Here is a 114,552-nt window from a genome sequence, read left to right as displayed (position 1 = left end):
AAGAACTCGTACTTTCGCGTGACGTCATAATTATTTTAAAAAAGAGCTGCATGCTGGGTATTGGGCGGAGGTCAACATTTTTTGACCAGTTACCTAAACTGCTACCGACTTTACTGTATACGACTTAACTGTTTCTGACACTGTCATATTTGAAATTGCTTACACTTTTGGACATCCAGTCAAAATCCCCATATAGCCACTTTCAGCTAAGTCACCATATAGTCACTACCGGCTAAAAACACCATATTACCACTTCCAGTGAAATTCATCATCCACCCACTTCCAGCCAAAATCACCATTTAGCCACTTCCAATCAAATTCATCATCAAGCCAACTGTAGACAAACTCGCCATCCACTCAATTCTTGCGACACTCACCATCTAACTAAATCGAACCAAACTGTCCCTTTAGCTATGTCCAATCAAACTTACCGTCTAACAAATTCCAGCCAAACTCACCATCCAGCCTCAAACCCGGGTCGAGTCACACCAAAGACTTTAAAAACAATACTTGTTGCTACCTCGCTTGGCGTTCAGCACTGAGAGGTTAGAGCAAGGAAAGATGGGTGGTGGTTGGTGTCAGGAAAAAGTGACTTGGTGTTTGATGTCTTTGGTACATCAGTGGCGGCAGTACTTTGGCGACAGGGACTCGTCCTGCCACAGGAAGACGCGCTACATGTACACACACCCAATTACTTCCCATATGACTGAAAAATTGTTAAGTATGACGTTGAAAACCAAGCATTTATTCATTCGTTCACCATCCAGCCACCTGCAGTCAAATTTACCATGTACGTGTAACCACTTCCAGCTAAGCTCACAATCTAGCCACTAGAGGCCAAATTCAACTTCCAGCCATTTCCTACTGTACAAACTCACCATCACCCCATTTCCAACCCAGGAAAGAATTCCAGACGAGACCAATGAAAAGACATTGACTGCTAATGGTGAAAGGTACTCTCATACGTCTGGGTCTGGGTGAAGGCCTGGCAGGAACCTGCAGATGGTCTTCGGTTTCCCCCAGGCTTTGTCACCATAATGCTGACATAAGTGGAATCACCACGGGTACGGCATAAAACACTAATCGAATAAATAAATAAGTAAACCTTTAGATGATATGGCCTTGAGCAGTGCGGGTCTGCTACCCGTCTTCTGGGTAGAGTATTCTCGTGTGGTACAGTAGGTGTTACTGTAATGACCCCGCCATCACGTGATTCTCTGGCCATCAAGTGATTACTCGGCCATCACGTGATTCGGTGGCCATCACGTCACTCCTGTGGATATGGAACTGCTGGTCTGACCAACGAAACTTTTGCACAGGAAAACCCAGCTGATTCATTGACACCCATCTTGACTAAGAGATTTTCTTGAGCATGCGTAATTTTCTCTTGAGATTTCGGATTATGTTGAAACGGTGAAGCGTTGTTATTAGATGCGGGGAGTTATGCGTGCTGCTGCAGGTGTGGGGTCGAATCGGGAACTGAACACTGAACGCAGTCAAGATCAACTGAACTGTTTGGGAAGGTCAACTAAACTGTTAGGAAAGGTTAACTGAATTGTTAGGAGAGGTCAACTTAACTGTTAGGAAAGGTCAACTAAACGCCAATGGAAAGTCAACATAATTGTAAGGAAAGTTCAACTGGACTGTACTGAAGGGTCAACTCAACAGATAGGGAAAGTCAACTGGGCTGTTGAAGAAGATCAACAAGGCCCGCTTGTACTAAAAGATCCCATCAACAATTGTAAACTCTACAGTTGAGTTTACTACTGAACAGAAAAGGCCACCTAGCCTGTACAAAGGAATCATCCCATTTTAGTGCAGAAGTGAGGTGTAAATTGTTTCATCCAGAAAAGCAAGTAAAACTTACTTGAAAATGAATCACAATTACTGAAGAATATGTGTGTGAAAAATTGGAGTGATGCAATTTATACTTTTTGTTTCATCAAAAGACTAAAGTAGGGCCAAAAGCAGATTTTGCTATTTGAACTTAATCTTAAGTTTGGGGAGATGGTAAATATTTACAACAGGGTAGAGTCGATTGAACTGTAAGCTATCGACCATCGTAGCTTACAAGCCCTTCGTGCAAGATAGTATCGATTTTAAAGTTAGGACTATGACGGTGGTATTAGTGATTTACAATCAACTTCGTGAAAGTCCCCTGAACTGTTGAGGAAGGTCGACTAAACTGGTAAGAAAAATGGACTGTAAAGTTGGCTTGGGTCATGTATAAAGCTAGTGCACTGCTTTGTTACATTTTCCCATGCCATCCGGTCTTTTAATGTCAAGGGTTGAGTCGTTATTAATATATTAGTATCCATGTAAGCACGGGTATGCGGTCGTTGAAAGGGGAGAACAATTTGTACACCTCATCGAATTTCACTAAAATATTTACAAAAAAAATTTAAACAGCTCATGTTTACATCTATGTTGCCTTCCAACAAGGTTCTGGGTAATGTGGAGGTTGGACTGGTTGGAATCGTGTTGAATGGCGGCCTAAATTATAAATGTGGCTACTATCCTTTAGGACACATGAAAACATACGCTAGGCCATATCCAACCATGGCCTAATTTAATATTTTGAGACGTACTAGACTTTTCCTATTATTAATAGCAATATTTTAGGATGTTACTTTTCTGTTTTTTTTTTTTTCAGAATGTTGCGTAGTCAACCCATATAATAAACGGTCACGTTAAAATAATCAAAATGAACAGGGGTTTGCCAATTCACCAAGATAATCTATGTGCTAAAAGACTTCAGCGTGGACAATAAACTCAGAGATGCAACAACAGTGTGACAGTAAGCAAATCAGGCGAAATCCGGTTTCTTGTCAATTTACTTCAATTAGGGTTTTATTCTCACCGTTCATGTAGAAGTTCTTGTAGAATAACACCTCGCACCATGGGTAAAGCATACAGATTTATGTAAAGGAGATATTAATGGCAATTTATTATACCTCAATGCTATATAGAATTACCCATAATGCTGTGTTGGCATAACATATAACAAACAGATACATGAAAACAATCGAAAGGGGAAAGGCCTCGGGGATTTGCAGCATACCAGCAGGAATGCAGTATAAAGACTTCAGCAAAGATAGTAAAGCCAGAGCAGTGACGAAAGTGTGCTAGTTGGTATATCTATACAACTATTCAGTGAAATCCGCTTGTCTAGAGGGGTCAGGCGTGAATGTGAATTTTCTCATATCACTGGATATTTTGTTCTACCAAACCTGATAACAAGGACACAATCAGTACAGATAAACGAAATAACACCATGTTGACGACTAGGCGACTGTGAATATCACTGTCTCATCTATTAAATGCAATGTTAGCATAACCAATTCTTCGGCGAGGAAAGCATGAGGGATATGGGCTAGGAATGAACAACAGAAAACAAAGCTTGGACGAATCGAAAAGCTGTTTTCTTTTTGACCTACATGTACATGGTGATTCCTTTTAACAGATATTAAGTGTGATTTCTTTTCACTTCAAACCAAAATTGTTTTTAATTTCCGTACAAAACCGTGTATAGTATACGTATTCTTGGTGCCAACATCAATCATTCATTCAATGAGCGCTACGAGGGTTGTCCAGCCTTTTTGTCCAGTTTTTCGCCCAGCCATAACGTCCATTGAAGTAAAACCTAAACAGGTTTCTGTCAGTGTGTTGTGACTTAGAAGAGCGCAGGGATTTAGATGTTTATGGCATTCCCGTGCACACAGGGTAGTGGAGAATGTCTTGGTTTCCATATCCGGATTAGCGATAACTCGGGTGAGAGTTTCTGTCCTAAAGCCTGGTGAGAAATAAGACATGTAAGATAAGTAAAATTAATATGTCTTATTCAACGTATAAATAAAGCTAAAGTGCATCTGTATACTAGTAATGACAGACGCCATAAAAATCGAAACGAAGAATAAATCCTTCAGCAATGAAGACAAATCTTTCAGAGCAGCGAAAATTGCTGAATAGAAAGAAGCGGCATTCTTACCAATTGTTCTTGGTTTCTGTGAGGAAGGTAAGGGTTTCATCTCTGGACGCTCCGGTCCGACAGAGGTTGGATCTGTGTAAAAATGAAACTAATGAGGGCAGGCCTTTAACTAAACAAAGTATATGACAGTTTATGTTGTGAATAAATGGTATGAAACATAATCTTATCCAATTAAAATGTCAATTATTTCACGTAATAACCAAGTCATACATAGCGAAATATCACGAGTTTCAAAATAATGAGACTAAAGCTGAAAATTGTGAAAAGTTAAAAGCAAGCGCTAAAGGTTAGCGGCAAAAAAAACAAAACAAAAACAAAAACAAAACAAACAAAAAACACTGAAGTGAAGCATATGGAGGACGCATGAAAGACGATTAAGTACTGTCCATAGAAATAGTCCGATTTATTTCTCTTAGAATTTTTTTAACCTGGTAAAATGCATTTGAAATTTTGGATCCTACGGTGGCCTTTTCTGACAATATTGGAAGCAGTGGCGTCAAATCGTGTTTCTGCCACTTAACTAACATAGACTACTAGATTTCATCTTTCAAAATACATATACATACAGATTTATGAGTGCACTTACCGAATGGAACCTGAAATGATCTAAAGTAAAACATAACCATGTCATATCACTGATTCCCCCTACTTTGCTAAATCAGGCCACCGTTGAATATGATATGTTCAAAGGATTTTACTCCTATGGAAAAATTCTTTTAAAAAATCGCACTATTTTCAGGTTTAGTGATCATTCATCTAGTATACAATACATTTTAGTTGGGGCCTCCGTGGCTCAGTTGGTTAGCGGGCTAACGCAGCGTAATGGCCCTGAAGCCTCTCACCAATGTGTTCGCTGTGAGTTCAAATCCAGCTTCTGCTGGCTTTCAGGTTTCCACTCTGGCCATAAGTGGGAAGGTTTTGCAGCAACCTGCGGATGATCATAGGTCTCCACCATAATGCTGTCGGCCGTCGTATAAGTGAAATATTTTTGACTATGGCATAGAACACCAATCAAATAAATAAATAACTAATTCGCCATAGCTGTAGTTCGCTGGAGGTCACATGTCTACTAACCGAGAATCCTGGTTAACATTTCTATCTTACACTTGGAAAAGTTTGTCTCTTACTTACTAAATGTCGTTAGGTGAGACAGGGAAGTCCTGGTTATAAGAGGCAAAGTGTCTTTCCTTTGTGTGCTGTAATTTTCCTAAATTCTGTTTTTAGGGTTTGTGTTTTTTTCTTTGCCTTTGAAGGCTACTGACCGTATTCACATATGAATTCCATTTTTTCTTCACACGATCGTGTAGACCACCAGAACTTGTGCATTCCAGTATGTTTGTGATGTAGTGCTTGGCAAATTGTCGCACAAGGGAGCGAAGAGTTGTTCACTGGACGCACGGGACGTTCATCCCACTTCTCCTCGGCTGGTGACTCCCCTTAGCATGTAAGGAAAGAGGCAAATGGCTATGTCAGGCTAGAATAAACCAATTAGGGACCATCTCACTTTCGCACTGTTTGCGAGTTTGTTTTCAAATAACACTTATTAGAAGTTTACTCTTTTCTTCGTCAGGTCAAAGAACCCATTTAAGATATCATTTAAAATTGTGTCAGATTAGTCCACGTTGGCTTGGGGGAAAACATGGGATCTTTATCTACCTTTACTCACCACAGGATGGAGCTGTAGGTCATATACTAATGTTAGGCCTACCTTCTTTAAGGCATTGATTTCTTCGAAATCACACTATATCTGTTTAATTGTGGGTAAATAACCATGTAAAACCTTTTCCTAATATTAACACAACATTAAGGTAAACGAAAGCTAAAATATGAAGTAAGGTTTATCATAAAACCCACTGAAAACTTTACGTCAAAATATTTTCATTTCAGTAGTGGTCTACTTCATGATTCTTACTTCGATTTTTAGAGACCCTTTCCTTTAAAGCTGCAAAACTGTTACGGTAACGCAAGTTTGAAAGTTTAAGCCATCAGACAATATTTGACAGACTTAATATCACATCGTTAGCACCGCTGAACGTGTCGTTTCATACTTGGACGGTTAAACATGAGGCTACTTGAATATTTGGGCTAGTATTTTGATCTTACTATACCTGCTAAATTTTGTGCCGATGAAAGAATTTTTCAATCGTTTTGAAAATTGTAGCATCATTCTTATTTTCACTGGGACAAAATTTATGATATAGAGACTGGACCAGTCCAGTAAAAAGACTTTTATGTTTCATGTACCAACTGAGGGTTTGCTTCATTACTCTTACGCACAGGTACTTTTGACAACTGTTCCGCCTATTTTTTGTGCTTTGGCGTTCAGTTTGCAAAATCTGTGATAAAAAGATTGCACACATTCGTACTCGCCACTCACCTTCTGGTAAGTTTAAGTGAAACTTACCATCCATATACATCCAGCCAAACATCTAGCAATTTTAGGTCGAACTCACTATTGTTTCACTTTCAGAAAAACTCAACCTTAGCTACTTAAAACCAAACTCATGACCTAACCTCTTCCTCACAAACTCACCATCTCGCCACATTTGCACGCTTTCATCTAAAATTACCATCTAGCCGATTCCAATTATCAGAGAACACAGATATATTTTATTTCCGAGACGGAGGTAATTATTTCCCGCACCAGCTAACAAGATCCAACCAAGCTCACCATCAAGGCATACTTGACCAAATTGTCCATCAGACTACTTTCACCTAAACTCCATATCTAGCCAAACTCACCATTAAGCCATTTCCAACCAACGACAGAATCCCAGATGAGACCAATAAAAACACAGTCATACTCGCCCTGGTATATTGTTATCTCGTAGATTTCGGATGGCATGAAGAGATATCCTCCGTTGTTTGAACAGAAATCCCTCCCTTCCGCCCAAGTTAAGTTGAAATTAGATTTTATGTAACATCCAATGAAGTTAATCGGTTTATCCATTCCGTACACTGACCACGGTCGACATTCGTAGCGATCTGCTCCACTCACACGGAGATCTATTTATGTAGAAAATAAGGAATTAAACAGCTTCCGTCGTGGTGAAATCTTTTCAGAAACATGGCCGTGTCACTAAGATCAGATTGTGCTACACTACAAAGCCTTACACAGATTAAGAATGTGTAATGGTGACTAAAGATTAATGTTTTCCATCACGTCAACATCTTCATTATCCCTGACTCATGCCACACATGGTGTAAACGTTTGTGCGCTAATGGTGAAAAAGTTTACCCGGGCTCTCCGGTTTTGTTACAACTGTAAACCTGAACCCCTTCACATATTACAGAAAAAAATTCTTAAAAATGGTATGAAACGATAATAAAGGAAATAAATAAATTTAATAAAAAGCAGGTAAGGTAACATAAGTGTAACAGGCAAATATCGTACATGATTATGGAGTATTTTAGTGTATATGTACAAGTGTAACCCACTCGTGTGGAGCCTCTTGTGTTGTACATCCTGGTACTCGGTAAATCATGAGTTATTTGCACGCATATGAAGACAACATGGAGTCCGTTTATTAGGACACAGATCCCCATTACAACTTCCGTTTTTCGGTACAACGATTGTAATTCTGTGTATTTTAAGGTATAAAGTCTTTGTTGTTTTGCCCCTAGTCATCCATTTTCGGTGTACAGGTGCATGCTTGGTATTAAAATGCTGGAAACTGTCTAAACTTTGAGGTGGTATGAGGCTTTATTGATGAAAGTTTGAAATTCTGGGCGAGAGGGAACAAGGTGTGAGGTAGTGCTGAGGCTGCGAGTGACGTCCCCTTGGCGTTGCTAGGTACGACTCCCAGCTGCCGGCATGGAAAGGTCCAGATTTTGACGGTCAATCTATGTCAAAATTTTTATGGCTTGTTTCTCACAGGCTGGGCCAGGTATGCACCAAAGCTTGTTGTCCACGGAATGTTTGGGACTGAGCTACAGCGCTAGACGTTAACATTGTTGCTTATGGAAAATTAATGGGGGTCTGAGGCCTATTAGTGAGTAGTATGTTCGTACTCATAAACCATTACTTGGTTAGCGATAGGTCATAAAAAGTAGCAAGTAATGTTACTGAAATTTTGCTTTCTTAAATGACAGTGAATGCTCATAGTAGCTGTAATACATATCGATAAATTACATGATAAATAGCCTGTGTGTCAGTAGTTTAGCGAGTCAAGAGAGAGCACTGTTGTTTGACTCGTAACGATCATCTGTGTGTTTATCGTTAGTACACGCATCTTACTGCAGACGACAACTTACTGTATTTTTGTAATGACAAGCGTAAGTAATGTGCTATTTCAGTTACGGTGTAACATCACTTGTGTTGCTGTTACCCTTGTGGTTGTCACAACTGATATCCTGTTGTATTAACGGTAGATTTAATCATCTAAATGATACGTGTATCTACATAAAGTTGTTTTGAATGATTATTAGGAGTGGGAGGTGCTATCACCGACATAGCTGCTGTGTACATGTGAGCTAGGGATGTATACCCTGTTTGCATGTCATTAGGGGTGAGTTGATTGTCCAGATGTATAGAGAAGGAACCACATTCTGGATTATTTTGTTCAGTTTGTAACACAATACCAGGGTTAATACAATACATATACTTTATTTGATTCCATTCCTGTTAACTCTTCATTCCTACATATAACGAAATATGTTGGTCCACGCTATATAATAGCTGTACTGTGCGAACTACTGTAATAGCTGTTCATAGAAAGGGAGATAACTCACTGTATAATTAGGGGTTAAGCCATTCAAGCATGAAGCCATCTTGTATATGTGTGGATAATCATTATTAGGGTTCCAGTCATTCAGGAGAAGAAGCCTAATCAGACATCTATAAAATTTCAGTATGTTTTAGGTAAGGCACCTTAACTTTTGGAAACCTTTGATCACGAGACTTAGCGGTTATGTTGCATTTTGTGTAAAACTAAAAAATGTTCCTCTCAAAAACGGTTGATGTCTTTCAGCTGGAACTGAAACTGCAGTTTTACAAAGCCTAGGCATGGCCCATTTATTCATGACGACTTTCTCGGTTAGAAATTTGACCAATAATTTCCACACTATTTCACCTTCTAAAATAGTTCATCAGATGTAGACTTGGGCGCTGATTCGGAATATGAAACAGTTAACAGAAAGTGACATCCTCGAATTCGGAAGTGGGTATTTCTCCTTAATAAATGGAGCTGGTGACGAAGTCTTTAGGACCATCATCATCTCAAGGCATGGAGACAAATTTTAGATGGATGAAAATGACGCCTGCAAACCGGAAATAGGACATGCCGCACTTTTTTCCATTTGCAGTAAAAACAGCGCGGAGGAAATTTAGCGAGTGAAAATTTCAGTCACGTGACCTGACGGCCATATTGGATCGATATAAACACTTTGAAAGCAATTTTCTTCAAAACCCCAAGTCCGATTGACTTACAATTTAGCACACATAGAAACTCTTCTATGGTTGCTAACCAAAAAGAAAAAGTATGAAATATATGAGCAAATTAGGTGTTAGTTGATGTAGCGGAAGTGGGAAAGGAAATTTTTTGGATTGTTAACATTATTAACACATTTTAAGTGACGTACCGTGACGTCTTGATCACGAATCTGGATTAGTTCTTTCCCTGCGATTTCGTAAATAGCGAAACGCGCAATTTCCAAAGTATTTGCAGATCATTTGACACAAAACCGTTACAGTTATAAATAATTAAGTCTAAAAGTAGCTGAAGGCAAATGTATATATTTATACTGTATGTAACGCTGCAAATCGTTTGTGTTGTCCAAATTCAAATCCGTGTACATGCTATATAGTGTACATACAACGTATTGATGGCTAAGAAAAATGTACGGCTTTTGAGTAAGTTGTTAATGCATAAAGCGACCATTCAATTAAGGGGACGCAACCGTCCGCCTTGAACCTCGCCATCGATGCCTTAGCAGCTGTTTTTGATTCTGTAATAATATTTAACAGGTTACCATAAACTCACCTACAAATATAACATGGAACGACGTAAGGATTAGGAAGAAAAAGTCGAGCATATCTCTGGCTGACATCCTCTACTCTGGAAACTATGCTCTCGTTGGAAAAGGTATATTCTAGAGTGCAAGAACTTTGTTTGGCCTTCCTTATATAGCTTTATCAGGCTGACGAATTGGCACTAGTCACATGTTTGCTCCCTTCACTGCGGTTTTTGAAGTCTTTAGTTCATGACTTTGAGCAGATCGTGTTGTAAACGATCTCTGCAAGTATAATGTCTTCTATGACAGTATGGCTGGCAACAAAGAACGCCATTGTTATACCATAAACAAAGGGCGTCTTAAGGTTTATTGTGGTTTGAAAGGAAAGCACTAAGCTAACTAAGAGAAAACTGTCCCGGAAAACGGTTATTTATTTATTTATTTATTTATTTATTTATTTATTTATTTATTTATTTGACTGGTGTTTTACGCCGTCCTTCTCTTTTTAAGAGGAGTACTTATATACATATCGATTGTTTTTTAATCAAAAGATTCTCTTTTGTCTTTAGATTGCAGTAACTGATCTAAATATTGTCTAATTTCTGTGATATTTTGTGGGCAAGTTCATTTTGTGTGACCTCAGATTAATGTAGAAAATCAGGTGGAAATGTGGCATATTTAAGGATTTCTTGACCCGGTTACAGAATAATGTAACTGGGTGGGATGTTGTGTCTGGTGTCTTCGGCATGATACTTCAGTGGCGGCAGCCCTTTGGCGGCATGGACTCGCACTCCCTCCAGGACACAGCATACATGCCCACACCTAATCATTCCTCGTCGTTACATGACTGAACAATGGCTTCCCGATGACGTAAAACCCCAAAGCATACATGCATTATCCATTATCTCTTAGAGATACTACTCTCTGTATATCAGAGATTTGCAAGTGTTAAGCTTTTTTGTTATCTAGACAAGCCTTCCAGATTGTTAAGTATTGTTAAGTACGGCGTAAAACTCCAATTCTTGTCATCTAGGGGGTGGGAGCGGGGGGAAATGATTTGCACTGGCGCTTTTCCGGCCCAAAGGGCCGATGCGCGCCAAAACTTGGTGTCATTGAAAGTGCTTTTAACCTGGATAATATATAAAGGAAGAGTATATTATTTAGAACAAAAAGAAGAAATTTCAATACTAGTGCTATGGACATTGTAGCTTGTAACATTTGTAGCCTTATAGCCGACGAATTTTGGGCTTGATGACTAAAAGAAAAAATAAGTGTTTGTAAGGGGTCATTATTCACTATGATGACCATTACTTAATGTAGTTATATAATCCATATTTACAGTACAAGAGGGGCAGGTACATAGGTTAAAGATTGTTGGGAAACGTGGGCGTTAGAACACTCAAGATGTTATATCATATACGGAACACAGAGTATAGTATAGGAAGAGCTGAACAGTATACATAGATAATACCTGGACAAAAACAGTAGAAGCGTCAGTTCGTATCAGTTCTGTATGGGTAGAAAACGACAACAGCCACTATAAAAGCGACAGATAGGCCGATTTGGTATTTGTATTTTCAGATAAATTCGAACAGTATTGTCGCCAGTGATCTCTCTGAGCTGTTTTAATCACCCGCTGTGCTACAGCTTTAGCTCGTTTAAATAAAACAATGTCTTGGTATAGGCGAGTGCGTTTTGCACGATTTTTTAAACGTTTCCGATTTTTTATAGCATTAGAACAATCGTCGTTCCACCAAGGAACAGGTATTTTACTAGACACCTTACCTGAGGATTTTGGGATACATTTTTGTGCAGCCACATCAATAGCATTAAGTACATTTTTTGCATAAATGTCAACATCATTATTATACACATCCTGAGAAAAAGACCTCATACATTCTTCTTTGTATACATCCCAGTTTGCCCTTTTCATGCACCATCTGGGAGGCTGGCCTACAGGATTCACATGATGGTCTCAGAGCCAAGACGACTCTGAGCGATGCTAAACACTACTTGTACCAAACTCTTAGGGTCTTCGATTTCGAAGACTTTTATTAGTATTTCCGAAAAGATGGCGATAAGCCTTGTGGCCATTGTGAAAGACATATCGTCTGCCTGAGTGGGTTCACCACGTGGGGTTTGAGTGGCTATGGACCTAAGGATTGGCTTGACGGGTGTAATCGTAATAGAATGGGGCTGTTCAGGGGGGGGGGGGGTATCTACTACCCGCCCTTCTATTAGAGCTCGCTCATTTGGCCCCTCTGGGTAAATTCTATGGGGGTTATCTTCTTCACGTACTGATTTTAAAGCATCAGCAAAAGAAATTTTCTTGGTAACCTTTATGAACTGCGCTTTACATACCTGCTTTCTATGTGGGCAACTCTTATACGCCGAGCTATGGCTCAGGGACCCGCAATTGACACATTTAGGGCGATCCAGGTCATGGCATTCATCAAATGTATGGGGGCCACCACATCTTGGGCATCGCTGGCGCCCCCTACATTCCCCTGAAATATGCCCAAAGGACTGACATTTGAAGCAACGTATGGCGGGTGGAACATATTGCTTGACAGGAAATATTTCGTAACCGAGAGAAACTTCTTCCGGTAGAGCATCCGAATTAAAATATAACAACAAACATCTGGTTTTAGTTTTTTCATTCCCTTTAGTCAGACGCTGTGCTTTCGTTACTTTGTATTTTTTCAGTGCTTGTTGTAGTTCTTCTTCAGTGATGTCTTCCCCTAACCCATAAATCACCCCACGTGACAGGGTGATATTGGAGTGCAGCCTGCAGGAGACATCTCTTCCCATCAGCGAGTGCCTTTTTGACTTGAGTGGCACTATTACAAACAATCATTAGATCTTTACCATTAATTTTCTTTACTTGCTTTACATTGCCAATTGCTTGTTGTAAACTCTGACCAAATTTAATTGGGTTCCACCCAGTGACGGGTAAGCCCCCCATAGATGAAATTACAACATTGTTGTTGTTATTTCCCTGCTTCTGACCCACCTGCTTTGCTTTCTTCCCTTCCTGGGAGCTTCTATCTGCTGAAAAATCGCGCGTTCGCTTTGTAGTGGATCGCGTTTCCACGACTTCCATGTGGTCTCCTTCTGCGTCATCCATTGCTGTAACTAATGACTATAGTGGTGTATGCACAGGGGAGTTATTACAAGGCGACAGTTAAAAATAGCAGAAGTTGCTCGGATGCTGCTCCAAGCCAGGGAGAAAAGACGAAAGGCGCTCTGTTAGGTGTGGAAGAGACAGTGTAAGTACAGGATTTCCTATCCCACAATTGTACACTATACCTAAAGTATAGCAACTTATAGCCCAATGCTACTATATAATACTAATGATATTACTATTATACACTATATTAATATATACACTATATATTAGTATATATACAATCAATTATAGAAATTTTTTCCTATGGATTAACTATATTTCTAAAAAAAAAAAAGAAAAAAAGGACACAAAAAAAAAAATCCTGTCAAAAAGCCCAATACTAAGCAACAAACGTGTATTATTAATTTGGAATTTACAAGACCGAAAGCTGTTACAAATAAATCCAAAAAATATCAAATATACAACACTATAAAAACCACTCTCAATAAAAGCCTGTACAAGAAAGGGGGGTTAAGTTGACCTTTGCCTCCTTTGCCACGTCCAGACATACTTGATGGATTCTATCGAGCTGAGCTACTAGAAATGTCATCTAGACAAGCCTTCCGGATTGTTAAGTATTGTTAGGTACGGTGTAAAACTCCAAGATACATACATCATCCATGTTTACGTGCAATAACTGTTGGAGATACTGCTGTCTTCCTATCTGAAATGTGCAAGTGTTGAGCTTGTCATCGATGTTCTGGACAAGCCTTCCGAACATTCCTTCTTAACGTTGTATGTGACCTGATATTTGAAAGTGGTTACTCACTATCAATAGCACTATCAATGTTGGATTTATAGGTTATTGAATAGGATGTTGTGGACGCAAGGTTGTCCACACAAAAATAGAACTAGTTCACATCACCAGGTATGTATTCAAGAACCTATCTATTATACACCAAACATCAATCTATTCGAAAGGGAGACAATCTTTAATCGCAAAAATGTAAGATAGTAAAACTTGTAAGAATTTTTTTGTGAATGATGCAACAACATGTATACAGAGAAAACTCGCGATGTCATCGAATGACGTCACGGTAAAGCCATCGATGTGCAATATGAACGTTGCTAATTGCGACATGAATATTGCTAAATATGAAACATGAAACATACGATCGCCACAACCTTAACCGATAGGCAAACGTGAAAGATGTATAATAAATGCATGTGCATATAGGAAAACCCTTTAAGGTGTGCTGACACAAGGAAAACCCTTTAAGGTGTGCTGACACATGTTGGCCTTGCTTCCTTTTGTACATAAGATATCGGTACATACATGTATACGACGCACGCTTTCTTTCTGAATAAGCGAAACTAAGTGAATGTGGTGAAGATTGTCCAGATGAGTCGATGAGTTTCCAGCTGAACTTTAAGAATTATGATGTTTTCTAATATTAGTCTGATTGTTAATTATTTATTCATAGGCTAATGAAAACGCTACAAAATAGCTCCATTGCAAAGTTGAGCTATTTGAAAGAGGCCAGATTGTTTCATATGCAGCTAGTTAGACAAGTTAGGGTTACAAATCTATACGATACATTGAGGTCCAAGCCCATATTGGCCACGAAGTTTAATAAAACTAACAGTGCCAGAAACTAAACCACATGACCTTTCGGTATAAAATATTGACGGTAATGAAACCACTTCATGTCATACCAAGATGAGCTAAAAGGAAGTGACGTGGTTTGGTGGCAACATTGGGCTCATTTTCTTTAGAACCACTGAACTGATTTTTTGAAACTGAATAGAAGACGCATACAACCTAGGGTAGTTTGTCATCCTGATCTTGATTCCGGTTTTATTTTTTTCTCACCTTGTCTGGTTTTACCGTATTTTGCAAGTTAAACTATATATTTTCTCTGTTTTTGAAAACGTGTTGCAATTTTAAAGAAAAAATATATTTCAAGTCAACATTTAAACAACACCAACAAAATTGGTAACCCCCAAAAGGGAACTTGTCAAATTTAACATGAAGAACTTTTGAAACAGATATGCCACACCATAAACATACGAAATAATTAATGATACCAACACAACTGAAAAATGTATATACTAAAAAAGTGTTCCATTTCAAAAGTAAATGAAAAGGAATGCTGGTAACCTTATTGGCATCTTGTCAAACAGGGAAATAAAAGTTCTTTTCCTTTGCTAACGTTTCTAATATGTATGAGTCAATGCCCGCCTTTTCTGGTTGCAAGAAATATATACCGTCGGTGTTGTCGATGTGCTGGTGCTTTTGCCCACTATCACACCGTCTTCGTTACCTCCAGATCCACTGTAGCCCCTTTTATCGTTTATGCTGTAGCCTTTTATTGTTTTGTGCTGTAGCTTTTTATTGTTTATCCTGTATTCTTTTTTAGTGCTTATGCAGTAGTCCTTTTATTGTTTATGCTGTAGTTTTTGTAAAATTGTTTATACTGTATTCTTTTATTGTTTATACTGTGTTTTTTTTATTATGCTGTATTCTTTTTATTGTTTGTGCTGTAGTTTGTTTTTTTTTTTGTTTTTTTTTGACTGTGGCCTTTTTATTGTTTATACTGTAGTCTTTTTAATGTTTATGGTGTAGTCTTTTTGTTGTTGATGCTGTAGTTTTCTTATTGTATATGCTGTAGTCTTTTCATTATTTATACTGTAGTCCTTTTATTGTTTATGCCGTGGTCTTTATGTTGTTGTCCCAGGAGCAAATCCCGGTCGGGTCAGACCAAAGACTCTAAAAATGGTACTGGTTGCTTCCTCGCTTGGATCTCAGCACTGAGAGGTTAGAGCAAGGAAACATGACCCCGGATCACAAAGCGATCTTAGGCTTACCTGAAAAAGTTAATCATTAAATTTGATACGTTCCTTTCCGTTATTTTAGCTAAAATTGGTTGTTCATTAACTTACCCAGAATTTACGTTATTACTCAATATTTGACCTTGTTTAGACAGAAATAAGAGCTTTAAACTGATCTGACTCCAGTCTAAGATTGCTTCGTGATCCACGGAGCCAGGACTGTTTTCTCCGCTGTCTTTGTAATTTGACTAGGTGAGGCGACATGTCTGGTGTCTTCGGCATGATGCTTCAGTGGCTGCAGCACTTAGGCCGGATGGACTCTCCCTGCCTCTAGATGACACAGTATGTGTATACACACCTAACAACTGTCGTCCAGTAGGCCCACTAATAAGTTTACTAACAAGTAGTGTAACTCCGAAAAACGAAAACTTCAAAAGTCATTGAGTTTACAGCTTCCGAAATTCATAGATGTGTATTTAGATATATTAAGCCTACACCTAGCCCTATGTATATGTCGTTGGTGCCCATTTTATATTACCTCTGATGATGACATAATAAAACATGCTGAAATATTACCTAATACTGATGCTTCGTTTTCCGGAGTTACACTACTTGTGTATTACTTCGCACAAGTATATATAACGTCATATTGCGTTAAGCACGAGGTTGAACCCCAAGCATTCATGCAGGCAACAAGACCCTAGGTTTCCGCCAGTAGGATAAACGCAGACGGGTTGTGTGATTTTGTTCATCACAGTTGTCACCAGCTTAGGACAAAAGCTTGTTATCACGGTGAAGTTATTATTATTATATTATATTATACAACTTTGAACGAAAAGACAAGCTTTGACAAATTTAATGATATATCAAATAAAATTCAATAAGCTCCAATTTATTTATTTTATTTATTTATTTGATTGGTGTTTAACCCAGCACTCAAGAATATTTCACTTATACGACGGCGGCCAGCATTATGGTGGGAGGAAATTGGGCAGAGCCCGGGTGAAACCCACGACCATCCGCAGGTTGCGTCAGACCTTCCCACATACTGCCGGAGAGGAAGCCAGCAGAGCTGGCCTTGAACTCACAGCGACCGCATTGGTGAGAGGCTCCTGGGTCATTACGCTGCGCTAGAGCTCCAATTTAAGTTTTTGACCTATGATGTGCTCATGGACAAACCATGTCAGTTCATTCATAAACTCCCCCCAAACAATTATCAAGTGTAAGACTGGTACAACAAGGTCCGACGCTCAGCTGAAAAACTAAGATCTTCAATTTGTTCACGTTTAGCACACTGATACAAAAAAACAGAAAGAAGCAAATTTCTCTTACACGCCATCCTTTTGACACATGTCTCCAACAATGGCGAAACGCTTTACACTATACATTTAAGTAGATAATATGACAAAAAGTCAACAGACTCCGGTCATTAGAACATTATTCCTCCCTTTCATGTGTCACCTTTTCCGAGATTGATTTCAACATTAGTTCGAACCATTTCGATGGGGAATTTAGTGAGGGAAGTCATTGTCTATTGTAAACATTTTCCCAGTGTCCGTCCGCATTTCAATAGATGATGTAGCCTGTAAACGCTTCGTTTTTGTGGTAGAACACACATACAGAACTCTGAACACCAACTCAGAAAGACTGATGATAAAATTCTTCATAGCAATTATGACTATTAAGTAAAACACATTTTTTTAACTAAGAAGGAGTTATCATGGCTTCTTCTCTATAACGGATAATATGTCGTAAGTAGAGAATGCAGTCATTCAAAAACTTACAACAGGACAAGCCTTAATTCTGGACTACATGAAATGTGTTGACGACACGTTTAATAGTACTAGAATATACATATCTTACTAAAACGACTCGTTTCACCCTCGGATATAGTTTACCAGTGAAATTGATGTAGGCAACAACAATGTTAACTTCTAAGACCTTAACACTATAAGTAATGGAATCATAGAGTCTACAGAAAACCCTCTCACACTGGTCTATATTGGTTTATAAGGTATGACTGCCGTAAATCCTGGTTCAAGAAAACTCCGTAGATCAATTCACCTATCACAACAGCATCGAATGACTCTGGAAAATACACAACAGATAAATGCGTAAATGAATTCGACAGGAAAAAAGACTATCTAAATCTACTACTTGTAGGCAAACAAATCCATTACAATGCAAAACAAAACACCTGATCACAGATAAATAGTTAGATTCATTGTGTATTTATAACGTACAATCATCTGTTGTCCAAAGCTATGTATTTTCGAATGTTGATGTACATGGTGTACCAGTAAAGATATTGGGAAAACAAAAAAGTCTGATGCATCGATCATATAAACATAGCGGTACCTGTAATATAGTCAAACACATACACATTTAATGTGCCATTTCAACCACATAGTAGTTACTATAGCACAATTCCAAAAGGTTTCTGTCAATTCCACTAGTCTTTTCTGCGGTAACACAAAAGTTACGAATGGACCAGAGTATTGTAATCTGTTATCGTTACAAGGGGATTTAGCAATTAAAAACAAATCAATTGTATTGAGCCCTGGCTTAAGAGCCACTAAGGAACTCATTCTATTCCATTATGGTTTTCAATTGCCCAGAATCTTCAATACAGGTTAAACAGGAATAGCATTTTGGTAAAGAAAAGTTTACTTCTAAAGAACAAATGTGAGTGGATTCGCCTAGACTGCAGAAAATGTAGGAGGTTTAGGAATTGGGCGTTAAGGTATAGTTCGAACACCTAGATCTCAAATGCCACAAGGGTATCCCAGCCCCTTTTGCATTTTGCTTTCAGATAACACCCCCATGGACAAAAAGCCTATACAGGTAAGTGTTGGTCGATGGTAATTCAGAACAACGCATGGATTTAGTCGCTTTTGACAGTCTCGTGCACACATAATGTTGGAGAATGCCTGGGTTTCCATATCCGGCTTAGCCATAACTCGGGTCGAAGATTCTATCCGGAAACCTGTAGAGTAAGTAAAACAAGTAATGACATATCCCCAGTCAGACGGTGGGGTTTAAAAAATGTTGAATGTATTAACAAAGTACACGATTTTTCCGGCACTGTATTTATTTATTTATTAGATTGGTGTTTTACGCCATACTCAAGAATATTTCACTTATACGACGGCGGCCAGCATTATGGTGAGTGGAAACCGAGCACAGCCTGGGGAACACCTACGACCATGCGCAGGTCCGGCACTGTAAGTCCGGTGTTTACAAAAGTAAAGGCCAGGGACACTTGATACTTCGCTTTAGCAGAGAGGGCAATGACCCCATCGAAGTCACTGTCAAACTTTTGCCCAAGAAACTCGTTATGCTGTAAAAAATAAAATAAAAGGCATTGCTCTCATAGTATTTCATATAATACTCGAGCTTATAAAGGCACTATATATTTTGCCGTTGAAGAAATGTGAGGAACACTATGCAAATTTTAAATTACGTCTTTTTGCACTTTGACCCAGCGTTAGAGAAAAAATGACAGTAAAAGTGTTAAAAGTGAAACCAAAACATAAATATATCTTTAACAATCTATAAATGATTAAAAAGTGACTGTGCTTATGACCTCCACTCCAACCCATCAAATGCACCACTCACCTACCGACGTGACAATAAATTTTCACTTTCCTTTTAGCACAGTTTGATAAGAACCTACGATACATGTGATTCTCACAACATAAAATGAAGTGGAAACGAGAAAACAACTACGGATGCGTGGATATGGCTTGTGAGCATTTATGTGCTTTAAGAATCTATGCGTTGAAACAGACATTCGTATACCAGCCGTCAACCAATAAGGACGTTCTAGGTCAATAGTGGCTAGGCCAATTCTCCAAAACGACGTATAACACAAACCACCGATGAACTGAGAAAGTATCTGAAGTACGAAAATAGGATGGTGACGAGCACAGGGAAGCAGTCAGCTGATTGATTTTCCATTGATGTCTCAAAGACGCAAGGTATGTTCTAGGCGACTGATTGAAATCAGTATTCAAATCGTGTACCATGCTAGAATATCAGTTGTCGATAACAAAATATGTATCTCAGTTGCGCTTTGATTACAACTGTTCATGTTTCCAGCGTGGTAATCCCCTAGTCCCGGGTTATTCGAAATCAGACACAACACAGATTCTGGATAATCTCTCCGTATTTACTTACAAGAGAATTAAACTCTTTGTAAAACTTGGAATGAAGGCGCTTGATGGAATAACCTTGACGCTAATTTTTTTTACTAATAACTTGTGACGTTGATTGCAATCGTCACACAACTTACAGGATCTTATAAATGCTAAAAGGCGAGATTTGTACACGCCGTATGTAGGACCGTTCGCTAAATTGCTGTCCAAGTAAGGATTACTAATGACTGCACTGAAGGATTACTAAAGATTTACAATGTGAAAAGTGAAACTTTCCCTCTTGTCGTAAGTCTGCGACAGAGGAAACCGTGTGATCTTTACATAGGTCCAGACAAGATGTATAATAAATAATGCAAAGTCACGGTATTTTTCTTCAAGCAAGGATTCTCCTGAGGCGGTTCTCTTGCCAGGTCACCCTGACAAGTTACTGCAGTATTCTGCCAAACTGTGACGTAACGGGCAGCCGTTCTCAGGTCCCTGTCCATAAATGTGTGATTCTAAAAGCATCAGTTTAACTCTTGACTCCTGTCCACTGTTCGAAACCACACTGACAGGACACAGAACCCCCATTACAACTTCCGTTTTTCGGTAGGGACGATTGTAGTTCTGTGAATTTTAGGGTATAAAGTCTTTTTTTGCACCCAGGCGTCCATTTTTGGATGCCAATGTGACACCCTTTGATGTGACTGTGCGGAGTAATAACCTGCTGTGAGACAACAGCAATGGTGCTGGGAGGTTTTTGCATGGTGAGCTGGTCAGCCAATCAGCAGTCATGGGAGAGGAGGGCGGCGGAGGGGGGGGGGGGGTGCCTAACTGGGTGGTCATTTAAAGGGTTTCATCATGTTATTCAGTGGGGAACTGGGATACTAGTCTTTTCTTAAGTCCTGTCCACTGAAAAAGTGCCTGTGAGTAGGTCTTCATCACCTTGAGGCATTATTCTTGCTTTGATTTTGGTCACAAATGATTGTTCCAAAATTGTGACAATCCGCTTTGATACCCCCTACCACACTGTCAGTTAATTTTTTTCACGTAGTTGCTAAAGTAAATGTCTTATATTTTGACAATTAATTGTCAGATAAATTACCTATATTTTGATGTATGCTTTGACACTTTTGGCTTGTAACTTTGATATTTAAAGCTGCTCTGATTTTTTTTTTTGATTGGTGTTTTACGCCGTACTCAAGAATATTTCACTTATACAATGGCGGCCAGCATTATGGTGGGTGAAAACCGGGCAGAACCCGGGGGAAACCCACGACCATCCGCAGGTAGCTGAAAGACCTTCCCACATACGGCCGGAGAGAAAGCCAGCGTGAGCTGGACTTGAACTCACAGCGACCGCATTGGTGAGAGACTCCTGGGTCATTACGAAGCTGCTGTGAGTAGAAAAGTCTTCTTAAAAATGTATATTTCTCTAAATGGTTGCTTTTGTCTAAAGTGCTCTGTCAATGTGATTTTTTTAACTTTTCTTGCAGATAAACATCTTGTCTTTCCAAAGCAGTTGACCTGATGGAGATATCTTGAACGGTATATGCACTGCAAAGCTTCAAAGTTTACCCTTCAGAGTATTTTACCCTGAAAAAAAGACACATGTCCAAGATGGGGGTACCCCAACTTGAATTCATCCAACTCCAAAGTTTCTGCATGTATCAAGCCCTAATTTTGCCTGTGAGGTTCAGAAGTGTCAGGAATTATGTGGTGCAAAAATTATTGATTTTGAAAAAAGTTGGCTGGTGTGATAGGACACAGACCCCCATTACAACTTCCGTTTTTCGGCAGGGACGATTGTAATTCTGTGAATTTTAGGGTATAAAGTCTTTTTTTGCTCCCAGGCGTCCATTTTTGGTGCACAGGTGCATGCTTGGTATTAAAATGCTGGAAACTGTCTAAACTTTGAGGAGGTATGAGCTTTATTGATGAAAGTTTGAAATTCTGGGTGAGAGGACACAAGGTGTAAGGTAGTGATGAGGCTGCGAGTGACGTCCCCTTGGCGTTGCTAGGCACGCCTCACAGCTGCCGGCATGGAAAGGTCCAGATTTTGACGGTCAACCTATGTCAAGATTTTTATGGCTTCTTTCTCACAGGCTGGGCCAGGTATGCACCAAGGCTTATTGGCCACGGAATGTTTGGGACTGAGCTACAGCGCTAGACGTTAACATTGTCGCTTATGGAAAATTAATGGGGGTCCGAGGCCGACAATCGAGAGCTAATAGGGTTTTTTGACATGACGGCCAATTATCACTTGGCTTTCAGCGTTAGTGATTGGCCAAGGGCTTCTACAACATGCGTACTCAGAGTGGATTCAGTGCCATATCCCCAATGCTGAAATTAGTCAAATATTTTTTTGTTGAACGGGTGAAACAAAATTGCTAGTCCATTAACTGAATAAACGGTTCATTCTTGGTTCTTAGACTTTTTGTGAAACCGACTCCAGAATGTATTCTTGCAAACGCAAACTTTCACTTTTCTTCTAATAACGCTAATTATCAACGGAGTGATTTAAAAGCTACCCACTCGTATACCAGCTATCACCCAGTATGGACGTTCCAGGTCAATAATCGTAAGGCCACTTCCCGAAAACGACGCATAGCTTCCTACGTGGACAACCGTGGGTTTCCGCGGTCTTCGAATTTGAACATTGAAATGGAATTCATGCCTGGAATATCCACTATCTGTCCGGCATCATGGAAAACTGATGGCCGCTTCTCTCTTGTGTGTTACCGGCTTTATTTCGTGTTTGTATAATTTCTTGGATACCTTTGTCTTTGGGAGCTAGTGTTAAACGTTGTCATGGAAATAGATCTTGCGATTATCGACTTGGAACGCCCTTTACGGACTACGAATGGTATTCGAATGTCGGACATGACGCTTATATTCATACCCACCGTCAAACAGACAGACCAGGAGGTAGACAAACATGTGTGAAAAAAATAAATACGATGAAACAATACCGCCTACAGACTTTATAATTGCTATACCAGCCAAGAAATACATACGTGAAGATAGGGCAGATTAATGTGGCGTAGTCCAATCTACGTGAACCCCAAATTGGTTACGCCGACGAAACTTTACGACACTTGGTAGAATGGGGGAAGAACTTTTCTCGCCATGTTTCTTACCCATTGTTCTTTCTTTCCTTAAAGAGGTCCTCTTCTTTGGAACATCTGGTCTTTATGTGTAAGTGGTATGGTAAGTAAGGTATTTTAATGAAGTAAACAAATTAAAATAATAGATTTTTTCTGATTGGTGTTTTACGCAGTACTGAAGAATATTTCACTTTTATGACGACGGACAGCAGTATGGTGGGAGGAAACCGGACAGGGCCCGGGGGAAACCCGCGACCATCCGCAGATTGCTGGTAGTCCTTCCACGTACGAAGGTAATAGATGCGGTATATATAATAAGCATAACCGCATGCAATGGTAATTGTTTCGAGTGCATATAGTGATCAAGCCATAGATGATGACATAAAGCATTACAGGAAGTCGTTTCAAAGTGATAAGCACAATTCAAGAGCATTTTGTAAAGGTTAAGATTAAGGGGTTATGGACTACCGACCGTATTCACATATAAATCCCAGTTTGCTTTCACATGTCCGTTCAGACCGACCGTATTCACATATAAATCCCAGTTTGCTTTCGCATGTCCGTTCAGACCGACCGTATTCACATATAAATCCCAGTTTGCTTTCGCATGTCCGTTCAGACCACCCCCCCCCCCCCCCCCAGACCAACAGCATCTTTTCGGGATCTTCAGGAAATGGTGTTTGGAAGATGGCCGCGCAAGACTGCAAGGACTGCTTTACAGGTTTAACAACCTAGCCACTTCCAAAACTCACCATCTAGCCATTACCAACCACGCTTACAACCTAGCAACTTCCAAAACTCACCATCCAGCCATTACCAACCACGCTCACAACATAGCCACTTCTAACTAAACTCACCACCGATCCACTTCCACCCAAAGGTAGAATTCCAGATGAGGCCAGTAAAAACACAGTTATATTTGTTAAGGTATACGGTGCTCTCGGACCACTGAGTCGGCATGAGCTCCCTCTCTTCCGCCAAAGTTAAGTTGAAGGTAGATTTTATGTAACATCTCTCATTGATTGAGTAGTGCGGTTCGTCCATACCTTCAACTGCCCACGGTTTACATTCGTAAGAGTTAGTCCCACTCACTCGGACATCTGTTAAGTACAACAAAAGTGTACAATTGTTTCATCTCGACTATCGATGGTGAAAAGCGTTCATTAAAAACATAGCCGTGTCATTAAGATCAAATTTCAAGAGAGGAGCAGATATTCACATTTTTCAAAGTTCAGGATAAAAATCAGCCTTTGGGTTTAAGCACTCGTATTCATCAGTTTATGAATATTTGCAAGGTCTGAATAGAAACTGTGGACCATGCAGAGAAAGCTTCACTGGTGTTTGTTCAGTAAGAACTACAGTGTATACATTATCACAAAAATTGTCGCCTCCAGTACTAGCGTGATTGCTTAATTCGTCTTAGCTGTAATTTGCTGGAAGTCACATGTCTACTAACCGATTATTGGGGTTAACATTTTTACCTTACACTTGGCAAAGTTTGTCTCTTACTTACTAAACGTCGGGTTGGGTGATACAGGCAAATCCTGGTTATAGGAGGTAAAATGTCTTTCCTATGTATACAAATAATGTGTTGTAATTTTCTTAAATTCTGTTTTTAGCGCTTATGTTTACTCCTGAACCTCGTTGACACGATCGTACGAAGTGTGGTACCAAACCATAACAAGACAGTGCGACGCAGATAACACCACTGGCAGACAATGGCCTTCATTGGTGACATTCTGTTTACAGAGGATTGCAAACCTCAATGACCTTTATGAGAAATCCCCGACAGACATGGGGGATTTTACCGGAGGTCATAATAGCCTTTGTTCTGTCTGTGTAAAGTGTGGATCAAGTAAAAATTATGTGTGTGTCTGAAATAAAGGCCAACAAAGAGATAGTTGTGTTCAAAAAATGTTTAAATTATTGAAAAATGTAAAAATTGTTTTTTTAATTTTATTTTCTTACCAAGAAATGGCTTAAATCAATTTTCTAAGGTGGATTAGTTTAAACATATTTTAACGTATAAATTAGAAACCAGAATCGGAAACTAGATGGTGACATGTAACACAAAATATAAACTTAAGATGGCAACAGATATAGAAATCATTAATATTATTACCTTTATTTTTATTTCATTGTTATTTGACGGTATATTCACGAATTTTCACTTTCCAGCATACTTCAGAAGTCGCGTGATCAGTGTTCACTGTTCTCTCAAATAAATGAAATCAAACTTAGCAACTTTTCAAAGTTCAGATTACGCTAGAAAAATATTTTTAAATAATTGGATTTCTTGATATTACTTGTAATTTTACCGCTAAAAGAAATGCTATCTTGCTTCTCTCTTTATCTACCTCTATTTCTTTACCCAGGCTATTCAATTTTTAAAGCTGTTCTGATGAGCCACGAATTTCATTTACTGAGGACTAGACCAATCAGATAAAACAAAGATACTGAGGACTAAACCAGTCAGGTCAATCAGAGATACTGAGGACTAAACCAGTCAGGTAAATCAGAGATACTGAGAACAAGACCAGTCAGGTAAATCAGAGATACTAAGGACTAAACCAGTCAGGTAAATCAGAGATACTGAGGATTAGACCAGTCAGGTAAATCAGAGATACTGAGGACTAAACCGGTCAGGTAAATCAGTGATACTGAGGGTTAGACCGGTCAGGTAAATCAGAGATACTGAGGATTAGACCAGTCAGGTAAATCAGAGGTACTGAGGACTAGGCCAGTCAGGTAAATCAGAGATACTGAGGACTAGACCAGTCTGATAAATCAGAGATACTGAGGACTAAACAGCAGATATCAGACTAGCATCTTCTCCACATGTTTAATAGTTGTAGAACATCACGATCTGATATCAGGACTTCTACTGAGTATCGTGCATGGATAATTCTGGTTGACTAACCCAAAAGAAGACAAGAAGGTAATAATTTTAAGACAGAAATACACGTTTTCATTGCATATAAACAAGGAAAACATCTGATTGGCAGACTTCCTTTCTTTAAAATTGCTCACCGAAACCTCTACCTGTGGCCAAAGGGCAAGTCTAACAAGCATGTGTAGGTCTATCTGACGATGAGGAGCATAGCTAAAGAACTCTTTTCCATGGTATCTGCTAAAAATACGAAATAGAGCTATCATAATAATCAACATCACAGTGGCAGATTTTTCAATGAATTTAAGAAAGTATGTTTCATTTTGGTTACAATAATTCATTTGGAATGTATCATTTAAAGTATTTCCAGAATACACATATTAGAGAAGGAGAAAGTTGTATACAGTGCAGATCAGAGACATACTGGGAATCGAGAAATGTAGATTTCCGTTTCAAATACTCCCATCTGTACACAGAAAAAAATGTACACATTGACAAATGCTAGTAGGTCAAAAACGAGAATTTTTTGAACTTCTGATGGCATTCTTTTCCTGGCCTATACTACAATAATAATATAAGACAGATGTGTTGTTGATGTGCACTAAGGGTTGTAAGAAATAACTATTTGGATTTTGATCTTGCCACATGCAGAATAAAACATACCGTATCTAATAGACAATATATAGGCAAAAGCAACTTACATTTTCTATGGGCGTTAATCAATGGTACGGTCTCCGGAAATGACTTGCACTCCACGTCGTCGGTTATGTGTTGAAAGATGTGTAATAATGGATGGTCCATTTTTTGTTAGGTCCAGAAAGCAATAGCTAGATTTTTTTAGATCCGTCTCTGTTAAAGCTTCAGATGCTACCCGTACGTGTACATTCCTATCACGGGATTAGACCTTGTAGCTCAACTGTACCTTTATTATTTTCGATGGCTATGAAAGTAGAAATACGGACTCGAGCTAAAGAGACGCACAAGGTATACGTGCATTACACAATTCGTACTTCACTTATACAGAGCGGATGTGCCCCTTACTCCATTTCATGTATTCAAAATTTACTGAATGTAAAACAATAAACTATATGGCACAAAATAGAACACGGTATTCAATTACGTCATAAATCTTTGTGTAGCTTTCTGTCCCAGAAATGAGAGACGACAAGAAAACACAGACATTGTCCTCAATGAACGATACTTCGTCACCGTTGATGAAGAAACTTTAAAAATACTTACAACTTACAGCCTCAAAACTGATATTTAAATATTGATAGTAGTATTTTGTCTATGAAGATATATATTGGGTGGGCATGAAAACATGGGCCCTACTTGACACTCGATATCTCCGAAACCCTCTGACGTCAGCTTCTAAAAATTTGCACACTCAAAACCCATTATGTCCTAAGTAAATTTCAATTTCATTCTTTAAGATTTGTGTTCATAGGACCAAAATCAAAATAGAGTCAAAAACGCATGTTTCAAAATAATGTTCTACCTTGTTTTACTTGAAAACGTGATCAATTCCTTGTCCGCCGTAGAGAAAACCATCTTGATTCAGCAAAACTTTTGCCTATATGGCAGGAGGACTTCTTTGACATTAGAGCCAGAAAATGTTTCCAGACGACGCGTGTCACACGGGTGCAGCGCGTGCTCTACTCATGACACCTAAAAGCTGATGCAATGTGGGTCATTTTTGAGGCTATGTTTTCATTTTAACCCTGCGTACAGACTGCTCAAGGTATGACCATGAAAACTGGTCAATATATTGACAATTAAGTATATTAATCATGATATTTGAATGTCTAAAGTTTGAAAGGGTTTGAACGAAGGATAATGGAGCATCACCTTTAAAAGATAATAAAAATGTTTTTAGTTAATTTACACCTATTGAGTGCCATTAAAACTAAGAGTGGATCATTTCACCAGAAGTAGTAATGTAACAAATTAAACATTTAACATACCTGCAGATACATAGGGAGTAGTAACATCATAAACACAGTAAGATTTAAATTATACTTCATTATTTCATATATATATGAGTAGAGTTTAACTGGATATAGGTACATTTCAATCATTGTGGTTGTTTATTTTTGTGCATATATGGGTGTAGCCCAATGATTGATTGATTGATAATGTCAATATAATATTTGACATTTAATAGTTGTTGCTACAGTTACAATAAATCTGGTTTCTAGAAAGCACTATTTTTCACTATGAATGTAGATTATTATAGTCACTCGCTCTTTAAAGTGAGAGACACCACCTGACTAATGTTAATGTCCACTGAAGGACTACCATTCAAAGTATCTTAAACCGGCATTAAGCATTTTTTTTTCAGATTTTTTGCAGCCCAGTAAAAGTTTAGTGATACTTTTTCTTGACACAGCTTCAGCACGTCTCCATTATCGAGGGCAAGGTGACGTCACCTTTACTCTAGCTCTCTAACGTCGAAGGTATTTTCCGCCTAATAGTCTAAGCAGTTGCCAGTAGCAGATAAAAGTTGACTTCGGCGGTGAAGATCAAGTGATAAATACAGTTTTCTCGGAAATTGGACATATTGGGAGAATATTTCTTCCACTGCTTGAACTGTTGGTACAACTGACCAACAATTACAAGGAACACCAGCGACCCTGTTTCAATAGCCCAGCTTTAAATATAAGCGTCAAGTGCGACATTCATATACCATTCGTAGTCCGTAAAGGGCGTTCCACATCGATAATCGCAAGATCCATTTCCAAAACAACTCCCAAAGACAAAGGTATGTAAAAAATTATACAAATAAGAAATAAAGCCGGTAGCACAGAAGAGAGAAACGGTAATCAGTTTTTAATGATGCCGGGCAGACAATGAATATTCCAGGCATGAATTCCACATCAAGTTCAATTTCGTAGTCCGTGAATGAGTTCCATTTCAAATAACAATTAAACAAGTATCTCAGTGGCGCTTTAATTCCAACTGTTCATCAAGGCATAATGCTGATGTAATTAGCATGGCTACCTTTACGGCCCCTAGTCCCAGGTTAAGCGGTATTAGGTACAGTTTGAAAGTCATCACAATTAACGCAAGATCTGACAAATGCTACAAGGCGAGATATGTATACACCATATGCAGGACCCTTTGGTATATTGCTATCTAAATAAGGATAATTTACAATATCAAAATTGAAATTATCCCTTTTGTCGTAAAGGCGGCGTGAAAGGAGATATAGATCCAAATAAGATGTACCATCAGGACTATCTGTTGTCGGAGCACAGGTCGGAGCCTCCGGAGGGGTTGTGCTGGTGATTTTGACCCTTATTAAATTATTTACAAATATACAATAGTATTATTGTACAACTAGATTCATGCTCAATCCTGAAACAAATGAAAATAAATCTAAGCACCACTGAGGCTGATCTAGGCATTGGACTGTCGCTGGATTTTATGCTCCAACTTTGTCGCGGTGGTGTCTAAGATGAAAGCAGTACTTATCGCGGACGTCAGAGAAAGCACCTCGGCTTGAACACGGCGTTTCAATAGTTTTACTTTATTTTATAAAAGAAAACAGAAAAAAAAACACCCCTTGTATGCGAGAAAGATGTTGGAGCAAACTTTACATTCTTCAGGTGTAATAAATTTAGAGAAAAAAAATATATCATTAGATCTAATTAATTTTAAAAGAATTTTGCACTGACTCTGATATTTGTTCTCTAGAAACTGCTGACTAAACGCTATAATGAACAACAAAAATGTATTTGAGGAGGTGCATGCGGTTTGGGCCGAGACAGTAAGCTCCTGTGTGACAAAATTTGCGATACTCTCGTTGATACTCTGTGGTTGTCCGTAAATGATACAGGCCCCACAACACTTTGTGAAATGACCCTTCGGCTACACGTAACTAAATAGTTGTAAACCATCTCAAATTGATATCTCATGCAGTAGTTATGTATTATCATATGTCACTTCATGGAGTGAATGGGTAAAGTCTACGTCACAGCTTACGTCGCGCTATCTGATAGGGACATAGTACCTCATTACAACTTCCGTTTTTCTTCCAAATGTAATTCTGTGTATTTTAGGGTGTAAAGTCTTTTTTGGCTGCCAGCCTGCCATTTTTGGCGTACAGGTGCATGCTTGGTATCAACATGATGGACATTGTCTAAGGTTTGAGCAGGTATGAGTTTTAATGATGAAAGTTTGAAATTTTGGGCAAGAGGACACAAAGAGACAGATGGTGATGAGGCTGCGAGTGACGTCCCCTTGGAGCCGCTCTCAGCTGCCGGCTGAGAAGCGTCCAGATTTTGACGGTCAACCTATATCAAGATTTTTGTGGATTCTTTCTCACAGGGTGGGCCCGGTATGCGCCAAAGTTAAATGGCCACGGAATGTTTGGGACTGAGCTACAGCGCTAAACGTTAACATTGTCGATTATGGAAAATTAATGGGGTCTGTGGCCGTAGCGCAGCTGATCTGTTGGATAAAATTCTCATTATGGCTGGCGCGACTCACCCCAGCAATTTGTGCAGTATTGTCAGTTTGTTCTACAGGTTATTCGATGAAATCTCTTTAAAATAGTAAAGTATTATGCTTTTTAGAAAGCTTGATTATCCTACTTTCGATTGAAATATGTTTTAGCAAGGTGCTTTAAAAAATAATAATTAGTAACGTTTTAACATTGGCTGAGTTTTTATTAGGTCTGTCTTGAGAAGGAGATTTTGTTGTTAGTTCCCATTCGTAGTTGAAGACATTTCTTGACATTGACAAGAAGTAACCACAGTTTTTATCATTGAAGTCATTCTGAGACTCATATAGCGTAGTGTGTTGTGACTGTTACGTAGTAATAGTCTTGGAAGTCGGTTTAGAGTAGAATTTATCTGGTTATAACAACGACATCGGTCGAAGAATTTATCATTACGTTGTTGTTGTTGTTTTTGTAGATATTCTCTGGTTGTAAACTTTGTTTTGGCAAAGCTTTCCTTGAAATCTGCTAGATTTTATGAAATATGGTTCAGTATGTGGTAAATATACTCTATGAAGCTTTTGATAGCAGTAGTTACTCATGCTGATATTATGTTACATTTTCCGTAAAGTTTACTCTTGAAAATGAGGTCCTACCGTTTCTTGAGGCAGCCATTTTGCGCGTAAGCAGGTTTCAGGTGTTATTTTTTATGCATACATTGACTCTTGTAGATGTGAGATCAGTTTTTTAATTAACGTCTGGCGACAACCTGCGGAAGGTCGTGGGTTTCTCCTGGGCTGTGTCCGGTTTCCTCCCACCAGCCGTCGTATAAGGAAAATATTCTTGAGTACGGCGTAAAACACCAATTAAAATAAATAAATAAATAAAATTAATTAACGCCATGGGTAAAGGGAATTATTACGACTTAAGGTGATTATAATTGTTCATTTTTAAGTCTGACATTACTTGAGAATGTATGGAGGGAAAAACTTATTATCCACGTCAATAACAGTGATAGGATTTTAGCAGGCTTGTGACTGACGTGCAGCTATTTTGCTGGTTAGCCAATCACATTGCTGGATTTCGCACTTAGGCTCCGCTCACGCTGTTGAAAATCTAACAAAGGAGCGTCAGAATTAATATTTATGAGTTGGTCTCGACGGTCGAACAATGCACATCGAAGGTATCTGGCATAAGTCAAACTAATCTAACAACCCAGTAAATGCCTACCATAAACTGTTGAACAAATGGTGCCCAACCGTTTCGATTAAATCCTTCAAAGTTGAATGCCATTAGGTGTAGTCCTTGACCAATGCTGAGAGCAGATGGACTAGGATCCATGAACGGAACGGTTCTGTCGTTAGTGACAGCTACAGTTCCCGAGTGCAGATGGACTAGGATCCATGAACGGAACGGTTCTGTCGTTAGTAACACCTACAGTTCCCGAGTGCAGATGGACTAGGATCCATGAACGGAACGGTTCTGTCGTTAGTAACAGCTACAGTTCCCGAGTGCAGATGGACTAGGATCCATGAACGGAACGGTTCTGTCGTTAGTGACAGCTACAGTTCCCGAGCGCAGATGCACTGGAATCCACGGATAATACGTTGATGGAATCAACCGGTGTAGAATCTCCAGTGGAAGTTCGACTGTGTTTATTATTATTGTGGATAGGGGCTCTGATCCACGGGGAATACATAATAGGGTCAACCGGTTAGAATCTCTCTAGAGGAAGTTTGGGCAGAGTTTTAACGTTAGTATGGATAGAGCCTCAGTAGATACTAGGTGGAAGTATCAAGAACTGGGGAGCTTCTGTGGTAATAGGTACACCAGAATGATACAGTGCTGAGTTTTTGATGAACACCACCTCATCTTTATAATCAACGTCCTTGTGCATAGGGGAAATAAAACTGTTGTTTATTGTTGAACTGAACATTCTATCTGGACCTTCGTCAGTTCAAATTTTTTTTACCACTGGAATTCATAAATTCTTAAATAAGGAAGAATGGAATCATCCCCGAACTCAAAATTATGTCGCGAAATCTTCACAAGTTTGGTGTAAATGTTCACATCATTCCTTAGTTTGTACCAAAATTCACAAGGCGCTACCAAGGGTGAATGAGTTCATGAGAACTGGTACTCACCATAGACTTTCAGAGTAAAAAGGAAATATAATCGCTCTACACATTTACAGTGGCAACGACTGGAAGAAAATCACGCTACAATAATTAAGACCTTTATCGGTTTACCGCTTTTGCAGTCCCTTTGCAGAGTTATTCAAAGATCACCTTGTCATCGCATTGGTCATCCACATCAGAATAGTTTGATCGATTGTAATTTAAATAACGATTTAGTAACCATTTAAACTATCAAGATGTTCATTATGGATATACAACTTCTTGGTTTCTGAACACGACGTTTCGAAGTATAAGGCTTGTCTCTAATTGGAAGAATGGTTGTGAATTGGGGGGTTTTAGAGTGCATAACACTTTCGATAAAAAAAAGAATGTGCATAGTTTTTCGCGATATCAACAGATTCAAAAAGCGAATCCCACATTGTTTAAGACTACAATGAGTTTTTTCCAAGTGACATTTTTATAACAATTTACTACAGTAAAATGAAATATCCACAAATGTGGCATTTGTGGTGACCATCATGACTAACAATGATAAGTTTGCATAATTTATAACTATGTATAATGTTCCGGAGCACATATGCTGTTGCCAACCATCAGATCTTCATATTGTTATCATGAAGTCAAAATATGTTGGACAATGGCGACAGAGCCACACTTGTCAAAACGAGGTTTTCTCGGAGGTTGGGCCAGGTTTTATATTACAGCCTCAATGTTGGGTCAAGTCCAGCCTCGTCTTGGAATGTTTTAAACTATAGGCAATGTTACTTAAAGCCAAAATCATTTCTAAATCCATTCATATATAACACAGCTAAGGGAGATAATTGAAAAAAAAACTCCTAATGTCCGTAAAGTGGTTCTTTCCCTTGAACCAATCGTAGCTGTATTTGAAAAAAAAAGACAATGACTTTCTTGGAGCTACATACCAGGAGCAATGTACCGTGTGATCGAAATAATATCCCATCAAATTTTTACCAGGACTACCGTTGGGTGATGAAAAAGCAATTATACCAGACACGAAACGTCGTCCAGTTACCGTATACTGTTATCAGGGTAACATGTACTTAACCTAGCCCTGTGCGCACAGCCAAGGAATACGAAGATTGCCTAACTTAAAGCGCGAAATACATGATCAAACTCGTGAAATATCATTGGACACGACATAAAACAACCATTAAATGTAATAATATCCTCAAGTCTCTAAACAACCCTGCATAAAATTATGTATTTTATTTATTTATTTGAACTCGCGGCGATCGCATTGATGAGAGGCCCCTGGGCCATAACGCCGCGCTGGCGTGCTAGCCCCCTCGGCCCTTTAACATGATGTACAAAGAACTGTGTACAAAAACCTGCGTTTTAAGACACAATCGATTATAAAAATACTCAGGTGGCATTGTTTGTCACACAGGAAAATATCTGCACACAGATCATATTTGGGATTGCCATTATGTATTATTTACAAATGTACTCAATCGCCTATAACATGCGTCTTTTCCAAAATCATTGAAAATTGTTGGTTGCTTCTCTTTTCATGATTCCGTCCTATTTTCGTACTTTATATATTTTCTAAGTTCTTTGGTGGTTTGTGTTATACGTCGTTTATGGGAATTGGCCTTGCGAATATTGACCTTGAACGTCCTTATTGGTTGATGGCTGGTATACGAATGTCTGTTTCAACGCATAGATTGTAAACAACAAGAGTTTTTTTTTTTAATTTTAGACTAAAAGTAATGTCCTGTCAGCTTTCCAACGTTCCCAATAGTACGTGTTTCAAAACAGCGAAAACTCTGCGTCACGCGCCTATGTTACGTGTATAGTGATGCATATCTCCATTATAACCATGCACGTTTATTATATGTGTAAATTATCACTTTTAACAGTTTTGGTGTGTTACCTGTCTCCGCGCTCAACCGAATCAACCGTGTAGGCGGTAATTTTAACATTTTAAGCAACCCTGGGAACAAAATTGTATGCATTCCAGTTGTTGCTTCCTGTAAAGAGGAGAGCTAGGTTTCAGTACAAGGCATGGTTAGCTGGCTAAAAGTGAACACAAGGTTAATCCTCGAGGTAACAAGCTGTGTTTGGCATGCATTTCTTCATTTCATAATCTTTTCATGTACCCTTTAAGTATAGACAGTACTTCCAACAGACACCGACTGTTTAATAAATCAACCCATCTATAACTAATCCAGATGTACCCAGCTGATTCCATTGGCTACAGTGTCCGAGAGAAAAAGAACATCCATCTAGGGGAGCGAATCGTGACCTTCAATTAATTAGACTCGCAAGAAGCTGGTTCAGTCCACGGCTTGGACAGAGAATTTGTGGATTTCCCCATCCCCGTTCTCACTATTCGTGGAGTTTGGCTGTAATTAAACCATCCACGTTTTTCATATGGCTGTTTTGAAATAGTATATCTTTCGGTAAAGACCACTTCTCTTCAACACATATGACTGTCCACACAAAAAAACACTTATGTTGTACAAACACAAATCCGCGGTGTTTCCATCAAAGGCCTTGTGTCATATTTGAACAACTCTACCTTATACTGAATTAACACAAAGTCTTCTGTAGAAAGAATTGCATACAAGATGTGTTTGATGTTATACACAAGGTTTTGGTGTACGAACACAAGTTAGGTTAATGGCTAATATGCATAATTTACCTCATTTGGGTCCAATACAAGTTTGTGTTTTATCATCTTGTTACCATAAACATGTGTACTTTACAATTATATAACAAATGTTTGTGCTGGGATAACACATTCCTGTGTTGAATGAAAGCAACACAAGCTATTGTGCTATGGTCTATTTCTTTTAGAGAGCTCCCTATATTCAGCTCTCTGTAAAACCAGTCATATTTGCCACCAAAATTGCCTTTAGTGATAACACGAGCTATACACATGGATATGTTGCAGGTCCATATTCTTGCAAAGAAAATCAAAAAAGATCACTTTTTCTGACTCATAATGTTAAACTGCGTAAGCTCAGTGTCGACGCCAAGAACTTATTACCTCGGGTGACGTCATAATTATTAAGAAAAAAGAGTGGCATGCTGGGGAATGGGCGTGGATAATAATTTCTTTTATAATAAGTGCACCAACTTGCGGTTAGAACAATCCCCACGCAGTAACACAGCTTAGTCTACACTCTCAGCGAATAGACTACATTGTATTTTATAACAAATTTCCCAACACCCAGCTTTAAAACCACACTGCCATGAGATCTTATACTGCCAGAGATAAGATAAAATTCATTTATTACGGCCATATTATGCTAGACGTGTTAACAATTTCGAATATGACAGTGTTAGAAACAGGATTTACAGTAAAACCGATAGCAGTTTAGGTAACTAGTGTCGACCTCTGTCAAAACATGCTGAACTCCGCCAAGTATCCAGCATTCCTCAGGTTTTGGAATAATTATGACGTCACCCAAGGCAATGGAATTCTTGTCGTCAAGAATTTAACATTATGAATCTGAAAAAAAGTGTGTTCTAGCTTCATTTTCCTTACAACGATATGAACATTCAATACGTAGAGCTTATGTTGTTACGTGTCACTGACTAAAGGCAATTTTGGTAATGAGTATAACTGATTTTACAGACAGCTGAATATACTAGACTATATATTTCAACACCGGTGTTGTTTGTGTGTACATCACATGTGGGGAATCTTCCGCCGATTAAAAATCATTCAAACATTCGTGGCTTCAAGTATTTATATGTGTGTCCTTAGGGAACTCTAAATAAAGCTTGACTAAACGAGGGATTTGAACCTTGTTTACATTTTGAGCTGATGTAATTTGCTACTACAGTAATCTTGACAAGGAATCAAACACAAACTGCATATCTCCCTGTCAAGATTGTGTTCGTGGGCCAATGTTTTTTTCATGGCGTCAAGTTGGCGATATCGGACAAAATCAAATTACAGGGGCCTAAGTAACGTTTACACAATCCTCAACACCGCACCCAGTATGACTTCCATACCAGTAACAGACAGCTTACACATGATGTCAGAAGAAATCAATTTAAAACAGGATCCCCTGTCTTTCAACATCTAAGGAGTAAAGCGGCCCGTCCCATTTCTGATGACTTCAGACTACGGTGATTATCTACAATTTGATTACCCTGCTGCCCTGATCGCATAAACTGATTGGTTTAGCGATTCCCAATCGAAAATCATAATGGTTTGTTTCTCTGATGCATGTACAGGTGGAAGACTGATAAATCACACCAATCTTTATTGGCCAGCTACTACCGGAACATGTTTGTTCTGGAGCTCATGCGACAACAAGAGTTCAGTCCTGAGCGTCGTAATATTGATGACTTTACAAACCGCAGTGGAAACTTTCTCAATCATGGTACTTCACATTAACAGGATCAACTGGAGGCCATTTCACACAGTATCATAACGGGTCGTCACATATGTTGTCATGTGTTTATTTTCTATGTACCGTAAGGAAGAATGCTTTGGTTAAATTCCTTTTAAGATTTGTGATTTATATCCCAAATATACATGTATTATATTTATTATTTTTATGCACATATCCCCAGTGACCATTGTTCCTGACGTAATAAGTCCATTCATCAACAAGTGTGTAACTGCCTCATCGGTTACTTTGACACTTTCAAAGTTCAGCTAACAGTTTCATCTCACCACGCTTGGCAAGAAGCATGGAAGGCGCATATGGCCATTCGCGTTTTCGTAGTTTCGACCTTAAAGTGGTTCGAATGGCCACATCTGGCTTCCATACAGATGTTTAGTGTTATCAGAACACTCATCATTATGAATCTGTTGATTGTATAGTACATACTCAGCAACAGCCTGAGATGGTGAGGTAAGGTATCCACTTCAAAAATAGGGAACGGACGCTCGCTGGCCGAGTTAAAAAACTGGGACCGTGAACTCCCCTCTACCCTGCGTGGCCTGGTGGTTAGCATGCTAGCACGGCACAATGACCGAAAGGGCCTCTCACCAACACGGTCGCTGTGAGTTCAATTTAAACTCAGGTTGGCTTTCCTCCAGCAACCTCCGGATGGTCGTGGGTTTCCGCCGGGTTCTGTCCGGTTTGCTACCACCATAATGCTGGCTTGTGTCGTATGAGGGAAATATCCTTGAGTGCGGCGTAAAACATTGTACAAATAGAGACATCGAACCCTCCTCCTGTCAGGAGGTACTTGGCTTTCAAACATTTCCTCAAACTTTTCCTTGTTTCCTCCATATCCTGGTCCTGATCGACCCCTTATTTATTGGGAGAGAGCCCAAGCACTTCAGAAATGTTTCCAATACCTGCGAAAACCCGAAAAGGGTGCAAATCTCTATTTGTTCATTCCATACAGTATCACGAAGCCAACAGTAACACAGGTAAACAACAGAGAGCAATAGAATTAGATCAGTTTATACTTTATTCAGGCATATAAGGATGAAGTACATTCTGAACACTCATAAACGGATTGTGTTTCGTACAATATACATATACAAAAAAAAGAAGCCCTGTTTATGATATCGCTACATCTAATATACAGGCGTCCTGATAAATGCCCTTATAAATACCTCATTTTACTGCGCCCGAATTCATCAGGCATCCATATTTACAACTTCCACACATCTTTCGTACAAACATGAGCTCAGCGAAAATATAAAATAAAATTTCTACACGTGGGTTATTTACAATGGAGCCTGGTTTACGTTCCAGGTTTACAGTCAATGTTGACATCCAAAATAAATCGAGAGAGGAACCCAAAATAAAGATGCTTAATTCCCTACTATTGGATACAGCAAGGATAACCAGAAGCATCGTCTTAGTATACCTATGCGTGTATGTTGTCCCAAGGTAGACTTGGAACACAGAAAAAGAACATGCCTTGCAGATAATTTGGGGTGTCACGCTAAACCATACTCTTAAAAGGTCTTTAAAAATTCTGAGGAGGGTATATCTGGTAAACTATTTACAATATTTTAAAATTACAGGTTAATCAGCCACATTTTATTTTGGCTCCGTATTCACACCAAGCGTACGTTTGACTATGCATTGCGAGTAAAAGTGTACAGCTTGTATTGGTTAAGCCAAAATACACCACACCAAACTCCCCGTATATACATTATCCCAGTTATCTTGAAAACATTTGTTTATTATTACAGCTTAGCAGTTCGTGTCCCAGTTGGCTTATCCTTCACACAGTTGACTCCTTTTACGATAAGATTAATTCTGTTCTCTCCCTGAAGAGAAAACATTGCTTCCATTGTCCTGTATTGCATTTGCAAAGAGGCAAATAATACACCATTTCTGCTCTCAGTTCATAAACACGGATATTAAAGCAACCTAAAGAGTCGTATCGGTCTTACCCAAAACCAAAACCTTGTCTTATTTTATTTGCGCCTTAAACTTCTAACAAAATTACTTGTTTGTCTTCTCACTTTGACAATGTGAAAAATAAGCCTTAATGGTAGTTTCTGGAGAACAAACGTATTTTGCACTTTGGTTGTGCAATACGACAAACATTGTCACATTTCTTTACTTATTTGAAGTTCACAATTGTTACCATTACAGACGTCACAATCAGACATATTTGTCCACTTCAGTTCAAGACGTTTTTTCTCAGAGCAGACACAATATCACGCCAATCCTGATTTGCCACTGAAGAGTCCATAATGTCAACCTACACAGCTCTGTGTTCTGTTGTACCACACGAAACAGTCTTCATATCATTTATAAAATGTTTCCCCACAAAAATGTGTACAGTACAACGTATCAAGTTGAGATACAGTTACATCGATTTCACTGAAATACATATATCGTGGGTTGTTTTACTTGACACCTCACTGCACTGTGCAGATTATTCCCCTTGACTTGCCCATTGGAAAAGTTATCCCCCCTGTCCCACAAATCCCACTGACGGTCCAGTCGTGAGACGTACAATTTCCCGATCGTCTAATGGTTGGACTGCTCTATACCCCACAAAGTCTTGATCTGCAGTGAGTTGTATCGAAACACCTCCAAAATCTTTTGGAAACAGTTTGTGTATTTTCTCGTACCACAATAGTTTTTCACCACAAACTCCACACACAAGTAAGCATTCGTGGATACTATATGCTCTACTGGCCTAAAATTCACAGCCATGTTTCAGTGACATTAACCGTTTCCACAGGTTCCATGCAGGGGTACGCGAGCTGAGCTAAAACCTAATGAAACCAGGTAACACGCATGGGTCAGATACTTGGAACGATTAGGCTTGGGCAGATATGATGAATTTTCGGAGTGAGAGCAGGGACGTAGATTTCAAACAGTACAGTACCACAGGAACGGAGACGAAGAAATAACCACTTTTTGTACTCTCCTTGGCTGAAAATATACACCGAGCCGAATCCCCCGAGCTTGCTTACCGCCGCGCCGAACCGCTTCCTAACAAGGATCGTAACACTAAGTCAAGTAGACCAAATATAGTGAGCAGACTTATACCCAGATATAGGGCCAACGATGATCCGATATCGCCTGCAATGACAGAAAAAACCAATATCAGCATATAACAGAGTTTCTGATTTATTTATTTAGCGTGGATTTATAAACGCTATGGTCAAGAATATTTCACTCAACAGCAGCAAGACCTTTCACGGATTGTGGAAAGTGGGTTATCCTGAGTAAACCGTTGCTCATTGGTAACCATCCCTTCCAACAATATTACACTAATATTGACACGGTATATGTCAACTTCGGGACACAAGCACGAAAGAAACTCAATGACGATGCAGAAATAATAGTATTTCGTTATGAAGCTGATGGACATTGATAAAGAAATTCAAAAGAAAATCTCTACTTGAAGTTTCGTTTTTCACTCTCCAAAACCAATTTATTTATTTGTTTATTTGTTTATTGACTTTTTTATTTGTTGTTTTATTTCAGTGATGTTCTCCACCTTATTTAACTTATACGAAGCGATCAAATATATTGGTTGGGAGAAAACGTAGGTACACAGGAGAAAACGACCTGATCTTGCTTGCTACCCAATTATCAGTCTACACAAATAGTAAAGTATGACTCGATCATCTCAGCAATGGAGGCAGTGGTAACTACATCTTCTATATACTTACATGCCAGAGCTATCAGTCCGTATGTTTCTTCATGCGTGATAATAGTCTCCGCCAATTCTGGGAAGTAAACCTCCAGTTGCAGGAAGTTGTTCCTAGGTAAACAATACAAGGTTGCAGGATCAGTGGCTTTACTATCGTTATCTTAAGCTAAGCAAATTGACAGATTTACAATCCTAATAAATTTTCAACGTTCTGGAAGGCATTATTTTTCATAAAACTGCTGATTTCCATGTTCCATGTTTTCAAATCATGAAAAGCGTCATTACTGTTTAGACATTTTGCATTATATGCAAGTGAGTTCGAATGAGGTGAATTTCGAAATTTGCATTCAAACTTCTGACTGATACATTATAGACTGATAAGCTAAAACTTCTTTGAATGTCTATTTTTTCATTATATATCTCGCTGTCACTAATAAACTGGATATTCAAATTAGCTGAATGTGTGTAGTTGTCACCCACTTTTACACAATTCTACATCCCCTATTTTCTCTAATAAGCAAGTATGCTTTACAGCAAGGAAAATTCCAATTCACAGTTCTTCAATGTTTTTAAATATATGGTTAGCAGCTATATGTTGGTCTGAAATAAATCATACTTTCATAATAACGAAAGGCCTCCCTCAAACTCAAAGAGAGTTCGTTTGTGTAAGGCTAAAAATGAAGCTATATCAGAAAAAATATGTAATTTGTGTAAATTATCCGTTTATTCTATTTAACGTCCTTTTACTGCAGGGTTTCGATCGCATTATGAAATTACCTCAACATGGTATTCTAAATGCTCTTCTACTGGAGAGCTATGCCAAAAACACCTGTCCTGACACACTGTCCCGGAACAAGAATACTGATATAAACCCATCGACATTTCAATTCAAACACATTTTAAAATTTTAAATGATACGCAAGAAAACATCTAGTACAAAACCTACAAGTAAAATTTGCCATTTAGCCTGGAGCCCCTGTGGTAATCATCCAGTTCCGTCTGGAGGTCATTCAGGGTAGACAACTGTTCTTCCACGTTCTCGTTCAGGTCCTCCACTATTCGCTCCAGCGTTTTGAACTTCAGCGACTCTATGAGACTGTTTTTCGCCTTCACCGACAGAAGATTGAAGTCTATCAGCCTGTGATCTATAGGCTTGAGAAGTTTAAACATTTTCCCTCCCGTCTCCAAGAGCCCCGATACGGTGGTCCGTAGCTCCAGCAAGTACGTCTGGCAAAAAGAGAAGGAATGTTCCAAAATAAAAAGCCGTGACTATCTGTTGAAACGTGATGTTCGTGTAGAGGCTTCTTCCGAGTAATACTATTAAGATATGAAATCTTGTCCAGTTATAAGGACTAATATTAATAATAAATGTAGGATGTGATACATTGTTTCTGAATATTGTATTTTAATAAGCCTCATTACATTGTAACCAGTAACATAACTGTTAAATTATAGTTTATATGAAGCATAATACCACGTGTTTCAAATCGTGCGTCGTCGTCACATGACTGAAAAATTGTTGAGTACGACGTTAAACCCCAACCACTCACTCACTCACTCAAATCGTGCGTTCTAAGGTGAATAAAATACCGATGCCTACTCACAAAACTGTGTTATCAACAATATACAAACTGACGTCTAAGTTCCAATAATGATATTTTAGCAGCAAGTTCTTACAAGCTAGTCTGTTCTAAATGGAGTACAAAGTGACAAACCACTGACAACGGTCTGTTCTTAACAAAGTACATAGAGTCCATTAATATTCACAACAATCTGTTGTGTAGAATGCACAAGGTTTTGTTCTCAGCAAAGTTCAAATTTTCAAACATAGTACCTACGGTGGTCGATTCCAGAAAGCGAAAAGTGGAGAAAGATGAATGCATATTGTAATGCTAGTTTTATGCTACTTACCAATTCATAAATGGTAAGTGTACAAACCTTTCTGTTGCACTTTAACTCTTTAAGGAGTCATAAAGTATTCAGAAATGGGTAAACTCGACGGGACATACATTGCTTAAGTTTCGGTTAATCATAGGCTCTTTTCGTATGAGGGAATTCTAAAATTGGCGAAGCTTGAAGTCAGCATAAGGCCAGGTAGATCTTATCCTGGGCTTTTCGAATAACGATCTAGCTGTTGGCTGTCCCGACTGGCGTCTACTTCACCCCACCAAACCATATGGTCAGAGGCTTTTGTAGGCTTTAGACACGTCTGAGGTTTAATTTCTCTAGGAAAACAAAGTATTCCCAATTATATTGTAAGTCTGGCTGGTTGAATTATTGTTATAGTTGGGATTGGTTTGTGGCATTTGACGGATAATTACTTCCCTTGGGCCAGTCGCCGGTCTACTCGTGGGTCTGTTCTGATTGCAGGATTTGCCCTTTTCGGCAGCAATGGCGCCTTCTCACGACCGGCAATAGAAGAGAGCGACGTGACTTTTGTAACCAGAGACACTTTTAATCCGAACCACGGACTGTGAGATCGATAAAGCAGACAAGTAATAGGATCACACGAGATTATTTAAGGTCTGTAAATATTGACCTGAGCTGTAGTTCGCGAAACCCAAGTCATGGCGAAGCGTTCTTGATCAACAATCGTGCTGTTCTCTAGAACAACTATCCCTTTCGAGTTATTTAATCCCAGGCCGCTGAACGTCCATCTATTCAAACAGACACTGGGTAGACATCAACGAACCTCCAGCAATAACGCCCCGGAGTTATGTCATTTGGATTTATTTTCGGACAAGTTCATCTATGTAATAATACCACCATCTATTGCTACAAAGACGCGGTATTCTTCAGAAATCGCTTTAAAAGGCAGAAGAAAAGAGTATGTACTGTTGTATGTAAAGCGGGGCTAAACTTTCGTTTAAATATATCTTTTGTAAGATAGTGTTAAATTCACATTAATGATCAAGCAGATGACAAAGGGCTAAACGTAATCTGTGCAGAAATAGTATGATAATGGCTCTTGCGTAAAGCATGGTGCTGAAGTCAACTTGGTACATACCCAAGGTTTATAGTCAGATAAATGCATGCAAGCCGTTCTGAGGTTAGGCAACCTTAAGTTGATTTATCCTTGTGAGCCAAACCTAAATCAATGGTAGTAGCTATGGCAACGCTGGTGATCCTAGTGAAAGTTGTAGCAAACATTATTTGGACTGGTCACATTTACACTATATGTTTATAGCACTTAGTAAACTGGATACTAAATCTGCACAATAAACACAAACATCCTAGGTGGCCCCTTCATAATGCAAAACATTGGTATGAATCATTTAGGTTTTGGCGTGGCTGTTGAGTGATAATGCTAAAGCTGGAAAAAGTTTAAGTATTAATGTGTGTATTCTTGAGAGAAGGATTGACGATTGTCCTTTTGGCCGACGTCATGTTTTATGTATAATTGCGTATACACGGGCTGTTGACAGAAACCAAGGTTCAATGGTCAGATTAACCAAAAGATGCATGAGCCACTAAACTTATGGATTCTTCTTTGAATACTTGCTCTCTAGATGTTTCTTTTTGTGATCCGCATTTCAAAAAATGGCATAAAAAACAACTGTCCAATATCACAACGTTTGCAAATATTTGTCATACAATTGACCCTATCATAAAGGAGCAAAATAGGACCTTCAAAGGTTGCCTTTTTTTCCTTAAAATATGCCTGAATATTTTTGTCCCGCTTTGCAATACAGAATCAATGGAACATTATCCAGTTTGAGCTGACGAAGTCGGGGCCTATGAGAACATCCCTATGCAGATTACTGACGGACTGAAGGCGGATCAAGCATGCTTCCCTTCGCAGAAGTGCGTAACGACAGTGCCAGGTGTTGAAGACGCCGCCATTCCCACAACCCACTGCGTAAGAACTCAGCTCGGTTCAACTTAGGTTAAAATGTTGAGCATTGGAGATTAAACCCCCAGAAGCAAACACTATGTTGATGCTTTTCGTTAGCAAAGGGTTACGTTTTGCGTGATACGCGCATTAGGCCTTCTGTTTGCAGCGATTTAGTTTCACGACAATCTGCCATCTGACAAAAGCGGTCGTTACACAAGATATCTGTGCAATTAAAACGGACTAAACCAGTCGAGCAATCCACCATTTTACCACTGGAAAGTATGCAAATCGTTTCCGAACTGTCATACTTTGTCCTTAATCATGCATGAAGAAGATAAGCTGTTCGCGTTTTTAAGTCCATGATAGAAGGCTCGCCATGCTGCTTTCGCCGGTAGCATTGAAAGGCTTTGAGTTGCCGTTTAGTAGGAAACCGTGTTCTACGTTAAGCAGCTTTTACGTTTGACAGTTAATCCGCGCAGCTACGGAAAAACACGATAAAACACAGCCTTTAGCATACGTCATTATACCCTTAGCGAATAGCGGTGTACTCTCCACGATGACAAATTAGGACAAGCAATAGTTCCGTGGGCCACACAGTAAGATCTAAAAGTGAATACCCATATTTAGGAAAATTCCAATAGTACCTTACGACAGCTTAACATCTTAACAGTTTCCGTGATATTTTCTTTCGAACAGTTCAATTGTTTGCGACTTTGTCAACATACCTTCTTACAAGAACAAAGTATCCTCATTTCTTAACTTCCTTAAGGTTCATTTTGAAGTTGGTATGGGATAAAATATATTACAAATTTCTGATGAATAAGATCTTCATCATTCACTGGTGTTTTGTAATGGATTCTGACATCGGTATCAAGTCAGACTTAAGTTGAAATTAGAAATCTGCGCCGAAACATAGTCATCAATCAATGGAGCTGATGTTATCATAAACAAGGTGATATGTTTTTATCTTCATTTTAAATGAATAATTGCAACTAACTTTTACACAGTATTACTGCAATGATCAGAAAACCCTTCACAAATCAGCTAGCAAATATCCATGTAACACTTAACCGGTGATTCGAAATCATGATCAGCTTTTCCTTAACACTTACCTCTGCTGCTGATATCTTTGCTTTTAATCTGTCGGCATTTATTTCTTCTGCTAACTCTGTCTTCTGGAAAACACTGGCGACGTATTTTCTTGTTAAGTCAGCCAGTGTTTGATTCAGTGTCAAAATGGCCGACTGGAGATTGGATAGTGTCGTGCGGACACTGGTGAAAAATCCACTCAATTCCTGATCGATCTTTTTCAAATAAGGGCCGATTTTTACCAAAGTTTCGGACAATTCTAAAATTTTATTTCTTTTTGGAATGTAAGAATTCTCCAGTTCCTTCATTTTCTTAAACAGTCGAGGTAACGGATTTTCCTTCAAATACTTCACGTCTCGGAAGAATTCCGTCAGTTTTTTGGTTAGATCCTCTGAAAGCTTTCGTCGATCACCCCCTATGAGAACGGGACTAAAACGTCTTGTGATATTGGATATCAACTGATAATTTTCCAGTAACGAATCACGAATTGTTTTCGTCAGGTTCAACATAAGTGTAACATTTTCCAGATAAGATTCCCGGGAGTTTAAGAACTCGCTGTAGGACTGGCCATATCCTACGAGCAAATCTTGTCGGAACCGCTCAATACCATTGGTAACTTCCACAAAGAAACCGCTGTATTTCGTGGCGAACCAGTCCTCATGCTGTCTCACGAGACGGTCAACTTTACGTCGTATTTTCCACAGTGATTCGTTTGCCGTTCGGAACTGTAGTTTCTGAATATCCTCTATGACGGACTCGGCCTGCAGAATGTCATCCATGTTGTCCTCGATATGTTTTATAACAGTATCCTGGCAAAAGTCAACGTGGCGGAATTGAACAAAAGCGTCGTAGTGCACGTGACTTGTTGAGTTTAGAATCTCAAGAGCTTCCTTCAACTCTTCAAAGGCGTTGGTGGATTGCATGCTATCATCCTGAAGAGGGACGGACATGTTGGCAATTTTAGCCTGCGTGGAGTTAAACCCTGCAATGATCCTATCCAACGTCTTGATATCGTGGTCGAGGAGAACTTTGTCCGACCTGTGGTAGATGTCTCTAGCCTGCTGAAAGTTATTCTCTAGGATTCCACCCCTGTTCAGCCGCTGTAGCCTCCCTTCGGCGGCGTACACCGGTAGACCTGCCTCGGATAGCGTGATGTCGTAGTCAGTGAAGTCACATCGCGGTGGACAGGTTGTAAAACGTTCGTTTTCATTCAGTTTGGCTGTAAAGTAAAACACGTCATATTGTCATCCAGACACCAAATATATATATATATGCCCAAACAAACTGCCATTTTTAAAATGATGGATTTCATCAGATAATAAGGGAATCTTTTCCTTCAAAGCCATCTATATCATCGGAATCATTTCATATCCATTTACAATAGAATGAATGATTACGCCTTAATACCGGATTTGGAACAGATCTAGCCGACTTAATTGTTGAAGACAGGATAACTTGGCCTTTGTAAGAATAAAAATACTAAAAATGATCGCATTAATGTTGGACTGAAAACGATTAGAATAGCTTACCCTTCACCGTTACAATGCACTTGAAGTAGTCCTTGGCATCACAAACTTTGAAATCTCGTCTTTCTGTAGAATTAAAAATTTTAAATGAAACGTAAGCTTCCCATAATAAGAAAAAACTACAAACACAATACAAATCAGAAATTTTAATCATCAAATGTACACAACGCTGAAAATATTGAAACCCGTTTTGTGCGAAATTTCTTAATTTTTCTTGTATAACGTGAACTAAAGCGCCATCTAAGTATATAGTGTGCATTTGCGGACTCCTAGAGATTGTCACCTTATCGAGAGGGAGGGCGATTATGATGTTAAACCGTTTTATATTGCTATTCAACTTGCATTTTGTCTAATACTTTGCGTACATGATACCTTTCTGCTCAAGTATTTGCTGTCCAAATGCTGACCTAGTTTTGTTCGATTGTTTTTTTTTCTTATTATGCAAGGCACGCCAGTAGATTTCTTTTATATTCATTTATATCATTGCTTAATAGTTTTACGCCATACCCAAGAATATTTCACTTATACGACGGCGGCGAGCATTATGGTGAGAGCAAGTGCATAATTTATGAACCTCAAAACAATTGACATGGTCAGAAACCCACTTGTACCAACAATGTTAATCAATGACAAAATAAATAATAAATCAAACCTAAGTGAGAAAGGTAATTCTCCTGTGATAAATATGAACAAAGAAGGAGACTATAAAATATGTAACACAGGCGCGCTTTTTTTGTCAAGCATATATGACTAAGAAAAAATCCCCAGCGATTTACGCTGAACGCACTCGAATGCCCGCTTTCTTCTTCAAGAACAAATGCATCATTTGAAAACCTAAGTCATTGGAGTTGCTCCATGTTTATTCGAGCCATCTTTGGTGTACCTTGCCGGGATTCTTTAATGACCAGGTCATGAGCGATTCGATACAAGATCAAAGGGTCTTGGCCTTTGCTTTCTACAGTTTCTGCCAGGAAAGCGGCATTGTTAGCGAGCCGTTAAAGCATTCGGTTATTTGTCCTCTCGATATCGATCACCTATGACAAGATCTCCGGATATTAGCCTCCATGTGACATCAAGGCAGCCATTTCTTAGCTTAAACAATATCTGTGTTCCTGTCAACTGGAATGGCAAGCCCTAAAAGTTACCATCACATATGACAGTTCTTGTGTTATTTCTGTTTCAGGTACTGTTTGGCTTTCATTCCCGATTGTTGTGGCATTGTCACACCGTTTATGAAAACGGCTTCTCGCAACCAACCTACGTAAGAATCAGTGATTTTCCGAGTCTTACAGAATGAAAGCATAAATAAAGTTCATTGTTCCGTTAACATTGTCCTGCTCAATTTTCACTGACATTTGCGTCACCAAACACCATTTATTACAAAGTCAATGTTCCCATAATTTAACTCACTTATAGTACCTTTATGTTTGGTTAACCTTTTGAAATTTTTTGGCAAAATTTAACAAACAAACTGAACAAGGCGTTCTATTAGGTCCGCACATGAAAGAAAGAAAACTATAAATCACAGTAATATCTGAATAGCGTCTTATTTACTACTTCGGAAAATATCCATTCAGGAGACGATACACTGTATAATATTTTGTCTCGTGAAAATTACATTGGAAAATCTGGAAGTCACCCTTAAAGGGACATACCGCCGACGTCGAAGGGTTGTTATTTTTGACATTATCTAGATAACGTTGAGACTTCTAAATGTCTACTGACATGTGTCTGGCTTTGACTGAACAATCGCATGTTCAGTTTTATTCAGGGTTTCCCTTCAGCCATCAACTCACTCGAGTCGCTGAATTTAGAGCGACTGATTTTTTTTAGTCGGTTACCTCCCCTCGTTGTCTAGACGACAGGGGATGTTCAGCGAACTTGAAATACCAGACACGGTCTTGTGTTGTAATTATGCGGTCTACCATGTAAATTCAGTTCTACCGAACAGATTGTTGGGAATTACGAATACCTTATACAACATTATCGATAGACAGGAAGATCGTATATGGTGTACTAGACTTATAATTCGCTTTTAATCCAGCCTTCTGTTTACATGTGCGATCCATGAGCGAACGTTGCTTTGTCGGAATCTTTGCGTTGCCTCATTTGCATGTTATCTTGTCGGGCGGAGAGTTTAGACCACTGACGGATTTCCCCTTATACTTCTCTTGATATTATTTGGAAAATACAGACCCAGGAGATTTTGTAAGAGTCAGATGCAACTCATTTTTGTATTTAGCTGAACCAACTCAACATTTCTGAAGTTCTTTCGGCTTTGTGTCCCTTTAAACAATGCACTATGGTCAGATGTCAATCCTTCATGTTGTTGAAAATGTTTAAACATTAGCCTCATGTGAGCAACGAAACAGGCATCAGTACTTCCAGCAAATCATCGAAAGAAGAAAAAAGCTTCCCTTAAGTTTAATTATTGATGTCAATTTTCTTTTTATTTGTTTGTTTGTTTGTTTCAATATATAATTCGACGGTTATACGACGCCGGTAACTTTATGAGCTGGAGTAAACCAGGAGGTTAGGAATAAAGTTAAGCCCATCGCCAATTACTTGACAAACATTTCGCCCAAACGTTCACAGATGGATTCGAGCCTGAAACCTCACCGACCAGAAATCGATCGCCTGCAGCAAGACCAACGCTTATCCGACTTAGCTAGTGAAGGATCCCTTATACATGTGTCATCATTCATAAACATCCGTATTCCTTTATCCACAACTCATCTTTAATAGGATATTATGTATATTCCGAAAGACACCTAATACATAGTAGAGACAATGGGGGAAACCTGTATAATATATAAGATGTATAAAGTAAAGAACACCAGTCCATAAATCAGTCAATCAACGAATACCATAAAATGAAGAAACGTGAACGAAGTTTATATGTGGCCTTGGCGATATCATGTTTGTGTTCAAATGGTTTAGCTTATATATTGCTTTCAAAGACAAAACTGTATAAAGGCTTTTACCTTATTGGCAAAGACGAATTATATGAGAAGAAACTTACTTTCTCTTGATGACCTTGTGGTACATTTACATCTAGCTTTCACCATATCTTCTTCATAGTCAGCCAAGCATATGCTTCTGTTGTATGGCTTATCGCCGCGGGGTTGGCAATTTGCCAGAGTCGAAGACTTGTGATGTTCCTGTTGTTGAATATATCATTAAGTATTAGCACATAAAACGGTGTCGAATGACGATGAAAATGACTTTTAGCATTGCCAATGAAAGGGAATTAAAAAAGAAGCATTTTTTTTTCAGAACATTAAAGAGAAGTTGTTATTGTTCAGGAGAAATCCTTGACTTTCAGAAAATTTCTGCTTATATCGAATTATAGGGGTATTGAAGGTTTGTAATTTGCTAGTCATTTTTTGCGGACGGCGGAATGTTCCACCCTTTTCCAACGAATCTGGCAAATGCTAATTTCAACAAAATCATTTTTCACAGTTTGAAACGCCAAACAAACTGTCAAGATATTTTCGTTGCAACCCGGCTCTTCCTTTGGTCTGCATTTCCCTTTAACACTGAAAACTCAATTTGATCAAAGTCGTGGATACAAATTCTTGCGACATCAACAGAGCATATACACGAATTGATCTTTCCGTTCGACTGATCAAGTCATCGATCACAGTTCTTTTGTGAAGTCTTCCTTGTCTTAACATTGAGTTTGATCAATAAACCATCATGTAGTTGGACATCGATTTTATAAATAACCCCTGTAATGCGCTCCAGGTCGCTCACCGTAACTTTTTGGATCATCAGTGTAGTAAAAGATCCCACAGGCACATTGACACCCTTCGCCTCCACTTCCGGAAGCACTCCTGGTTCGTGAACCGAAACACGCACGCCCACTGATGACTTCCGTCCGAACAGATATTCGTAGTGTTCCACGTTGAGTAACAATGACAAGCCAGCATTTTGCCCTGAAACAAAGAAACGATACAATGATTTAATCGGAAAAGAGATTTGCTTCAAGCAGGCAACCCATAGGATATATTCAGGAAGCGTGTGTCACCTTCAAGAAAAAAGGAGAACAAGGCATTTCGTGTATCGAAAACAAAATAATGTACAACATGAATAAATAAAGCCGCAAGCGTTACACAGTAATTGGCGATTCAGTCATTGATAAACATTGTTATTGTTACAGTTATTATTGCTATTGTAACAGTTATCAATGATTTTGTCATTAGCAAGCTCGATCTTGGAGAAGTACCTAGAGATCATTACAGGTTAATCAGTGACTTGTCATTAACAAGTCTCTGTAGGAAAGAAAATTCATAGATATTAAACAACCTAGGGAGTAACATGACAATTATTAAAAAATGTATCAGTATTATAGTTAGTTAATTAGTTAGTTAAACGTGATATGTGAATCTCAATGAATATACCCCGTACTCTATTCCTCTCTTGTCATGCAAGCTAAGGCAGTCATACGTTATTATATCAAAACCATCAGAACAACAGTCAGAAAGTTTCAGGTTTAACTTCGTAGATCACAGCGTGCTGATTTTGAAATAATTCACAAAAATACCACAGATTCTGACGTTGTTTGTTAATAAAGTATTACAGAAAAAAATAAGTATTCTAATTAGAAAGCAGTTGGAGGATTAACTGAGGTGTAAGTTAATGATAATCTTCTGCAGTTTGCCGAATGTAGGAGAGGTAATCGGGTCCAGTTTCCTGTTGTGGACAGAAAATCCTATCAGCTGCCACGTTATCAAGAGCAATAGTCCGATCCGTCATGTCCACGTGACAGAAAGAAGCGCGGAGCTCTTCCTACAGATTATAGCTAATTCCACTGAAAGACTGTCTTCACTGGCAAAAACACACCCTGTTGCCATGGAAACAGGGAAATGATTAAGAGAGACCCTTAAAGTGATCTTTCATCTTGTATCTTGTAAAACGAGAGGAGAGCATTTACAGTGGCGGATAAATCCTCCCACGAAACCCCTTGCGCCGACAACATTACACCCGTTTACACGAATTTTACAACACGACATGAAGTTAATTTCTACCATTACTGCGTTAACCTACAATACGTGTGCATCATTGATGTTACTTTATAACCTGGTAATAGACTAAACCGTAGTATAACTTTGATTTGGCATTAGATCTGTACTTGTAATACTTCTGGACCACGATACGGCAGAAATGCTGTCGAGATGACGTAGAAACCTCGAACATTCATTTATTGGTGTCATTAACGCCAGTTTTCATTCAAACTATTACTTTTTCTCTTTTTTTTTCTTCTTTACACACCTACACACCGATTGCAGCAGATCTGTCACTACTCACGAAGATGCACGGATTGCTATGAAAACCCCATTGGTTATTTATAAAATGTAAAATCTTTAACAGACGCCAGATTGAGCGTTTCGTGGATGATACTTGACAACTGTTTCAACTAATGTAGTTTTCATAACGTTATGTCTACACAGAATTCAACTCCTGTCGAGTAATTCGATAAAAAACCGTCTAGCAGCAAGCGATCCATCATAACCTTCACTGCGCATGACCACATTACTTCATTTCCTCTCGTTCGTTTTGATTGGGCATTAATCAGTTTGCTCCGGTCATGTGGGGCCAATGCATCTAACCTTGACAAACTAGTGAGCGACACAATGTCAATTACAACAGCGTAAGGCCGCCTCCCACTGGGGACGTTCGGGAGCTGTAGAAGCAGCATACATATGCTTTAAAGGGAACTTCTGGCTAAATGGATAGACACACTCCTAAGCCAGAGACTGAGCGAAATTTTGTTCAGCAAGCAGTGCGGAGAAATTATTTCACAATTCATTTTCCCATAAAAAGTCCGCCATATCTCAAGGAAACGGGAATTCGCTCTTCAAAGAGACATAAATAAACATTTTCAGGGCGTTTACAGAAGACCTCCTGTGAATCAGTGACAAATGTACCGCTCAACGGAGACACTTGGGATAAATTCCATCAAGGTTTAGTAATCGTTCCCGTTATTTCCTTTAGCTCGTATTGATCTGGCCTGTACATGTTTGCCGTGCAAAGACAATCACCGGCGTCTACAGAATTGCCAAACTCAATTACCGCGCAAGCAGCCAAATCTTGGGACCAATGACAGGATTCATATTACATCTAAGCCTGTTGTTAGAGCGCGACATCCCCCTTGGGAGATCGCCGAGACTCTAAACCCTTACCGAAATGCCAAAGGCAGCGAAAAACAAAACATGGACAGCATTCATTTGATAAAAAAAGTTTAGCCTCAAATATGATAAGAGACATGATCAGATAGTTCGGCCAAATTGAACAGACCAGGAACATAATGTGTCCTAGATTGTGCTAGATCACGCTATCGATCCCCTCACCCACCCGTCCCTCTCCCCCTTCATCCGTCCCTCACCCCCTTCATCTTGCTCCCTTTGCCAGGCTAACAGGCAGACTGATTTCCTCTCTCGTGTTCACGGAACCAGACGTAATTGGACTCGACCGAACCCAATCGTCATTTGTGTGTAACTAAGCATACGTAATGACGTAAAGGGAAAACCTGCCCGAGGTCAAAAACCCTAATTAGAGTTGTCCAAAAGGCTCTGAGGTACAGCGCAGGGCATTGTGTTACAATATGTCCCTGCTTGCAAAGGACAAAACATCATCGACAGGCCCTAAAGACAGGCGATGTCTCTGAGAGCAAACCTGACGCTGCCTGCTATACATTGTCAGGAGAGGGGAAAAAGCCGAATTGGAAAGAGGGGGTCAAACGTGAGGCCACCAAGGACAACACATCACCGCCATGTTCTAAGACACTGCGACGGCTTCAAACTAAAACAACATCCACACGTGAGTTATGAGAGCAACCCGTATTGTTCGTTCGTGACCTTTGAACGGTTGCAATTATGGAGCCAGATACGGTTGCCAAAATTAGTCTTCTCATGTAAACGATTTGGTCCCGGATTGAGGGTCGTCCAGAGCGGCTAAGGATACCACTTCGTGACTGGCCTTCAAAGAAAACAGGCTCTTTTTTCCCCCGGATGTTATCGGTGGTCCTTTTTGATGAGTCCTTCGTGGGCCGTGATTGAAGCTCGTCAAGAACGGGCAATATTTGCTAATATACGGGGCAAAGGTCTCAATGGCAGATTGACGCTATGCAGAAGTTCGCGTCGAGAGCTTCATTAAAGCCACTCTCGTCTAACCCATTGTGAGCACGGCCACAACTGATCACAGTTCTGCGCCCTGGGAGAACATCAGTGGCGCTTAAAAGAACCCTTTCCTCTGAGGAACGAAAAAACATCCGAAGTGGTCCCTTCAAGCCGAGAGGTGAAGACGGCGTCACGCAAATGGCGGCTCATCTTAAACCCACTACATTTGCCCATGAACCTTGTCATAAAACAGAAGACAAAAATAGGTTTGCTGACAATGCGCTCAACTCAACAGTGAAATAAACTGGCCAATATAGCCCCGACGAAACGGTTAACCAGGGGCAATGATTTTCGTCGATGATAAGCTGAACATTTTATTCATTCAGTATGGATACGGATTGAACTACCTATTCCCGTTGTCTAGTCCACGCTGTATGTGTAATGCTCGTATCAATACGCAAGGAATTGCGAGAAAATATAAATATATACAGGCCTATTCGTCTTCTTCTAAAAAAATAAATTAAAAAAACAACAAAATTATATGTTGAACAGACTCAGGTCTTCTCGATTTTTTCGATTGTATCAGTATGATGTAACATGTCCGTTATTAAAATCTCATTTGAAAAGACACAGACAGCACTGTGTAAAACTGATAGAACTAATGGTAAATCCATCAAAGCCACGTTTTAATGATCATAATCTAGAATTGCTCTTTGGGTATTTTTCCATAATAACATACCCCTTATGCCTTTGAAAATATTTTGTTTGGATTTGTTACACGACAGAAACGATGACTGATATCTCAAGCGGATAGACGGATTTCGTTTTAGACAGAGCGGCTAAGGCGGCGAGATTAAAAGGCCACAGGATGCAACAGATTTGATCGGATTCCAGCTTATCTTGATGTCAAAGAATCCTTCGGAAATGTCATCAATGATGTTACTCCATCTGATATTCTCTTCCACAGATCCATGAAAGCGTGACGTTTCTCCACGATGTCTTTCATGTCTCAAAACGGCATATAATCACAAGGGCAGGGAAGAAAGTATTAAAGCTTACAACTATAATTCATTCGGTCTCAGGTATATGACGGATCACATTATAACAACTTCTTGGATTTTTGTTGTGTATGAAAGTGCATACAATAGTCACACAACTAAATTGTTCAACTTCCGCAGTCTGAATCAAATGTGAGCCTTACTTTTCAAGCACTTGCATACAGAACATTTTTTAACTTAAAATCACCGCCAAGGAAAAAGCCAAACTCTCAAACGCAATTTCCTAATCACAAGAGAACTGACCACTCCTTTAAACATCAGAAAAAAATAAAGCAAATAATGAAACAACAAATAGGATAACTGTTTATCTTACCTGCCCTCTTCACCATTCCATGTTCAAATTTTGGATGGAAGACAAAACATAACCCATAGTCTGTTATTATTTCGGTAAAGTTTTCTTGTCCACATTCCTTCCCATACCAGGAACAGCTGAAATAGTATGAACACGGTGCAAGTATTTAAATGTAGATATTTGACAAAAAAAGCACTTGACCCAGTTTCTATACTTTTTCAATCCATTTATAATAGCTTCAACTTATACATGTTATTCATAAAGCTTGCTAAACAATCGCAAATCAGATAAGTGTGTTATTCGAGTGTCCATGTACCCAAATTTCTTGTCTTGCATGGCCAGTGCGATGAGCGCCGCGGCACATTGGCACAACACTGACTGCTTGGCGGATTTATTTTATTTTACTCTGGTAGAAAAAGCATTTCTTAGCAATATTATAGCACACAGGTAGAAAGACACCTGAAAAACAACACTTGTACCTAAACAGTAAGTTTCTAAAATACATATACAGTATCTACTGGAGATCACGAACGTGTCTTGCAAGGAACTAGGAATTAGTGGTTATTTCAAAAGTGTTTACTTCCCCTAAATTAACAAAATTGAAAATTAAAGTTTAATTAAGATGAAACCTAAGACAGTTTTATTATAATGGGGAAATAGATTTCTCCGTATTTTACAATGTGAACAAAGATAATATAAAGCAAAATATCAAAGGTATTGTCTTCATTAGAGTTTTCATGGCTTACTACAATCTTGTCGGCATAAACCAAGACACCTAGACCAGAAAGAAGTACTTTTGGATGAGGTAAAATTCGCCATTTATACTACAGATTGTTTTTACGTGAGAACAAATCCTTTTGGAGACCTTCATGTTTTACAGCATTGTCAACACAACAACACATATACAAAGTGATGTTCTATATATCCGTTCTCTGCGTCGTGAAATTACTCTCATGACAGTTCGGATTAAATTTATGTTTGATATATCAACCTATACCAGCAACTATAGGATAGTCAACACGTGATTTATCTAGGAACAACTGAGGGTAAGTTTCCATGCACGTAATACTATAAAAGCATAAGGTGTAAAAACATTAAAGCGTATAGCGACGGCTAAGGTAATGCATTATGTATATAACCCGCAAAGCAATCACAACGGTCGCGTCGTTCAGTACTTTAGACTAATTACTTTGCGGGTGACACATTGTATGCTGTCCTTATTATCTGGCCGATTAGCACATAGCTAAGTTCTACAGGTTACATACACGCCGCAAATTATCATTCTTACAAAAAACAAATTAGCTGCTTGAAGAACGTGTGAATTGCAAACGGAAAGAAGTTAACTTAACAAGAAATGTATACACGAAATCCTTGCATATATGTAAGGAAAATAGTAAGTTGGCCCAATCAAGAAGTGAAACATACAGACGTCAGAACATAAATGAAAATAAACTCAAAATTTAAAGTTCAAATTAGATTTAAAAAAAAAAAACAGAAAAGGGGAAATTAGCAAAATGGTAGTGATATTGATCAATGACACATTGTGTGTTATTTGTTGGTCGACTATTGACGAAAAATAAAGACCACCATTCTATAATGTAACTATGTTTTGCTTCAAGTTTCTGTGTTTTGATTGCTCTTGTCCTTTTCTTTGTTATTGTCTTCATATTTATATATTTTTCCGGGGGGGGGGGGAGGATTATGACAATGCAATTGCCAGACCAACTTTTACTGGTGTCGCCTCCATTATAATTAAACACCAATCTATCAATCAATCATTCATCCTTCAGACAGACAGGGGTATTCATGTTTAAATCGGTTTGAATGGATACAGGGATGTGTAGCTGGTAACAGCTGTTTGTAATGCAGGTCAGACTGACAGCTGATATCTGACTTCCCGAAACCTAGCGGATAAACGGGAATAAGAATCAGAGTTCCATCCACAATTGCATCCTAGGTTGGGTCAAAATTCCGGACACTTCTGTCAAAAGAGACGGAAACGGATTTGCTTATAATACATTCACCAGCAAAATCTTGTCTGGCTCGGATTTCGCTACTCTTAGCCAGCTGTTATGAATCCTGATGACTGTCATTTAAATATTTATGCATTTCTAAAACCAATGGAAATACCAGTAAACAATCATTTAGCTGGCCATCATTTCCAAATCAGTTTTGTTGCTGTTTTCATTCTAATTTTTCAAACGAACAAAAGTTTGACCGAATTCCTTTGTTATCTTTCAAAAATACAAACCAGTCACATGGAGAGATAATTAAAAAATGATTTGGGCAGGTGTTATTGTTGGCAACGCCATTTGTTTCCATACACTATTAATTTGACGTCAGTAATTTTAACCCTTACTCCAATTCACCCTTTGTCTAGCTTATCCTGGAAAATTTTCGGTAACATAAATATGCAGAAGAAAACTGAAATCCTTGTGCTACAATGCAACATCCGATTTAATCCTAAACATGGTTCGATTCCACGGAAATAGTAAAATGGGAGATCAATCTCTTGTCAACTCATATACTATATCCAAATGCAAAAATGTAGGCATGTCGGTACCAGCACGAACTGTGACAACCAAATAGCCTGAAAATATGGAGGCATCCATTAAAAGCTCAAACGTCGATACTGACTTAAGATTTCAACTTTAATTGCAATTTTAGCATTTATTTTTTAGTCCCAAAATAAGTCTTATGTCAAGACAAGTATGTGAAAGTTTCAATTTCTCGTTCCAAAAAAAATAAGCATTATGATGAGGTGTTAAATTTTGACCTGGATTTGTGGGATTTGTTGGATCGACCCCTTTTACATTAATTGGACAGTTCTTCATTCCATGTCAAAATCTGTGCATAAACAATACATATACTAGTATACTAAGAAGGTAATTGGCTTGGGTTCATTTCTACAATGCAGCTCTAGTTGATCACCTTTCTCACAATAATATATAACATCGCCTATGTCATCGTTTCGGTTAAGATGATATTTGCGCTGAAATCGCTGTGTTGGAAACCGACATTTAGTTGCGCAAGGAACAACATCTTTACACTCATGTGGTAAAGCTTCTTTTCCTTTGGTTTTGTACTATAATGCTCTTACTGAGACCTCGATGAACTTAAATTTAACAAAATTTTCTGTTTAGTCTTGTATCAGTCTAACGGATTTTGAAATTAATGTTTTGTTTCGTTTGGTTTTCATGTAACACTGTGTAAGGCATTTAATTCGATTGACTTTCAGATTTGACGACGAAGCTTGCGCAATGGTGAGGAATACTTCTCTTATTCATTTGTAGATGAAACAAAGGACCAGAGATTTTTCTCCTGCTAAAGTGCTTTGGGTCAGCTAACATAATTATCACCGGCTGTTCTTTTAACATGATAGCAGTCCCTTGCCGTTGATTCCTAACACACAAACTCTCATATTTTATTCAAATACACAGAACTTTTATCATCATGTCTCAGCTTCGCATGCTATACAAGTCCACAGAGACACACACGAACAAAATAGCGCAGCGAGTAGCAATAAAAAAGAAAAGGTCGTATTTTGAAAATGTTTCCCGTGTTTCTCGGTAGCACCTGATACCAGTGATGCATTTGATAACTGAAACCAAGCACACAGGTAGAAAATCAAGATATTAATATCGGATCTAGCTCCGTAACAACTTTAATCTTTCTCAAGATCACATTAATAGCGCGGACGTAGCATGAGGCCGTGAGTATAGGGAGCGTCTCTGAACACACAGGCGATATCTCTACATCGTCACCGAGGCCTGGGCGCTTCATTAATGTTCCTTATCAGTGAGAAATAAAACAAGCGATTGAGGGCAAAGTCAATAGACAACATCGTTCTACGAGCCCGGAAGCCATTACTTCATCAGATCTGTACACAAATATGTCTCCCTGGTGCTGATAAAAAGATGAAAGCACTAAACTCCAACAATATCGATAACGGGCGAAACTTGTAAATTACATAACGATGTAAACACATTTCTCTGGCGTGATTTACTTAAAACCGTGGTGGGTTTTAAGTTTTGGGCGACCTAATGACGCGTGTCCCTGGAGTGTTTGTGTGTGTGTGTGTGTGTGTGTATTCTACACTGAAACAAATGCGGTGTGGTACGCCGCATTCAAGAATATTTCACATCTACAAGGGCTGCCAGGATTATGGTAGGAGGAAAGTGAGCAGGGGCCGGGGATTTTCCACGATCACAAGCAGGTTGGATATGTGTAGCATGCAAGTAACACAATGAGAATTGTACTGATTTAAAAAAAAATTCGACAGGCGGTCAGATAGACAAGTTAATGTTACAACAACAAAAAACTATGTCGATATTAGGAATCATTAGATTTACAATTACGAAAACGATCACTTTTTGTTGCTGTGCTAATTAGCCGTTTTCTTAGTCATTAATAATTTTTTTCTCTCTTAGAAACCCAAAACTACATAGAGTGTCACCTAAATTAGCAATCCTGTGATACAAACGCTGGCATTTTGACCTCTTGATTGCTTTATGTTGCCTATTTTCTACGTCTCAAATAACCCTTGGGGTACTGGTTAATGGCTTTTTTTAAAACTTTTTCTGTCTCACGTTCCAGTTTTTCCCACACAAAACAAAACATTGGGCTAATTATTATGTTACATCCGTGAAGTCCAGGGGACCTTTTTAATTGTAAGTGTTGAGTTTCATGTCAAGAACTGCCCCGCCTCATATTCCATGTGTCGTCATGAGCACGCAACGATTGGTGACATCGCTTGTCTTTTTTCTTTTTTTTTTTTTGTTAATTTAAACACTACGATGATTCGTGATGATGTTGTATTTGTTTTATCTGTCCCCTTGGTATTTAATACAGTTTAGATTTGTTTCAACTCAAAATACTTTTAAAGTTCTTCATGCTTGCTTCTGTCACTCAGCTTAACGAGAAAAGACCTGTGAGTTATTTAAGTCTTGTTTAATATTTGCACCATGTCGCATGTTGAAATATGTGTGGCACTCAAGTCATTTCGTCGCAAAGAAAAAAGTCTATAATTTAACTGCGATATGGGAATCCTTTTTATAAATATTCCTCACACCATCAAAGGATTTGACGTAGAGTATAAGTGCTTTCAGTCATCATACAAATATTTATGTATATAGTATTTAGCTAACGGGAATATTACACTTTCTGAACAAGGTCGCATGGAACTAACACCATTAATGTAGAAAAGCGATATAGGACTTTTGCATATCGTTACCATGCTTAGCAGCCAATGTGTTGTTTAGAACACTTCGCTTATCCGTGAACAACTCGCTATTGCCTTTGATGAGGTGTATTCTTCAGGTATAAGACCGCTCACCCTGGGGGTATTAGGTAATGTCGTAGGTAGGTGGTGCTGACCGAAAGGGAAACAAATTTGCAATCTCATTAGAGAGAGAACAATTCCTCAAGGCTGGCTGACGAAGTTAAACTTTTGTGCGAGACTCAATTACACAGCAACAAAGGAATTGATGTGATAAAAATCGCGAACAAAGCCAACCGTTGTCAGAGATAATGTGCCGACTTCCTCACTGGCAAACACAGGTTTGTGTTTTAAATTGTTTCCGCAGAGCAAACATGCCTGAGAGGTAAAACTATAGCTGTTGAACGACACGGCACAGGTAGCTAAGCTAACAACTGGATACCATCCCAGCGCGAATTTATAGCTAAGCGCAGTAACACGTATTCAAGTTCAACAGACCATTTATAAGTGAACCCCTATCTTTAATGACCAAGTACATATTTTACATCCAATAGGTAGCTACATGTAGCACAATGTTTCCTGGAGAACATTGATCTTTAATCATAAGAGATAAGTCATCAATATGTAAGACAGCTTTAATAATTCAAACAAAGTGTTCAGATAAGGAATGTTTGAAGTAAGTTCATCTACAAACAATAATAAAGAGAAAATTTACATTCCTCAACGCACTATTTTAACAGCGTAAGATAAGTAATTAATTTCTGTTGACATGTACTTGTTCGTAAACCGATACCAGTATGAATAAAGTGATTGTGCCATTCACTTTGATTAATTGCTTGATCGTTGAAGGTCTTCACTTATACTCGAAGGCAGCCACTTATTAAAGATGGGGGAAACCAGAATACGTAGAGTAAACCACTGAGATTTGGCAAGTTATTGATGAACTTTCCCACGCAAAACATACCGGCTTGTACCCCATATTGGTGGAAGATTAGTCGTCTTCAACGAACAATCGACCGCTTACAGTCATCAAGGTCTCTACACGTACAGACAAGAACAGCACGATTTATGTTGAAGTATCCCGATAATTAACAAAAACGAAACCTACCTTTCTATGAGATCTGTTTTCTGATGGCCGACAGCGTGAAGAAAGTCCAGGTAACTAGTATTAAGGCTAGGGATTCGACTCAGCTGTTTGTCCGTCCAGTTCGTATCTTCTTTGTGTAATAATGAATGGGCAATCGGGTACAGATTTAACTTGACGATCTTTGTTAATCTGAAAAAATTAAACAGAAGTTAGGTATGAATGTGAAAGTAATGTATGAATACAGGTAACATTCGATCAGACACAGGGATATTGCGCTCCCCACTGAATAGCTCAATATATAGAGTAATGGGGATGGTTTGCTAAAACGAAACATTGGATTCAGCATACCTAGAATGTCGTTTTATTGAGCAATAGCATTACTCTACATAGTACTGGATATGACTGACACGTTGAAAGCGAAAGAATTACAGGATGGAAAGAAAATATTATGGGAAATTTTTACACGACGGCACGACATCTATGGGCATGAAGACCATAGCGCTTCACCTAATGAACAATCGATAGCATGATACATATTTTGATTTTTAACTCCGAAGTTATATAGAAAATTGCTCAGTTTTAGAAATATATTAATTTATTATTTACTTCCTTAGGACTTAAAACCAAACTCAAGCATATTTCATTTATACAATGGCAGTTGTATGTATGGGAAGAGGACACCACCGGAGCTGACAAGGTACGAGTCAAAATCACCTGACATAAAGCCGCGCCAATACCAACCGGAGCTGGAACAGAACACTCTATCCCATTGGTCAACACCGAATGCCATTGCATGTACAGCAGCCAAAATGACGCTTTATGCGACAGAGTCTGTGATTGGCACACTATGGATCTATAGTACTTACTGATAAAATTGTGAGTACTTGATACAACATTGCAATAATCCTATCAACGCCCTACAAATCATTAAGCTCTGTTCGGTTTCTTCCCATCATAATGCTGGTCGCAATCGTATCAATGAAATATTCATAAGTACGGCGTAAAATACCAATTTAAGAAATAAATCAAAGCACTAAGATAATTTAATCCTCCATGACTCAAATATTTGTTAGCACGTCTTTGATTAAGGATTATGTCATGCGGCCCCAAGTTCTTAATGCAACACCTATTATAAAAGATTATAACAGAGAGTAATGCCAGAGCACCGACGAGAGTGAGACAGTTGGAAAACGGTCACACGTAACCGAGTGAAATCAGGTCTCTCAAATCTTCAATCCCTTTCATGCCTGTATTAAAGAAATTCCGAAGTATCTGGTACTGCTAAAATTTGTCCCATCCCAGTTCCTGATCTGTTGAATTGAACGGTGTTTCCATTTCCATTGACGGCGGCCAGTAGTATGGTGGTAGAAAGCCAGACTCTGCTCGGCTAAAACCATCGACCACCCGTACGTTGCTGGCAGCTGTTCGTATGTACAGGAAGCCAGCATGAGCTGGACTTGAACTCACTCCAATCGTATCGGTGGCAGACTTCTGGGCCATTAAGCTGCTCTAGTACTGTAACCACTTGACCATTTTGATTTTAAGTTGGCATTCAGACTCACGAATGATTTATACACTTGACATGCCATATACGGTTCTCATAGTGGAGGGATGAACTATCGAATGGGAAATTTGACGGGCTACACCAATCGTTCAAAATCTCAGAAAAACAAGTCACATTCTCCTGTATGGCTGCAGTGGTTCCAAGGAATTCCACTATTTTATGATCAGAAATATATTCGCCGAATTGAATGACGTACTACATGAAAGAACAAAAGAGTACGTAGCTATGGACCGAGCGGGAAAGATAAATACTAGTTGACCATATCGAATGAGGCGATGTCGCACTGCATGCTGGGGGTATTACACAGCGGATCTCGTTTGCGCTTAAGCTGTTCTAGGTATAGTTTAGACGCTGTCTGTTTATCTGTGCGTCTAGAAACGTAATCGACCTAATCTTGGTCCCCTGTAAGAATTTAATAAACTCGCCATAACCCAGTGAACGGCTAAGCCTGTTAAGCTGATCAAAGTCTGCTGGCAATCCCATTTCGTTTCCGTTCAGCACGGTCCAGCAGCTCTGGTGAGAACGCTGTGTATCGGCCCATAGGCGGAAGTTGATTTATTTTACAAGAGGCCCAAACTAATTTCCGCTCGGTTTACACGACTTTTTTTTATCTGAGGGCCGACATGACAGCCCAAGTCATTACTTCAAATACAAAACTGAAGGCCTTATATTTCAGATGGGACAAAAATTAATTTGGTTCGGTTATTTGATACAAAGTTATTGCATGCGCACTGTCAGAGAACAATAATATACATGATAAGAGGATGGCTGGGGCATTTTTCTACTCAGGTTCACGAATGATACAAAAACATGACTCTAAAAACGACTTGTCTGTGGACGTGGATTTTGGTTGAATATGCACATCACCTGTTTGGCTATGACAGCTTTAATAACGCACCACTTTTAACGACAGGAGTAAACTGATAATAATACTGTAATTATTCGGGATTTTAAGAGAGGGGCGTTGATAAATCATCTCACTTGGACGTTTTATCTCATTCCACAAGATTTACCATGAACGTTAATTATAATATGATCGTCGTCTGCTGAAATTTCGCTAGATAAGCACTGAGCCACTGGTCGTTCTTTCCTTAAATGAGTAGTCCTGCAATCGGCCCTCATTAGAGGGAAGGGCGGAGAAAGGGGAGTTAATTACCACCTCTTATCTCAGAGGCGCAGGACAAAGGGCTCCCAAATACGTCCTTTACTTCGTTCTGTTTGGAATTCAGCAATACCATGGGCTTTCTCGTTTATCCTTCAAGCCGTTTTTATCGAGGCCTGGTCTGTCAAATGTGACGTGAAATTTCGGAAACAAATTGACGCGGACGAAATGTTTGTGGTAGCGGTGATCAAATTGGAAATGTAATATCGACCAGATGAACAGAGGCGCTTTGCCTTGGAATGGTTGAACATACATTTGCGGGAAGAGTGTTTTAAACAGTAGCTTTCGTCGGTCCTATCTCCTCCTGCCAAAAGCCAGAGACCCGCAAGAGTTCCAAAATGCCAGCGATAAGTCCTCATTGATCCGAAGGGCAATTGGCATTCTGGATCATCCAACTACATCAACATGACCGGCTTTATGGGCTCTAGCCGATTACACTGTTCAGATTTTATCGTCGATTCCACGAGCACGATCACGTCATTGCAATTTACGTGAGTCCATAAACGTACATACGTCTCAGTATGAGACCAGTAAGTATACAATAAGGCAGTCTACGAAAAAAATCTGAAGATAGAGGCAAGTTACCACGAGTCGATGATGCACATTTCCTTGCGAGGCTTTTTATTTAGTTCCTTTTCTTTTTCCTCCTCGCAAAACAGGCTCGTGAAACTCTCTTGTCCCAAAAGGTTCGATTCGCTTGGAAAAGTTCTGTCACACCGCAAATCTGGTATTCGTGGAATCACAATAGAGGCCAGAGATCGCCCTACTGACCTATCGTTGGTCAAGTCACGGTAATGTCGGTATTATCCCCCAATGCAAATGCATTAATGCACTCGGTGTAGATCTACAGGTAGAATAACGGGCAAACATGAGGTATCTGGCGAGAGATTTAACAGATCAACATTTTCTTTTCTCAGCCATTTATTCCCCGAGCAAGGTCACCAGACCAGATTATTCAGGAATTTGGTAATTTTCGTCTGCCTCGAGTAATGGCACCTCAAGGTGGTACGGCGCTAAGCAAATACCCTCTAAGCGCGTTCGAACGATGTTCGGATATGAGCAGAACGATGTACACGAAAGGGAACACGAAAAGAAGAGAAACTATAATTTTTTCATCAATCGTTGACGGTGTATATTTCCTTATGGCTAAACGTTCTGTTAAATTAACTCTGATTTACGTCTATCGCTGGAGTGACCAGAGATGCCTGTATGTTTCTGAGGCATTCTTTTATGATTAATGCCACGGATCCAATTAATGAAGCAAATAAAATGATTAATTCTTTAACCGATTTACTGATGACAGCCTGATGGATTTCCAGATGGACAAATGCGTAACGGTTAGGTTCTTGGATAGCCGGAGGAACGTACCGACATTATCGCTGACGTATACCTTTCTTGCCAGGAAGCAGTTAAACCAACGGTGGAGACTGGGCTTTAAAACAGGGCGTAAGGAGACTGTAACTGAGGCACTGAGTGATATAATAGTAGCCGTGTTTATATCGCTATTATCCTTTTTCTATTAGAAAATTCCTCCCGCGGATAATAAAACTCTAATCCGGGTTAGACTTGCGGCCTAACAGCGCGGCGTGAGTATCCCCCGAGCGGGACCAGGCGTTTATTAACACAAGCCTTCTGCCACACACACTCGGCCGATCATAACCTGATTGCTATTATAAATCTAATAACATGACAGCGGTAATAAAATATAGGCTGCGTCTGTAACGACTCCAGTGGGACTGATTTGTCATTCATGCCACGTTTCCCCTCCATATGTTTTCCGCGAATAACATTGGCCTGGGCGACAAATGTCAAAGCAATTTGCCGAGCACAGGAAAACTACAAAAACCAACAAACGCCAGTGGACAAAAACAGACATACACCAACCCAACGGCACAGCACTAATGACTTTTTAATCCCTCTGACTTCACTAGCTACAGAGCGTGATAAAACAACTGGATATGCCGGCACGGAGGGGAGAAACTATACAAAGGGGACTGTGTGATAACGCTCCTGTATTACCACATAGATAGACATGAAGTTAACGCGTGGAGCCTTTGTTATCTTATTATCACTGTCTTCGCAATGGTAATGGGCACAGCGAATGTTACTTCTCGGTAATGGGCGGAAGGAAAATTATCCCTGTTCTAGAGGCCAACCATACTGGCACTCCATGACCTGACAGCTCTGCGCATCCTCCAACATGGGGGCTGCACAATTCTTCCATGCTGACCTATTAGCAGAGGCAATCTGTACCAGGGACATGTTGTGATTGACTAACACATAGAATGCCAAATTGGACAATGAGAACACCAGTGCTTCCTGAGATACAAATCTGTAGCATTAGAAAACTTGTTTACACACAAACTTTTATTGCAGTCCATTATCTGTGGTATTAAATAACTTGTTTGCACAAAGGCTTTCATTCCTGGCCACTGAGTAGAGGTGTAGTGGCAATCAAACCTTTCTGTTGTTATGTATTTGATGTAGATTGGTTGTTTGTTACACACACAAAGCAGAAACCAAGTACGTCATCAAAAAGGACGAACACAGCGGTAAAAAGGAAACCAGAATGTTCGGAAGAAAAGGGAAAAGGTCGACTAACGCCAACAGAGAACTACTGACATATAAAATTAACAAAAAGGATGCGCTGTTTTTGGAAGATTCCATGCGAAGTCTACACCTTAAACTCTGGTAAATTTGGAACCATTTGCCCACCGGTGACAATCTCAAAGGCCATGCTAAGTAGAGCAATTTTGTAAAGTGGGCGTGGGCGCGTTTCCAACAAGAGACACCACGCCGCCATGCGCACAGCATTGGTCGATTATTCAAGACATAGGGCTTTAGTTTAAAATCACATTTTCTTTGACAAATTGCTCCAGTAGTTGAAGTTTCGGGAGCAGCATGCAAGCGTGTGTAATTTTATCCCAGATCGAAGAGGTCAATTATGCCAATGTAATATAAGCACGACCCTCGCCAGTCAGGAGTAAGTCAAACAGTTCGTTAAGGTCATTTTATTGAAGATCCATACAACCATTGTAACTCGTGACTCCTTTGGCTCCATTTAGAAAGGTTGTCTTTTGTATAAAATAATGTTCCGCGAATTCAAGTAAAACGAATGGTTAAGGACATGAGCTACACGGGATGAAGAGATACACTCACTAATCTGCATTGCCTAACACTTTGGGACTTCAAAAGTTTACCTGGTAACAGCGCAACTAAGATACACACAAAAACGCTTATGAACACAAACTTGTGTTCTTTCCAGCAAATGTCTTGTATCATATTTGAACAACTGCATCTTGCGTTGAATTAACACAAGGTTTTGCCTGTGTTTAATTGTTTAGTAATTTATTTTTAAAAAATTAATTTAAATTTATTTAACACATGTCAGTGTTGAGTGAAACAACACAAGTTGTTGTGTTAGATTTCAACAAAAGTGTATGTTGTGTGTACATATTTTATTATCGACAACTTATGCATGTACCAGCATGATACATAATTTGAGTACTGAATTCACCCATTCGCCAAGAGAATTCCTTTTGTCGTTCCAACATCACTGAAAACTGTCGACGGCTTTGCATGATTCCATTTCATACTTTCTTAATTCGTTGGCGGTTGTGTTACACGTCGTTTCGAGAGCTACCCTGGAACATCCATTTTGTCATACGAATATCTGTTTCCATCGATTAAACAACCATTGTGATTCTCACTGACATCTCGAATACAGGTAACAGAGAACTCACATCAACGCGAGATTGTGTATTTTGGAATAGCAGAAATGTACTATTGACCTCAACTGATTAAAGACGTTTAACCGATATTCCAACACGACCAGTGAAGATAATATGCAAAACGTTTATTATGACAAATTTAAACATTGTTTTACAGGTGACTGCATAAAGGCCTTACCTAAGTATATGTCAACTAAATATAGTTCGGTATATACTCGGACTAATGCAGGCTAACCTAAAAATATTCAAAAATCTTGTCTGAGAGTGTAAAAGCTACGTAGTATGGCAGATAGAAGAGCGACAGGGCAGCATGTTTGAGTTACATCCTCTGACAACTTGAAGATATGTGCATTCAGGACCTTTAGGTTTGCATGTTTAGGTGAAATACATGTACTATGACGAATGTCTTAAAACCTTCAACTGAACTTATTTAACTGTATATTGTGACGACTGGAAGATGTATTCAAAATGTAAAAAAGCATGTTTAAAGGAGAAGAAAATTTAAATATCAATCAAATACCATTGAAAAGAGTATGCATTTCCTCGTAGGTGCATGCCATAAAATCCTAATATGTACCTCAAGTTGATAAATTATAAATAAAGTCAGCACCAAAAATTCACTGTGGGCGACTCTATTTTGCCTAAGTACTAGTCCTGAAGTCTTCTGTGTTAGGAGGAAAACTGCCGTCGGAAACCGCTGAAGTGCAGTTCGCATATTTCCGGTAGAACCCTTCTTACCAGAAGGTAGCGAACAGTGCAGTTCGTTTTCCGCTCGGCGATCGGGAAACCGGAATGTTGGCGTAGGTTCCGAGTTTACACGAACAAGCCGGCAGTTTTAACGACTCTCATTGGCTGAGAAGCAACACACCCCCAGCATAAATTACAGGGTGTTCGAGATGGAGACGTGATGGACTCAGCGATTTATGCCAGCTTCACCGTTTTCAGGCTTTACGTGTATGGCGAGGAAAAATCGCAAAATTACACAGCAGGCACCACCAGATAGACAAAAATGTGCTCTTTTCAGCCTATAGTGTCATTTTTTTAAAGTGTTCTTCTCCTTTAACTTTGTTTTTGTTCGTTTGACTCAAGAAGTTTTGACTTATACGATTGCCCCCAGTTTCATCATAACTATGGATGGAGGAAACCGGAGTGCTCGGCAAAAACCACCGGCCTCTGTCATGTTACAGATGTACATAACTATTCCACGTGTGACAAACATGGCGATGCTGTGAATTGTCAAAGTGAACATAAAGTCTGTCACTATATATACATAGAAAAAGTGATACAGGACACAGCTATCACAGAAAAATATGTAAAATCTTCTATAATGTTTTGAAAGTCGAAAAGATGAAGTTTAGCAATGAGATGTGGCACTGATGGACAGTTCACTCTCAGTAGCCATGTTGTAGAAGACCTTATGATCTTGTCCAATCACTAGCACTGAAAGTGTCACGTGATAATTCGCCTCAAGTCAAAAAACCTTCTAGCTCTCGATTATCAATGTGGTTTCTTATAGTGGGTTAACAGATACAATACAATAAAATGGATTTGCGGTTAGTTTAAGTGTTAAACTGATGCATTTTGGATCACACATTTATGGGCAGGGAACCAAGAACTGCTGCCCATGTCACAATGCGCACGTGTTGGGCAGAATATTGCAGTAACTTACGGTTATTTCTCCTTAGCAAAATCAGATTTACTACGAAAACATTTTCCCAAAATCTGAATGAAAGAGTCTTTTATCAATCAGAAGGGCGTACTATGTTCGGTAAATTCCCTGAAGTCAGTACAGCCAGCAAGGCCAAATGTTTACACGGGACATGTAGGGCGGGGACGAACAGGACCGGGAAAAAACGACGCTTGTGCCCACGAACATTGCCCTGACCGAGCGCCAAATTAAAAGAGACATCGGCCGTTTGAACACAACAAAGCTGATACTCTCTAGTTGGGTGTCATGCGTTTTAGATTGTATTTACTCATTGTCACATTATTTATTGCCGATTGTACATAAGAGCTCCTAGGTTTTGTGACGTCAATCTAGCTAGCTATGACATGGCAACATGGTGTCACCAAATGAGTGACTAGATACTAAGGATCGTTTGCTATTTATTTTATCGATAAGTGCTGTGAAACTTTTTAAATATTTACAGAAAATTTCTGGAATACTGCTTTATTAATTAATTTAGCTTTATTGGCTGACTTTATGTTCACTTTAAGACTGAAGTATATTGAAGCTTACCTGAACATGTTTCATTTGCATATCGTTACAACTGAATCATATATAAAAGCTTACTTGAGCTTCATTAAAATGCTTAGTTAACATGTTTAAAGTGCATACCGAAACCACTGGTGTACATTAAAAAGCTTACTTGAACACATTTAAGCTGCATATTGTTAGAAATGGAGCACATCCGAATGGTTACCTGAACATGTCTAAGCCATTAATTTTGACGACTTTAGTACATTCAAAAGCTGACTTAAAGCGTTTAACCTGCGTATTATGATAACCACAGTATATTAAACAGCTTACCTGAACGTGTTTGAACGGCATATCGTTACAATGGCTACCTGAACATATTTAAGCTGTATAATTTGGTGGCTACAGTACATTAAACAGCTTACCTGAACATGTTTAAGCTGCATATTGTGACGGCTGGAAAGGCGAGCTCCTCTCTGTATCGCTTATCTACCGTAACATGAGTAGGGTTGGTTGTGAATAGCGAGACACGGTCCCAAAGTTGAAAACAGAGAGCACCAAGACAACACGTAAATAGAAAAATCCACAGACACCTGAAAAAAGACGAAAAGATGTGTAAATGATGTACATATGACATGGGAGAATATATAGACTTGTCCTATGTTTTGGATAGGATGCACCATCTTGACCACAGTTTTAATATTTAGTCTTTTATTTATTTATTTGATTGTTGTTTAACGCCTACTTCCATGCAATGATTTGAGGAAAACTGGGATGCACGGCGTAAGCAGCCGAATTTCGGCAAATTGCTGACGAAGGTACATATTGGTGACATTTGGTCTTCAATGAACGTTTGACGTCCTCGGCCGCTTATTAAGCAATGTCTCCGAAGCAGTGACAGCGGAGGAAGCTACAAGTCACAGTTTTATTAGTATGATTGTATACACTGGTTATAACTATAGGTTGCATTTATGTTTAGCAAAAAGGCTGACCGAGTGCTGGGTGGGATTCATCCATATATCCACTGGCCTTCGAACAATGCGTCAAACTTTTTGACACTGGGACAGAAGGTTTGCAAGAATTTGACGAAATGGTGTAGTTTCCCCAGCTATTTCTGTTTACCAAGCCTGGAACTTCAAGTTTTACACTAATTATGTCACGGCAGTGTATTTTTTAAATAGGTGTAGAACTATTGTTATAAATGTTGTACACACAAAATACAGCTAGAAATGTGAGGTGGAGAATGCGTGCTGTAGCATTTAAGAAAGGTAAGCGATTTGATTTGTCCACAAAAGGCAATCAATACACAGAAAGGAATTTCGATTACTCTAGGGGGTAAAAAACACACCAAGCATCTTTCAGATTGGATGAACGACCTCACTGGTAATTTGTTTTCAACGAATGGAACGTGAGCACCTGTCTTCTCGTTCAAAAGAAAACCTTAATTCAAAACGTGATACGGACAGAGACAAAGGCGAGCGAAGTCTTTGAAGAACGGTGAGTAACTATAGCAACTGGGACAAATCGTGAGCCCTAATTATGGTCTCGATGGGTTTCCCTAGATGGCAGCGTTTTCCCTGATGAATCTTAATCGCAGTGTTTACATGGGTGATGGGTATAGGACCGAGATCAGCGTGGCCGAATTCCCATACCATTCCATGTACAACTGCTGAACAGTGGGGACCTGTGACACAAGACTTGTCATTACCAGGGTCCTCCATCTCCGCCATGTGTATGCCCTGGACTGATCTCCCTAGGCTTAGACAAAGCTGTTCTAGGGGTGATGGGTAAAGGTGTCATAGTCTTCCGCAGACCAGCCCCCGGAGCTCATCGCGTGTCTGTACTTAGTGAGATTACCCTCTAGAATTAAGCCGAGCTAATGTCTCCACATTGCCACCCAATTACCATCACGGACCTCTCGTTCAACGTTCCACCCACCAAGGCCAATTTTCCAGAAATTGGCCTAGGTGAAACATGTGTGACTGTGGCCTATATGCCATCTGCATAATGTCTCGTTAAAACCATCAGACATCTTTAACAGCACACAACTGTAGCGACCTTTCCCGACGACATGAGCGTAAACACACATTACAGCATGTGAACTAACGCCTACAAACCTGATAGGTCTACGAAGACCAGTCTCCTGGTAAAAGCTGAACATGTCAAAGCAAACACGTCCTTGCAACAATATCTCCACCTACACGTAGCCTCCACATCAACTTCAACGTTTTTTGGTAGCCAAAAAATTCACGTTAGAATAATATCAGCTCTCAACAATATTCAGGAGTATTCCCCCCATTAGATTCATATAACTGTGAGGTACAGCAGTCCTTTCATCAAACGAGCACCTGGCAGTCTCCGATAGTTGAACATTTTTCTCTGAGTGTTATCGTATTACGAGGAAGCAGAGGTCCTGCTATGCTGTATTGAGTATTCGGTAAGATAGACCTATTGTATGAAATTCACCACAGAGTGGTATGCTCAATAAATGAAGTTATTCTTTTTAATTGAGTTATAAAGTAACGATGTAAAGTCTGCTACATTAACAATCTACCATGTTACAACATAAATTACAAACCTCATATCGTTGTTGTCATGGCACGAAGGCGTGTCACTATACTATCGTAATGAATGTATTAATGTTAAACATCATACACAAGTTCTCACATGGGTTCTGCGTTCAACAGGTGGTTTCTAAGGATCTCTTAGGCGATGTGGTGTACTTTGCGTATGTATTTCTCGAGTATATATTATTCAAGAATTTGTTGGAGTTCTACTTCGTGTTATCCGATACAAGGAACAAACATTTTTGAAGGCAATGACCTCCAATTGTGTCAAAAAGCGTGACTCACAATACAATTTGTTCTGTAAATTAGGAGAAAAAAAAAGACAAAATACAGACACAAAAGTTGCATAATGGCGTCATTTGTTACATCGCGAGCAAATTATTTTGACTTCATGAAGGTCAAATTAACGCCATTATTAATCTGGGCACTTCACTCGATGGCAGTGATGGGTTATACACAAAAAAACAGGCAACGAGAAAAGCCATCCCAATAAAAAGCAGAGGGTCCTTTCCTCATTCGTTCTTGTCAAAAACTTCTGACAACGAGAGGCGTCGAAGTGGTGAAAAGCCCTCTGATAATCATCTTCTACCCAACCACGGATGATGAAAGAGATTAAAAGAAAGAAGTGGCACTGTAAGTGCAATAGGGTTCTCTCGAGAATCACGCAGATAGCATACAGAACTGTTTTCAGGAGCAATGTCTACAAACATATAAAGCAATAATTGTCGAGAATATGAGTCTTCAGCGTGAATTATTAATTTCGGCAACGAAGAAACATGTGTTAGGATTTGAATACTACTGGTCTGGTTTAACGTCACGGAGTGGGACGAGAAATGGACAACTGGCAAAGCCCTCACGTTGGACACAAATTATTCAGAGTAAATCATTGTGTTGCTAAGCGCCTGTGATAAGTCGTGAAAAATGATTCGCGATTCGTTAAAATGTCATGGCATAGAAGTACCGTGAGCACAAGGCAGATGCTCGCTTGGCAAAGAACGGTCGACCATAAAGTGCCATTTGGAGACCAAACACGTCGTCCGGGCTTTAATATTTCATGGGCACATTTTTCAAGACGTCCTTCTTTAAGCGTCGATAAGAGGGAGGAAAAAGCGCCATGACTGATGAAGACATTATCGAGGAAGAGCCGGGCTAATTGCTCAGAGGAGCGGCATTATTGAGAGAGGACGCTAGGACTTCGCAGCCTGAGAACAAGTTCCTGAAACATTAATACCATAGCAGTTGTGTGGATGCCCCGAAAAAAGTTAATATCGCATGAAGCAAACAACTGTGAAAAGAACCGCAACAGATTTCACATCTCGGACGAGATTCGAAGAAATGAGAGAGGGATTGAAATGGAACTACGCTTTGTTTTCTGTGAAAGGAACTTGTTAAAATGAACTAATGGACCTTTAATTTGTTTTATTACAATTCGACTTGCCAAATTATTTCCCGGCCCCAATTCTCTGCGGGCTTCAAAAACCCCGGAGACAATTTGTAGGTACTCGTGGATCGAGACACTTCTGGTCTTGGTAATAACGCAGGACTGGGATCGTATTGTTACATTAGCCCAATAATCTGTAACCAAAGAAGAGCATCTGTGGCAATATTTTAAGCATCACTAAATGACACGAATTTGTAGGACTTGTCTGCAATATTTATACACTGCAGACAATAGAGTGCAGTTTTTCATTTTTATGCACCACTGTTAGTATTCTACCCCTGCCAATAATTGCTCATTATTGACAGAGTATGTATTATCATTTATTACCGATCTATTAAGCATAAAGGTTCATTATTGCACTATTGTTCACAATTGCTTATTATTCGCTCGTGTATTCCCTGACTGAGTAAATTGACTACTTGTAATTCCAAGGCAAAGAGTTCAACTCGCAACGGAGGTCATCAGCTGGAACAATAACTTTTACTTAACCAGATCAATGTAACGTCAAGGGTAACAAATATTCCGTCCTTGACGCGTCTTCGAATTGTATATTGTATGTTATGATAACCTTTACAGGTGCGTCACAAACATAGAATTTAACTTCCCTGTTTATATGTGTAAAGGATATGAATTGCCAGACTACTGCGACTATGACTTCAAGAAATTCCTTCATTGATACTTAATTTACCGCATTAATTCTTCACTGCAATGACAACAATACGTCTGAATATACTTCAACCTCACTTTTTCGTTGTTTTCATGTAAGAATTGGCAGCTAATTAGATCTTTGGGCTTTTGATACCATTATAATATGTTCGTATTATACCATAAGCCCAAGAGACAAAGGACAGATGCCATTAATCGCATAACACCACCATGCAGGATACAGGAGATCAGCTCTTCTGGAAACAGAGGCCTTTTGCCTCAAACAGTTAGCCCATATATGTAGAGGATGCTTGTAAGTCGGTTCTTTCAAACAGCAGCAGGTTTGATCCTAAAAAAAAGTCAGATCTAAAACAACGAATCTCGCAAATAAAATATAGGTAAAGGTACATAGATGTATATCGCGAGGTCCTTCGTGATAAATGCAATAATTATGCAATTAATTAATTAGACCTAGTATGTGAACCTCAAGGACTTAATTACATACATGCTTGCTGATTACGATATTCCCTAATGACAGAAGTCTGTACCGACATTTTGTTCCTCATGCACTCCTCAGTCAATTAGAGAACACCCTATGGCGAAAAATAGCAAAATTAATATCAGCCCAAATAATTATTAAACTTTACATCAGCCTTGGGCTCCAGTATAAAATACATTGCAATCGTTCTGATAAACCGTATGTAGGATTCATACATAGAGATAATTTTGTAACATCTGTTAGAATCAAACCGTGAAGTTTTTTGCGAAGCTGGCTTCCCCACACATAGTTTCCATCCCCACAAATGAATGGGTAAAAATTCGTACCACTTAACCCCGTCCTGATGTTTCCCAAGCTTATGTGTTCCATCAGACTTGTTAAAAGAGCACCGTTGGGAATTTCACAATGTTGTAACAAAAAATATATTTCTAATTAACCACGCCCATTTGCCTTTAATAGGCCACCGAGAAAGTGACAAGGTTTGACTGGCATTTCCAAACAGCCAACAGTGCTCGTCCTCTGTAACACAACCTTGTTTTATGCTGTTGATGGAAACGATGCTGAATTAAGAACTCGGGTAATTTGGTACATAGACGTAAACCATGGACAATACAGAGTGGGCAAAAACGGATCGCTGATACTGTGGCCTAACCAATTACAAAAATATACATATAAATTGATATGACAGAATATTACGTTCCCACAACTGAGTTGCTAAGCATTTCACTGGTACTGCCGATTATTTGCTTTTTACACCAGAGACGTTTAAGAAAGTTTTTGTATACGGTGCACAACCTTTTATGGTTCAGTTTTTCGAAACATCGGCATCCCGCTTATTATTTGAGGATACAAATTCACTCTACTCGGATTAGAACTCGTGAGTCATGAATTATGGAACACTTGTATGTACACAGTCAATATGTTAAAAAGATTTTAAACTAAAACAGCCACTGTTCTGGGGTCGATGAAGTATTAAGAAGCTCGATATAACTTTACTGGTCGTCAAACAAAGATAATGGAGATTTCTATACCAGCATTGAGGAAATTTTCCGATATTTACATTATCTGTTCAACCCCCAAGCCCTTGTGTCGAGCACACACATCATATGTTAGCAAACATAAATCTCACCGCCCAACCACAGGTCTGAAAAACACCACTTGAATGATAATCGAACTGGGCACAGTATTGTGTTGCAACAGTATGTGTTCATAGCCAGCCATGGAGAACTGTGGCTCAAGTGCTTATTTTCATGTTTAATAAATCGGTGTTTTGACATTATAAAATAAAAGGGAAAACAAGAGGAGGGCAACCAGATGTGGCTGTACGCAATAAACTTAGTCTTTGGTGCATGAAAAAATATAACAATGGTCTCATGTTGGAAGAAAATAAATAATGTATGTACATAAAAGGGAACTAGTTAAAGGGAGTAACAGTAACGGAAAACAGTATAAAAGTATATTGAAAACATTAAAAATGCATTAATCATTATTTCCGACTTTTGTAGAGGTCAAAGTTTTCAATGTTTTTCTGAATAATAATGGTCAGCTTTAACAACCACCCTTGCTACTCCATCTCTCATCCCAATTTGTTATGTTATGAGCGAAAGTCACCACAAAATGCAAAATAAATTTGCAGTCAAAGATAGCATAAAGTAAAGTTTATACATTCTTCGAAATAAAGTTATTAAGCTCTGTTCCCATTTATAAACATTTATCTCATACGCCTGGGCAAACGTAGCGTAGAACACACCTTACCTAATCAACAAAACAATTATTGAACTGAAAGTCATGTTTACTGCGAAAGTCCATGTTAAAACGTAACTAAGAATATGTCATACAAATTGTCAAACTTCATATGTCATAGCTATATTGGATTAAAAATCAAATCGATGCCCAAGATGTCTAACACGGTCTCCTACCAAACGAATAGCCTTCCATCAACGAAGTCGCGTGTTCAAATCCAACTCATGCTCTCTTTGACAGTGGATCAAGATGTTTGCCAAGTATATGGAGAATTTTCGGAAGTAGCATGTTCATTTCTCGTCTTCCCAAAAAAATAAAAAGATATGCCACATCAATAGTTCACGGTGATACTGTTCGGTTTTTTTTTTCAACAACATAAGGTTTGGAGATGACATAAATATTTAAAGTGTTGAAAAATGCCAAGAGTATCTGACATGAAACTTCGCAATAATTGCATATATAACACTTGTGACTATTATGAATAGGTCGTGTAAGCTCGGAAAAAAATCCTCTGCCATCATCGCCATGCCATTCCATCATCCTAGTAGTTGGGAGGTGGGCGATACGTTTGAATAATATAGCCTAATGGTCGGACCCACGAACTGCTCCGGGCGGAATACAACTTAATAACAACATCCGCAGTCCCCTCGTTTTATCTGCACAAGGACAATTACTGGTAATTTTCAGCCAAAATATCAACGTTATGTCCAAAAGACAAGAGACAAGAGTCGGCACCGGTAGAGAACTGTACAAAAAAATTTGAGTCGATTATTAATCTTTCTTGGATGACAGAAACGTTTACAATCATTTGTTGGGGTTGGCATCCTTTGACAGCCAGAATAAAACGACAGGGATGTGGCAATACCACTAGTCGGTGCCTACCCTATTGTTGAACGCCATTCCTGTCGCCTAATCTAATATTTTCCCCAGCACTATTGCGCTAGGGTATTGTTGAAAAGAAAACCCATTTCAATTAAGAAGGAGCAAGGGGCTATCTGATAACGCATGAGGTATTATTTATCGCAAATAAAGATGAATTAAAGCTGGCGTTGTTATACCTGTTTGCAATGTATTATATTTTTTAATCCCAGAGACTTGTAAGGCTATCGTCAAATTAATTGCAACCGTGACAAATCTCAGCCCTGAATAAATCCCTCTTTCCAGTGTATACCTAAACAAGCGAGCTGACTGGAAACAAATACGGCATGTTCTTCCAGCTCACTAATCTCCTCACAGCTTTGCCCAGTCTAAGTTTCCCCCAAACCCTCGGATCAACTACCCATTCGGAATCTGTTCACCTTATATTATTGGATTGATGACGAGGTGGAATTGATCCGGAAAAGATCCAGTGAATTGGATTACCATTTAGTTGTCATGAACACCAAAAAGCTAATTACATTGCGGACTTGGTGACTTGAACACGGCGTGCAGGACGACATGTACAGCGGCCATTTTGGAAGGCGGCTGAAGTAGAAATACGTGAAAAAAAAATGGGAAAAATCAAAAACATTATGACATATGAAGTGAGAATTGATTGAAGTTATCGTTATAACTTTCTTATTTTACATCTTACTGCCTTATAAACTAAGTGCTTGAACTGGCTAGAAAACTTCTCCACAATTTTCACTTGCAAACTAATACCCGCCCTTTTGGCTTGAGCACAATATCCACGCACCAATCTAATTCTCTAACATGGAATCGTGAACAAAATCCAGAATGCATCCAATAATTCATTACGGATCGGTGAAAGGCTAAAGTAGGCCTATGTTCCCCCGTATAAAACATGACAATCTCGGCAAACTTGACAGACCGACAGAAATCCAGGGTAAAATTAAATCTCCCCTTTATCGGAGAGGAAGCCAAAGATACCTGATGTTAGAACTAGACCCCTGGGAAATATGCAGCCATTGCGGGAGGCGGGGCAACTTACGCTCTACCAAACAACCGTGAAAAGAAATGCATTCTTGAGGTAGGCTAGATATGGCGCGGTGATATAGAAGAATGCCAGACTGAGCCATATTTGGAGAGTTAAGTGTATCATGACAAGGCTTCGGGTAAACGTGCACAGATATCTATCCATCAATGCATTGTTCCCTTTTCACCATTCTACAGATTATCGTATCTCGTTAAGTCTTGCGTTGAGAAGTAAATAAGCCAATGCTGTAATGATGACTTGTTCCAATTGTCCTAACTATATCAACGTGCAAATCCCTCGGCAGTCATGAACGAAATTACCTGCACAACGATATATGAATAATGAATACAGCGTAATAATCTTGAATAATGAACAAGCCGTTCGCCTACAACGATAACAAACCACACGACACATGTGCTCGTTTACGCCTGCGCGGCGTACGCATTTGTACAAGTAAGCCGCACACTGCAACCCGTTTGCGAAGTCCAGTTAAACAATAGATGAATAGAGAAGAGATTGAAAACGATGAAACGAGCATCCCTGTACGAGATTCTCAATAGTTTACAATAATAACACCAAGCCATAAAAGGTTGACAATACGATACAGGAAACACGGTATATAGAACATACATGGCAATGAAGAGAGGTATGACAAATTCATGTTAGGTACCTATTATTATTCTACGTGTATACCTAAAAACTTGTGCAAACCGATATATAATACATCATTATGCCTTTCCGTAGCGCCAATATTAATGTCAAAACATGGCTTGCGTCAGCGAAATATAAACTTAATTTCAATATTAATATCTACGGTTTATTACGCAATATGTTGTTAAAATCTGTATACTCACAAAACCATGCATATAAAACCAACAAACTGGCCTATAACGCCTGTGTTGCAGGAAAATAACATTACAGATTTGCACAAGTTTCCTCAAAACCTCATAAAACTGCACAACATCCAAAAACAGAAATAAAACACTTGCTTTGCCCAGCCGTTGCGCTTATCATCCGCAATAAACCAGAGTCTGTGAAAACCGGATTCCAAGCAGCGTTCGGAAAAAGTAATGGGAATTTTAGGTTCACTTTTACGACTTTTCCGTAAATTCAATTCTTCGTATTCGTTATCTTTCCATCCTTTGTCCAGTGTTTGACGCAATTTTTGCATCTCCTCTTGAAGTTCGGCCAAGGCACTGCCCACTCTAACATCCACACAATCTGAACTCACACCCGACGTCGTATCCTCACTCCCCATGTGAAGTTTGGGATTTGTTGAACGTAAAAAAGAACTATCGTCCGACTTGAGAGAGGTTGCCGTAGCCGTAGTTGTACTCCGCGGGTACGACGACATTGTGCTGTCCCGGTACATACCCATATCCCGCCTGGGATCTACAACAAAACTTCCGTCTCCCGAACTGGGTGTGTTACTACGACACTTATACCCATCTTTGGGGGGCATCCTCTCCCCAAAGTTACGACTTTTGTTTAGGAGCACCTCTCTCTCCGCGAACACTGTGTCGATGGGATCGGAGTAAAGATCCCGTGCGTCTGCACGCTGCTTTGGAAATGTCTGCTCGGCCATCTCAGCCGGCTGTTGCCACAGCCGTGTATTCGACCTGGTGGTCCACCTTCCTTCAGTCTCCTCCCAGCGCGTTACACACACGGCTCAGCATGGACTGGCTGCACGCCAGGCACGGGTAAACGATGACAGCACTGGAATCCTCAGCCAACACCTGATAGCAGAGACGACAGTGCGGGCGAAGCAACTGCGAGCAAACCGCGAGTTCTCTTGGAGCTGTTCTATAGAACTTCAAGGGTTTCCGGGCCAAATTGGGACAGTAAAATTCTCTGAGTGAAAGGCCTCGTCACGAGTTCTTTCAGCCGGGAACTGTTAAACAAAAAAAAAAACAGTCCTTTCCTCCCCCAGTGGAAGCTGACAATCAGCCCCACCAAACTAGTCACCGTACAAACACTTGCCCTTCTTTTCCCACAGTGAAAGATAAACGATGCCTTAGGTTCGTGAATACGTTACCATTATTAAGGATTCCCACTGTAATCAAAGTACAGCCACTTTACAACTGGCGACGAATGGGTGCTCAGAAGCCCAGCAGATTGATTTTCGGAGTGCCGCGTTGAGTTCTGGCTTCAGAAGCTTTGCCTTGTGTAATCGGGAGGGTTGGTGCGGCACCAGGAGAACCGGCGACTCACCCTCTAGCGAGTCGGACGGCCGCAGAAACTTGTTTACACTGATAGCTATTTGTTTCGTGGCAGTCAGAGTTGCCACTGGCCGAGTTGCAATAAGCCCTAGGTTAACAAGATGCTCCCAAGGTCCCAGATGGCAACAGCGATGTGCTGGCGATCGACTTGATAGGCCTACATACGATGCAATTCCCTTTACTTTATAACCACATGCATTTTATCTGCAAAACAAATCACTGAGCGACATTTGATTAGCGCAGGACACGATGGCCTGACTGCAGCATTAACATTGATCCGGGTTCGGCAAAGAACGTTACATCCTAGACTTCATGAGTGACTATCAGCCTCCTTTTCCTGTACCAACTGTCTTTTTTCTGTCAGTCTTCGGCCGTCGGTGAATCTCAACACTGATCCCTTCTATGGTTTCAAATTTCGATCGGCTAGTCTTGTAGAGTCTCCCCTGGATAACTTATAAGGAGTCAGTGGTCCACAATCTGCTGCTGTGTACGTACAAGACTTCTGGTCGCTCTCCGAACTCTGATTTTCATTCTCCATTATTATCGGACAGCTTCTCGAGAATGGATAAGACCAACACGACAGCACAATGGAATCAATCTCTGTCAACTTGTGTCTAACAGAGGGCTTTCACTGTCTTTTGAGACAGCTTTATTCTTTGAGCTCAGCAAGCGCAGCAATGTCCGGTAAGGGTAACAGAGCGACTACGGCATTTCCTGCAAGGTGCCACTCCAAGACACTAGCTCTTAGCCTGACCAAGCTTCGGCCAGAAGACAATATTGCCCATCGCTCTCTCCGCGATTAACTCCCAAACGGATCAATACGAACAACAAAACACATGTCTCCTAAAAAAGTTATAAACTCGAGCTGGTGGGACCGACCAGAAGCCATTATTGCGTTTGGGCGACATTTTCAAGCGATTTCAACTTCACAGCGAAAATAAAACAAAACTCAAACTGATTGGTCTTGACAATGCACCCGAATAAAATCACGGCATGCAAGGAAAGCAGTATCTGGTTTATCTGACCAAGAATAACAAAAACCTTCGCACAATATCGATGATTTAATAAATGCAATGCGAATAACACATGGCTTGCGCGTTATAGCCTTTTTGACTTTTCTATTCAAAATGCCGAGCAAATGACGACACAGGGCACATTATTGCTAACAGAATTATGAACAAAATAATATGCGTTATATCGATATAGCATTTAATATGCACCAACACGCAATCCATGCAATATGAAATTCGTCGCCTTGTCAGAGATTAATACGTTTACATTAGTACTAAGGGAGGTAAATTGACAGGAGGCCACATTTCACCGGTTACTTTTGAACATTTGCTAATTCTCACACTGTAGTCGCTGAATGGGTTTTACTCTCTATGCAGTGATTTTTTTATTATATTACAGTTTAACTCAACATGAGTTCACGTGAACGCCATAGCCTGATTCAGTAGCAGCATTACCGGGCTCCAGCTTACGCCACAGCATAAGCCATTTTGATTTTATTTACAGAAGGTTGTGTTTATAGCTTTTGTTCGTTATATAAAGTTGCAAATCTTTTCTAGCGACCATATGCTTTCAGGGATGGTAACTGCATAACATGTATAAATCGAATTAGGCTACTACTTTCTTGATAAGATTTATTTATTTATTTATTTGATTGGTGTTTTACGCCGTACTCAAGAATATTTCACTTATACGACGGCGGCCAGCATTATGGTGGGAAGAACCCGGTGTTGATAAGAAGTTTGAAACTATATTTTCTACACTTCTGTAGAACATCTAACGGGTTTTCAGTTTTATATACCAGTGAATATACTCTAACACTGTACGAAGAATAGCAAGCAGCTGGCTACGTATCGAATAAATGAGTTGGATGAACGATCTGGAGCTCAAACACAAACAGAGGCCCATCGGAGGGAGAGGGAGGGACAGACAGATGGAGAGGGTTGGAGAGGACGAAGATATATCTCACTCACACACTCTTCTAATTTTAACCTCCAACACTGATAAAAAAAGAGACGCCTTGTTGAAAAAACTGTCTTAAATGAAGTGTACTTTGGCTTTGGAATATGCATTGTATCTTCCCGGCTTAAGATGTATTGTTATAATAACTCATTTTACTCCCTGTAAATGGCTTAGAATGCTTCTCGTGACCTGGAACCATGACTTTTGGGCTGGGATATTCGTCTTTTTCCCATCCCAACCCCTCAAATCTTGAAAAGTTCCTCTGCACCCGAGATAACACGTTTTTGTAGTTATAATCACATGCAAATCAGCAAAGAGTTCGTACATTTAGATATGTATATTGCGGTCCATTTTCTAAAATCATATGGTTTGTGTTCGTCATCTACAGGTCTAGTCACGATAAAATATTCCACAGTTAAACTTAAAGACTAAGGAATTATGTTTTGAAGACAGCCTTATTTTCGTACATCACCAGACAAATAATAATGTAAAAAAATTACAACTGTTTGTTCTTTTTTAAATATAACAATGGTATGTATGATACTGAAACCTAGCCTATGGTTACGGTACAGCTAGTCGCAAATTGTTTATGTCTCGGGATGCTATAGTTGCGGCTTTATTACCTGCCCTTCTAAAATGTCAGATGATATCTAGATTTACACAATAATTTCTATGCAACATAGCATTTTCTACATACAAAGTGACTTATCAAAATCACATATTTATCCATATAATAGATGTGTTGTAGTAATGCGGTTTAGTGATTATTTAGAGACACCTGCTTGCCATTTCAGAAAAAATTTAAATCATACTTCATGAAAGAGCATGTGGTTTTGGAAATAAAACGTCCACTCTGGCCAATTTGACGGTCATTAACACAGATACATGGAGCTCTAGAAATACAGCTGTTATACCATGCGCCCTTAATAGAGTTTATATATATATTGTCAATAAATTGTCAATATTTAATTTATCTTAAAATGTTTAAAACACGTCAGTAGAGGTACATTTGTACTTGTCAGGTAAGAATATGTGTTAAAAGCTGATACACGTATACACATTGTTTATTTCGATTTTTATAACAAAGTCACTAACGGGACGATTTTAACACATTAGTGGGTATTCCTTAAATACACTCTCTGGACTCTATTTTAGAGTTGTAGCAAAATCTGCATGAAACTTTAACGACTCGTATAACGAACAATTTAGTTTAGAGTTGTAGCAAAATCTGCATGAAACTTAAAAAAACTCGTATAACGAACAATTTAGTTTAGAGTTGTAGAAAAATCTGCATGAAACTTTAAGGTCTCGTACAATAAACAATTTATAACCCAGCAGGCTTGTTGAAACATCCAGAATGAAAAATTTGCTGAAGCATTTTAGCCAGGCAGTATTCTGTTTGTGACTAAATTTTGGTCAAATCCGATATGCCTGTTATATTTAAATATGTACTTTCGGTTTAAACAGACGGAAGCGGAACTGAGTCCTTATCGAAGGGCATAATCTGACGATGTATAGAATGCCGAGCCAGTCCCTGGGGGCTAATTAATACAATGTAACTAATTTAATCTGAATGCTCATGTCGGTCTTTGGGGACATGTTTACTTTTCTCTGTCAGTGGATCTTGTGTGAGCAGAATCTTCCATTACCGCCAAGAAGAGCAATAGCATGGAGGAGCAAGCCAGAGTAGTTTCATATGTTTTCTATTTCGGTCATGTTTCAAAAGATTAAGGAACAAACTCAAGCAATCAATACAAGGGTTCGGAGGACTGCGCACCCAGCTCAGTAGCCCACAGAACGGCAATAGTTATTGCAATGACGAGCAGTGCGAGTTCCAGTAGCGGTGGCGATAGAGTTGAGATGAGGCAAGAAATCGCCCTCTAGCTGAGCCGGTGGCCATGAATAGGGCGATATCAACGTTCTTATTACGTTCAGAAGCTTGACAAATGCCCAACTACACATTGTTGGTTGGCCGTATCTCCAACAAGGGGGGAATACACGACGCAATTAAGAAAGGCCAAATGGGAGAGAACCTTAGTTCATCGTTTACAAAGCTTTGAATGGAAGCCCAGACAAATAGCCGACCATGATCAATATCTCCCGGGGTGCGGGTTAGATGGAAACACCGCACAAAGAGTGGTTTAGCCTCTCTCCGCACAGCCCCACCATAGCGCCTCGAGTCACACAAGCCTCTAAAAACCCATCCTCACACAGAACGGCAAATCGAGTATTAGCCCGATGTTTTGGTCATATTTGTTAAAAAGATCCCATCAAATGCCTTTCATGATAACGCACCCTTTGCCCATTAAAAGGAAGCTTAGCGTCCTATCCCTTTGGGTCCGGTCCAGACGATTCTCCAGCCACAGCTCGGAGAAACCCATGTTAATTATATTTTGAAGAATCCCATAAGGCGCATCGTTTTCTTGTATAAATGCGTTGCGCAGCGTTGGAAATGTAGGTTTAAGGGTTTCATACAGCATAGTTTGGATGAACGCAGGTGATTTATCAGGCTTCGTGGCTCACCATGGGTAGCAGCTGTGCCGGAGGAATCACATTCTAAGACAAATCTCATATCACTGGCTTCACCGTAGCTGATCTCAATCTACGTGACGTGGATATTATTTGTTACTTTCAGAATAGTTGACCTCCATATGAAGCGTGTTAAAACATGATACAGCAGAATTTCATACAGGCGATGCTTCGTCCTTAAAATAGGATACAGATTGGGACTCCGACAGAAGAAAAGAAATCACACTGAACGCTTCGTATATTAGATACAGCATATGACAGCTGAGTTGTTAGAATGTCTTCCAGAAATATACCGAAGAGTCCTGCACATGGGGTGTACATATTTCAGCTTGTAGCTTTTGTTAGATCCTGTGTGTTATGTGACAATTTCAGTCAACGTCACAGGTTATTACTGCAAAAAACTTGTGTGTCAAGGTTATTACATCAAAACTCTTCACTCTGAGTTTCTTAAAGTTTACAGTGAGTATAATTCTCTTGTAAGTAAATATGGACAGAGCATACACAGTGCCCATCATGACACAAGTAAAAAATTCTTGAATACTGCGTTAAAAACATTAAAAAAAAGATACTTGGGTTCATCTTGGTCTAAGACTTCAGAACTGGTAATCTTGGAACTTCTCTGGTTTGGCTTAAGAATATATCGTGGCCAGTCATGCATCATTTGGCCAACATGTCTAACGTCCTTGACACAACGTCCCTCTGATGAAGCACTAGAAACATGACGCTGGTCTTCTGTATTGAAACGTTATCAATTATATCAGTGAAAACCTATATAAATCCTGTGTTATAGCAGTCATTAACCGCTTAAAGATAACAAATCATCTATAGTTTAGTAATTACATGTATAAATACTGTTGGGTGTAAATATATATAATATTAGTAAATCAAATCGAAGATATGCTGGATTAGCTATACGCCGTATACGTCGAATTTAACATTGGTACAAAAGGAGACGTGCCAAACTAGACAGGCTGAATTTGCTGCATTCCATATTACTCTCACTCATAATTGGTATTAACCCATGTGTACTGTATAAGAATACTTCAAGCGTCTACGTGCCACATTTCTCACACCGATAAGTGGCACTGAGTATTGTGTGCTTTTTTACACATATTAAACCAACTATGTGTCATATTGCCCACGCTGATCACTGACACTGAAGCCTGTGTGTATATTTACACATATTGAACTATTTGTGTGCCATACCGCCCACACTCATCAGTGGCACCAAAGCCTGTGTGTATATTTACACATCTTAATCTATCTATGTGTCATATTGCCCACACTGATAAGTGGCACTAAAGCCTGTGTGTGTATATTTACACATATTGAACTATTTATGTGTCATACCACCCACGCTCATCAGTGGCACCAAAGCCTGTGTGTATATTTACACATCTTAATCTATCTATGTGTCATATTGCCCACACTGATAAGTGGCACTAAAGTCTGTGTGTATATTTACACATATTGAACTATTGATGTGTCATACCGCCCACGCTCATCAGTGGCACCAAAGCCTCTGTTTATATTTACACATCTTAATCTATCTATGTGTCATATTGCCCACACTGATAAGTGGCACTAAAGCCTGTGTGTGTATATTTACACATATTGAACTATTTATGTGTCATACCGCCCACGCTCATCAGTGGCACCAAAGCCTGTGTGTATATTTACACATCTTAATCTATCTATGTGTCATATTGCCCACGCTCATCAGTGGCACCAAAGCCTGTGTGCATATTTACACATATTGAACTATTTATGTGTCATACCGCCCACGCTCATCAGTGGCACCAAAGCCTGTGTGTATATTTACACATCTTAATCTATCTATGAGTCATATTACCCACACTGATAAGTGGCACTAAAGCGTGTGTGTATATTTACACATATTGAACTATTTATGTGTCATACCGCCCACGCTCATCAGTGGCACCAAAGCCTGTGTGTATATTTACACATCTTAATCTATCTATGTGTCATATTGCCCACACTGATAAGTGGCACTAAAGCCTGTGTGTATATTTACACATATTAAACTATTTATGTGTCATACCGCCCACGCTCATCAGTGGCACCAAAGCCTGTGTGTATATTTACACATCTTAATCTATCTATGTGTCATATTGCCCACACTGATAAGTGGCACTAAAGCCTGTGTGTGTATATTTACACATATTGAACTATTTATGTGTCATACCACCCACGCTCATCAGTGGCACCAAAGCCTGTGTGTATATTTACACATCTTAATCTATCTATGTGTCATATTGCCCACACTGATAAGTGGCACTAAAGTCTGTGTGTATATTTACACATATTGAACTATTGATGTGTCATACCGCCCACGCTCATCAGTGGCACCAAAGCCTCTGTTTATATTTACACATCTTAATCTATCTATGTGTCATATTGCCCACACTGATAAGTGGCACTAAAGCCTGTGTGTGTATATTTACACATATTGAACTATTTATGTGTCATACCGCCCACGCTCATCAGTGGCACCAAAGCCTGTGTGTATATTTACACATCTTAATCTATCTATGTGTCATATTGCCCACGCTCATCAGTGGCACCAAAGCCTGTGTGCATATTTACACATATTGAACTATTTATGTGTCATACCGCCCACGCTCATCAGTGGCACCAAAGCCTGTGTGTATATTTACACATCTTAATCTATCTATGAGTCATATTACCCACACTGATAAGTGGCACTAAAGCGTGTGTGTATATTTACACATATTGAACTATTTATGTGTCATACCGCCCACGCTCATCAGTGGCACCAAAGCCTGTGTGTATATTTACACATCTTAATCTATCTATGTGTCATATTGCCCACACTGATAAGTGGTACTAAAGCCTGTGTGTATATTTACACATATTAAACTATTTATGTGTCATACCGCCCACACTCATCAGTGGCACCAAAGCCTGTGTGTATATTTACACATCTTAATCTATCTATGTGTCATATTGCCCACACTGATAAGTGGCACTAAAGCCTGTGTGTATATTTACACATATTAAACTATTTATGTGTCATACCGCCCACACTCATCAGTGGAACCAAAGCCTGTGTGTATATTTACACATCTTAATCTATCTATGTGTCATATTGCCCACACTGACAAGTGGCACTTAAGCCAGTCTGCACATATTACACATATTAAACCATCTATGTGCCACAATACCTACAACGATAAGTGGCACTGCAGCCTGCGTGCATATTTACACATATTAAACAATCCTCATGTACTTGCCATATTGCCTACAATGATAAATGGCACTGAATCCTGTGTGCATATTTACACATATTAAACCATCTTCGTGCCTTATTGTACACAATGATAAGTGGCACTATAGCATGTGTTCATGTATTTATATACACGTTTCAATCCATCTATATGCCATGATGAGTAGCAATAAAGCCTGTGTGTCTGTTTCCCAATATCAAACCATCAACGTGCCACATTACCCATCTATGTGTCATCTCCGCAGAAGTACTTCCACGCCTTAGATTGTCCAAATCTGAGTCAAATCTCGCGTGAGGAAGCTGGACAAACAAATAAGGACAACAAAGTTGCATTAATGCCCAATGTTTGCTTGAAATGTGTCTATTAGATCAGATGTCGATATGTACAAACATAGATCACAAACGTTAAGTGAATTAGTTTGAATTAGAGATGTTTGTATTGGAGATGTTTGCACTGGAGGTGTTTGTATTGATAGTTTTTTTCTGAACGATTCATGGAGGACTGAATCACCTGATGATCCCATCCATGTGTTCCTAATGAACGAGTTTTTAGTTTTCGTCATGCAATGGACTAGATTCATGTTTTTACCCATAAATTTCTTCACATTTGTGAAATGAAGAAAACTGTAATCTGTAAGTGGAAAAGCATCCGAATAATGTTCTTTCATACAAACTGGACAAGCGACATGGACAAGTCCTCGCCGGATTTACCAGAGGCAGGTATCTACCGGCCTGAGGTGCCATGGTAACCAAATATGTTAAGGGACGCAATTTTTTGTACAGGTTTTTACAGAAAAGTCTGTATCAGAATTTACAAAAGGTTCTGGGACAGTCTGTACCGGGATTTACAGAAGGTTCTGAGACAGTCTGTATCGGGATTTACAGGAGGTTCTTGGACAGTCTGTACCGAGATTTACAGCACGTTCTAGGACTATCTGTACCGGGATTTACAGCAAGTTCTGGGACAGTTTGTACCGGGATTTACAGTAGGTTCTGGGGCAGTCTGTACCGGGATTTACAGTAGGTTCTGGGACAGTCCCTGCCGGGATTTACAGCAAGTTCTGGGATAATCTGTACCGGGATTTACAGCAAGTTCTGGGACAGTCTGTACCGGGATTTACAGCAGGTTCTGGGATAATCTGTACCGGGATTTACAGCAAGTTCTGGGACAGTCCCTGCCGAGATTTACAGCAAGTTCTGGGACAGTCCCTGGAGAGATTTACAGCAAGTTCTGGGACAGTCTGTACCGGGATTTATAGCAAGTTCTGGGACAGTCTGTACCGGGATTTACAGTAGGTTCTGGGACAGTCTGTATCGGGATTTACAGTAGGTTCTGGGACAGTCTGTATCGGGATTTACAGCAAGTTCTGGGACAGTCTGTACCGGGATAAACCGGAGGTGCTATGGTGTCCTCCAAACATCTCAAAGGAAGCAATTTTCCTCTTGACAACAAAAGAGTTTCCAACGCCCTTTACATCGTTGTACTTGAACCCAGACCAACACTACTTGGATGTCGCAATATGTTAGCAGTTGTCATGGCAACACGAATCTTCACGCGGGCACTTCACTCGCCAGGAACAAAATTTGACAACATTGTGTTGTAATGAGGACATTGTCTCCTGTATATGTTGGTCCTCGACACGTTGTGTTCAGGCTAGATGGCCTGCACCGGAAATTACCCGCCCAGAGCTTATTTCAAAAATATTGCCCGTTTTTCATCTCTGTTTGATGGTTTGTCAGTGAGAGCACAGGGTTTATAGTCGAGCTAATTTCCGCCTAGTTGTAATTGCTTCAGGGCCGCAATTTATCTAAGCATGGCTACGGAACGGCCACCGCCGGGTCGATGGTTTGTGAGACGCTGGTATATTTACACAAAGATACAGGTCTAAGTGCCGTCCGGGGTGAGATGAACAGATACCAGATTCATACAGTCCTGTAATGTGTGTACATATACTCTCGCCTTGTTCAACAACCAATTGAGTTTGTCCAGACATTATCATTCGGGCCATCGAGGGACCCGCGGCAGACACCGCGCGCGAGCCACGTCAGGACATTTGTTACACAAATATAAACCAAAGCAAGCTTTTAGCCCGATACCTACCGATAATGGAATGCTGAAACAGCCGCCGTCAAAGCACTGCACACAGCTGTGACATGATGTGTTTAGAGAGAAAAAAAATGGCACGTATATATTCAGGATTAAAAAACATGCGATCGAAAAGAATACAGACGAGCATTTTTTCCGGTCTCTATTGCATCAATGCCATGGGTATTCCTTACATATTCATCCAGCAGAGGGTTTGCATTGAATGAGACTTAATGTTTCGTGTAAGATCAAAAAGCAAACTGCTGATGTGTTAGCCGTCATTAATGACACAGACTGGTGACAAACCCATCCTCGTGCATGAAGTTAAAATCCCACGCCTTCGGTAATATTTGACCAAACGCATTTTAATTTATAGCTTGTTTACATATATCCATAGCGGTGACACTATATGCATTTACATAACCTTTTTCTCTTTCGCATTTCTCAACATAGTTCACAATGATGGTGCATATGAAAATATTACGTCAAACAAAGCTAATCGGGGCCTCCGTGGCCCAGGCGGTTAGCACGCCAGCGCGGCTCAATGACCCAGCATCCTCTCACCAATGCGGTCGCTGTGAGTTCAAATCCAGCTCATGCTGGCTTCCTCTCCGGCCGTACGTGGGATGGTCGTGGGTTTTCCCCGGTTTCTGCCCGGTTTCCTCCCACCATAATGCAGGCCGCCATTGTATAAGTGAATATTCTTGAGTAGGGCGTAAACACCAATTAAACAAAATCAAACAAATCGAGCTAATCTATACATCACAAAATGAAATGTGAGAGCATAGTGTCTTAAGAGAATGCCTATGGAATATGTAGCCAGTTAAAAAACTGGGACATTTAGCCCTTATACAAGGTATATCTAGGGTTAAGACAAAGAGTGTACCTACATATCAACGTTGGTGTCTTAAGAGAATGCCTATGTGATATGTAGCCAATTAAAAACTGGAATATTTAGCCCTTATACAAGGTATTGTATAAGCTGTACAATGTAATAATCTAGGGATAAGACAAAGAGTGTACCTACATATCAACGTTGATATTAATTTAATATCTAAAGTAAACAATATCGAAGGAAACAGCAGTTTTCTATATCCAGCGTAAACCGAAATCTCTGGGCAAAAGCTTCTCATAAACTAGAATTTGTTTCAGAAAATCGTCTAGGCTTGAGCACTAAGAACATTGTTCTTGTATAATTATTATGCACGGGTAATCATTCCACGACCACTGGGTTTTTACTGCCATTCGAACCCACATTCATTATAATAAAATGATATACAGTGTACAAATTATTTCCGTTATCTACTTCTGACATACCTGCTAAAAAGCTGCTGGAGAATGTCAGCTTAACAAAATTTGAAACATATTATAAAGCGTTTTCATATTAACTAGCATATCTTACTTAAAAATACCTAAGAATTCTAATATACTAGCCACTAAAACAAAGCCATATGTTTTCCCAGTCAGATTCGATAGTTGACGCATCCTATGGAAACCCATGGCCAGTGTGTATGGTGCACCAAATGAGGTTTTGTATACATAGCTTTAAGCTTATAGACCTTTGTATTTGCTTTATAGATCCGCACGTCGGTGCAGCACTATAAAAATGGACGCTATGTTCAGCTGGGAATGGAGAAAAAAGTGGCAGAGTTTACTTTCAACGTAAGTGGCTACGTCGATCCAACAACGATCTATCATGGCTAAAATCAGGTTCGTGTAAGGCGTATTTATTTTGGGTATAAACTCTAACATTTGTCATGGCAAAATAAGGAATTCCATCCTGGTGCAATCGACATTTGATGGAACGAGTTGATTTTACAGATTACCTATACGTGGACACTTTGTGTCCGACAAACAAAATGTCATATTTGACAACCCATTTTTCTCCACCGTCAGAGACACGTATGGCCTAAGTAAATCATGTCACAAGAACTGGTAATATTGTGAATGTTTGCCTGTAAAGTCGTAAATCAACAGCCGTTCAGTTGACGTAATGGACTCTGACTGACAGAAACCCTTAACATGAGGGTCTTAAGTAAACTGGTTTATCAGGCCGATGACGTGAGTTGTTAATCGTATAAAATAGATTTTTCCAAATTGATAAATATTATGTTACTCATTTGTTTATTTATTTATCTATTTGATTGGTGTTTTACGCCGTACTCAAGAATACTTCACTTATACGACGACGGCCAGCATTATGGTGGGTGGAAACCGGGCAGAGCCCGGGGGAAACCCACGTCCATCCGCAGGTTGCTGCAGGCCTTCCCACGTAGGGACGGAGAGGAAGCCAGCAATAAGCTGGACTTGAACTCACAGCGACCGCATTAAATACGATCACTGTTTACATAAATAAGACACAAGAACAGGGTCCCCAAATCATTATACTGCATTTAAAATCGAGAACGTAAATTTATCTAAATGCATGAAACATGAAAGCATCAAAAATAGGGGTTAAGTATATGCAGCATGAAATAACAAAATATTCAAAGAAAACAAGCTTGAAAAGAATGACGGGGAAAACATGTTGCATGAGATACAGCGTTCAGTCAATAGCCCACTTCATTCATTCTGAGAGATTTTACCATCTACATAAAACTGTAAACCTTTCCATTGTCCTGTGCCTTACAACCACCGTACTCGACACATCCGACAATGGCTCACTTTACTGACACCTGGTTCAGATTTGTCAACAATGGGGATAAGTACAAACCATGAACAACAATGTCCTATAACAGCCACCAGGTTTTTGTATTATTCTTACTGTCGCATGTGTTCATCTCTTTTCAATTTTGTATTTATAAGATGTCTCGCAGCACACGCCGATCGCCAGACGAATTGCTTTGCCAATATGCTGAACTGTTGACAATGACCTGCATATGCAATCCACTCTTGACAGACCCCACAATCACACAATGCGATCTAAGATTGACAGAGTTTTGCCTTTGAATCCCATAAATAGTTACATTGATATTATACCAGAGGATATAGCAATTAACAGGCTGGGAAATTCAAACCCTGATGCATGCAGAATCATAAAGTAAGCCATACACTATTTTTAATATAGTAAATATTTACTCATTTTCTTTCAAATTTATTGTATTGAAATTTTTTTTAATATTGTGAAAAAGTTTAAAGTTAATCCATACATAAAGATCATTGGAGCTTTTCCACGGAACTGATTAATATTTACAAGCATATCAGTATAGTTTCAATTATCAGGTTACACTTGGAATTCGTTGGAAACACAATCGCTTGCAGTGAGGGTGATAAAATATTTGCAAATTACAAAAATACTTTAAGTATCTTAAAGAATAAGTGTGCCACCATAAGTGTGCCACCATAAGTGAGGAAATCAAATTTATAAAATACCTATTCGGATACACTGTTTATCATAATGTTGAATGACAGATCAAAAACAGGTATGGACACATACACCTTTGGAGCAAGGGTTTGTTTAGCCCGCACAAATATCTGGCTACTGACATGCACTTCCTGTTGAGAATAATGACCGTAATGAACACACCTCAATTCCTCTTAATTACAAAATCGAAACTAATTTCCCAGCGAGCCATATAATGATCTTCCCGATGCTGCACACTCCGTAATTTGCTCTTCCCTTCATCTACCGTTCGCAAGTACACTGCCAGATTTCTTTGACACTTAAATTTTAGCACAAACATGGCAATATTCAGTAGATACCATTGCAACTGGTTGTATCTACTTTTCTGACATAAACAAATATTTTTGTTACACGTGAATGAATGCCCGCAACATTTCGACTTTGAAACGGCCAAAAAGAAGCATTCGAACCGAGTAATGATTTATGATTTATGACTTAGTTACCAAGAACAACCTCAATTCTAAAAAGTTAGGTTAAATTGGTTAAATTTTTCAGACAAAAATTTAGTCGAGAGGTAATTTATTTCTTCATGATAGTGTATCCTAATTATTACGTCTTCAATAGAACCTTCATTTGTCCGTAAACTATGCATGAAAATGCACCGCAGACTTTGTGTAGGGTGAATCTAACGACTTTGCATATCTTCAATTTCAAGAAACTCTAATTCTCCTAAACCTTGAATGTTTTTTTAAATCAAACAATGTGTTATTTGATGTGATTTGAGATCAAAACTGAAGATTTGACAGACCTCCAAAAGCAAAACATACTGACACATTTTTTCTTCAGATTTTATTTTGTAGATTTATTACACCACAGACACACGAACTACAATGCTTTCAGTAGAATAAAAACATTTTAGACCTGAAGTCACACGTTTTGTTCTGGGAAATAAGAAAATGCTAAAAGAAGTCAGTATAGAGCACTTGCACACAAACACACTACGTCAGACATTAGGTCTATTCGGTACTGAATATTACTGAATGGGTTTCTGGTTTATGACAGGCTTACAGTTTGTCGAAAACCTACATTTCTTTAAATGTACTTTCACGTTGTCTACTTCAATACGAATTGCTAGTAAAACTCTAGTCCGTGGTGCACGATAGGAAGTTTAGTGGCGCACTTAGACGCTTGTATTGTAACTGCAGAAGTACCATATGTAATGCAAGACAACATCTGTCCAAATTTATACAAGTCTATATTATGAAGTTGTGTTTAGAACTGTAAAGGAAATTGCTGTATGGTTTAAAAACTTATGACTTCAGCTATTTGATAGCAATGCACTTAGATAAAGATCATCGTGATCCTTGATGTGATAATTTTGCATTTTAATACACAACAACCCTCAAGTAACATCCTCTATAATATCATCAACTGTATTCATTAAATATATTAAATGACAACTAATCTTTATTGGTGGTAAGTTTTTTATTTTCATCGCGGCAGACCGTTGTAATAGTTTGATTACTAATGGACTTACATGCTCTTAACCACTGAGTTCATATGAGTGGTATGCCACAATACCCGTGCATTTAACCCGCTTCAAACAGTTCCAACGTCCCAGTATCAGGCCAGCATATTAACAGCGTGGCAAATTACATTCCAAGTTAATTGACCACCACATGTGACCTATGACCTATTTCTACGGTTCAAACGCATAGCTACTTGGTTACTGTCAATTACGACAGAGATATGATCTCTGTTGTTACAAATTATCTTATTGATCCAAAATGAGGCAAACCTTCTGGGAGACATTAGGATAATGTATACTAACGCCTGATTTCAAATCAACAAACACTGCATGAGAAACGTTTTTCGCAAAACAAAAATAAAAGAAAATATATAATAAAATGTCACTACAATTCATGTATTCTTGGTTAATCATCTCCATGGCCTGGTCCCTTTACATTTGTTTTCCTTTGATTTTTATTTTACCAGATGAAAGTAGAGTATTTAAAATAATACTAAACCAATGACGTCTAATAAATTGCAGTTAATATCGCTGCATTATAACCTAATTGTGTAAGAGATTGTGTGACTGAGCGTAAGTAGCCACTGTTTAGGAAGTTGCATAAGCAGATAGAATAAAACCCTAAGGTACATCAAAAAGAGACCGGGTTTCACGTGTGATCGTGTGATCATTTGCTAACTTTAACTGTAATCAGTGCTCTAGTTGCAGTTGTAGTTCTAGTCTGTATGCTGTAGTCTTTTAATTTGAATCTATAGTCTTGACTAGTACGATATGTCTTATAATATATAAAATGCCACCGTAAGAAAAAAATATATAACACCAGAGCAGATATAACTTTTATCATAATACATGTATATTATTTAGTGCAGCGTGGCCCAGTACACTCGACAACAAAAAACTACAATAGAAACAGACGAGAAGGATATTGGATAATATGTACAAACTGTATGAAAATCAGTTTGTCTGCAAATGAGTCAAAGCCTCGTTTTAACCAATTTGTGGATTTAAGTAGTAGGTTGGGCGTTTAAGGAGCACCAGTTTCTAGGTGCTACGAAACGAACCAATCACGAGGCGGTATACGCATGCTTACCGTTTGGGTTTGCCGGCCCGCATCCCAATGAGGACAAGAAGGTTGAGCATACCGAACTCTTCCAGGCCGACAGCCAGGTTAACCAGGAAGCGAGTTTGACCTTTGCCTTTGACGACTTCGTAAGAATGTTCCCTTTCTTCTTCTCTGCTACCTTTCAGTTTGTGCATGAGGTTGGCCACTTCGGCCTCCTGCTTACGAAGCGTATACAGCACTTCGGAAGAGTTCGTCAACTTCAGATTGCTCCTGTCCACCATACTCGCGGAACGCACGGACGTGTAGTCGTGCTCCCTGCCCCGGGTCGTCCTCCGTGGGGACCCAGGAGCCGTTAGCTCCGCCAGCTCGTAATTATCCTCGGTTATCGCTAATCCTTTGCCTCTCCCAGGCTCCTCGGTAAGTGAGAGCCCAGACCTAACCGCCTTGCTAATAAGAGGTGAGCAACTCCTCACCGCCGTGATATTCGTGTTCACAGGCTCGTACCTTCCCTTAGCACAACTCTTCGCATCGTTAACAGACTCCATTGGAACGGCATCACAGAGCGATCGGAAAGTTTCCTTTTGTTGTGATTTATCTCTACGTCGGGGCTGCCACTTTTCCATAACGTCAGAGACGACAACCCTAGGGCTGGTAGGCAGGACCATACAAAGAGATCATTTATTTGAATCTGACGAATGTTTCGAGCATAAACATCCGCCGGCCGTCGGAGTGCAGAAGAAATCCTCCGTCTTTGATTTATGGTTTCACAGTGTCGAAGGGATGAAAAAATTTCAGAGCTCTCACCAATCAACAAAAGATCTTAGTTTTGGTGATGTGCCAATCTGAGTCAGACATCCTAGTTTGTACGGACGGGGGCCAACGAGACGGGTTTTACCGTTAGAAAACAGGTGTAGTGAATCCCATATACAGGCTAGCTACAGTCAGTCATGGACGTTTTGAAAAAAGCGAGTGGGTGTTTCACAAGTCCAGCACGGCTTTGACAATGACATCATCAGCAGGGGTTTGTCATCTCGGTACTGTCCTTAGCCTGACACACTGCAGCTTGGCTACCGGTTACCATCGAGTCTCCCTCAGTCTCTCTATCCAGAGCGGAGCCACTCCGTCAGCTAGTCGGCCACTGTGCTCGACACAGCTGGATTAATTGACGGTACCGGGAAGGCACCTGCCCCCTTGTAAGAGTCAATACACTGATTCTGCCGTGCGCCTCCTCCGCCTCGCTATCTTCCCCCTGCCTATTTAGTGGCGTTCGCTAGACAATTACCAACTGCTTCAGAAGCATGTTTATTTTCTCTTACATGGCAGGGCCGTAAACAATAGCTTACACGTCAAGTCTGGGCCGCCCTCCGTCGTGAGAGAAACCAATACCCTGCAATTCCAAGACAATTGGATTCCTTTGAAACGGTAACCTCTATCAACATTCCCATACCGGAAGTTGCAAGCGTATTATGGGGATTCGCGCCGTCTTTCTAAGCCTAACAATGGGCGGGAACAGACAATTCGCCAAGATTGCTCTTAAACCTTCTCTAAGTCTTGCTCGTCCCGATTGTTAGTGTTTCGAATATGAAAGAACGATTGTTGCAATGGGAGCTTTGCGCTTTTGACCCACTTGCGTTATCTTTAATCATCCGATGTCCAAATTCATTTCATCAGAAAGTGTTTATGGCATTTGCAGCCAATGAGGTGCGTCGTTACAGATTTTTTTTGGTTTGCATAACGCGTGTCATTTGTCCTTACCCTCTAACCCCTGAATCATGTCATTTCTCCACGCTCGGGCAAATGCGAAAAATGCTGCTAATATCAGATGAGGACATCACGGCTCTATTTCCTATAATAGAGTCAATCAAAATTATCCTGTGTACTGCAACAGCCCTGTTTTCTTCTTTAGTTACAGCTTATTTCTTCTCTTCCCCGGCCAAAATGCTGTATAATTTTCTTTAATTGCCAAGAAAATACGGTCGAAGGAGAGGACAATAAACCGATAAAGGCAATCAGGTTATTGAGGGTTGAGCAATCGGCATAGGCCGACTACCGATTTATAACTTGATCTTCGACCTATAATAATTCCACTGATGTTTAAATGCGATGCCATTAAAGAGATTTCCTTGCCTGCTGTTCGAGATATGAAACACATTAATGCTAATTTACCAAGATTGCTACAAAAACTTTACCCGCTCCATTACAGTCGGATCGATGTGTGATATGAGAACATATGGAAATTTACTCCCAGTGCGTTGGCAACCACATTGTACTCTAACTACCCCCTACTTAAACGTTACCGATAATGCTACAAAATTTGATTTTCTCACTCACCCATGCAAACATGTCACTGGAACCCGAAATTCCATTTACGCAGGACTTTTTAAGCTCTTTTCTTTCTTGACTTAAGACTGCAATCTTAACTGTGATAGCATGTAAGGATTATGGAATCATAAAACTTGTCCACTTCAGCAGCGAGGTTATGAATACTTGACACTCAGAATATATTATTTTGTCAAAAGTCATAGGCATGATTTTTGAATTTGCCTTGATTTAGCATGACATTGAACATTTCCCTGCACCAAAAAAAAAAACAATCCTGTTTTATAGAATTCATATGAAGACAATCCGATTCAATGCATAATTGGCATGACTTTGGAGGCTTCATTTTTTCATGAATGTTTTACAAAGGTTAATTGTAAAGAGACTGAAGCCATGGGCTAATCACGCCGATTTTGTTGATGCATTTCTTCATTCCTTTATTTTCTGCGATAGGCTAATACAAACTGATGCTAGTGCTATGTCTTTAAATTTTGAGACACGACTTCAGGGCCCAAATTGCTTTGCCAACTGATTCCTTCATTTATTATTACTATCATCATAACCCCCACCACCAGCATTATCATTAACATTATTATTATTATTTGATGACAAACATTTTTTTTACTAAACCACAATTTTACTGATCATGCAATCAGCAAACCATGCAATCGATAAATAATGTTATCGACGAATGCTTCCAAAGGCTGGCTCCACTTTGTGATGCAAAAGACAGGAGGGGTGGGGACTTGAGCATGCAGAGGTCGTGTTTGATGTCGTGCACCTGATATCCACCTTAATTAACTTAATTTATGTCCTCTTTGGACGAGCGCTGGCTGTAAGAGCAACAGATGACACAAAGGGTAACCAGAGATGCCCCATAGATCTTGGGTGCATTATAGACAATCATTGGATGTTGTTTGTGAGTCTGGGTAAGTCATTATCACGATGGTGTTAGCGAAACTATGCAGGAAAACCATGGCCCAGGAAATATAGACAGGTGCAAATTGCTGTGAGGATAAGTTAATATCAGGAGGTCACGGAACTATAAGGTATTTTAACTTTACAGTCAGCGCCAAACGTCAATAAAGACGTTGTAACAATAGAGTCATAGAGAGCGAAGGAATTGTGAAGAAGGCTGGGCTGTAACGTCAAAAGTGGCTTTTGTTTCAAATAGCTACTGATTGGGCCTATTTATCTCCTGTAAATGGATACATTTCGTGTCACCAACAAAGGCGCTCAAGTCGAGGAAACAATATCGCTGCCGGGTTGTAAATGAACAAGATCCCTGCCAGCATGAAACATAGTAAGTTGTCAGATGGGCATGACGCTCCATGTTATTAACTGTAACCGGCTGAAGACTGCAACATTTTGGGGAATATATCAATAACAACAGAATTCTGGTCAGACAAAGTGACGAACATAAGAACATTAAGTTGGGCAAAGATTGCAAACAGAAACGTTGTTAAACATTCGGATCCTGATTGCCGCATATTTCGGATGTATAAGCAGTAAACCATCAGCACTGTCGTCTTCATCACTTTCATCGAGGTGTTCCAGGGATCTAGACACGAGTAACGGTGCATAAAACGGCGCTATATTTATCGATGTATAAATAACAAACGCTATCCTCAACGAATTGCAACGGCTGTCAGACAGAAATATGGTAGAAATAGCCAAGGAAAAAGCTAGTTTGCCATGTTGTTTTGTAAAGAAAAGTTCGAACAATGAAAAGGAAAATTGCCATGAAGCAATGTCCAGCTATAAACCTGATTGCGTTTCCTTTTTTTTCTCTTGTGGCATGTGTACAGTTATAACACAAACGTAAAACATAATATTGTTGAGAAAAAAATTTGATTATGACCTCGAAAGGTCAACTAGCCAAGTTTTACATGAGGAACACAATCACGATAAGGGAAATTTTTGGTCTTAACGAGTATTGAAAGACACATCATAAATATTCACATTGCGAAAAATTTGCAAACCTAATCATACTCAAATAACCATGGCTGGTCATTATTGCTGAATAAAACGTGAAAACACTGAACAAAATCACGTTCAATGTTCCGTCTAACTGTAGTTAATATAAAACAATAACTTAGAATTTGTGGTTCATAACTTCATAAAAAGCGGAGATCGGACTAAATTATGGGGTGGACGATGTGATTCTTGTAACGACAAGGGTTCGCTAAATACATTAACTTGCCCTGCGAAATCAAATTTTTGTCGGAACACGGATCAGATGCTGTGTTCTCAACGTTTTTGAAAATAGTCGTTTAGGCCCCAGTGGGTTACTCTGTTATAGCTTGTGTGTAGCTGAGGGGAAAGTTCGGGTCCAGATTTACAACTGACCCTGTCTGTAAAGGGTAACCCGGGTTAAGTTGTCCGATCGATACCTAACTCGTGCTTGTCTCCTCTACAAATTGAACCGTTCCGCCTCGATGAACACAGCTACCTCCGGGAATTCATTTTTTTTTCCTGTTCTGACACAGTCACATCTCGGCTTACTCATCCAATAACATGGGAGGAGTAGGACCCACAGTCATGTTAATAATGCTAATCCACAGGGCGCCACATGCACAAAGGGTGACAAAAAATATCTTTAGGATGTGGCAAACAGTATTGTGTTATCTAGCGATAGGAGAGGCCTGTTATGCATCGGAGAGGTAACGTTAGATGAAATTTTAAGGACACAATAATTGGATATTAATTACACTGGAGAAAAATATAAGTATACTGTGTAATCTAAACGTTATGTCAGACAGTCTTATACCATTCGTAAAGCATGAAAGGACATTTCCAGCCGATAAAATTAAGTCACATTTTGAAAACAATCCAAAATATCAGTTCTCAAAGGAATATATGTATGTATTTATTTATTTATTTATTTACTTATTCGATTGGTGTTTCAGGCCATACTCAAGATTATTTCGCTTATATCACGGCGAACAGCATCATGGCGGGAGGGAAATGGGCAGAGCCCGGGGGACAAAGGAAAATGTAACACACACATGTAATATGATGAACAGAAATTAATTGAAGTGATAAATAAATTCAATTCATAATGAAGCGCTTTGTATTGTCTTCCAAAGGAGAGCCCAATAATTGTCGAAATTCAAAAAGTAAATACGAATACAGTCAAGAATCAAACACTAATTTGGGGAGATCAAGTGACATTTGGTTGATTTTGGTGATTGAATCAATCAGCTGATAGATAATTGATGTTACAAGTCTCACTAAAGAGTATATCACGTATATATGGCGGCCGTCCGTGCCAGCACGAAATCAAACGAGTAAGAAAGCAGCGTGACTGCTTCTGTGACCCGCAGATTTGCACCCGCTCATCGAGCCCTATGTCTTGGGTCTCCAACAAACGATATGTAAGACCACACGAACTGCCCCTGTAACCCTCCACTTGCGTACCCAAGAACTTTTACAGTGGTGGATTCACGAGAAACTGGAAATTCCCTGTCCGAAGGTGAGAGTAAACAAAACCTTCGTGTATCCTAGTCACTGGACTTCAATATTCTCAACCTGCCAGACACAATAGATAAGATCTGAAGTTCTTTCACGTACAATCACGATAAAATGTTTAAGCCTTCAAATGGTACGGAAAATAAGATTAAATACTCGTAAAGCAAAAACAGTTTCGTAGAGGGATTTTATTTATTTATTTATTTATTTGATTGGTGTTTTACGCCGTACTCAACAATATTTGACTTTCACGACGGCGGCCAGCATTATGGTGGGAGGAAACCGGGCAGAGCCAGGGGAAAACTCACGACCATCAGCAGCTTCGTAGAAGGAGGCGTCCAAAAATATAAATATATCAGAAGCAGAAAGTGAAAGAAATCGAGAAGTTTAGATCAGAGACAGAAGTCGCGCATTCTGTAACGAGATCCGAGGTTGGTTATGTGTATATAACAGAGCGACAAGGCATTAGAACAACATGTAGCTCTAATCATCATAGCCTAAAGTTGATCCAGTATCAAGTGAGGAACAATCAGGAACAACCCCATAGGCTTTCATCTGGACAAAGGGCAGCCTTAAGGCTCAGCCAATTTTGTTCCAATGGGAAAACACAAATCATGTATTGGAGAATTATTAAATAATAGAATCTGAAATATGGATAAGCCCGGGGATAAATACAGCGTGGGTCACTTCCAAAAGTTTAACCACGTCGAGCCAATTACGACTTACGGAATGTCCCAAGGCGACTTTCTAAGCAATCGGAATTTTACCGGTACCGGAGGAAGTGTAGACCTTCTTTCACAAGATTGAGCTTTGGATCCATTTTCACTTTGTCACTCAAGGCAATGGATTCAATATTTTAATCCATGGTGATTTGTACAAGTAATCATGTATTCAAAATCAACACACGCAATATACTTTTTCAAGGTCGAAGTTCTTGGTTGAAATACTAGCAATAATAACTTTAGACATAATGGAATTGGCACAAGAATTGCTACTGGGGAATTCGTACAAATGCTAATTTTACAAGGCCGTCTTCTCTGTCGAAATTTATCTATTTATTTATTTGATTGTTACTTAAAGCCATACTCAAGAATTTTGCACATTATACATGGGTGGAGGATACCAACGTGCCCGGGGAAAAACCCCGACCTTTTGCAAGTTACTGACGAACTTCCAAACATGTGACGTAGAGATATGTATACCATATTGGTGGAAGAAAAGTGGTCTTTCATAGATAAAAATGCGAGTGGTTTTCTGTGATAAACAGTGTATGACATAACGTATGGTGTTAAAAGCAACCTTCAAATAAATTAGTCATATACAGCATAGACTTTCAGAATGATTCAGTAGAGATAATGATTGCTACTGGGTAAATCGGAACCTATACACTGAAACAAAAACCCTGATATTTCTCCTCCTTTATGTATTCTGTGTACAGAACATTTATATCCAGCATCAACGTTATTTTATTATCGACATTCATCCTCTTCGCCGGAAGCGTTCCCTGTGGACTTTCTCCAGCTGATTACCACACGCTTCCTTCACCTTACAAGGACAAAGGCTAATTAGTTTTCGTCTTTCCTAATTAGCCCGATTATCCAGTTGTCTGGACGAAGCCCTAACACCAGTTGTCCGTGCCTTGTTCTACAACACACTTCGGGCTGATCCTTTACATTTACGGAGTTAAGGACAGATTCGGATTAGTCCGTAATTACTGACAGAAGTTTTCGCTACTAATCTGTATCGTAAAGTGGGAGCTCTGTCCTTGTACAGTGGCCTGTAATGGTCGGCGCTAGGTCTTCCTACTCCATCTTTCTGGCGTGTTGAGTTTATCTTTGAATGCTGGACGCGACTGCAGTGGGATTAAGTCAACGTAAGTCATCTCCCGCTGTCTGCCCGCGGGCTGATGTGTTACTGAGAGGAAGTATAAGCCATGAGCCTATTTTCCAATCAGTTTTGGGGATTTCAGTTCAGCATTTATCTCCTCCCAGGGATTTACCTCACAGGCCAAGGTGTCTCGCCTTACCGTAAAAACGCGACAAATCCCTCCTCTCAGATCGCGCTAATTCCAGACAATTCCTTCGGCGCGGTGTGAGGCCACTTTTTCCAAAACATAGTCAAACAAGTGTGGATTTTTTAAAAACTAAAACATGCAAACATATCTTCTGAGTGACAAAGGAGAAACAGCTCACCGTTTGCAAACTTAATTCCACATATTAAGATCAAAGTTTGGAATTTCGATCATGTTGAATTCGTATATGGAACATATACTTTCTGATTCATCAATTTTCCGTTCAGTGGACTTCATAACTGGCCGAAAGCGTTTCAACAAAATGAGAATGTGTGTGAGTATTATGTGCTTATCTACCATCGTCATGTCACATTTACAGATCGGTATGTCATCATATATCTAGTTCTGTCACAGTGCTTTCTCTCAAGATTTCTCGACAAGAGACATTGTAGTCATATTGTCTGGATCACAAGTACTACTGTACGAGCAAGAGAACAGTTTGATGAAATAAAAGTGTTAACTTTAATTATACATTTAAAGGGCATTATGTCATCTGTACGATAAATAAAATAACATTTTTCTGTTTGAAGATTTTGATTTATATGGGCTTTCCTTTTCATTTGTCATTCCCTTCTTCAAAAATGTAAAAAAGGTAACATCTTCTGTATTATTACCAGCCTGTTCCGAATATCAAACAAAATAATAATATTAATAATGTTAATATCAGGTTTCACAACTAGTACACTTTGGAACAACTGGTCGCTTGCGTCCGAATATTAAACGTAGCGTTTTACCTATGCAATATGGTGGACTCAAACAAGGTATCCCTCCAAGGTGATCCTAGGTCCCAGTTTGTTCAAATGGGTATTAAATGTGACACCATGCTTTTGCCTGAACACCAATCTGATATGAATACAAAACAAAAGAAGTATATGTACTATGTTTTACACCTAATACACTGTCACAAACACCATTATAACGTTCATCTAAATAACGCGTTTTACACTTGCAATATGGCGACAAAAGAGAAACACTAATGGAGTCTCGACCTCCTGAAAAGGACATTGGTCGGCGGTCGGTTCTGGAACGGATCGGTAGCGCCCTCTGTCGGCTCACTGGGCGTCGTGGGCTCAGATTTGTCCCCATTAAAATGCATGGATGGTGCTAAACCGTTTGACTGCCAGCTCTCTCCTGTTCACAATAATCGACTATTAATTCACAGCTGTCGCTTGATATGCATATATTTGCATTACTGTTGATATCCTGTATGCAACTTAGTCCACGCGGCCTGTTCTATACATGTTAGACAACATGTTCAGTTCCTGTTCTGTTACAGAGTTTACCTTAACCTTTAGACTGGTCGACAGAATTTGAGACAGAATTGCTAAAAGCGTTTCCAAAAATCTGAGTTTATGACGACTGTCTGCTGTATTGAGCAACTCGAAATTAAGACAGGCCAGACAACCTTTTATAATAGAGTCAAGTGTATGGTAAAATATGTTACTTCTCAATACCAAAAGACATGGTTTAAAGCTTGATATTTCACCAAGGTTATCACAGACACAGCACACAGCTACTGAATGAAGTTACCATATAATATACAGTCACTTTTACAAGGTTTTCTCCAGTCATATGAACTGACGTCGTAAGAGAAAATATTCATGATTTATGTAAAGTGTAAACCATCAATCAAATAATCAGCAGAATTTTTACGTTCTTCATTCTCGTCGCCCGAAATGTGAAATGGCTGTCTTAAAGCCAAGATTCAAAAATGATCGAAAATCTTCATATCATTTACGTCATACCCTGTAGTTATGCATAATTAGTTTATTCCACTGTTTTCCCGAGTCTTCGTCGAAATAAGCATTCCACAGTGTCCACATGGCCTGTTATAGGCGGTGTTCCAAAAATCAGTGCGTCGTACAGTGCATGCCTAGTCACTTGCCAAAGGTCGGTGGTTTACTCTAGGCTCTCCTTTTACCTCCATCAAATGACTATTCTTGAATGCCACGAATTCAAATAAATGAATATTCTGTTCCACAAATAGTTGATGTGGCTGTGTGCAACGTTCAGCTGAATTCACTCTCTAGACATTCATATCAAATACTACGTTTCAGGCAGAGATGTACTTGGCACACAGTGTAATGGCGTCTGCTCGGAAAGTTGCAATCAGACTGGCAACTACTTTGTGATGTAACACATAACTAGCTATTTCTGACTTTAAATTGGGGCAATAAGTTCACCTTCAGAATGTTGCAGACATCGCGATAAAGATCCCATACATATAGCCATACAATGGTGATAGCCCTAACAGAATGTGACGTTTATAAAAGTTTAGCTTCTTGGCCTCAGACACTGGTTTAAGTGGAAAATTGTAGATAGATCCCACTAAATAAATGTTATCCAAGCTTAAACAATGCACGTAGGTAATCCAATTTGGCAGCTTGATAAGAGAATCGGGTTTTTTCAGGCTTTTTTTTCTTCCCTCACTAGTGGAGAGAAACCACTTGCTGATCAGACGATCCCTGGGTTGTCCGGAGCTTGAGTGATATACCAGGAAGTAATTTGAAATCGTTCCAACAGAGTGAAAACGCATGAACTAAATCAGCCGAGATTTAGCTGAGTCTGGCAAATGGCCAATACAAAGTTTACCTCAAATAACCCAAAGGTTTTAGGTTGATAGTCATTAGTCCGGATATGCCGAAGAATTAATTCGACGGAGCGTAATTCACCCATAACGTTTGTCAACATCAACGCCGACGCATTCATAAATTTTCTGCAAACATTAACAGACATTAGCACCAGACAGTGGGCAAATAAACAGGGTTTACAAAATTTACCACGGTACAGAGAACAATTTCGATACATACTCCATCGGAAAAGTACCGTGGATAAGAAATAAAGCTGGAAAGGGTATATATATATATATATAAGTATACATGTATGCTACAGCCCGTAACGCGCCGACCTTGCATCCTCGAGTATACTGGTGGGAGAAAATAAACAAATGTCATAAATAAAGGAGAGCAACTGCACAATGAATACAAGAATTTCCAATACATTTCCGATAAATTACCACCACCGGAAAGATAACTCCTCGAGGATATCACCTACATAGTTTGTTTTATCATTTGATTCTGCCTGTAATGTTAGAAACATACATGTTTTATTAAAACGTTCAGTATTACATTTCATATGCTGCCTCTTTCCAAACACAAACTGCACTATTGTACAGCTTTTGAATAGCTTTGATTGTTTCCAGGAACAACGGGGAAATCCGCCTTAAGCAAGTCGAGTTCAATGGACGATGTCCTTTGTTCTATATTCTGTAGTATTCTATGTTGTTTTTGCGACAATGTTGTCAATGAAGTAGGTAGTGCGCATGCACTGGGAAGTCATCCAGTAAAAACATGGCATTGTTAAGCTACGATCTGCTTCACCTCTAGTTCAGAAAGAACTTCCTGTTTACCATATGTGGCACGTGTCAGAAAACTTAAATCCTTCTGACTGATCTACTGATCTGGGGTGATACATATAATTATATATATATATATATATATATATATATATATATATATATATATATATATATATATATATATATATATATATATATATATATATACTGACAACTTTGTAACACAATATCTCATATTCTAAACACAGAAAATATCATGGCTGACAGATCGTCTAACAGAATCTTTGAGCATAAATGTAACAAAACAAAAACCTGGAGAAATATATATGAAGTGTGCAGTTACCCAGAAATAAGATATATAACTAAGACATGATGGCATCAATGTTTAGGGGGGGAAATATTGCCGTTATATGTGAACAGAGGTACAGGTCATTGAACAGTTAGAATAATTGTGTTTTTGTCGTATTCCATGTTCACATGACCTTTTCAGTTGTGAATCTGAGGGAAAGCCAGATAAAGCGGAGTCTGAATGTTGCCTTGAAACTCGTAATTATTGTCGGCCGTAAAACGCGGTGGACGGACCGGGTCGTAAAGCTACTTTGCTGGCGGTTCCGGTGATGCCTATAAAATCCGCGCTTTTATTAGCTGTTATTGGACGAAAACGTCGTGTTTATGATGCAGTGCGTTCCGTGATGAGCTCGTAAGCGAAACTCGGCACTTCCGCGGGACTCGGTAACAGAAAGAATGGCTAAGGTTGATTTAGCGCTCTTGCAGTGATTTAAAGTAACGATTTAATGCAAAGCAACCTGGATGTGCCGTGCTGTCCTTTTTGCCTTTTCATCCGATATCCGATATGTTGTTGTTTTCAAATGACAGTATACAACTGCTCTGGCTTCAGATGGTTTATCAGAAGGAGCAAATCCTACCATGCGTTTCCTAGACGCCAAAACAGGTGCACATAACGTTAGGTCATATAGCATGAAGTCTCATCAACAGATGTAACCAGGTTTATTAATCCACATAAAACTTTATATCAGTCCAGCAGATTTGATCGCCCTTATGACCCTTTCTTGTTGAGACATATGGCATTCTGTGGTTTAATCAAAACATTGTACAACATGAAGTTGCTCTGATTAATATCGATAGCTCATTGTATCGAATTTGGATGTTTAACCGGCTCAAATCGCTGTGGTTATTTCGTTGTGTTATTTCTTTTTTTCTTCTCATTTACTAAAAGTGGCCCCAGGTAACTTAGAATGCAACTGATTAAATCAGGCGTACGGCTTATTACTTGACTGGTGATCTATTTCGCATGGCATTCTGCACCAGGGAATATACGAGATATCGGTCAGCCTATTGTTAACACACGTGTAGTAAAGAGGCTCATCATGTCTGGTGTCTTTGGCATGTTGTTCTAATTAGGTAGAATTACAAAAAATGGTGTTACATAGAAATACTGTCTTGATATTCCTAATAAAGCAATGAAAGCGAAAGCCCCATCTAAATATTTATAGCAAATATATCAGACAGAAAAGCTCAAGTACCAGATATTTGCATCAGCAGCTGACGTATATTAGCCAACATGATAATCAGTGCCTGTGCCACTCTCTACGCTGGCCTTACATCACTGACACCACTAGACAAGATTGACGTTGTACCTGGGCTGTGAGGAGTATGACTTGCCTGCTACACACGTGTGACGTCATCACAGCGCGAGGCCACGTGGATCTCTGTCTTGTACACGTGACACCGCACACCGGGTCGCGGTTTCCTTGGCGGGTTGATGTTAACGTCTAATGTAGTAGCAGCGGAAAGGCAGACGATCTGTGAGGGAAACAGCTGTAGCTGGGAGACGACAGAGCACTATCCTCGAGATAAATACTGCGATTAACCTGTTATTGATCGACCGTATCGATCAGTCTCCGTGCTATCCTCTTACATAGTAAGTGGTCTCAATTGCATGCGCTGCCTGGCCTTTGAAGCTCCGTGTGGAGTGATAGAGTTGATCTTGTTCATTGATCAGCTCACCCTGGGCTAATGTCGCCAGTTGTCAATGTATATTCAACACGGGAGTTTTGTCCATGCGACACTGGTAATGGCAAACAAATCACACGATGAGGAAATGCGACGCCAAGCCACTGGGACAACAACCCAGCATCCTGCTTATTACACATGTAATCGACATACATACAATGTAATCTTCGTAGCATCAGCTAACGGAGTATATTATACTGGCGTCGGCAAAAGCTGAAGTGCAATCGGAGGGCCAACTGAGTCGTGGATTGTGGATTACCCGCAATTCGCAATGCAGATAGGAAAGTATCACCAAGAAAGTGTTCAAATGCATAGCAATGGGAATACTCACTAAAAATCTGTTGTCCAAATACCCAACATGCATAGGGCAGATAGAACCCAAAAGCAGGTGAAAATCCACAATGGGTATAGAATAGAACCCCAAAGCATGTCAAAGTTCACAACATGTATAGGATAGAACCCAAAAGCATGTCAAAGTTCACAATAAGTATAGGATAGAACCCAAAAGCATGTCAAAGTTCACAATAAGTATAGGACAGAACCCAAAAGCATGTCAAAGTTCACAATAGGTATAGGACAGAGCCCAAAAGCATGTCAAAATGAACAACAGGTAAGATGGGCTCCAAAAGGATGTCCAGATTAACAACAAGTAGGTAGGGAAAAAACATGTCCAAATCTGCAGCACGGAGAACAGAAATCAAAATCTGACAATAGGGACGATAGAATCCAAAATCGTGTCCAAATCCGCAACAGGGAATATAGAATACAAAAACATGTTCAAGTCAACAACATGTAGGATAGAATCCAGAATTACGTCGACATCTGTAAAAGATAGGGTAGAATCCAAAAACATGTCCTAATCCACAATAGAGAGGAAGTGGACTCCAAAAACCTATTCATATCCAGGACCGCAGAGCTAGTAACCAAAACTGGTGCACATACACAATGGCGAAGATAGTGAAAAAAATCTGTTCAAGCTAACTGCTATACATTAAGCTACCTTTGTTACACTTGTAACTGGCTAACTTACCACTGATTATGTTCAAAAATGACACTGTCATTTCCTTTATTACTTTCTGAAAATAGGTTCATGTACAGTATATTTATAAACTAGTAAAATCCAGTCATGATATGATGGTACCAGATAATACCGACAAATGTTTCGCTGGGTATTGTACATAAACCTTTCTAGTAGATATTTCTAGTATCCCGACGAATCAGTCGAAAACGGTGTGTCACGTATTTCATCATGTCTTCCCTTTGTTCTTATTTATACGTGCATTTTCTTTATCTATAGCATCATTCTAACCGACACATGAAACATTATTGATGATGAATTTTGATCATATGTCGACGAAATGACAAAAGTTATGGGGTTAAGCCTACAACAAACCCACGTGCGTTGCACTGGCTCCAAATGTCCCTTTATGAACATACCGACACCAATCACAGATTAATCGGTATACTCATATAGGGTATACCCAGATAATTATGAAGACAGACTGGGTATACCGACCAAGCCATCATCATGAGTATCAGAGTATGCCGACAAATCTGTCTTCATAAGTATCTGAGGATACTGGCAAAATCTGTCTACACTGGAACCTCAATAAACAGAAAACCCTGTCCATATCAGTATGCTGACAAATGTCTATACATCATTATCCAAATATACCGATAAATCCATCTATATCGCGGTGTCTCAGTTCATACTCCGATACTGACGTCAGATCTAACATATTATGCGAACAATATTTTGTCATCGAACCTCAGCGATCTATAGGCTGTATACAACAACGTGAAACACGTAGATACATGGTGCAGCTGACAAGTATCGACTTGTGTCAACAACATCGCCACAAACATATATATAACCATGGATACATCTGCCTGTATGGACCCGACTTGGACAACCAACAAATCTCCATAAACCTATATTAATAACCACATACATGTAATAACAACGGGATTTTCCATAGTTTACCTGCAGTTCTCGTATTGAAAGAATTGCGCTAGGTCTAATGAAGACACTTAATTGTTACATATATCCACGTTCTAAGGTCGCTTACGGACATTGGTGTTTGTATACTTCTCAGGGAGATATGTTTCTTTCAACAGGATTGTACATTAACACTAGGCTTGGTGTACTGCAAATAAGACGTACAGTATAGAGAGTTAAACCAGAGCAGCGGCAAATGGTCACACGTAACCGGTGAAATACGGTTTCTCGCCAATATACCTTAGTTAAGGTTTTGTTGTAACTGATCATGTAAATGCTTAAATAGTGGCAAATTACACGCCCCATAGCACCATGACCTAAGCAGAATTAGGTACAAAAAATACACTAATGTTAATCGCAACTTATTAGGCGTCTTTGGTCTAGAATTACGTAGAATGCTGTGTTGTCATTATAATTTAAATGACTGTATATTAACTGCAGGTTCGGTATACTGTAAATGCAGTTCGCTGGAGACAACAGGTCTTTAACAATTCAGTGGCATGGCCCATAAAGGTGACATCGTGGTACAGGTGTAATTTCATTAACTTCGCCTTAAAACATCGGTTAAACAAGACAAAGTAAATGTATTTCTCCCCATACACCTATCACGTGTCCTCTAAGGGTGTCCTTCAGATAGCACGGAAATGTTGCACTGATCAACCTCACTGGTTCTCCTTGAATCACAAACAAGGTTCCCACAATGGAACTTCTTCGCCAACATATATTTACATATACATACATCTATATGCCATGGCATACAGCATTGTGACCTTGAATGTCTACATATTTGCCACAAAACAACATACGCCGGCAACGGCAATGGCACACGTTATGCCAATGACGCTTCCTCACGTCACACAAATGTGCCTGCCGTGCCTGCATGCAAGCGAACTTGCTGTATATACCTGCTGTTGTTCGTCGGTTGCGTTCTGGATGAGCAGTACACATATATACCAATCAAAATATTATCGAAACCACAATCAATTTCAAACGTTAATCTCTTAGGGAATTACTGAGTAAAGTATTCAATAATATGGTCACGATCTATGTTATCCATATAAAGACGTAAGAAATTCCCTCCTATACATGCAAACACAACGTACTATACAAGCTTTATACATACATACTGCTATATGCAAATTGTTGAACCTACCGCATTATCTCCCTTAGTGGTGCACTTCGATGGACAGAGCTTTATCTGGGCCAGGTAGCATACCTATCCGGATTCCCGGGCACCTCAGGATAAGCCCGTCGGATCGATTGGATTTGGCTGTATTTTCAAAACTATCAGATGCAAAATAAGGATGGTCCACCTACCTTACACAGGGATTAGCTTCCGGCTGCAGGGCGGTTTTAAACCCGCTTTTGCCCAAAGAACCCAGCTCTTGAAGAAACTTCTGGCGGAAGGTCAACTTAGGCCGTCCCGGTTTGGAATATTCAGATTTGGCGCGTCCTTTAACCAATGTAACTTCCAATTCTTCGTAAGTTCTTTCGGGTTTTGCGGCTTTTGTAGCGTTGATGCTTGATGTCAGCAGGGGTTCGGCGTCTCTCATATCACCCCGAAGGCTGTCTCTCAAACCGACCAAGTCGGACTGAAGACGTTCAAGCATGTCTCCCAAGTTTACCTCGAGTTTTCCATACTCAGGCTGTTTTGAGATGTTGTAGTTGTCATCCTCCTCTCCCGTTGGAGAAGGGGGTAGCGATATTCTCGCTCTGACTTGTACTCCTGGCTTAGGTTTCACAACAGTTATCAAAGGTTTCACGGTAGAGTAATAGTTGCCATTTCTTTCCAACAGTAGTTCCCGGGGGTTATAGGGGTACTCCGTGTCCCCGGAACGTCCCGTCCAGCCAACAGCACCTGGTAAACTTCTCAAAGCTATATCCTCGGACGAACTGCTATCCTCTCGAGTCCCGTATCCACTGGAAGCACTAACACTTCT

At 39.5% G+C, this 114,552-nt stretch overlaps 1 protein-coding gene across 1 annotated transcript; it reads right to left on the bottom strand.

The window, feature by feature from the left end:
* Nucleotides 1-37,987: 37,987 nt before the first annotated feature.
* On the bottom strand, nucleotides 37,988-114,346 carry LOC135472863 (uncharacterized). Its single transcript, XM_064752570.1, has 11 exons — nucleotides 113,930-114,346; nucleotides 70,969-71,136; nucleotides 61,911-62,078; nucleotides 55,606-55,721; nucleotides 50,870-51,051; nucleotides 50,136-50,274; nucleotides 47,117-47,179; nucleotides 45,611-46,806; nucleotides 41,610-41,890; nucleotides 40,683-40,774; nucleotides 37,988-40,086 (listed from the first exon to the last, which is right to left on the bottom strand). Exons 1-11 carry the CDS (start codon nucleotides 114,220-114,222, stop codon nucleotides 39,974-39,976), a joined length of 2,811 nt encoding a protein of 936 aa, XP_064608640.1. The 5' UTR covers nucleotides 114,223-114,346; the 3' UTR covers nucleotides 37,988-39,973.
* Nucleotides 114,347-114,552: the final 206 nt, after the last annotated feature.

The sequence above is a fragment of the Liolophura sinensis genome, chromosome 8 (assembly GCF_032854445.1).
Source record: "Liolophura sinensis isolate JHLJ2023 chromosome 8, CUHK_Ljap_v2, whole genome shotgun sequence".
NCBI lineage: Eukaryota > Metazoa > Mollusca > Polyplacophora > Chitonida > Chitonidae > Liolophura > Liolophura sinensis.
The sequence above is the reverse complement of the archived record's forward strand: the minus strand, read 5'-3'. Positions and strand labels throughout refer to the sequence as shown.

Excerpts from the sequence above, each read along its gene's own strand:
- LOC135472863 (XM_064752570.1), bottom strand. The coding sequence starts at position 114,222 with ATGCTTGAACGTCTTCAGTCCGACTTGGTCGGTTTGAGAGACAGCCTT. Across the intron at positions 55,722-61,910 it reads AAAACAGATCTCATAGAAAG|CTGTTCCTGGTATGGGAAGG; the intron begins GTAGGTTTCGTT and ends ATACTATTTCAG. Across the intron at positions 40,775-41,609 it reads CTAAATGGCAAATTTTACTT|GAACAACTTCCTGCAACTGG; the intron begins GTAGGTTTTGTA and ends TTGTTTACCTAG.